The sequence below is a fragment of the Pyrus communis genome, chromosome 13 (genome assembly GCF_963583255.1).
Source record: "Pyrus communis chromosome 13, drPyrComm1.1, whole genome shotgun sequence".
Classification (NCBI taxonomy): domain Eukaryota; kingdom Viridiplantae; phylum Streptophyta; class Magnoliopsida; order Rosales; family Rosaceae; genus Pyrus; species Pyrus communis.
In genome coordinates this window covers 3,235,407-3,339,273 of record NC_084815.1, presented here as the reverse complement: position 1 = coordinate 3,339,273, position 103,867 = coordinate 3,235,407, and the positions used below count along the sequence as shown (strand labels likewise).

Here is a 103,867-nt window from a genome sequence, read left to right as displayed (position 1 = left end):
ATTAAATAGAACTCGTCTGGATACTTTCTTTACCTACAAATTGAATTAGTCTCCTAGCATAATTTGATTTGGAAAGACCAAGGCCGAAGACCTACCTACCAGAGACAGTAATTTGATATTTATTTTTTCTCATTTTGTTTCATTTGCTTTCAAAGTAGCAATATCGTACTATACACTAAGAGTTGATTTTTATTGGAATTAACTAATAAATTTAAAAGTAATAAATTATTGAGGGGTTATATTTAGTCCATTTTGTTGGAGATGGTATATGAATATGGCCTAACAGTTTTACAATAATTATTTAAAAATAATTTATTGCAAGACTATAATTCTGAACGAGACTATATTTAGTTTCCTCGGTTAGAGGTTACCTAAGAATAAGTTAAATAGCCCTTAATTCTATATAGTCTAGGCCTCTAGGGCCTCCTCCTTTGGTTTAGAGGATTAGATTGTAATTAACACTATATTCAAGGTATCTTGAAAGAATACACAAAAAATTGTCAACTTGAAAACGGAAGATGAAGTACTAAATAAGAAAACTTATTCTTTCAATATACCTTGAATACGGAGGGTTAAAACTCTGTGAATTTAACTCGAAACTCAAATCGAGTCGGAAGGACCATGAAAATCCTCTTGTTCTTGATTGTGATAAAATAAAAAGAGTGGGTTTGACAATCTTGATCTCGTTGAACTAGTTCTGCAATCAACTAGTTTTTTGCAAACACAAGATGCACAGCCACAATTACAAGTTGAATTAACCACTCCATGCCTATACGTGTTCCTTGACTTGTTTAACTCCTCGCTAGGCCATCTCTAAATCTCTAATACCACAGGGACAGTAGAATTGTTAACATCTTGTTGGGAGGAGGCAATGTTAACATTTTTTCTCTTGGAATTTTTAGTGTTGGGTAAAATTGCCAAGGCCCAAAAACATGTGACTCGTCTGCCCTTTTCTGCAGCCCAATGTTAGTGGGTACTATGACAGAATGGTTGCACGTTTCTAAGAGATTTTTCAGCCGAAAACACTTTTATCAAAGGAGTTTTCAGTTATTTTAAAAATCTATTAAAATATAATTCGACTTTTGAAAAATTTAGATTTTTTTTTTCAATACCACATTTAATAATGACAAAATTGCATAAATTAGCTAGACGTAAAGGTAATTTATCTTATTAATTAGTAAAAACGTAATACTAGAATCTACAGGAATAGATTTTTTAACTTTATATATATGATTGTTTCATTTAAACGGCTTGCACCGCTGATTTGTCTAATTTTCCTGTTTTGTCCTTAGAATAAAGTCGCAAAGTCATATCGTTGCTCCTATTTATACCTTATCATGTGGGGGCATTAAGAGCAATAAAGTTGGCTTAGAAGTAGAGAGATCTGAGTAAGAAAACACATATCAATCATGACTAGGAAGAAGATGAGACTCGCTTGGATAGTGAATGACAGAGCAAAAAAACCACATTAGAATAGAGAAAGGCAAGCTTGTTGAAGAAAATGAGTGAGCTCACCATCTTGTGTGCTGGTAATGGCTTTACCATTGTTTACGGCACAGACAACGACGAGCTGACTGCATGGCCATCAAACCCAATTGTGGAAGAAAAGCTCGCAAGATTCTAGAAACTAGATTGATACAAGAAGATTACAAATCAAAGGCTTACCTTAAGGACAGGGCTCGCCTTTGACTGCCCTCTTCTGAAGGTAAGTTTCGTGGTTTGTCATCTTCTTTTTCTGCTCCACTTCTGGTATTTCAAAGGATCTTGCAATCAGTTCTTCCACACCGTTGGCTCGTTGTTGTCTTGGTCGTGGACGATGGCAAAGCCATTCAGTTCGCAGAAGGTGGTTAGCTCCCCCATTTTCCTTCCCAAGTTTGCCTTCCTCTTTCTAAAGTAAGCTTTCCTAGCCCTATCATTTTCTACCATGCACGTTTCACTTTCTTCTTAGTCATGGTTGACGTTAATGTTTTCTAGTTGGTATGACTATTTTTTCTCTAGGCTTAAAGTCTATCATGCTCTAAAACATACCCAGCCTAGGGGTATTTATATATTTAGGATTATAGAGATAAGACTTACTGTTCTTTTTCTTTTTTTTTAGAAGAAACGATAGCGGTTTTATTTAAAATATTAAGAATGCATACAATCATGCATCAAGGAGAGCATCCAGAAGTAAATTTGTAAGCTCCTCAAACTAGCAACTTGTAAAATTAGACAAAATGGCCAACTTGGACATTCTATATATGCGCTGCATCATAGACGGATTGGTGAACATGGCAAACTTTGGACTTGTCAAATCCCCGCATGCGAGTTTTAATATCATCAATCAGTAAATAAATGGCAGAATTACCACTAAGTAAACTGCCTATAGCTTGGACTACTAGTGGCGCATCATACTCCAATATAACAAGCTGCCAATTTTTCTGTGCAGCCAACTCAAGCCCTTCTCGAACAGCGAGAATCTCAACCGTGTTGGGGCTAGTCACGTGAGGTACTTTGTGAGCGAAACCTCGAGCATGGCCACCGGCTTCGTTGGGAACACCACACCGACGCCCCCATAATTTGTAGACGAACGAAAAGAGCCATCCACATTAATCGTGATCTAACGCACTGGGGGAAGGAGCTAACGAGAAGGAGGCTGCACAGTTTTTTTTTAAAGCAACGATCGTAGAATTCTATTGATAAAAAGCCAATTACAAGAAGGGTGGAGTCTGGCCAAACAAGCCACCTATTTACAATCAGAGGAAAGCAAGTCTAAAATAAGGTCAAGTGGCTCTTCAAACCACGAACAGGAACTACTATCCATGCGAAGGGCGGAACGGGCAAGGAGATGAGCAACACCTTTACCTTGGCAACGGGTATGGGAAACAGAAGCTCCAGTGATCCTGAGAAGGGCATCCTTAGAATCTTCGATGATATGACCCTCATTGGACATGTCCGAAGAATTCTGGAGGAGCGCTTCCACAATCTGGAGAGAATCACACTCAAGAATTATATCATTAAAACCCATTTCCATCACCAAGAACAAGCCCTCACGAGCAGCCACCGCTTCCACCTGAATGGGGGAGAAAGCGAGTTTATGTGGGTTTTGGTCCAATCTTGGACCACCAATGATTTTCAACGCCTGATTCTTTTTAAAAATGTTCTAAAAATCGACCTAGGGGTAGCCACCTCGACGATGGGTAGCTAACTGCAAGATGTATCAAACAACTCAAGAAGGGATACATAAAAGGAGACAACACTACACATATTGTGCCGAAGTTCTTTTTCTCTCATCAACAACAAGAACATCAGTACATTGAAGTCGAGCAAATTTGTTCTTAGGACAACCTGATCAACCCTTTTACAAAGTCACTGCCGAAGTCTACTTTTCAAAAACTTGTTCAAAGAAATGGTAGGTGTATACCTTCTAAGTTGTAACATTATTAGTTATCTTTAGAATTATGTCAAACTCAGGAGGAGTATCCTGAAGTATACTAACTTAGCCTTAATGTACTTTTTTTTCTACGATTACGAACATTTTTCCCTTTGGGTTTCTACTACTTGACTAGGTTTAACGAGGCATCCATCTTAGGTTGCTCATACCCTTTTCGTGGGCGTTTAAATTGGCTTTGCCTTACATCACATTTTTCCTTGGATTATGGGTTTTAGCCTCATGTTGGGTTTTACCATACCTGGGTTTTGTAAAACTCATTTTCATATGCAAGTTCCATATTCGAGACTAGCGTGTTCCCAGATCAATGCCGACGAGTTGACTTCATCAGCTTTGCCAAACCTGATGTTGCATCAACTTGAATATTTACACATTCAAGGGAGAGTGTTATAAATATTATCTAATTGTGATTATGTAAATCCTTGATAGATCATTCCAAAAACCCGCAACCTTTTAGTATCATTTTAAATTGGTCTCAACCTTTTTATACATTCTAAACAAGTACCAAACCTTGTGAAAATGTCACATCTGTTAAGCCCAACTAAAAATATTTTAAATTAATTAGGACTTACTTTGTCTCCAAAATCAATAGAAAGTCATGGAAGCATAGCCTCCACCAACTAACAGTCGCCACCACCCCCATCAGGCCATCACCTCTAAATTCAACGCAAAACCACCAACTCTACCCTACAACTCAAGCCGCAAACATCGAGAAGAAGGTCATGGAGGTTGTTGAAATGGTATGGACTGCCATGATACAGGCACCACCATCTTCATTGCCAATAAAGAAGAACTGGAAACTTTACGAGTTGAGAATCGATGAATGAGGAAATCACATATACAAAAACATGCTCCTTGAAACCTAATTTGAATTCTTAACCCTCTTCTTCTTAGGAGATTGCCCTTCTAATGTATTTCTATTTGGGTCCATTTTTCAATTCAATTCAATACTCGTCTGATCACTAGGTTCTATATTATATAAGCTATAATTGAAATTTAGATTTTGAGCCAACTACTATTAATGTTGACCATGATATACCCATTTGATGGGTTTTGATATAATCTATGTTTAAAAAATTAATTGCAGATTAACGGATCTAACATTTTCAATAAGTTAGATATTTGTTTGAAATGTTTAAAAAAGTTGAGACTAATAAAAGGTTGAAGAGTTTTAAGTACTTAATCCTAAATTATATAATCTAAGATATTTCCGGGATTGTGTTTGAAAGAGTGGATTAATGATTAACTAATTGAAGGATTAGTAAAGCTCTAAACGGAGCTTCTCCTTGGTGTGACGTTGATTTTGATCAATTTTGTGGAAGCAATCGGATACAAATAATTAAGCCAAACAAAACGTTGGATGATTAAAGTATATAATGTGAATGTGACAGAGATCATGGACTCCTTCCCTCACGTGGCATCAACCTTAACTTTAATAACAAACAAGTCTTGTGCAAAGCCTCAATTGTGTTCTTGGTATTCAAAACTTTTTGGCCTACGTTTTGGATATAGGGATTTTCATTACTATATTCACAGAGATAACAACTTGCTTTGCCAAATTTTTTGGGCGTCAACGCTGTAAAAAGCAAAAATGTTCGAAAAAAAAAAAAAAGAAAAGAAAAAAGGAATTCATTGAAAAGTGATTTTAAAATGATTGAAGATGTTTTCGGTAAAAATGTTTTTGAAATTAATTTTTAATAAAAAGTGCATCCTATAAAAATTATTTTAAGTGTTTATTGCAAGAAACACTTTTCAAAAAGTACTTAATGTTGTAACCTATATTATTTGACAAAGGGAATAAGGCCGGCGGCAAGGGTAGAGAAATTGAAAGAGATGTGTTTGTAGAATTGTAGGGGAATGTGTGTTATCCCTCCCACATAGTGCCTTTATTTGTAGTAGTAAAAATGAGAGAAGATATTCCTTCATCCCTAAGGAATACAAGTTGTAATAAGAAAGGATAACTAAAATCAAATTTAATCTAGGATTTACACAAGCACACTTAAACTAGGAAAGTTTACAACACTCCCCCTTGAGTGTGTAAATACTCAAGGTAGTATCATGCAGAAGTTGAGGAAGTCGACTCGTCAACACTGATTCTAAGGAACAGCACTTATTCTCAATAAGGTAGGAACTTGCATAAGTAAGTGAGTCTCACTAAAAAAAACCCTAAGGCTATGGCAAAAATCTGAGGAGGGACAAAATCCATAGTCTAAGGAAAAATGTGTGAGAAATGCAAAGTCAAAAGAAACGTATATGGGACGTCATCAGGGATATGACCAGCCCAAGGTGGGTGCCTCGTTAAAATCTGGTTAGGTAGCAAAAACCCAGTAGGAAAAATGCTCTTAATTGTAGGGAAAAAGAGTACATTAAGATCAAGCAAGTATTCTTTAGGATACTCCTCCTGAGTTTGACACAATTCCAAAGAGAAATAGCAATGTTACAACTCATAAAGTTTACGCATACCAATTCCATGAACAAGCTTCTGAAATGTCGTCTTTGGGAGTGATTTGGTGAAGAGGTCAGCCATATTGTCTTGTGAAAGGATTTGCGTGACTTCAATCTTCTGATGTTCTTGTTGTTGATGTGAAAAGAAGAACTTCGGCGCAATGTGCTTGGTGTTCTCTCCTTTGATGTAGCCCTTCTTGAGTTGTTCAATGCATGTTGCGTTGTCTTCAAAGATCGTTGTCGAGGCAGCAATGGCGGGGTAAAGATCGCAGAAGCTTCGAATATAGCCCACTACTACTTTCAACCAAAAGTATTCCCAAGTTGCTTCATGTAAGGCAAGAATTTTAGCATGGTTAGACGAAATGGAAACTAAAGTCTGTTTAGTTGACCTCCAAGAGATTGCGATGCCTCAATAGTAACGACATAACCCGTTTGAGAACGCGCCTTGTGCGGATCAGATAAGTATCCTGTGTCGGCATAACCTACAAGGCGAGAATCGACTCGAGAAACAGAAGGTGCGGCATCACTCGAGGATTCATAGAGATAGAACAAGCCCAAATCCATAGTAACCTTAATGTAACAAAAGATCTCTTTCACGCTAGTCCAGTGTCTGCGTGTAGGTGCATTATGAAGGAATATTTGTGAAAAACAAGTTCAATTGAGCAACATCAACAACATGCAATTAACAATTAAAAGGCGGAATCATGTTTATATGCACTCAAAAACAAAACTTAACCCATGAACTTCAAAGCCTAGTAGATAGGTGAACCAAGACTCAACTCAAAAACAAAGTGAGTTGAGAAATCAATACCTTTGTAGATTCCTCTTTGCATAAGCAAAGGCTAATCACCCAAAGAGAGGGCCTTCATTCCTTGCATCTTAGATCCATGGATTTGGATGAATGAAAAGGTTTCTCCAAGTTCCCAAAATTGAGAACCTCTAAGTCTCCACACCAAGGTAAGATTGGAGAAGAAATGAGTGACCTAGAGGAAGTAAGATTGCTAGATGTTCCCCTCTAGATTGGCCGGCCATTTTGGAGAGAAAAGAGAGTTTGTTCTCATCTTTACTCCTTAGAAAAACCCTAAGGATGAAATGGCTATAAAGATGTCTTTATACCACCTCACAATGGAGTGGCAAACTTGCAATTAAGCCAAGTTCACTACCCTCCTCTAAATGGCCGAATTTAAGGGGATTTATTGGGCTATTTGGGCCTTTGTGAATCATTATTCATTAAGTTGTCATACAACTTAAGTCAATGGACTTGACGTTCGAAGCCCATTGGGCCTTAAGGTCCAAAACTATCCCGAGGTCTTTAACGAACTTATTCATTTGATTAATTAACATATTAATTAATCCTTGCCATAAATAATTAAACCATTTAATTATTCTTACTCATCTCCGTTGAATCTTCAATCTTTACCTTACACGGTGTACGATCCATTAGGTTCCTTTTAGCGAGGCAGTGGGCGATTCAAACTCTTTCAAATCGATTGTGAATTGGAACTTACTTTCAATTCTCCCGTTAGTGATAATACACTTTTAGGGCTTCCACAAACCATGGTTGACGCCTTGCAGCATGTCATGGTTACCCAAGCTAATCAGAAGAGGTGGAGAACCTATTCAGTTTTAGGATTACAAATGCAATACGGTCTTTCTCCAATACAATACTCTTGACCACATTGTTTGGTTTGATAGTTTACTCATGTCTACTATCCAATGTGAGTCTTGTGCTTATATGATTACCTTGAATGTGATCTGGAACGCATTCCAACATCTCATTCATACTCTGGCCAGAGATTCTAAATCATATCATAGAGTATTCTCCCTCAAACAGTTTGAAGGTTAGAGATCCCTTGTTGCGCATTCACTTGCCTCCATGGCTAAGTGGCTTAACCCCAACGATGCCGTGGACACCCTCTTGATGGAGTGACTTTGACATAATCAAAGATTAAGGACCTAACCACAAGACAACTATGATGCCTCAGGTCAAAAGACTAATTTGCATTATCCCAACCATGAGTTCTCATGTGACATGAATATGAGAACTCTTCGTTGATCGTGTTCAGTGAACTCATTCTCTATTGAGCACCTACGTACTTGTCTTGATGTCACACACACCAATGACTCGAGACTAGTCACTCTCCTTGAGAGAAGACATAACACGTACTGATCTTAACGGACTGTCAATGCCCAATTGACAATCCTATGATCAGGAACGTTTAGGATGTGTCAACGAAAGAATGGTCTCATGAATCTAACTTCTTTAGATCGCATTCTTCCAATCACATATTCCTTGGACTTATCGTTTAAGCATATAACATTTATATGAGACGGCTCAAACAATAATCTTTGCCCTTTACATTTAAACTACATTAGTTTGAAATGTCCGTAAAGTATCATCATATGATTGGTTTTAGGGCACATTTCCAACAATCTCCCACTTGCACTAGAGCCAATCAGCTTAGTCATCAGTGATGATACCTCTTCTGTAATTCATTTCATAAATGGCTGAGTAGTAGGCCTAAACAATGGATATTTATATGTTATCCATAGAAGCAACCTTGAGAATAACGACATCACCATTATACATGATTCTCAATCATGTGGTTCAGTCTCTTATTTGAGCTCGGACCTTGATGAGACCTTGATTCCCTGGCTTGAGCTATCACCCCATTAGTGTCATACACTTTCTGGTTGGAACCGAATGGAGAGTTCATAAATGAACTTTCCCATCCAAACAACAATGTTGTAAGCTTCTATATGGCAATATATTTTGCATACATGATGGAACACATTAAAGTCATTACTCTTAACGTTTCCACCCAAATATCTCTTTAGTCATAATAAAGAGATATCTCATTATCACGTCATTCATAATGAAGAGATATTCTATGATGGATTAGATTCATAATCTAATACATTTACGCTTCCATTACGTTACTCTAATTCTTCCTCATTCTTGAGGAATCCATCCTTAGTATTTCTTAAATACCTAAGGATTCACTTGACAGTTGCCATGGTTCTGATCCTGGGCTTGCACTGATATCATCTTGTACCGTTCTAGGTACAACTTATATCAATGTTTTCATACAATATGAAATACATAAATCACCTTTCTGCGTATGCATAAAGGATTCTATTTATTTCTTTGGGAGTCAAAGGGTACATTCCCTTTGAGAAGAACAACTTCCTAGTCTTACTAGAATTGTCATTCTAATTGAAGTTTATCATCATATGAGAAACTTCCTAGCATCTCTTGTCTATTTTAGGGATTGATATAATCCAATTATATCTTGAAATCTATCATTATAGATTTCCATCCCATGTATGTAGACTATGTCTCCCATATACATTCTATCATTATAGAATGTTTAAAGTCATAACTTTAACGATGAAGAATTCCTTTCATTTTCAAAATTAATATATATCATGTATATATATATTCAAATTTAGGAATATGATTAACTCCCACTAATCTTTTGTAAACCTAGTAAACAAAAGATTCATTTACATCTTTATGAGAAATCAAACGATTTGATCCTTTTTCTCATAAGATGCTTATAGCTCCCACTAAGTGTAGTCATAAGGATTTTCATTCTTATTTCTTTCGAATTAAGAGGTGTAACTCTATGACATAGTCATAAAGTTCAAACCATTCAACTGAGACGATTTATAAATCCTTCTCGACTACCTTGGAGCTTGTGGTGTAGGAACTAGGTTGTTATATTTGTTGATCATATCAAACAAATATTGCTTATTAGCACACAACCCCAAATCTTAACATGTTTAAGATTTGTCTTTCTTTCCAACTACATCTTATGGAGTTATGAAAATTTTGGAAGATCTTCTAATTGACAATCATATTGTTTTAGAAGTATATATATCCTATATATGGTTAATAGATAACATCCAACGAACTAAATTTTATTCAAGTTCGTTCTTCTCCTAATGGAGAAATTCATTATCTTATGATGCTATTTTCCTTGATATCTTTCAAGGAAACTCATCTAAAGTGTTATCTTTCCTTGGATCAAATCCAAGGAGGTAAATACTTTAGACGTCTTACTCATCAACTTACATTTCTTGAATTCTTTGAAACCTTTTGCAAAGTATTCGGACTTGTGTTTATTCAAAATAAACTATAGTCCAACCTAGAGTGATCTTCGGTGAATGTCATACAACATGAGTAGTATTATGTTGTGGACAAGTGCCACTAACATCTAAGTGAATTATCCTTAACAACTTTGTGATTCTTTCTTCTTTCCAAAAGAATAAAGATTCGAACATTTCGCCTCTATACAATAGAACAAGAAGGTATTGGATCCGGGTCTAACGATCCAATGCATCCATCTATTACCAACTCGTAATTTATGTTTTAGAGGTATCACAACTCAGTTGGGATTAGTCACCACCTTGCAACCTTTTGGGTTTTAAGCATCATCGTATTCTAAACAGTTAAACTACCACATCATCTCTACTATAGAGACAACCAATTAAATTACAATAATCTAATTATTGATTAATAAAGAACAATGTTTTGTCAAACAAAACATTTATCCATCTCTACTATAGTGACGGATTTAAGTTCCTTAAAATTGGAATGTAAAGACAATCTTTAGTATTTTCCAATTTCTTTGGTAGTTCATATGAAGAAGTAAGTACAATCCGCTTTCGCAGAGATCTATATTTTATTCACTTTCCGAATGTGAAGTACTTTCTCTTCTCTCATTAATCTTCTACTTCTTATTAGCACACTTTTACAACAATTGTAAAACATAGTTACTAATACATAATCATGCATTCAAGTAGAAGAACCAACTGTTATGAACTTTTCAAGAACATTTTACAACACCTTCAAAAGGTGTGTTCTTGACACTTGCAAGACATTTCTTGCAAATACCCCTTCCAATGTCCATCCTTTCATAAAGAAAGTTTGTTCCCTTGGAGTTATTTTTGCTTTCTTCATTTGACTTCTCTTTTGATTACAATAGTCATGGTCCCTAAACTCCCACTATCTCTCTTGAAACTTATTTCAAATGTGTTATACACATCAAACGATTTGGAGAGCGTGCGGTTATTGTTCACTATATAATTTACAATAAACTTAGTGAACCATTAGGATAGGGACACAAAGGTGAAGTCCTTGCCTAGTTTCCGTCTCGTTAAGTGTTTTTAACACTTCAACACTCAATGATTCAAAATCATCATAAGTCCATATAAATGGACTATTTTTGTCAACCAACCATTATGTTCTAAACATAATAACAAACTTTCAAGAGTTGTTCAAGGCAACTCTCATTTCTTCATACAACAATTTGTAAGTGAAGAATCATGGCACATAAAGTGTCCATGCCCTTGTGCTTACTTCTCAAGTTCCTTGTTCGTGTAACAAAGAGACAAGCACTAGAGTTTGCATTGTCCTCTTCATGGTAGACTTATCTAACATGTTCTTCCATTGATACATTATCAATAGGAAGATTGTGAGGATGAGACTACTTAGGCACTTTTACAATCCATTCAAGACAATCTATGGGATTGTGGTACCAAGTTCGGAAACTAAAGCGTTCGGTTTTTCTTTGTCAAGTTTTGGATAGCGTTTTGCAAATATATTGGTAAACAAATACATAACGAATATAAATTGATTGATTTTAAGCTATTTGATCCGGGTCTTTAAATCAAAATAGCACCACCCACTATTTTTGGCAAATTCCATATCCCTCATCGGAATTCGAGAGTTTTGTTGAACTCTTAGCGGGGTATGGGAGACTCACCATTACCAAGCCCACCTCAGAATTATATCATGTTGGTTAGCAAAAATAATGATGAGAGAATAACACTTTAGTCATTTACAACTCTTGTAATTACCCATCTAGTTTGGCCTCTAGAGAATGAATGCCTCAGAATTATATCATGTTGGCACCATTGCACTTAGTTAAGTTATTCCCACCATGCTTAGTTTATGTAGAGGTTCAAGCACAACCTCAGAATTATATCATGTTGGTCATACTCGTTGTCTACACTCACCTCATCATATGTTTATGGACTCCTCCTGGATGTAAGCACATACTTTGTACTTCCCCATTATAGGGTGAAGCTGGTGCATGAGTCACAAACGATTGGAGCCCACCACGGTGGAAGGCCTACGAAGAGATATTCAAAGCATCTCTCGCTTATCAACTTAATAATCATTTGGTTGAGGGTTTTTAGGTCTCATCACATATAAACATACATTTTAATCCAATTAAAACATTTTGGTCCTATTACAACTATTGGTCCATATGATTGATTTAGTAGTATATAATACTCCCACTATGCTTTTAAAACGGTTTTTAAAGCAAGACTATATGGTACTACTAACATAAGATTTGCATTCATTGATGGACTATATAGTTGCCTTAGGGCCTTAGGATGACTATGAACCTTTGATTCGATTCAACACGAGCCTAGTGTTGAATCTCGGTCTAGGGATGGTGATTGATTTTAGTTACGCGTTTAATCACATTAAGGCGTGTTATCTTAATGGGCGTTGGACCCAACTACTCCAATTTCATGCATATCGAATAAAACAAGAAAGGAGTACTTCAAAGTAAATAAGAGCTTATGCTCTTTTACAACAATTGATCAAATCAAATTACTTTAAAGTAAAGAAGAGCTTATGCTCTTTTACAACAATTGATCATATCAAATTACAACCAAAATTTAATCTACACATTCCCATGGTTCAAACAAATTTGAAACGGCCTTTCACATAGCTCAATTATAGTAGGCTTAGGTTCATAATCACCCTTTCTTTAATTAATTAACGCTTTAACTAATTAAACATGAATGCAACATTTTCATTTGGTTTTTGTATCCATAGAATTGATTTAAATGGAGCTAAATGAAATGAAAATCCAATTCTCATTTAAGGAGACAAAACAATTTTGTTCTCTACCTAATTTGGGCCAAAAACAATGACCACAACAATTTGGGTCACTTTGTTAAAACAAAAACTTTTGGGGTCAAAATGCAAATACACAAAAGTAACAAAACTTTATTTACTTGCACAAAAGTCCCTCCATCACCTTTTACCAAAGGTGGCCGGCCATAGTGTTGAAAAATTGAAAAAATCTAAAGTTTTGTAAGTGGTTTTTGGTAGGTGAGACAAAGGTGACTTTGATGGTTTGTAAGAAAATGTTTTTTTTTATAAAACTTTAAAATTCTTTTAGTCACATCTCACCAATAACTATCACCCACCATTTGAAAAACAAAACTTTATGAAAAACATAAAACTTTTGAATCAAAACTTCAAAACTTTTTGTTCTTGGTAAGAACTTCAAGAAATATGAAGAACATACATGAAAACTCATAATAGCTCCATGGATGTTTTCTTTCACCAAAAACTCAAATTTTCACAACTCAAAAGAGGGTTAATATCCTAGGGTACTTAGGGGTTCCAAAAGTCACTTTAAAACACTTTTAACAAGTCAAACAAGAACCCAAAAATCCACCCTTTGGATTTGGCCGAATTTCCCCAAAAACATGGCACCAAATTTTAGCTCCAAAATTCATGCTCATATGAACTACATCTACAACATTTGAGATGGCAAATTTTCTAACAAAATTTACATTCAAAGAAGCAAGAATAAAGCTTGTAACAATTACAACATTCAAATCACAAACTATGAACTACAAAACCCAAAAGGATTCACCAACTACTAGACGTAGGCTCTTGATACCACTTGAAGGAATATTTGTGAAAAACAAGTTCAATTGAGCAACATCAACAACATGCAATTAACAATTAAAAGGCGGAATCATGTTTATATGCACTCAAAAACAAAACTTAACCCATGAACTTCAAAGCCTAGTAGATAGGTGAACCAAGACTCAACTCAAAAACAAAGTGAGTTGAGAAATCAATACCTTTGTAGATTCCTCTTTGCATAAGCAAAGGCTAATCACCCAAAGAGAGGGCCTTCATTCCTTGCATCTTAGATCCATGGATTTGGATGAATGAAAAGGTTTCTCCAAGTTCCCAAAATTGAGAACCTCTAAGTCTCCACACCAAGGTAAGATTGGAGAAGAAATGAGTGACCTAGAGGAAGTAAGATTGCTAGATGTTCCCCTCTAGATTGGCCGGCCATTTTGGAGAGAAAAGAGAGTTTGTTCTCATCTTTACTCCTTAGAAAAACCCTAAGGATGAAATGGCTATAAAGATGTCTTTATACCACCTCACAATGGAGTGGCAAACTTGCAATTAAGCCAAGTTCACTACCCTCCTCTAAATGGCCGAATTTAAGGGGATTTATTGGGCTATTTGGGCCTTTGTGAATCATTATTCATTAAGTTGTCATACAACTTAAGTCAATGGACTTGACGTTCGAAGCCCATTGGGCCTTAAGGTCCAAAACTATCCCGAGGTCTTTAACGAACTTATTCATTTGATTAATTAACATATTAATTAATCCTTGCCATAAATAATTAAACCATTTAATTATTCTTACTCATCTCCGTTGAATCTTCAATCTTTACCTTACACGGTGTACGATCCATTAGGTTCCTTTTAGCGAGGCAGTGGGCGATTCAAACTCTTTCAAATCGATTGTGAATTGGAACTTACTTTCAATTCTCCCGTTAGTGATAATACACTTTTAGGGCTTCCACAAACCATGGTTGACGCCTAGCAGCATGTCATGGTTACCCAAGCTAATCAGAAGAGGTGGAGAACCTATTCAGTTTTAGGATTACAAATGCAATACGGTCTTTCTCCAATACAATACTCTTGACCACATTGTTTGGTTTGATAGTTTACTCATGTCTACTATCCAATGTGAGTCTTGTGCTTATATGATTACCTTGAATGTGATCTGGAACGCATTCCAACATCTCATTCATACTCTGGCCAGAGATTCTAAATCATATCATAGAGTATTCTCCCTCAAACAGTTTGAAGGTTAGAGATCCCTTGTTGCGCATTCACTTGCCTCCATGGCTAAGTGGCTTAACCCCAACGATGTCGTGGACACCCTCTTGTTGGAGTGACTTTGACATAATCAAAGATTAAGGACCTAACCACAAGACAACTGTGATGCCTCAGGTCAAAAGACTAATTTGCATTATCCCAACCATGAGTTCTCATGTGACATGAATATGAGAACTCTTCGTTGATCGTGTTCAGTGAACTCATTCTCTATTGAGCACCTACGTACTTGTCTTGATGTCACACACACCAATGACTCGAGACTAGTCACTCTCCCTGAGAGAAGACATAGCACGTACTGATCTTAACGGACTGTCAATGCCCAATTGACAATCCTATGATCAGGAACGTTTAGGATGTGTCAACGAAAGAATGGTCTCATGAATCTAACTTCTTTAGATCGCATTCTTCCAATCACATATTCCTTGGACTTATCGTTTAAGCATATAACATTTATATGAGACGGCTCAAACAATAATCTTTGCCCTTTACATTTAAACTACATTAGTTTGAAATGTCCGTAAAGTATCATCATATGATTGGTTTTAGGGCACATTTCCAACACATTACTGTATCTTGCCAAAAGATTAACAGCAAAAGAGATGTCGGGTTTAGTGCATTGAGCTAAGTACAATAAAGTGCCTATCACACTTAGATAAGGAACTTCAGGCTCCAAAATCTCTTCATCATCCTCATTTGGACAAAAGAGATCTTTTTTTACATCTAGCGATCGAACGACCCTATGAGTACTTGAAGGCTTCACTTTATCCTTATTAAAGCAGTGCAACACTTTTTAGGTGTAGTTCGATTGATGTACTAGGATTCCATTCAAACAATGCTCTATCTCGAGACCGAGACAGTATAGAGTCTCACCTAGATCTTTCATCTCAAATTTCGACTTCCGGTACGCAACAGTTCTTGCAAACTCTTCAGGAGTTCCAATAAGGTTCATTTCATCGACATATACTGCAACAATTGCAAATCCAGAATATGACTTCTTAATAAACACACAAAGGCATAGTTCGTTGTTCACATATCCCTGATTAGTAAAATACTCACTCAAACGGTTATACCACATTCTTCCGGATTCTTTCAAACCGTAAAGTGAACGCCTTAACTGAATCGAGAGCGTGTTTCGGGTTTGGAAATATTTGAACAAGTCAATGTAAGTCCTTTCGGAACTTTCATATAAATTTCCATATCAAGATCCCTATAGAGATACACAGTTACTACATCCATTAGCTACATACTCAGTTTTTCGAAAACTACCAAACTGATAAGGTAACGAAAAGTAATCACATCCATAACAGGTGAATAAGTTTCGTCATAGTCAATCTCGGGGTGTTGTGAAAAGCCTTGTGCAACAAGATGAGCTTTGTAACGCACAATTTCGTTATTCTCATTACATTTTCAAATGAAAATCCACTTGTAGCCAACGGGCTTAACATGTGGAGAAGTATGAGCTATAGGCCAAACACCTTATGTTTCGCAAGCAAATCGAGTTTAACTTGGATTGCTTGTTCCAGTTTGACCATCATCTCATTTCTATACCACATATCATCTAAGCTAACATAATAAACCGAAATCTCACTATTCTCAGGATGAGGATTCATATATTCAAGGACACTTCCATAATCTAGAATTTCCTCATGAGTAAGCGACAGCCGGAGTCACGGTAGGCTCTTGGGACCTTGTATCGTGGATTTCCTCTTCCGGGGGTGTGAATCCTTTGAACCAAAGGGTCTGCCACGCTTTTATATAGGGGCAGATGATTAGCTAGCCGCTAATGTACATGGATCACCAAGATTGGCGTTCCGGGCTTCCAGGAGGGAAGTCCGTCATATATTTGGTACATCCATCTTTGCAGGTGTATTCGCAGCTAGAATATGTGATCTTGTCACGAGTGCTAGATCGATGAAAGCATCTGGCATGCTCTGAGCTATGCTCTAAAGATCTAATATGCGTTGTATTTCAGTTTCAGACAGCGATGCAGGGATCTAAATGAGACAAAGTGGGGGTCATCCACGATAATTTACATCGTTCTTCAGGAACGTTGACATTTTTATCTCCCCTAACGACGGGAAGACCGTCTCATAGAAGTGACAATCCGCTAAACGAGCGGTAAACAAATCATCTGTCCAAGGTTCTAAGTAACGAATAATCGAAGGAGAATCATATCCGACATAGATTCCCATCCTTAGTTGAGGTCCTATTTTTGTACGTAAGGGCGGCGAGATCGGCACATATGCGATATGTCGGGTTTGCATCTGGAAACCAACTGAATGGCACTAAATGGTTGTGTAGCAACAGGCCTTAGGCGAACCAACTTTACTGCGTGCAATATTGCATGGCCCCAAGCAACGATCGAAAGCTTGGTACGTATGACCAACGATCGAGTAATCATTTGTAAGCGCTTAATGAAAGCCTCCGCCAAGCCGTTCTGGGTGTGAACATGGGGTACGGGATGTTCAACTTCAACCTTAACTGACATGCAATAGTCATCAAAAGTTTTAGGTATGAATTCTCCATCATTATGCAATCGAATAGATTTGATCGGATAATCAGGGTGGTGAGCCCTAAGCTTGATAACCTAAGCCAACAGTTTGGAGAAAGCAGCATTCCTTGTGGACAACAAGCACACGTGTGACCAACTTGTGGAAACGTCAACCAAAACCATAAAGTATTTAAACGGTCCACATGAAGGTGAATATGGGAGGATTAGAACGAATCTTGTCATAAAAAGGCTTAGTAATAATCTTTCCCATGGAACATGTTTAACATGCAATTCCTTGGATCAAACCTAAACTTCGGTTTAGTGGATGCCCGGGTGATGATTTGAGGAATCGGTGCATCGCTATTCATCTAGGATGTCCCAAACGATCATGTCAAAGTGTAATTTTATGCACAGTCCCAATAGTAGGGCCGGCCACATAGTGGCGTTCTATGGGGCATATGGTCGTAGTATACAGACCATTCGGGATACGCTTCATCTTCTCTAGAATACACTTATGGCCATATTCGTAGGAAGTTATGCATAGAAATTCAACTCTGTTTTCTACGTGGGTTTCAGCATTGTAATTATTATCTCCAATGTCCATGAAACTTAACAACATTCTTCCGGAACTTGGAGAATATAGTGCCTCAGCAATGGTCAAGATTGTACCATTGGACAACATTATATGTGCCTTATCGTATCCTTCTATCAGGTTGGATGGGCCTAAGAGGGTGGTCAGATGTGCATTCTTAGGTATGAAGTTAGTGAAATAGATGCATTCACACAAAACAGTGTGTGTGGTTGCACTATCTGCCAAACAACTAACTTCCACTAGTTATACCTAGAACAAAAAATTAATTTGAATCGGTCACATGCATAAAAGTTCTAAAAACGAATACAATTCAAAATAATTCATTTATTCAAGGATGGTAATTAATGAAAACTTAATATCCAAAAACAATTCACCAACAAATAAAACAAACATAAAGGAAAATTGTTCAAAAATCAACAAAAAAAACCAAATGGGGGGTTCGGCCACTAGATGGAATTCAGCCCCATTATGCAATTTTAACTAACTAAAATTGTTTATGTCTAAGATCTTCCATAGGGGTGGTATCCTCTTGAAATTCAGAAACCTTCATCTTTGTAGTCTCCGGTTCGTCCACTTGCACGAAGTTTAATTCAAACTTCTTACGACAAGAATGATATTCATCTACAACCTTTTTGGGAGCTCGGCAAACACAGGACCAATGGTCCTTTGAACCACAACGATAGCACATGTCTGCATCCATGGTTTCAGGTGCTTTACCCTTATTCTTGAAGTTCGGGGCCTTAGGAGTGAGGTTTGAGCGCTTATGGTCTTTGTTTCCTCCCTTGGATGGGCCTTGACTTTGTTGACCTTGGTGGGATGGCTTTTGGCCGCCTCTACCACGCCTCTTTTGGCGTTTTGGGTGCTAAGTTGTGCTATAATGTGCTTCAGGCATAATAGTCATCCCAATAGATCGAGCTTGATGATTCTTCATCAACAATTGGTTTTGCTTTTCAGCAATAAGTAAAACAAAGATCAAATCCGAGAACTTAGTGAACTTCTAAGCTCTATATTGTTGCTGCAGGACAATTTTAGAAGCAGAAAAGGTCGAATAGGTCTTCTCCAGGAGATCTTCTTCGGTCAAAGTTTTGTTACAAAACTTGAGAAGTGATTGGATTCGACAAGCTTCAAAATTATATTCATTCACAAACTTAAATTCTTTGAAGCTCAAATGCTGCCAATTATGTCTTGTTTCAGGTAAGAATATGTCATTTTGATGATCAAAACGATCAACCAAAGCGACCCATAGTGCACGTGGATCCTCTTCAGCGAGGTATTCAGTTTGCAAGGCGTCATGGATATGTCTTCGGATGAAGATCATAGTAGTGGCTTTTTCAGCTTTGCCAACAAGATTGTCCGTCTCTTCTTCAATGACGGGACGCAAGTTCTTTGCAGTGAGGTGGAGTTTCACATCTTGGACCTACTTGAGGTAGTTCATTCTAGAGACTTCCAAAGCGGTGAAGTCGAGTTTGTTCAAATTCAACATGTTCCTATCACAAAATAGATGGACAAGATTTGGTGAGTGTAATGGAGAAAAATCAATCCATTCACATAGGGGTAGAACATACAAGTTCTAATTGACATGTATTGGTTTAATTTTGCATGAAAAAACTTCGGGTTTTCATGGGTGATGTTTTTAAAGAAAACTTCAGGTTTTCATACAAGGCATGTTTATAAGAAACTTTAGGTTTCAAAATAATTATAAACTTCAGGTTCATATGTTCCTGCAGGCAAACACAAATATATACACAAAAAGATGCAACAAAAATATGCAAACAGAACTTCGGGTCTATAGTTATAATTGAATTAAGTATTTGGACTTTGGACCAAAATTTAAAGTGTGGGTGAAAAAAATAAATAAAACCCAAATTGTCTAAAAGTATTAAACAACAAAGCTCAGGGCCCAAAAATATAAGCCAAAGCCCACCGGGGGGGCTGAGCAAATTTGGTCTGCGTGACTTAGGCCCAAAAATTGGGCTGGGGTTTCTCAGGTGCAGGCTTCAAGCCCACGAGGAGGAGATGGACAAAATGGGCCGTATCAGGCGAGCCCCAAAAAAAATCCACACGGCTTGCTGCAGGCGGGCCCAAGAATTTTTTGATTTTTGTTTTTTTTCACAAGCTGATCAGGCCCTAATATTAATATTAGGCTGCAGGCCCAATATAGTAGACCGGCTGCATACAAGGAGCCGGGCCCAAAATGGTGGCCCAAACGGGGGCCGGATCATGTGTGATGCGATACAGGGGAACACAGATGCTCCAGCAGAGCTAGGATCTGGTGTGGCACACAACGCCAGGACACCATGGCCCTTCGGGCCGGTGTTGGGTCGAGCCAAGGATTGGGCTACATAATTTTAGCCCTGTTCTTTAAAAAATTTCTTTTTTTTTTTTTTGTAGGCCGAGAAGGTCAGCCCAAAGATTTGGGGCTTAGGGTTTCAACAAAAAATAAAAACACCCCAGCCGAAGCTGGGTGCAGTCACCGAGGACGAAGGCTAGTGCCGTCGTTGCAAGCGGTCGTGTTTTGGGAAAAATTTCTCGGTGCAAGGTTATAGGTTCGATGGCGAGCAAGTTCTGGGGGATGGAGAGAGTACCTCGACATCGGGAAAAAAAACTAAGAAATTCAACTGGAATTTCAATGTTGTCGAATCAAAATTAAGATACCATGTCGGATTTGGTCAGAAAATTGCACGGCAAAGCCGTGGTCTCGCTTCAGGCGATGTGGATTTTCTGGGTTTGGATGCTATGGGCGTCAGGTTTCAAAGGAGCTTGATGCTTCATGCGTGCTCGGGGTCACGAGGTTCGAAGAACCCAAGCGGCATTTTTTATTTTTTATTTTTCAATTATGAAATTCAATTATATGCATATTCAAATCAATAATATTTTAATGCAAGTACAGATATTTGATGCAATTCATGACAAATATCAAATTCACATAATTTAACAATTATGAATATAATGCATACACAATTTATGTAGAATCTAAAATTCGAAAAATGTAAAGTTGGGTCATGCATTATGGTGAATGCTCATGTTATCATGGCTGCAAAAATATCGAGATAAAATCTGTTGTTTTGAAATAACCTGATTGCGTGATGATATGGATGAACTGGTTGATGCAAAAAATACTTCAACGTCAGATTCCTAAGCCTAGTGGTATGAGCATGCTGATAACATGTTGTAGCCTATTTCATCTGACAAAGGGAATAGGGCCGGCGGCAAGGGTAGAGAAATTGAGAGAGATGTATTTGTAGAATTGTAGGGGAATGTGTGTTATCCCTCCCACATAGTGCCTTTATTTATAGTAGTAAAAAGGAGAGAAGATATTCCTTCATTCTCAAGGAATACAAGTTGTAATTGAAAATGATAACTAGAATCAAATCTAATCTAAAATTTACACAATCACACTTAAACTTGGAAAGTTTACAACACTTGAAGTATTTTTAAAACTCAATATCAATTTTATAAAAAACTTTCAATTATTTTAAAAACATTTTCAAACGAGTTTGAAATAACTAACATAACTATGGTTGGATGGTGACACATTACAGATACCCTAATCGTGATAAGGGTATCTATTCCCATTCCCACTCATAGAAACGGCTGAAATTCCACGGCATCAGATTATGTACGCGGAGCAGAGTTTGCCTTGTTTATTTCATTAATCCATAAATGTGATTAACAATTATAATTGTGTGTTTCTTTTGTGTTGGATTGGTTTTAGAGATCAATCAAATCATACCAACAACGCATACACATTATAGAGATATTTGGCGTACGGAATTAAATAAAATTACGTACACATTCAAATAAGAAGTTAATTGAACGATAACTTTGGTGATGATAAATTAACATAACATATCATATTATTTGACAATAGAACACTTATATCATGTGTGTTCTTAAGCACAACTACAAAGTTTAGCGGCTAAATATTTGACATGGTTAAGGTGTCTCCAATCCCATTCTCTTTTATTATTCCCGTTATTTTTATAGACGACAAATGAATGCCTTTTAGTCAAGTTAAACATTAAATTTGTATGCAAGTAGCCCTCAACTACCATGGTGGAGAGAGGTGTGGTTCTTGCACCATAGCGTGGGTATTTTTTCGGCTCGTTAAAATAACATTTAACTAACAAATCTATCTTTTGACCCAAAAAAAAAAAGAAGGTAAATTTGTCTAATTAAAAAGGATCAGTTTACATATGCTTCAATGCTTGCCAATCATCACTTCAAATTCGTTTTTGGCGAGAATCGAACTTAAGATATCTCACTAGTAAAGAGAAATATGCTAATAGTATAAGTGGCTATCATCACTTTAAAATAAACTCATTTAAAATGTTACCCTTAAGAGTTCAATAGTTACCTATGCTTAGCGCAAAACAAAATTAAAGTAATTTCTAATACTACTCTTAACAAATTGTTTATTTCAAATAGACAAATCCAACTCCATAAACTTTCACACTTAGGCCATCTCCAACCGAAGGGTTCAAAGGGCTGAAAATAGCCCGAAAACCGTCTCCAACCGAGGGCTAGGCCAAAGGGTTTGTGGAATCTGAGAGGGTCCCACGGAATCTGAAATGGCTGGCCAGAAAAATCATTATTCATGTGGGTTATAACCGACAAGAATCCTTAAGCTAAAATTCAAAATACAACGGCTAGCTGACGTCAGGTAGCCGTTGCATTTGATTTTTTTTTTTTTTATTTACAAAATTTTTCCTATAACTTCTATTTCACAAAATTTGTTTCATTTTATTTTAAATTTTATTTTTTTCCTATAACTTCTATTTCACAAAATTTGTTTCATATTTTTTTTAAATTATATTTTTTTCCTATAACTTCCTAAGCCATTATACAACATTAAATTAAATTAAGTAACATGAAACAACATTAAACAATATGAAATAACATTAAATAACATTAACCAACATACAAATTATACAACATAAAAAAAAAACATTTAACAACATGAAACTTAAATAATATTTTTAAAAAAATTTAACAACATAAAACTTAAACGCCTACTCTATACTTCTTTTGGCCCAAAGATGTGCAACAAAATCCTGTTGTAGGTACTTGTTTGTGGCAGGAGAACGTATCATTCTATAGCACCTCGTATACTCATTTATAGAGATACTACCAGCTCTTGGATTGAAAGGCAAATTAGGCCCATCATATATTTTTGCACGAGCCCTTCTTGACCTATTTGGATCTTCTTGGTCGTCATCGGACTCTCCATCAATATACCTATCTCGCTTAACCTCCACTATCATATTATGTAATATGATGCAAGACATCATGATGGAGTCTAAATTTTCTCGACTCCACCCGCTTGCCGTCACTTAGTCGTTGGATTTGAATTTAAGTTGTAGTTTTTAAATAATAAATTATGTTTGGCCCTATGGCCATTTGGCCCTCGGTTGGAGACGGTTTTTTGTGACAGGGCTAAAACGAGCCATTTGGCCCTCTGTTGGAGACAGAGGCAAATATGGCCATGTACTATTCATTAAAATATTAATTTCTTGGAAGGCCGGAGGGCTAAAACCAGCCATGTGGCCAGACCTCGGTTGGAGATGGCCTTAATACTACAGTTGTAAGTGAGAGGTCTTAGATTCAATTATCGTCAAATGCAAGTTTGAATCATATTATTGTTAGTCCATTATGGCGCCTAATCCACTCTCATACTAGTCATTATAGATAATATCATCTAGTCAAGAAAAAAAAAAAATACTTCCATAAACTTTCTCTTCTCTCTCAAGCTGCCTCAACCTTCTTGTATGTCTTTATATTCTTTTCGGTTACTCTTCTATTTTTATTTTGGCTCCACCTTTCGATTTCTTTTCTTAATCTTTGAGCTTAAATAAATACCCCGCCATTGAGGCCATCTCCAACCGAAGGGTCAAGAGGGCCAGAGGGTCGAAAATGAAAACCATCTCCAACCGAGGGCTAGGCCAAAGGGCTCGTGGGCCTTAGGGAATCTGAAAAGGTCAAAGAGTTGGTTGTATGCAGCCAGCCAGCTAGCCTGGGGCTGGCCAGAAATTCCAGCAATCATGTCGGTTATATCTGACAAAAATGCTTAAACAAAAATTTGAATCCAACGGCTAGCTGACGCCAATTATTGTTGGATTCAAATTTTTGGGCCTTTTTTTTTTTTGTTGGTTTTGTGGGTCAAATTTTTTTTTTTTAATTCTTAAAAATTCTAATTTTTTTTCCCTATAAATACCGAAACCATTCATTCACCATTCCTCACAAAACTTTTACCATTCATTCACAATTTAATTTGTAGTTTTAAATTTAATTTGTAGTTTTTAAATTAAATTTGTTGTTTTTAAATTTAAGTTGTAGTTTTTAAATATAAGTTGTAGTTTTTAAATTTAAGTTGTTGTTTTTAAATTTAAGTTGTCGTAGTTTTTAAATTTAAATAATAAATTATGTTTGGCCCTTTGGCCCTCTGTTGGAGACGGTTTTTTGTGACAGATCTAAAACGAGCTTTATTGCCCTTTGGCCCTCGATTGGAGATAGAGGAAAATATGGTCATGTACTGTTCATTAAAATATTAATATTTTGAAATGCCAGAAGGCTAAAATGAGCCATCTGGCCAGCCCTCGGTTGGAGATGGTCTGATCCAGTTCACAATTCACACCCTCCTCCTCGTCCTCCAACACCCATCTCTCTCTCTCTCTCTCTCTCTCTCTCTCTCTCTCTCTCATATTCATTCTTCCAACCCATTTTTTACCATTTTTATAAAGGAAAACTAATGAAAATGGCTTGAAAACTTTGAGTTTTAATAATAATGACAAAATAAAATGTAAAGTGAATAGTACCAGAATTGACTTTTTAGTGTAAAAATATGATTTTTAATTAAAATGAACAGTACCGTAGACTTTTCGTTAAAACTCCCGTTTTATAACCCCTTCCCAACTCCCCCGACAATCATATAGAGCAAGAAACCCCTCCAAGAAAAGCCCGTCACCCTTCAAAAATACCCAAACCCTCCGCAACAACTTCCTCCCCACCGCAATACTCGTTTCCTAAACTCCCCCACTTCCATCCATTTTCTTGGCCTCCTAATAGTAGTATCACCTATACAACTCCCTCGTACAAAATCTTTGCCAACTCACTCCTCCCTGCACGGCCACCCCCATTTCCCACAACCTTCCCCTCCCACCTCCCATGGAGTCACCCCTCTTATTATTCTTATTACTCATTCTTTGACCCTTTCGCATACAACAGGGGTCGCCGGCGACCCTCGAGCAAGGAATTTGATTTCTCCTAATCGGATTCATCTTCTTCCTTGTTCCGAGGATCCAAGGCCCTTGCTTCTTCTTTTTTTATTAATAATTTTTTGGCAAAACCAAATAACCAAAAGAATCTTCCCATTTTTCATGACATTCTGATTCGGCAAAATTCTTGAAATTCCCACATCAAAAATCGAAATTAAATTTTGGGTTTTTTCAGAAATTGTTCAATCTGTAAAACCCAGATTGGAATTCTCTCCATTTTCCGTTTTCGATTTCCCCTTTTTTTTTAATTTGAGCTATGTCAGCATCGATAACCTCATCGCGGCAACTGTTTCTCCGGCAGACTTCTTCGCCGCGCCGGCAGCCGCTGCTACGGACCCAAGTCTCAACCAGCACCACCCGATTTGCTGAAGTCGTCGGCGGCACCACCGCCGATTGCGCTGCCGTGTGCTGCTGCTGCCCGTGGGGCCTCGTCAACCTCTTAGTTCTCGCAATCTACAAGGTCCCGGCGGGGCTCTGCCGCCGCGTTCTGAAGAAGAAACACCGCCAGCGGCTGATCAAAAAGGGGCTGTTGCAGCCCCGGAATCGGAAGTGCAGTTGCGGGTTCGCCGGCTCGGAGCTCCAGTTCCACCCGGTGGGTTTGCAGTGCGTGGCGGAGATCAACAACAGGTCGCAGAAGGTCTCCGACGATGAGTCGTGTGACGAGGATGTGATGCAGCTCGAGAAGGAGATGTGGGACCGGTTTTACACTACCGGGTTTTGGAGGAGCCCATCCCAGAGGGAACCGTCGTCCAAGGTTCTAACTGGTACATAATTTCAAAATATTTAACTATTGGCGAAATGACCACAATACCCCCCGAGTTATAATTACTGAGGTTATTTGGTGTGTTGACCACATTATATTTAATTTAACGTGGCTAAATCTAAATATATACGGGGATGTGAAAAATGGAATACTTCGCTGTGTAACCGGTAATTTATTCGTCCAATGATTTATCCGTAACATGATGGAGGGATAGAGAGGATCTAAATCATCGAAATTAGGTTTTTTTCAGGGTGGTGGGAATTTGTATATTGTAAGAGTTTGTATCCTTGTCATGTTGTTTGACTTCGGGGGTTAAATGTGGATTTTGTGGGCATTTAAAATAAAAAAAAAGAAAAGAAAAAGAATGTTGAAGGTTTCAAAGATTAGTGGAAGTAATACATTGCCGGCCTATTTCTGCTTTATTTTTTATTTATTTTATTTAATTTTTAACGTAGTTTCTAGATCATGTACAAATTGTCTCACCAAAATTAACAAAAAAAAGACAATGTTTGAATCTCCAAAAATGAACTTTGAGGTTAAGTCTGCATTTTTTGCTGACATTTTTTTTTTGGGAAGTTTTAACGAAAAACTTCTGCGACTATTCACGTTTAACGAAAATCACATTTTTACTTTTTTCAATTACTATTCACTACACCTTTATTTGTTATTTTTCATTAAAACTAAAGTTTTTTTAAACTTTTCGTTAGTTTTTTTTTTTTTTTTTTTTTTTTGGTGGTTATGTGGGAAGGTGATATGTTTTGAGGGAGAGGTGTCTGTGATCTTAAAATTGGTGGTGATTTAAATACTTTATGTTTGAATGTGATTATATATTTTGGTATGGACAGAATCTAAACCTGAGTTTGGTTTTACAACCTTTGTTCTTCCTAGAAGGGAAATTCGGCCATAGTTGGCTGAATGATGTAACGGCTCAAGCAGTGTTCGTATTCATATATTTTCTTAACGCAAAAGATGTTTTCTTTCAAATAATATAGGACAGGCAATTTGAACTTGAATGCGTAAGAAGAGTACATATGTTGAAGCCAATCTAATACGCACGTGTTTTCTGCACTCGTTTTGTGTGTGATTTCTCTGTGATCTTTATCATTAATTCGAAATCGAGTTGGATATTATAAATGAAAGCATGAGGAACTTGGTAGGGTCATATGTTTGTGGCTTTACACTTGGTCTTGGATATGCAGATAGATTTCCTTCTTTGCTGTCCATCTTGTTTAAAACAACACTTTTTCTCTTTCTTTGTACAAATTCTATGTTGCTTCACCTTTTGACACAATTTTTCTTTGCACACTTTGGTCAAATTCACACTCCCACAAAAATAAAGGAAATCTCTCCGGCTCTGTTTCGGTGAGAGATTTCCATGTTCCAAGGAATTTGGAAAGTAAAAAATGGATCACCTAAAATGATAATTTTGAAATACTTTCATATATATGTTTAGCTTTCTGTTAAAACAGTCGTTAACCATGTAATGGTCAATGACCGTCTTTAGGCCACTTTAATAGAAAGGCCAAGACACATGCCTTGTCAAAGTAATTGTATTTTTTTTTAACAAATACGATATTATCTACACTAAAGTTCAGGAGGTGTGCTAAACCTCACAATGGGCTAACAAAAATGTGATTCAAATTCGCCATTGGCGAGAATCGAATCTAAAACCTTTCACTTACAAGTAAAAAAGAATACTGCTAGACTGCAGTACTAAGTAGCAATACTTTTAAGGCATATTTGTCTATTTGCCCCTGAACTTGTATGGAGTTGTCAATTTCCCCCCTGAACTTCAATTTTAGCCGGTTACCCCCTTGAACTTTTATAATTAGCCAATTTCCCCCTTGAACTTTAACATGAGCCGATTATCTCCTGAACTTTTATAATAGCCAATTTCCACCTTGGCATTTGATTTGAAAAAATTTCATCTAACTTTCCATCCATCTTGATCACAGAAACAACACATGACAACTGTATGAGGGCAAAAATGATAGAAAATTGAATGGATGAAAATTTGAGATGAAAATTTTTTAAATCTAATGTCAGGGGGACTTGGTTATTTATAAAAGTTCAAGAGGTAATCGGTTAAAATTAAGGTTCAAGGGATAAATTAACTAATTATAAAAGTTTACGGAAGTAATTGGCTAAAATTAAAATTCATGGAGAAAATTGACAGCTTCATACAAATTCAAAAGACAAATCAATAAATACCTCTACTTTTAATCACTTGAAAGAATCCAGATCCTCTTCGGATCCCAATATCCCAAGCTTAGGAATTATTTAATCCGTTGAAATTTGATATTACAAATAAAGTAAATTGTTGTCAAATATGTATTAAATTAGTATAATTTAGTTGGTGAAATTTCCAACACGATCATCTCACTCACTTTGTTTACCACAAATTAATAAATAATAGAGTCACCATCACCTTTTGAGTGGACGGTGAGCATTATTAGTTGCAGTGGTGAATTTTATGGTGAGAGACATCAACTTTCGGTCAAAATTGCAGTATACACTCTCATAGAATGACTCGTGAATTGAACCCAATTTAGGAGTTGCAGTTTCCAAATAGATCCCACTTTTCATCAAAAAAAAAAAAAAAAATATATATATATATATATATATATATATCCCACTTTTTTTCTTTTTATCAACCAAAAAAAAAAAAGAATAAAAAGAGAAGAAAAAAATGCTCTTAATTTATCTTATGTCACTGTCCAGACTCTACACATGTCGTTGAGTCAGGTGGGTTCAGATCTGAACTTGAATCTTTAGGCCTGGGCCGTGGGAGTGTAAACCCTTTTGTCTCTGTCCTACAAAAGAAGGGTGCCCTACAAAGAAGGCTATTTTAAGATCATCTAAAAAATTTTAGGCTAAAATTTTTATTTTAAGATCATCTCAAAATTTTGCGTAAAAATTTTAGCCCAAAAATTTTGATTTGAAATCAGAAATAATTTTTCTCTTCTAATCCTTATGAGTTAAATATTTAACTCAAGATGATTAAAGAATGAATTTAGAATAATTTCTTTCTTAAAGTAACTTTAAAAAAAAAATTATGTAGATTATCTTAATTTAATTTTTTGAACATTTTAATATAAAAATATTTAGATTTTGATAAATATTAAAAACTCACTAAACCGACATCATGAAACTCGTGAAACACTACAAAAGAATATGAAACACATAAAATATTTTTTTTAATTACTTTAGACATTTGATTTAAATTTGACCGTTATATATTTTTTTTACCGTTGGATTTAATCAAATTATATCTTAATCGTTAGATTCAATTAATTTATAAATATAAAACTTAAAAAATATATATACATATATGGAAGGCAGCCCCACTAACCCAGGGGGAATCCTGGGCTAAATTTGCTCGAGAAATGAGTTTTGAGTTTTAACTCATATTTGGCCCAAGGGTTGAACCAAGTTACGGTAAGTTTAGAACATAAAATTTGAGTTTTACTATAAGGGTTGGAGTAGGTCTAAGTTACAAATGTGAAAAGGTAGAAACAAATTCAAGAAAGTGTTGTCACTTAGTATTACAGTTTAGTGATGTGACGACTTGTCCCTAATTTTCCATGTAATTTTCTCCTCGAGTGTTTAAAATGACATTTATGCCTTTTTTTTGCAAAAGTGGAACCTGACGTGGACGTAGTTATTCGGCTGTTAAATTATTTTTCTCGATATCGTAATTAATTAGTATTCGTTGTTACAAATGTGTGAGCGCGAGTTAGACCTGATGTCACATCCTGGACCAGGCCTCAACCATATCCCGGGCTCGACTCCATCGTAGCACAATATTGTCCGCTTTGGGCCCTGACCACGCCCTCACGGTTTTGTTTCTAGGAACTCACACGAGAACTTTCCAGTAGGTCACCTATCCTGGGAATGCTCTCGCCCGAACTCGCTTAACTTCGAAGTTCCGATGGAACCCGAATCCAGTGAACTCCCAAAAGGCCTCGTGCTAGGTAGAGATAGGAATATATATATATATATATATATATATATATATATATATATATATATCTATATATATAAGGCTTACAAGATCCACTCCCATGGGCGATGTGGGATGTTACAATCCACCCCTCTTAGGGGCCCGATGTCCTCGTCGGCACACCACGGCCAGGGTTAGGCTCTGATACCAAATTGTCACATCCCGAGCTCGACTCCACCGTAGCACGATATTGTCCGCTTTGGACCCCGACCACACCCTCACGGTTTTGTTTCTGGGAACTCACACGAGAACTTCCCAGTGGGTCACCCATCCTAGGAATGCTCTCGCCCGAACTCACTTAACTTTGGAGTTCGAATGGAACCCGAAGCCAGTGGGCTCCCAAAAGGCCTCGTGCTAGGTAGAGATGGGAATATACATATAAGGCTTACAGTATCCACTCCCCTGGGCGATGTGGGATGCTACACCCGAATCAGAGTTGTAACGAAAAAGTTACGTTTAGTTAAAGTGCATTAACAATGGGTAGATTTCTACATATGTGTGCTAATTATTCAGTGTAGGAAACTACTGTTTTTGATAAGACGCGTTAGATTTTGTCTGATTTCAAATTGTACAAAACCTTATCATTTTTCTCTTTAAAAATCTGTCCCATGCCCTTTCTCCCTCACCAACCAATCAGTCACTCTCCTCACTTCCCTCACCCAATTAGACAGATCCCTTTCTTTTATTTCTTTCCAATCATACTCATTCCATCTGTCTTTCTCTCTCTCCCTCACCTGTAACTCTCTCTTCTCTGCAACAACAAAGACCATCATCAACACTCATAAATTGAGTCTCAAACCACCACCATTGAACTCCTCTCATCCTCACGAGTCCATTCGTACAAACCGATCTTAAAATGGATGAGTTTTGAGCTTCTAACGTGGAGCAACTCAGAGCTCAGACTCAGGTGGAGATTCCTTGTTAATTTCTAATGCGTGTTACAAGGTTTTGGGAGATTTGGAGGCCACTACACAACTCCCCGTGACCACTAACCTAAGTTGGGAGAAGAGCCATCATGAAAACACATGGTTTTGAGACGACTAAAATAGGTTTGAGAGCTTCGAACTAATTTCAGCCCATTTCCGTCCACTTTTTGGACTTCCAAAAGGTATAAACTTGTTCTACTCTTCATAAGCTTCATTTCCATATAAAGTACGTTAAAAATGGTTGAGAAATGAAGATATGAAGTTTTTAAAAAAATTCCAGGAATCCGGTGAATTTTTCCAGAAACCGATGAACCAGACGGTGGAGGGCAACTAGAGAAGAAGGAGAATATTTCGTAAGTTAACGGAATATTATGACGTCGTTAATATTTAACAGAATATTCCTCTATCATCTGTCAGTCTATCAGGTGCATGGGCGCACGTGTAGCCGCTACCTGGCGACGCGTGAGAGCGTGTGCTTGACGTGTACGCGTCCGTGACGTCGAGTATAATGTTTTCATATATTTAAACCCTCCTTTTGAGCAAACTATGGGGGATTTTCCTAACCTTTTAGTGTATGTCCTAATTAAATATTAGTAAAGTTATTTCACATATAGGTGAGACTTACCCCGAGGAGGTACGAGGACAAACAAGACTAGGAGGCTACGATCCATCGACATATCAGTGAGTGGACATTTGTTTTAATATATTATATATAAAGTTTATAGTTTCCACATGTGCTTTTAGATTTATTTTATGCCTATCATGCCATGTTTTATTGAATTTTAAAAATGCCATATTATTGTTGAGATTTATAAATTGTCATGGCATGTCCATATCCTTTATACTTGCTCATCATGCATGTTTGCACCAGTGCAATACTCACCCTAACCAGGGCTAGGCTTCATGTGTATGTTCACATCGCACCGCACGCTCACCTTAGATCCATTATAGGTGCCAGTCTTGCCGTACATATTGCATTAAGCAACTCCGACTCGTATGTGATGCGCCTAGTGCCAGTCTTCACGTGATTGTAGTACTAGAGCGTATATTATGATTACACCCAATCCTTTTCATGTCATATTCCCTTTGCATGAACTCGTGTGTTAGTAGAGATTGATGAGCACCTGATTTTATTATCCTACCATTGAGATATTGTGATTTGGCATATTTCTGGATTTACTGTTGATTTGCACTTTATTTCATACTTATACGTAATATGATTTTCTGGAAACTATACATGTTTTACGACGAGGGGTTAGTATGTTAAGAAAGTAAATGTGTTTTATAAACCTTTGTTTTTGCCCACTCACCCATCTGTTTTTCGCCCCTCTAGGTCCTAGTTAGCTGATTACTATGTGGTGTACAAGGAATATCTGACGGTTCTGACATATCTATAAATAAGTGTAGGGGCTTTTTCCCGGTTGTGTATTTAAGCACTTTAACTAGTTTCGATTGCATACTTTTATGTCATCTATGCCCTGAACACTTATGTTTTATGGATTTTTCCCACTACTGCGCACTCGTTACTTTAGATTAAATAAATGTTAGTTTTGGTTTAGATTTACCCATATTTTCATGCTTCACTTTCCTTTTTGGCTACGTCACCTTCGGGTGTTGGCCAACATGCCTTGACTCCGGTCGGGGTGTGTCAAGTGCTATTTTTAAGTGAGAGGTCTTAGGTTCGATTTTCGCCAAAGACGAATTTGAATCACATTATTGTTAGGTCATTGTGAGGCTTAACCTACTTTTCCACTCTTTTTTGTATAGATAATACCGTTTATTCAAAAAAAATAAATGAAAACCATGGAAGTGCGTTGACTAGTTTTGCAAAACTTTAGGTCCACACTATATTGTAAATTTGAGATGTTCTTGGGCGAAATTAAAGCACTTAATCATACATGTAGCCAACTTTATTAGTGAATAATAGACAGGATAAGGGCCACTTGTACACTAAAATATCTATGTCCTTGTTCTTTAGCCAATTAGAATATATTCCAAACCCAATTGTAGTTTTGAAGATTTTAGGTGACACGGGACCACTTAAGAACTTTGCGTTCGTAGTGAACGTGTTATAATATCGGTGAATGACATGGTGTTTTAATGTATATGAGTGTACAAGCAATCGTGAAAAAGAGGAAATTAAACTCAAAACTTCAAATACAAGGGTGAATATTTTTAATCAATTGAGTTACAAACACCTTGCATTTTACGGTACCTCAATAATAGACAAATAATGTGTTATAATTTCAGCTGGCAGAGATCCAGTTTCCTGACCGGAAATTCACTCTCAACATATAGCCGGGTTTTTTTTAGGCTGCACTTCATATTGGTAATGAATGGGAAACGTGGGAATTTTTATGGTATGTTTTAAGACAACACTTTCCCACTTATAAAAGTTTATTAAAATCAATTTCAAAATGATATATGGGATATCAATAATATGATTTAAATCATTTTTGACGAGAATTGAATTTAAAACATCTTACTTAAAAGTGAAGAAAAATATCATTAAACCATAGTACTAAGTGACGATAATGAGTTGTGACCCTATTGAAACAAGAAGGCTTTATAAGAAGACCAAAATTATCATTTTTTTCTTCAGTGCAATTAGGTATTTGTGCCGAACATTTTGTGACTGTCAGATCCCATCCAAGGGCCCGAAATCATTATTGGGTGACAGGTTGTCCGATCTTAGTCGCAAAGTTGGGTAGTTTTGATGCAAAGTTAAAAATTGGGTAGAAAGTCGGAAATTCGAATAAGACAACACAAAAAGGGTCGATTTTTAAGCAGAATATGAAATCTAAAAAATCTTGAGCTGTTCGAATAAGAGTTTAAACGGTTAAGCGTGTAAGAACTTAAATATTTATATATAAATAATTACGGTTACCTGCTTATTATACACGTTATTTGTTCTTAATGGTTATACCATATCATCTAATAATTTCTTTCTCCGTAATGAGGCTGCAGTGGCTATTTTTTCTCAATGATTGCCACAAACAACTATTAAAAGTTTGATTTCAATTTTTTTTTTTTTTGGATTTGAATAGTAAATCTTGTTTTCGATCAGACGCATTTGAAATTACCCCTATCAGTTGCAATTAATGTAAAACTATGCAACGGTTCAGTAGCCAACATCCAAAAATTCTTGAAATATTCGATTGTCATATGTTGAATACTAGAAGTCTATCATGAGTCTTAATATTTGATAACAGTCAGCATAAAATTACATTTACACCCTGTTTGGATAAGGAAATTTAAGATTATTAAGGAATTTTAAAATAATGGAAATTAAAATGAGGAAATTTTATTTTCTAGGGTTTGTGAATTGTCTTGTTTGGCTAACTTAAAAAGATCAATGAATTTGAAACAAAATTTGTTATTTTTAAACTCTCACTCATACAAATTTGAAAACAACACATATTTACATGGAATTTAAACTTGGTAATTGAAGGTCCCAAATTCTTTTTTTTTTTTTTCCACGCAGAAATTCTAAATTTCTATGTTTATGAATCCAAACAAAAGAATTGGTGCATATCAATTTATAAATTCTGACTTTTATCAAAATTCCAAGTTTATTTCCCTTATCCAAATATAGTTTTAAGAAAAACGAATTTATTCGTGATTTAACTCAACGGTCTCATTTTTTTGGTTATGAGGGTGACTTCAAATACATTAATAGCTTGGTATATATGATTACATATCATATACCAATTTTGTATTGAATAAACTACATTATCTTGTATGTCAATTGTCCACCAAATAAAAACGAAAATAATAGGACGAATAAGATAAAAATCTTCTAGGTATTCATATAAAATGGAAACAAATCCAACTACTAAATTATTAATCACAAAAACATAGAATATACAAAATAAAAGCAAATCACTTGGGTATGTGTCTAAAATTAAACATAAAAAATGAGCTCTAGACTTTAGTAAATGACCCCCATAAAGATGAACACCCAATGATTCAATGAGTAGAGAGATTTTCAATGTAATAGAATACAGATACATACACTTACAAGCTGCATGACATATAAAAAAAAAAATATTCACTTTTCTATAACTTATGATGTAACGTCCCGTGTACTAAACTGAAAAATTTCTTTAATGGATGGTGTTGAATCTTGAGGCCTCTCCCTGTGACCCCATCTATTGTGACATGTCGTTATTGTTGGGGTGGGGCTTGTTTTCCAACGCACAAAAAAGACAAAACAAATAAAGCAAAGAAAATTCTGAAAAAGTGGGAAGTGGGGAAGGAACATAAATTATTTTCAGAAAAAAATAATGTTCCTAATCTTAATATTTTAACATGTAATTAGGTGAAATTAATATCTTCGTCGAAACGTAGATTATATTCATTCGAAACGTTAAAACACTTTGCATTCCGTAATTTTCTGAAGCTGATTTTGTTTACGTGAATAATACAGCAATATAAAACCTAAATTTTCCAAACAAAAACAAACCAACCAGGAACCAGCACTGCACACCCAAATTTGAAGGTAAAATTAACTTTAATTTTTTTTATCCTTCTGTTTTTTCAACATTGATCAATCAACTGTGCACCGCTGAATTGTAGGGTGGTTTTGTTTTGTTTGCTGCCGGCTTGCTGGCGATGAATCTTTAGTGGGGTTTTCTGGTTGGGGAATTCAGAGCTCGATCTGCTGCAATTTCATGGCCGTTCTTCTCTGAATTTCTTGACAGCCATCTCTAATCCCCTTAATGGTGGTAAACCCATCAAAACCCATCAATTTTTTATTTGGAATTTGATTAAAGTTTTAATCTTTTTTATTCTTAGGATTGAATTTTGATTTTCTTTTCAATTATGTTGTTGCTTTGATTTGATTGTTGAGAGTATTATGTCATCTGGGTTTCATAGAATTGAATATGTAGGTATAATTGAATGAACCAATGGATGGATAATTGAGGATATGTGTGTATGTTAAAGAAAATGTTATCCTGTTTAAGGGAGTTATTTATTTTTATTTTTAAGTGATGCTATATTTTTGTATTCAAGCGATATTCTAATCTAATAAAAACTACAGGGAGGAGAATTTGAACTTGGGTGCAGGGGATTTGATTATTAAGTTTATTGTTTCCTCTGGATTTCATATATTTGCGACTGTATTTGTATATTCGGATAAGCAAATGGATGGAATGGAATGGATGGATGAATGATGATATGTGTGTATGTTAACAAAGCTTTTGTTAATCGCTGATACAACTATGAAGGATATAGTTTTCGCTTTGGAGTTCTGCATACTACATGAAACATTTCAAAATCCTTTAAAACATAAACAAACTTTCATCAGTCAACATATTTGAGAACGAAGTGATTTTCCTTATCCAAACAGAAGAGTAGTTTTTATTTTGTGTTGATGAAACAGTGTGTGAATTTCTCCATCTCAGTTTTCATTGATATAATTCAGCATTTTAAGAAATGCTACTTTTTCAGTTCAATTTAACGAATGTTAGTTTTCACAAATAGAAAAAGGGAACTAGAGGAAGGCAGGAATGGTTACAATGGTAAACTAGGAAACGATTTTCCAAAAAATAACGGTGGATGTAGTCCCAGATAATTTAAGTAGGATAAGAGTCATAAGACCTAAGATATTAGTGTCGCCAGCCTCGGTTGATAGGTTGAGGTTCCTTGAATTGGGTTTATAATTTTGGTTACTCATGAGAATTTATTAACTTAGCCTGTAGCTTTAATTGTTTTACTTCTAAAATATTTAGAACTGAGATTGGCTAACTCTTTGAGAATAGATGCTCATTCCGTTTGGGATTTAATTATGCTACTTTTCACGAACGATGCGCTCTACTGATCAATGTTGAAATTGGGTTTTGTGTGTCAAAAGATTCCAAATAAAATGGAGGCAAAGGAGGCTGAAAGTCATATGATATCAGCTGTTGCATTTGTGGAAGGGGGAATACAAGAGGATTATGGCGAGGCCTGCAGCATATGCCTTGATGAGTTTTGCGACAGTGATCCATCAGTGGTAATATATCAAATGTATCCACCTTTTTGTTTTCTCCTTGCACATGAGAATCTTATGCTTCGTACTCATGCGCTGATCTTATATAGATTTGCCTTTAATCAGATTCTGTGTCTTGCTTTGCAGGTTACTTCTTGCAAGCATGAGTTTCACCTCCACTGCATCCTTGAGTGGTATAAAGGATATTAGTTTCAATCATGGATCTTACTAACATCATTTATTTTACTTTTTATTTATTAATTTGTATTTGATTTTTCATTTAAACTTATTTTAACTTTTAAGCGAGTCTATTTTCTACCTCTATTTGAGGCCAGTTTTTGCACCAGGCGGTACAAGCTTATTTAGGGCACTGCACTACCATGGGCAGCATCCATGGACAGCACCGTCTTTACTTAGCAAAGATTAAGATTAGGGATATGGAAGGAGCAGGAGATGTGGCACTACGGGAATAATGGGGGTGGAAAGGATTGATTAAAATTCTTAAAAATTGTGGTTGGGGCAGGGATATTTGAATGGTGTGTGAGGATATATCACCATTATCTATTATATAGAGTCCAGTGACCTTAGCTGATATATTTTGCCTTCTATGCATATTCCATGGAAACCACCATCTTTACTTAGCAAAGTTAAAGATTAGGGATATGGAAAGATCAGGAGATGTGGCAGTACGGAATGATGGGGGTGGGAGAGTTGATTAATATCCTTTAAACTTGGGGTGAGGATATATGAATTGTGGCGATAGAACCATTCTTTATTATGTAGTGGCCAGTGACTTAGCAAATATGTTTTCCTTCTATGCATAGTTCCATTTTCCTGCAAATGTAAATTTAAACTATGACTTCATGAAGGTGTTAATATTTTGAATCCCGTCTGCTTATGAGAGATTCAGTTGTAAGGTTTTTTTGGTCACTTGACATGACCTTTCTTGGCTTTAAGACAATGTGTGGGTTTCAATGTTTATCTTGCACGAACTCCATGCACATGCATATGCGTTTACAAGGAATCTTTAGTTCATCAATAACCATTCAAATTGGGACAGGTAGACATTCTCAGAATCCTAACAATATTATACATTCATGTAGGTGCCAGCGAAGCTCTCAATGTCCCATGTGTTGGCAACCCATTAGCTTGAAGGATCCTTGCAGGTTTGTTTTTGTCATTTTTTATTTTGACGTGTTATAATTATGTACCTGGAGTTAACTGAAATGAGTACGTATTTTGGCAGTCAAGAATTACTGGAGGGAGTAGAACAGGAGAGAAGATTTAGGGAGACAGCTAGAAATGCAACTATATTTCATCATCCCACCCTTGGCGATTTTCAATTTCAGCATGTTCGTCATCTTCTTTCGTTGTTTTTGTTGTTGGAATAGTTCTTTGGTTCTTTAAAGCATTACAAGGCTGTGTCCAATGTTTGGCTGTCCAAAAATACAAAAATAAAACATTTAGGGCATGTTTGATACATAGGATTGAGTTGGCTTGGACTAATTATAGCCTACCTATAATTAGTCCAAGCCATGATAGGGATTGGATTGGATTGGATTGGTTTGAGTTGGGTTGGGTTGGTTCTATTTAGTCCCCTCATGTTAGATGGTCTAATTCCACATAAAGAAGGTATAATCCCAAACTATCCAGTCCAAGTTAGAATTGGTCTTAAAGAGCCCAATCCAGTCCTAGTCCGGTCAATCAAATGCTGACTAAAAGTATGAAGTTTAATATTGTTTCTTCATGGTATATAATGTGTTTATGAAATGGAATTCAGTTACCTGTGGGTACTGCCAATGCTGAACTTGAAGAGCACATCATTCAGCACTTGGCCGCTGCTGCTTCTATGGGAAGGGCCCACCACCATGGTAGAAGAGAAAGCCATAGGAGCCGATCATCTGCTCGTGGTCATCCACACTTGTCGGTACCTTCTACACATCCTAGTGCATCTCCTCTTGGTCCTGTTCATGCCCCAGGAGGGGACAGTGAACCAGCTGAAATAACTGTAGCAAGTCCATCTACCCCACTTACTTCAGATGTGGATGAATCATCACGAAGTAGTGCACAATATCCTTCTGTTCAGACTGACGGAATTTCTTCCTTACCATCTGGGTCTTCACGCGTGCATAGAAATCGTCAAGGAAATTCCTCTAGTCATTGGTAATAATAATTTACTTGTGTTGCATTTTATATGACCATTTAGTCACTGGTAGTATTCTTTATGGACTTCCATGCTAGGCATTTCACATTTGTATGACTATTTAGTATCTTTTGTAGGAGCTCTACTAGCCATGCCTCATCTTTGGATCAGGACAGAGCAGGACCATCAGAACTTCACTCTCTTTCAGAGTCTCTGAAATCTAAGCTTAATTCCATGTCAATGAGGTATGATATGAAGTGACCACTGTTCTATTTTGGACACCACCTTACTAGTTTAATGTGCATGTGTGTATACATTTGGTTTTCTCTTTACCATTTCATTTGTTGTATTTGTACCTAAGGTACAAGGAATCGTTTTCGAGGAGTACACGAGGATTGAAGGAGAGGCTGTTCTCCCGTAGCCCTTCTATGTCGGAACTCAGTTCTGAAGTTCGTAGAGAGGTGAATGCTGGAATTGCCACCGTATCTCGAATGATGGAGCGCCTTGAGACAAGAGATAATAGTACAGACAACCAGTCTTCTGGAGTGAATCAGAATGCAGATGGTTCTGCTGCAGAGCAGAGCAACCAGAACCGTGCAGAGATCCGTGGAGAAAACCCTTTGAGTGACAACAATAGGCCTGGTACTACTTGTGCCGCAGGTTCCACTTCACATTGATCTGCTATTAATTGTTTCAGCAATGCATCTATCCTCAGCATTTCATAATTAAGGTGAGTAATAATGTTGGTTTGAATTTTGTTATTTTTGTATCGAAGTAAACCACTTCATCACCAATGCCACCTTATTTACGGCTTGTTTCCACCACCATTGTTACTTATTAGGGCCCCACGATGCAGTAAGAATTTACAATTTTGATTTGAATTATGTGCTAGCGTGCTATTTTGTGTGTGCACAGCGCCTCAGGCCTATCACTTGACCCTTTGAACATTCCTCTTTCAACAGTCTTGCTCTTAATCACATGATCACGTCTGATTTTTCTGTATGCCGTCTAGCTGGCGGCTTTATCAATTAGGATGACAGTTATCTCTGCCGCCGTTTGTTCTCTCATGTTTTTTTTTTGTGTGCATGTTAGAAACAACGAAAGACCTTAATTCAACTAATTCACAAGAGATTTTTCTAAGTTTCATATCTTAATTTATTTGCACACCTTTCATATTGATCCAAGTTGTCTGAGTTTTGGTGTGGGTTTTAATTCTAAGGTTACCCTTTGCTCCAGACATGGGATGCTGAGGTTGAGATGCTTTGCACTTCAGGCCGGAGTTAAAGGATTCGGGTATGTTAAAACTAACTCGATTGTGGTCTGAATTCAAATAAAGAAGAGGAGGTCTTGACAGAAGAACAATTATCTGGACACATACATTTTACAAATGGGTATATCTATGTATATATTTTCATATATAACCCGTCGTATAGTGCTTTAATTATGTATGGATGGTCTATGTTGACACTGAATTGTTTTGGATGCTAAGAAGAAATGTTATGGAAGCGTTTCCGAGTCTATCGCCTGTGGATGATAAATTATACGCAGACCAGTATGCCATTACACAATTTTTGTTTCAATCGGGCACTGAAATTTTCGTTTAAAACAATTTAGGATGGAACTGAGTGAGTAAAATCTACCTACCCTTTAGTTAAGGTACCAAATGCTTTCTAGGTTGCCCTCTTGAATTGTGATTTCTGTCTTCCCTCCTGTTATGTTGTGTAATACAGGAACAACTTGAGGAGTGCGATGTCATTTTGAGGGATGTGAGACAGCCAGTCCCAGACATTCGGCTTTGTAATGCTGATAGATTGGCTGTCTCACATCTCGGAAAAAAGGATCCAGAACAGGATCCACTTCTCAAGCCGGCTGATATAATAAAACATGTATATGTAGCATATTTAAATTCCAACGTTTGCATTTTCTTACTAATGTCTCACGTTAGACCCTATCACCAATGAAGGTGGTCTGAGCTACAACATAGCCCATATTTAAATAGTGCATCAACTGCGATTTGACCCCTTGAATTATTATTCTAGTTGAAATTGACTCCTAAATTCATTTTTAAAAAAGCTAACGAACAGTCCAAAAAAAAAAAAACTAAGTTTTAATGAAAAATGACACATAAAGGTGTAGTGAATAGTACTAGGAAAATGTAAAAATGTGGTTTTTTGTTAAAAATGAACAGTACCGGAAGTATTTCGTTAAATCTCCTTTCATTTTTTGGTAAATTAACTTTTTGAACTATTTGAAATTTGCCAATTAACCTTTTATTGCCAGATTCGATAAAATTTCATTAACTTTGCCGTCAAATACTCGCATGTGCAGGTGACTAGCATGTGATTCACTTTTGAACGTAAAATCATGCTATTATTTGACGGCAAAGTGAACGAAATTTCATCGAATTTAACAGTGAAGTTAATTGGTTGATTTCAAATAGCTTAAGGGTTAATTTATCGGAAAAATAGTTTAGAAGTCAATTTCAGCTGGGATAATAATTTAGGTTGTCAAACGGCAATTTTGACAACCTAAATTATTATCCCAGCTGAAATTGACTTCGACAATTTTGGGATAATAATTTAGGTTGACAACCTAAATTATTTTGGGAGGAGACTTTGGAATGTGAGTTATTAACACTCCAAAAATCTCATTCTATACTTCTCACAAGTGTATTTTTATTTCTAATTATAAAAAATTTACAATGCTAAATGAAATTTTTGTAGTGCAACTAACAATTTTCAAAGTATTAATATATAATAATAACAATAACCATGTATTTTAATTAGGCACACGACACGACAAAGTTTCAATGGGGACCAAAGGACCCCCAACCAATTCATCAATAACCTTCACTGTATATGTATAATATTAAAATGAAGTACCTGCTTGTGCCATATTGAGACCATAGCATCCATGGAGCTATAAATTGAAATTACTAGAATCATATTTTGTATATCATATGATGTCACGGCTGATGATTTGAGTATTTTTTAAGCATTGAAAAATAATCTGATCATGAACCACCACATCATGTAACTTATATATGTGGTCAGAAAACAGGGTTTAAACCAATATTGTGGACCAATAAGTGCTTTCTTTTTTTTTTTTCAAAAAAAAGGAATAGTTAATTCACTACGACAGTTCACCCTTCTAAGGGTAAAAAAGACTTGTAAAGACATTTCAGCGTTCCTTTAATCATCATCATGTGATTCACTAGTGTTAGAAATCGAGCTCAGAACGTACTGTGTGGAATACATTTTCATTTTGCATTAAAAGCTCAAACAATATCATGATTCATCCACGAAAACGTAATAACAACACTTTGTTTTATACATTTTTGAAATAATTCTTGGTCTACATGTTCATCATAAATATTGTTAGATTTAAAGACATAGTGGTCACTGCCATTTTAAAGCTCAGATGAAAACTAACTTCTTTTTTTTTTTTTTTTTTTTTTTAACAAACGATATTATCTAATTTAAAAAAAAAAAAAAAAAAAAAAAAAAAAAAAGAGGGTGAGCTTAGTCTCACAATAGGTTAACAATAATGTGGTTCAAATTTGCCTTTGGTGAGAATCGAATCTAAAACCTCTCACTTACAAGTTACAAATGAAAAGAAATATCACTAGAATGTAGTACTAAATGACGATGAAAACTACTTTTTGAATACAAGCAATATGTTTATTCAATATACAGTAGGAAGAAGAAATATATCTTATTCACCAGATAAATCCAACGCTTACAAATTTAGATGAAAACTTATTCCCAAAGTAAAGAGGGGTGCATTACTTCTAATGGCAACTCCACTCTATCTTCTTTTCCCAAATCATTAGGCCCATAAATTAAAAAACAAAAAGAGAAAGAAAATAAAAAATTTTATCTCCAAATTAGGAAGACACTCAACCTCAGAGTGATAGTATATGAATTAAACTATCGGAAACACATCAAAAGTTGCTAAATCATTTTCCAACTATGCGTTACACAACGATTGGAAGATGAAAAAGAGACATTACAAAAGTTGGAAAAGGTCGGGTAAAAATTAAGCAAAATAGTTGGTGTCATTGTGTGCTTAGAAAATTAAAAAAGGTTTTTCTTTGGTAACTTTCCTGCTTCAAAAGGTTAAATTGTTTTTTTTTTTTTTTTTTAACACGATTGTCTCTTCACAATTTGCAAAATCATCTGTTCCTTTTTCGTATATTTGGACTCGTTTGTAAGTGCTTTTAAATGTTTGAAAACGTTTTTGATAAAAAAAACTTTTGAAATGAATTCTTAATAAAATAATAAATAAATTCTGAAAAAATATTTAAAGTGCATGAAGCACATAACTCCCGATTAGTACCTTGTACCAACTAATTTCTTAATAATCTCTTTTATAAAGATTTTACATAGTGGATGCGTACAATGTTCTTCTCACTCTCTCTCTTTAAATTAGGAGCCTACATGACAAACTATTCTTTTTTCCTTTGAATATGGTATTTTTTAATATATATAAAAAAATTCAGCTGGTAACTTCGTCACGACAATTCACCATTTTGGAGGGCGACGATGACTTATAGAGGCATTTCAACCTTTCCTTGGCTACCACCGTGTGATTCATCAGTGCCAGAAATCAAATCCAAAACATATTGTGTGAATTAAAAGTTTGAAATTCGTTTCTAACTACTGAACTATACCATAGTGGTTCTTTGAATAAAGTACTTAATTTCATAAAGAATGTAGTCACTAAATTGTGAATTATTGTCCACTAGTTGACAATTATTGTGTTATACTTAACATAACGAAATAAAATCTCTACAAACAAGCACAATTAAATCATCAAATCTTCTTCTTTTTAAAGAGTATCAACAATCATGTCCATGTCCAAATGCCATTTTTAACCCAAACACCTCCACATTAGACTCCAAATTATTACACCATCATAAATCTTTTACCAAGTAATTAACTTTTTTATCTCGCTAATGTGCCGTCCAAAATTATATTTTACTTTGCCAATCCACGACAAATTAGTAAAATGTGAAACCCTAGAATGGTTGCATTTGTAGAGAGATTTTCAGTATCTTAAGAATACGGTTCGATACAATAAATGTATATTACAATTGGTTAGAAAATTAAAAAGAAAAAAAAATTCAACTATTTGTATATGACACTTAGTATACTAAGATGTCTTCTCGACGTACTGAAAAACTTATTGTATTAGCAACATTTTGTTTATGTGGACATATGGAATTTTTTGACATGTGAGGTTGACAAGCAATCTGCCAGTGGACAAAACGTTGCCGTCTGAGGCTTCAATAATAAACGAGAGTGGAGAAAGAAAAGTGTGTTCACGCGTCACACGCGCGCTTTAAGAGAGTGACGTGGGGGGGGGGGGTGTTTTTGTAGCTTAGCGTAGAACTGAGGGCATTCTTCGTGATTTTGTTCTTTGTAAAATCGGAGGACACCGACAACTTGCCGCGAAGCCTTTTGAGCTACCCACACGCTTCGGCTTCGGCTTAGCTTTATTCACCAAATTACATGCCACCTCATCTTATACCAACTCTTTATAGATTATAAAAAAAAAAAAAAAAAAGAGGACTTTTTAATTTATGTTTTTGCGAAAATAAATTTCTTTTTTGTCAGAAGAAAATAACCTAGTTAAGGATTTAAATTACGAAACCTCTTTTAACTCCTCAAGCGACCCCCGCCAAAAAGAAACGAAAAAGAAAAAGAGATGATGCAACCCACCGATGTGAACTTTGTATCGTAGAGAAAATTTTATGTGTAATGGAAACACGACCTGATACATCAAGCTTTATAATATAACTAGTTAGAAATTTATTTTTTAAGTTTCTTATCAATAATATTACTACACTTAGTGTAGCAGGCCTCTGGCACACTAAAAAATCCTCTTTATATTGTGCACTTGTATTTAAGTAGCACATTAAAGTAATTAGCTGCATAATAAATTAGTTTATGTATGAAGTGACGCAACATGAAATAATTAAAGGGTTACCAACGTAATCCCTCCAAAAACAAATATGGAATTCACCAAAAAACTAACATTATGTTTGGATGAAGAAATTTAAGATTACTAAGGGATTTTAAAATGACGGAAATTGAATTGACGGGATTTTATTTTCTAAAATTTGTGAATTTTTTTGTTTGGTTAGCCTAAGAGAACAATGAAATTGAATATGTAATTTGTTGTTTTTAAGCTTTAAATCATAGAAATTAGGAAATGACACCTATGTACATGGAATTTAAACTTGGGAATTGGAGGTCCCAAATTCTAAGGTTTTTTTCACGCAGAAATTCTAAATTTCTATGTTTTTGAATCCAAACAAGAGAATTCGTGCAGGAATCCAAACAAGTTGATTGTGTTAATTGATAATTGAAAGAAAGATTATTACACTAGGAGCCAGGCAATGGCTTAAACACCTTGGGGTAACTCAAAGGCCTTAGAAAATTAAATGAAATCAAAATGATAGTAATCGGACGACAAACGAAAAGTCTGATTTTTGTTACAAAATTTAAAATGCAGTTTTGAAAATTTAAACTACCTCGGATGTCTTTAAACACAATGGACTCATGGCTATAAACCACGAGTCTTGTTCTTCTCACAATTCTCTTCAAAATAGACATATTATACGTGCTTTTTGAACACGTGACAATTACGACAGTGACGTCACTAAAACTTCATCTTGTTTACATGAGAGAATCTCTTCTACTACATCTCTTAAAACATACCATGCTACTTTACCATCATGATACACCACATCAACATACCATGGGTGGTATTGAGTTCGCTTTATACTTAGAGACGATGGACAAACTACGTATAAAAAATAAAATGAAAGTCCTAAGAAGGTCACATTTTATTAAAGGACCCACCTGTGGAAAACAAAAACATAAAGTAACAGAATATTTAAGCCAATAAGAATTGACTAATCCTGCAGCCGACACAGTCAAAACTAAACCGCAACCGAAAAATCCTCTATTAATTCATTCGACAACCCAACACACACACACAACATACTCTTTTTTCCAACATTTTTCTGTCAACACAACAACAACGCCAACTGGCGTGGCTTCGACTTCAACTCCACAAGCTTCGCTTCGCTTCCACACAACTCAACTATCTCACGCCCAAGGCTTTTAGTCTAGTCTTAGAGAGGGAAAGAGAGAGCACAGCAGCAGCAGGTGGGGAGTACTTGTAGAGAGAGAGGAAGTCTCCGTGTGGTCCCCACCTCCAGCCTGTCATCAAACTCAACTCTCATGCCTCTCACCACTTTCTGAAGCCTCTTTATCTCACAAACCCCGAACTCCTCTCTCCCGTTCTCTCTTCTTCTTCTTCTTCCTCCTCCTCATCTGCTTCCACTTCCCACCACCACCAAAACTACAACTCCAGCATTACCACGGCCGGCCGGCCAGCAGCAACTCTGATTTTTTCGCCGTATCTTTCGGGCGCCATGGACTCCCAGATCTATGGTCGCTGCTTCTTCTTCGTCTTCGCCCTCATCCTCTCCGCCGCCTCCGCCGCATTGCCATCTAACAAATCCTCCACCACGGCGGTCAACTCCAACTCCGTCCTCGTCGCCCTCCTCGACTCGCATTACACCGAGCTGGCCGAGCTCGTCGAGAAGGCCCTCCTCCTCCAGACCCTCGAGGAGGCCGTCGGCAACCACAACGTGACCATCTTCGCCCCCAAAAACGAGGCTTTGGAGCGTCAGCTCGACCCGGAATTCAAGCGGTTCTTGCTCGAACCCGGCAATCTGAAGTCCCTCCAGACGCTGCTCATGTTCCACATTATCCCCAGCCGCATCGGGTCGACCCAGTGGCCTGATTCCGGGTCGGGTCGCCACCACAAGACCCTTTCCGGTAACCACGAGCACCTTCATTTGACAACCCACAAGCCCACCGGCCGCAAATCGGTTAACTCCGCACAAATCATCCGACCCGATGATGTGACCCGACCCGATGGCGTCATCCATGGAATCGAGCGCCTCCTGATCCCGCGCTCCGTCGAGGACGACTTCAACCGGAGGCGGAATCTTCGGACCATATCCGCTATTCATCCCGAGGGAGCTCCCGAGGTCGACCCAAGAACCCACCGCTTGAAGAAACCGGCTCCTCCGGTTCCAGTCGGCGCCCCGCCTGTTCTGCCGATTTACGATGCCTTGGCTCCCGGTCCGTCTCTAGCTCCCGCTCCCGCCCCCGGACCCGGCGGGCCCAAACACCATTTCGACGGTGAGAGCCAGGTGAAAGACTTCATCCACACTCTCCTCCACTACGGCGGGTACAACGAGATGGCGGACATTCTGGTGAATCTGACGTCTTTGGCGACGGAGATGGGGCGGTTGGTTTCGGAAGGGTACGTGCTGACGGTACTGGCGCCGAACGACGAGGCGATGGCGAAGCTGACCACGGACCAGCTGAGCGAGCCGGGCGCGCCAGAGCAGATTGTGTACTACCACATCATACCGGAGTACCAGACGGAGGAGAGTATGTATAATTCGGTGAAGAGGTTCGGGAAGGTGCGGTACGACACACTGAGGCTGCCGCATAAAGTGGTGGCGCAGGAGGCTGATGGGTCGGTGAAATTCGGGCAGGGGGACGTTTCGGCGTATTTGTTTGATCCCGATATTTATACGGACGGGAGGATTTCGGTGCAGGGCATTGACGGGGTGCTTTACCCGACGGAGGAGGAGGAGGCCAAAACGGAGAAGAAATCTGCACCGGTTGTTAAGGTTGCTGCTAAGCCCAGGAGAGGTATATTCAGTAGCTTTTTCCTTTCTCTGCATTACTAATTTGCTTCTTGTTTTTCGATTCCTTGCTTAAATCTGTGTTTGTCAGTCATTAGATTTGTAATGTGTCATAATTGATGTTTTCTTTGAGGTTAAATTAGGTCAAATTCTACTAAGGATTGATGTTCATAGTGGAGTAGGTCGAAACAGTTTAGAGGATGATGTGATCATTGATTTATTAAGGGATGGTTTATCACTAGTTCTCTCTTTCTTGGATTATCGGCTCGATTTGTCCAAGTTTTCGTCAATTGAACTATCGGTGTGCAATGTCAATGAAGTTTCCAAGAGGCTTATGGCAAAACCCCTCTTCCGGCCTTTCTCCCTCCCGATATAGCACCTAATAACCCTTGTTTAGATCACACTCCCATCCTCCTCTGATGATATTCTTGTTTCCAAAGCTTTTCATGGACCTCTCACGACTGTTGCTACAGTTGCTGTTAGCTTAAGCCAAGGAGTGCCGTGCCTTGTCTTTCTGCGATTTGTTCGTTTGGTTTTTCAATTCGATTTCGATTGATTGATTCAGTTGATGTTTGTTATGTGTTGTGAGGGGATGATAAAAATGCATTTGTTTGCGAGGTTAGGCTCGGAACTAGTAAAAATTTCACTAGTCATTTTGTTTTGTTTTCGGTTGAATTCTGGAGAATCAGTTTACAAATGGGTTGGTACTAATTCATTCATAAAAAATAAAAAAAGGGCAGTTTATTATATGCTAGATGCCACAAATGATTAGGAGTGCATGGTTGATTAATGGAGGTTTTCTAAGATTCGTCAGTAGTGTGATTGGCATAGACATATCCAAGAAAGTGACACCCAACTACCCTAACAAGTTGTAGTCTTTCATGTGAACCATCTCAAAACCATCTATAATCTTGAGATTTATATCAATCAACGGTTATCAGTTCCCTAATCGTGCACAAGCAACACAAAACACGACGTTTTTACTCGTGTTTTATGTGCCGATATTAGGGTTTAGGGTTTAGGGTTCTAAACCCCGCCGTTTTACGACATACACCTAGACTCTAGGGCTAGAAATGTGACCATGGAGTTTCTTGGGGGTAGAAGGAGGAAGCTTGGAAGTTAGGGTTAGGCAGCAAATACTGTCGGTGCAAAAGCATAAAATGTTTGATGTCACGGACTTTGGAGTGTGTGAGAGGACATGGACACTTCCACTACCACCGGTCTCTGATTCCATGTGACGCCAGCCGAGCAATACCCAGCTGTGACCTAATGCTATATGACCCACCACACCACATCCTGTCCCTTAATTAATTCCCATTTGCTTCTGCTAATTGAGAAGTCAGCTGGCATGGTTTTTTATTTTATTTTCCCTATTTTTATTTATTTATTTTTATTTTATTTATTTGCATTTGATATTACAGATTTATTCAGTTGACTTATTATTTTTTCCTTTTTCCACTTATATTTTCAGGGAAATTGATGGAAGTAGCTTGTAGAATGCTTGGAGCTCACTTCTCTACTTGTCAATGAAGATACCGGTCTCTCTCTCACTCTCACCCTCTCTCAAAATTAAATTTCTCCCCCGACGAAAGAAAAAAAAGGCGGAAAAAAAAGAAGATGAATGTCTTCACTGTAAACAGTAATTGATAATGGTAAATACAGTTCTTTCTTCTGCGTCGTTGTAATTTGTTTTTCGAAACACGTTTGGTTTTTTGGGGGTAAAACAGAGTTTTGGTAAGCATGTCAGTGTAGGATGATCGATCATGAGTCTGCATATTATATAAAGATGAACTGAATGAATGTATAAACAGAGGGAGCGTTTGGGTTGCGGGATTTCTTTGGATATCCACCCAAGCAAAAGAATCTCCACCCCCTCTTGATTTCTCTCCCTTGATTTGTTATCAAAACTGTAATTACATACTCATTTTTTTAATTATTATTCTTATTCTGTTTGGGTGACTACGTTTTCACCAACTTCCTTTTTACTCCATTGGCTTTGCTTGTGAATCAAAATTTCATCCTGTTTGCTTCCGGTTCAAACAAGCAAAGTTCTTGTGTCCTTTTGGAATTAGATCATCTCCGGGACTCCTCACTGGTGATACCAACTGTTCATAAAAAATTGTGTGGCCAAAAGTTTTTGCTTTTTTATATTTCAACAGTAAGGCAGCTTCGTTTTGCATGAAAAATATGAAAAAGAAAAGAATAAATTACACAAAATTACCTTGACTATTGGGTTATTAACAATTTCATATCTTATCTTTAAAAAATTTCAATGTCATACCTTATCTACGAATTTGTTACAATTTCATACCTTCTGTCCGTTGTCTGTCAATTTCTTCGTTAAAATGTTGACGTGGCAAGTGATGGGACCCATTTTCTATTAAAATATTAAAAAATATTATTAAAAAAAAAAAACCCAAACCCAGATCCCATCCCACACCACCACCCCCGGGGCACCGCGAAACCTATCCTGCCTTCCAAACCCAGAACCCCCTTCATCTTCTCCAAGAGGGTGGGTGTGGGGAAGAAGGGATTCAGGTTTTTTTTTTTTTTTTTTGGGTTGCAGGTTAGGCTCGGGTGGGGGGAAGACGAACTGGGGGTTTTGAATGGGGGGAATGGGTGTGGATTTAAGGAGTGAGGTGTGTAGAGGAGGGAAGAGGGTGGGTGTGGAGGAGGAGGAGGAGGAGGAGGAGGAGAAGGAGGAGGAGCGTCATGGGAGGGAGGAGGAGATGGAGGAAGAGGGCGCCGGGGAGGGGGGTGTTCTGGGTTTGGAAGGGGGGACGGATGGGGAAGGGGGGATGTGATCTGCGTTTGGGTTTCTTTCTTTCTATCTTTTTTTTTTTTAATATTTAATTAATAATTTAATAGAAAATGGGTCCCGTCACTTGCCACATCAACATTTTAATGGAGAAATTGACAGACAACTGACGGAAGGTATGAAATTGTAACAAATTCGTAGATGAGTTATGACATTGAAACTTTTTAAAGATGAGATATGAAACTGTTAATGATCCAATAGTTAAGATAGTTATATGTAATCTACCTAAAAGAAAAAAAACTGTGGTCATACGATTTTTGATGAACGGTTGGTATTAATTGATCTTCAGGATAACCAGTGAGGAGATCCGGAGAGGATCTAAGTCCTATCCTTTTAGCCTTGTCTGCTGACGTGTCACCACACGACCTAATTTAGCTGAGGTGTTGCCACAACACAACCTAATTTAGCCGACGTGTATGCCAGGCAAAAAAAAAAATGTGACTTGTAATCTAAACTTGTGTTACAAGCAAAAGAACAGCCTACCTATTTTAAGTGTCTGTTTGGTATGTGTTTTTATAATACAAATGATATTCCTACTCTAAATTAAACTACAGTAATGATTTAGAACCAATTCACAATGGATTGAAGAGAAAAACCCTAACCACCGAACCAATTTACACTTGGAAATCAATAAATGAAGATCTATATGATCATTGAGGCATTGACCGAAGAAGAGATAATAGAGTTGATAAAATGTATTAATCAATGAGATATGATTATGACATAGGAAGAGTGTGAACACTAAAAACTTATAAGTAAACACTCTTTAAGCAACTGATCAGCATTAGTCGTCCCTTTGGATTCCTAATTTGGTGTTCTTTCAAAATCATGTCATGTTGTTCTCCAATCTAACTTTGAGATTGGAATTTAGACACAAGTTGTATTGCAGTTTGAATGGAAAATGATTACGTGTAACTGATACATTACGTGACATGTTGACATGACTTTTTTTATTTTATTTTTATTACAAGATATATTCTTATTTTAAGCTACACTAAGAGGAGGTGAGAGAGTTTAAACTTGAGACGTTGTGTGTTGAAGAGAAATAGTTGGGAATGAATTTCAGACCGGTATTCCACATGGCACATCCTATGTGTCGATTCTTGGTATTGGTGAATCGCACGATGGTGTTCAGGAGGAGGCTGAAATATCTCTGTGAGTCTTTCCAGCCACCGAAAAGGGAACTACTACAAGGAAAGCCACTAGTTGGTTCCCTTTTCTAAAAGAAAAACAAAAAAACAAAGCAATCTACTGTATGTGCTACAAAGAATCAAAGCAAGAACGAAAATCCATTATAAATCATGATTCTCCTATGGTGTGGTGTTGTTTATAAACAAGAATCAAACCCACACGAAGCATAAAACTTACAATGTGACTTTAGTGACGGATCAAGAGTGCATGAAGAGTCAAACTAAGCTGATTGGTCGCTCTAATTACTGGTTGATCACCAGAAAATTTTCATGTGCTACCACTAATTTCAAGCTACTATTTTGCAACATGCTAAGGTCCAACTTTTTGATTAAGGAGAGAGATTCAAACTCAATATATCCTTAATATTGATAATAGAAATGGACCTAAGAATTAACTAGTTAGTTGGTATAAGGTCAACCTTTACTTAGACTACATAGTTTCTTTGCTATCAAGAGTTATTATGTGCTTGAAAATTAGCTACAAACACATTATCACACAAAGAACGCATGAAGCTATAATTGAAGTACAAATAGCATTTTGTAATTATTTGTGTTAGTCTGTTTTTTTTTGCGAATATTTCTTCAAATAATGGAAATAAATAGGAGCTATTTGATAACTATTTCGTTTTTAGTTTTTTCATTTTTTTTAATTGAATATTGAAATCTTGTTTGGTTAACTTTCAGTTTTAGAAAAATGAAAACTGAAAACTGAAAACTCAAGGCTAAAATTTGAAAACTCAAGAAAGTAGTTTTCAGTTTTCAATTATTTTAACTGAAAGCTGAAAGTAAATACAATAAAATTACAGTTTAAAAAAAATGAAAACAAAAACTGCAAACGAAATAATTATCAAACCATCCGTCAATAATTTTTTTTATATGTAGACCTCAAATTTGGTTTTGCATTGATTTAGAATATAAAAAATATGTTGATATTGAGGCGGTGGTTGGGTACAGGAATTAATAAAGGAATCACAAGTTGGTGGTCTTTCATGATATGATCAGTTGGTATTATTTGTCACTGTGTGATCAAATGGGAAAAATAGAAAGAAAGAAGAGATTTTGGTCAATTAGTTGTACTTGTTTAATTAAGGAAAACCCCTTCTTTGCATGCTCATTTTATATCATAAGATTTCTTTTTGTTCTTTCTAATCATACTTAGCATATAAAAATTGATTTTTAAAAGCAATATATCACCAATCTGAGTTTCATTAGTAGCAAGATACTTTACAAGTGGAATCATCACTGACTAGTCCCCACGTGGAACATGAAATTTTGCATATTATTGTCAAAAAATATAGAGTGACCGTATCGTAATATCATCATGCTCGTGGTTCTAATATTACCAATTCGTTCATATTATAATACGTGTTTAAACATAAATTTGACTTTTACTATGTTGCAATGCATAAGTTAAATAACACCACCTGATACGCATGGAGATTCACATAGAGACCTCAATGCTTTTGAGACCCTCCGAAGTCGGAAATAAATAATGATAAAGGTCTTTCAGGGCTCACTCGAATGCCCAGTGCAAACTCGTTTGTGCCCACCTAGTGTTCGAGGGAATGCATGTTCAACATATTTTGATAACCCGAGGAAGGAGGTGTTGACATCCCTCGACATGATGCGTCGACATCACTCGGCAATGAGTCTCTACAAAACTTAACATGGCCTTTCAGTAGAATTCATTAGATGTCAATATCTATCAACATGCACACATCATGGTTCGACAAAAGACGACAGACCTGTGAAATGCTCGACGAAATGGCCAACTGAAAAAATTTATTTGTTTTTTAATTTGTGAATGACTCAATATTAACAAAAAAAAAAAAAACACAAATCTATCGTTCAAACTATTGTAACACGTAAATTTATAACACAATCTGACATGTCTAAAGTGGTTTAGTCTTGACTCTTGGGCAAGTAGAAAGCAAAGTTTGATGCCCTTCAACTCGTGCCTATGAAGAAAGAAGAAAGAAGAAAGAACAAGAAAAAGGTTAAAAGCCAACGTCTACGTAAATATAAGAAACCCAAGTTCTCAGATGCGCAACAAAATGGGGTTTTGCACCAATAAATGCAACCTTCTTAGCAGCATTGATTGATCAGTAACCAGTGTCAGTGTCAGCTGCTACCAACTCATCACCCTTATAAATTATGTAGAAGGACCCTTTAGCTTTGGCCGACAGCCAAAGCTAGGAACAATTTTTTGCTTTATTTTCTTTGGGGAATTAATAAAACTTCGTGCTTTCTATACATTTATTTTTATTTTTTTAATATTTTTTAAATTTTTTATTATCAGATCGAATAAATTGAAGAAGATTAATGATTAAAAATTAACAAAAATGTGTGGGAAGTAAAAATATGTGAATGAATAGTGCTATCCTTAATTTAGAGACTACTATTAAATAAAATAAAAAAACCATATTTCATTGGAATTTAATTTATTATATCTATTTCTATAAAGACAGAAAGAAAAAGAAAAAAAGTGAATCATTCATAATTCCATATCCCTTCCTATTTTAAAATAAAACAATTTAATTTAAAAAAAAACCGAATTGACAAAATAAAATTAAGAAAAACTAATGAAAAATGTTTGAAAACTTTAAATTTTAACAATAAGAACAAAATAAAATGTAAAGTGTATAGTAACAGGTTTGACTTTTTAGTGTAAAATATGATTTTTCATTAAAGTGAACAGTACTGCGAACTTTTCGTTAAAACTCCCATAAAATTAACCGTGCTGTGGACAGTTTTTTTTTTTTTTTTTTTTTAACTATTAAAAATAAAAATATTTCAAACAAAAATAAAAGAAATAAATTACAAGTAAAAAAAATATAATATGGAAAAAAGCAAATTGCCAAGAAGCTAGCGTGTGTGTGTGTACGTATTTGATTACCAAAAAGAAAAAGTCAAAGCTAGAGATGGACTTGGTTAATAAAATGCTTAGTCAGACCATTTAGCTGACTAGATTATTTGACATTTGGCATTTCTTATGACATCACTTAGCTAGTTGTTAAGGGGTTGATGTTACACACATTTGGACATAATCAAAGCTTAAACTTTATTAAATTTGATAAAACAAATTAAAAAACTAAATCAAAAATAGAAAAACAAAAGAGTAACTCCAAAGCCAATGCTATTATATATATATATATATATATTTTTTTTTTTTTTTTCTTTATCTTAAACATTAAGGTGTGTTAAACGATTGTTTTATACATAAATGGTAGGCTCTTACAATTTTTTAAGTGAAATTGGTGAGCCCACCTACCATTTGGTTTTGCAGTGATATTAACATAAACAGTTGTTATTGGTACTACAAAAAGTTACTAAGAACTTCTTCTTTGTTAAAATATAAAGAATAGATTGCAATTTGATATGACAAACAATTTTTTTGCGTCCCAATTAGGACTTCCTTTGATCATAAGAAAACACTTTGGTTCCATAGGTAGTCATTCTTACTTGCTAATTATAATTTAACATATATGCACACATTTTTGTTTGTTTTCATGTTTTTTGATGAAATATATATGTCAGAAATGTAATTTTAACATGAACATATTAGTTTTTCCATGGTCAAAGAAGCATAAAACATGTGCAATATCTAGAGCTGAGATTCTTTTCGAATTTCTGGTTCAGCGTTAACGGGCTTGAAAATCCCAACCACTCAATTAAAATCATGTGGTGTCTACTAGCTCATCTCACTGACCTACTTCACACATAGCCAAGCCTTGAATTACTTGAATCTCTCTTTCTTTTTAAGAGTCTAGATTTTTGAGTCCGTCGACTCCGGACATACAGATCCATAGAGTATCTCAACTTCAATATCTGCGGTAAGTTTCAATCAATATCCTCTTTGTCACGGGGCAGGTTTTTACTTTCTATGACAAACTTGAAAATTATCTCAAATATCTTCTTCATTTTGTCAGAAAATAAATTCGAAGATCTTAATTTCTCAAAATTCGATTAGCTGTGCCCAGCAAGTGCAGTGGAAGTGGAATCAAGAATATTGTTTGATTAGGGTCAAAGCAAAGCCTTATTCCTGAACCACTCGATTTAATATTTGAACACCGAATATTGTAAAGCGAATATTAAGATCCGAATAGGCAACCGCATGGAACGTCTCATTTATTAAAATAACAAAATGCATGGAACGTGCGTGGGAAAACCCTTCAAACATGTGTTGATTTGAAGACAAATTCATGAGACGTAAACTTAATTTGTTTGAAACTCTTTTTAGGGACTTGGCATGGATTTTTAGGTTCAGTTTAGGATTGCTGTGCTTCTTTTAATAAATGGTTATTGCTATGTTTTAGAAATAATCAGCTGCAAAATAAAGCAGTTGAGCGTTTGATAAACTGTATTCTAAAGGCTCAAGTCCACTTTTTATTAAAGCAGCTTTTAAGAGCAACCTACAAGCTGCTTTTGAAAACTGCTATCTGGAGGCCATTGCTTTTAAAAATAAGCGGTATATTTTATTTTTACCCAATACTATTTTTTTTAATACATCGAAATTTTTACACTAAGGGGGAGTTCAGCTAAGCCACACAATTGACAACCTAATTTGGTATCGAATTTGCTATCCACGAGATTCAAACCTAAGACCTCTCACTTCCAAATGAAGAGGAATACCACTAGACCGTAGTATTAAGTGGCTTACCAAATATTTTTTTTACTGCTTAACTTTAAAGCGAAACAGTTTTTGGTGAAAAAAAATAATACCAAACTGAGTACAATCACTCAGTAGTGTTGTAGAGACATTCAACAACCATATCTAATTGTCAATGAATGATTATATTAAGTACTTCAATGTACCCTAACCATTCCCCTTCTCTTAGAAAAGATTTGATGGTAAACTCTACTTCGGTTATATGTGAGTTTCCATCATCTCTTGTTACATTGTCGGTTTCTTCAAAGTAAGGCCGTTTCTGAGATTTTAGAAGGTTAAGACAAACATCTAAAGTAATAACGCCATCATATTTATAATAACTCATTTAGAATTTTTGAACACAAAAAGAATGACTCAAGATCCTAGTGCATTGGGCTATAACCAAAATGGACCAAGGCGGAGGAGTCCTCGCAACCCAGTACATCATAAAAAACAACGGTGGGAACCTCAATTCCGAATAATTGATCCCTGGATAACAATTAACTATGGCTAAGAGTTTGGATGGGCTTGGTCACCTCTCGGACTTTGTTTTTTTTTTTTTTAATTTTATTTTTGTATTTTTTTTTAACAAACAATATAATTTACATTAAGAAAGAGTGTGTAGACTTAACTTCATAACAAGCAGCAAAATGTGGTTCAAATTCGTTTTTGACGAGAATCGAATCTAAGACTTCTCACTTACAAGTGAAGAGGAATAATATTAGATTGTAGTACTAAGTGAAGATGAATACCATTAGAATATAGTACTAAGTGGCGTGTCACCTCTCGAACTTGTATGGCATGTATTCACCGTTAGATGACGTCATATGTCAATAATATAAGGACATGTGCTATTTTCTTTTACATCTCTTTTGTTATTAGCAATGGCAGTGCACCTATGCCATAAGTTGTTCTCCACCACCACACACCCTATTGCAAACAAAGTAAAGAAAACTTTGTCATTCCAACAAATCAAATTGAAGCAGAAGATGAAGAAGAGGAGGGTTGTGGTGTATTTAGGCCTGGGCATGGGTCGGGCCGGGCCCATTTTTGGAGGGACCGGATCGGACCCTGATGTAAAGGAAACGGGTACTGGGGATATCATATTCTAATATAGGAACCGAATCTAACCCGGGCCAGTTTGGGCTGGATCCACGGGTCATTGGTTTTTATTTATTTATTTATTTTTGTTATATATATATATTAAAACAAAAAAACAAAAACAAAAAATGGTAACATTTGCACAGATTCAAATTCTGTCCTAGCCCCAGCAGATTCACTCATTCACATTTGCACATTCCCAGCCCTTGCAAATTCACAATCACTCATCCACATTTGCACAAGTTCAAATTCATTCCCAGGCCCCAACAGATTCACATTTGCACAGATTGAAATCCAAATACAAAGTCCAACATCGTTCGATACATTAAATCCAAAAGAAAAAAAAAAAAAAAAAGACGAAGTGGCAATGCTAAAGCTAATACTCCAATTTTACCCTGGATATACCACAAAGAATTGCATCACTCCTGCTCCATATAATTTTAATATTTTACTTTAAAATTAATCTCATAAGAAATGGCAATGCTAATACCACTTGGGAGTTTATCTTACATGCCTGGTAATGGTATCACTCTGAAGGAAGTCCACCAAGAACTCTTCCACTGAGAGAATAAACAGCCGTTGCCAAGGTACCTTGAAAGTTGAAACAGCCGCTGCTACACCTGTAGCTACGAGCCTACGAGTATACAGCCAACAATGAATAATCTGATCTGATTGAGTGTGTTTGTTTTCCCCAAGAGAAGGGCAGAAAAACTCAGCTGCCACACCAAAAATGTCTGCACAAAGTGGATACAGAGTAAAAGCTGAGAAGAGGAATTTCCATGAAATCAAAACGCAAGGGGACTACTTGAATCAAAACGATGGCCATAAGTTTGAAAAACTCCCAAATTTCAATCAAAAACCAAACACTCCAAATCCCAACACAAATCCAAAATCTCAAATCCCAAATCCCATTCCCATCCAAACAGATCCACAATTTCTTCACCCATATGTTCATGCATTCATCAAATTACTCCCACCTAAAGATTTTGTCTCTAATCAATCATATTATTCATGCTACTGATCCTCTGTATCAACAAAAATAAAATTCGGAGAAGTAGATAGTAGCCGGCTAAGTAACGGATGTCGTCGAGGTCGGAGGATGGCTGGATGGGTGGTGGTGGTGCCGTTATGTTGGTTGCAGTGGCGGTGATGGCCATTCTCTGGGATGTCGTCGGAGTCGAGGGAGTGACAGTGGAGAGGTGGGCGTGGGAGTGAGTGAGAGAGTGAGACTGAAACTGAAACTAATTTGGAAACCTAGGTTATAAATTAACGGTTCAAATTAGATGATAGGTTATCATTTAATCTTGACCATTGATTATAATTAGACGGGTCGGTCCGGGATCCCCTTTTTTTAAGGTTTAGTAACCGGCCCGCCCTATAAATAACCGTGGCCCTGCCCGGCCGGCCCCGTTTGTTCCCAAAAAAATAGGACCCGGCCTGTACTGGCCCAGAACCTACATTACCCACCCTGACCCCCGGTTCCTCTACCCATTTGCCCACCCCTAGGTGGAATCGCTGGTATAGCTAATCAAGTATTCGTTTTTGCCATTACCGTCATCAGGTTGTAAACTATGCGTAGAAAATAGAAACAAAGAGCGTGTCTTTGTTTAAGCTTGAACCCGACTAAATTATTTAATCGCTGGTATAGCTAATCAAGTATTCGTTTTTGCCATTACCGTCATCAGGTTGTAAACTATGCGTAGAAAATAGAAACAAAGAGCGTGTCTTTGTTTAAGCCTTGAACCCAACTAAATTATTTAAAAGTTTTGGGGCGTATAAGTTAGCGGGTATGAGGCGTATAAAATAAATAGAGTCGAATTAATTTAACCGACGCCTATTTAATACACAAGAGTATCAACACTGATTCGTATTGAATACTTCTATTCGGTATTGAATACGGAGTGCAAAATGTAGCTTACGTGTTATAAACTTATAATATGAATGGACACTTGTGTATTGCCTTGAGGCTTGTGTTCTGGTACACCGAAAAGTCTCACTTGTGTGAATTTTTTTTTTGGGAAATAAACTAAAAAGAAGTGAAATATATACAATAGCCAAGGGTAAAATAGTAACCCCAGCACTTAAACCCTAGTACATTAAACACTTGTACCCTGCGCCGTTTTATTGTCTTCTCCAAGCTCTCTCACCCTCGTCTGAAACTCCAGCCTCCAGGTCAGTGTCATGGAATCTGCTACTTCCTATGAACTTCTTAATTTGTATTATTATTATTAATGCTTCGTTATGTTATTGTTTTATTGAGAATTAAGCCCCGTAATTAATTTATTTGTTCAAAATTTGGAAGATTTGAGGCAGGCATTGTCAAATAGTCATCAAATTTCTGTAATCTCATCTGCTGGATGAAGGTGTTTTAATCAACTAGGGTTTGGAGCATTGAGATTTTCTAACTTTTGTAGCTTGAATTGCGGTTATACAGAAACCATGGCCGCTGCGGATGTTGCTGCTCCTGTATTGGAACCAACGCTGGCGCACTATGACGTGAAGCTCTTCAATCGCTGGAGCTTCGATGATGTCCAGGTTTCTGGACTTTTCGCTTAAATTTCGTACCTTTGTTTTCCATAATCTATGATGAATTTGATGAATATGGTTGAATTTCGTAACAATAAGTTTAGCTGGACTGTTATTGATCGCGTATATTTAGAGGTATGTTGTCGAATGTCGATATACTCTGTGATATTAGATAATTCTTCAGAGTGAACAGATGGTTGGTAAACCGTGGAGGATCTGTGTTTGTTGTGCATTTCCTTGTTGGTTGTTCTCTTGCTTTTTAGAAATTTTAGACATCTGTGTGGCCTCCTTGCTATCGATTAATTGGTAATCATGTGTCAAATTGTTTTTTTTTAAATGTCAACTAGGTCTTTTGTTATGTATATGATGAATTTCATTTTTTTCGAACATCTGACGTCTGCTAATTATAATGTGAATTGCGACTTGTAGGTCAGTGACATTTCACTGGCGGATTATGTTGGAGTTGCACCTTCCAAGCATGCAACTTATGTACCTCACACTGCTGGGAGATACTCGGTCAAGCGATTCAGGAAAGCTCAGTGCCCTATTGTGGAGAGGCTTACTAACTCACTCATGATGCACGGCAGAAACAATGGAAAGAAACTCATGGCTGTCAGGATTGTTAGGCACGCGATGGAAATTATTCATTTGCTAACTGATCTGAACCCAATCCAAGTTATTGTTGATGCTGTTGTTAACAGGTACACACACAATCTTCCTCATAGTAATAATTGACCTCTGCTTTGCCCCTTGTTTGATGCTTAAGGAGAAGCTCATGTGCCCCTTAGTATAGTTTTCCTGATTACATGTTGATTTTTATCTGTTGGGATTACGATGGATATGACCTTTCTTCTTCTTTTCAATTCTGTATATTTGTTTTTGTTTTCTCTCATGTTGTATGTCTTCTTCGTGCCAATCAGTGGTCCACGTGAAGATGCAACTCGTATTGGATCTGCTGGAGTTGTTAGGCGTCAGGCTGTGGATATCTCGCCTTTGAGGCGTGTGAATCAGGCTATCTATCTCCTCACAACCGGGGCTCGTGAATCTGCTTTCAGGAACGTCAAAACTATTGCCGAGTGTTTGGCTGATGAGCTTATTAATGCTGCCAAAGGTTCCTCGAACAGGTACTGCACTTATTTGCCTATTACATGTTATTTTCTCCGAAGTTTTTTTTTATTGTCTCTTTATTTTCCATTTGAGTTTCGCAGTCTGATTTTATTACTTTCCCTTGATTCTTTGTTTCTTTGCTGACGATTGGTGGTGTTTTATGTGCAGTTATGCAATCAAGAAGAAGGATGAGATTGAAAGAGTTGCCAAGGCCAACCGTTAAGAGGCTGCAAGAAAAATTTATGCAGGGAAGAAAATTTTATATGCGTTTTTGTTATTTACGCATTATTTAGAATTTGTTGGGTATACCCTTGAATGCGAGACATGTCTGTCCTTTCATGTTGCGAAAACCAGGCAATATAAAAGAGGAGCACTTCAAATGTTAATGAAGATAGGCATTGAGGATTTGTTTACTTATGGTTGGAGGTTGATGCAAATGATTCAACACTTTATATTTCCGCTTGGATTTGGATGTTTCAAAGAACATTTGCTTATTATCAACATATATTTGCATCATTCATCTCTAACTAGCCTCTCCTTACGCACGCGTGCTAATGTGAGTGTATAGGCTTTTTATGTTGTGCGTATTTTGATTGCGGTGAATGTTTCTTATCCAACAGCATCATCTCTGACTAGTACTACGGAGTAGTAATACTTGTCCGTGAAAAGTCCAAGGTTCGATTAACATGGATAACGAGAATGTATACTATTTTTGTTTGAGTTTGATACCTAGTGTCGGCCCATTGTGTGACTTAGCACGATATGGTGGGAACTCAAATCCCCCACCAATTTTGTTGTGTTTCATAGAGGATTTTGAGCTTGTTCATTTCCTGATGAGCTTTTATCACTGGTTCAAGAAACTTGCAGTGTCTTAAGAATGGCTTCCAAGGTCAAAGGCCTATATGTAATCCTAGTTCTTTTTTTTTTTTCTTTGAACAAACGATAATCTAGATTAGAGGGAGTGGGGCGGGTGAGTTAATCTACAATAATGTGGTTCAAATTCATTTTTGGCAGGAATTGAAACAATAACATGAAAAAGTAAAGAAAAATACCATAGGTTCGTGATACTACGTGGCTGTAATCCTAATTCTCAGACATGGTGTTTAATGCAAATTGGGAAAGCGGGGAGAAACAATAACCCGAAAAATTGTTTCAGGTTATTTTTCTTGAGTGCTTACTACTTGCAAGCACTAAGAATCGACACATATTTGACCATTTTGGATTTGATCCAAGAGTCATTGATCACTAATTTAAACCATTGGATCTAATTGTTATATACGTATTGTCACCGAGTGTCTACAAGTACTCAAGAAAAATCGCTCCAAGTTCCTAGCCCTTTGATATGTAGGGAAAAAAAGAAATCATCAATTATAAATGAAGGACTCATAATCCATAGATCACTGAAGACAGCATTACTGTCTTCAAACTTCCACAGTAATTTGATGACTGAAAGAACAAACAAACTACATTTGACCTTTAAAGATATCAATAAACGACTTTCATGAGTAATCCCACGAGGGTTCCATATTCACAGCAATATGCAACTTAAACCTTTCAAGACCATATGAACACAATGCATCGGCATCACAAGTACGTCGTTAAACTCCAACCGAAACTTCATGGGGCATGATCTCGGGGATAGGTGCACCGAGGACTGGTTCTTTGATCTGGCGATCACTCGCTTCAGGCTCTATCTCATCTTTGAATTTGGAAAGATGCCCTGATTGGTCCTGAGCTTCTTCAGTTTTTCCAGTGCACGCTTTCTGGTCGTGTGTTTCTTCTTCGATACCCTTTGCTTCGGTTTTGGTAGCAGCAGTTTCCTGAGAATGAAGCCTAGTTTGAGACTTTTTAACTGGCTTCTTTGGATCTATGACGTCCTTTTCGCTTTTAGTCTTTAATCCTTTCTTTGAATTATTCAGTTCTCGATTCAGACGTGGGCTAAGAGACACCCCAGCAACTTCTGAAGAATTGTTCGGTGAAGAAATGGAGCTCTTGTTCCTTCCAAGCTTCGGAGATTTTGGCCGTGTGGTTGGAATCTGAATTGATTGGTGGAGAAGAGTCACATACAATGTTGCTACACAAAAGTAAACATGAAGCAGAGATGGGAGAAGAGTCTAAGACTTACCTTCTTGAGTTCAACTTTCGGGGGAGGCTCTTTATAGAAACTTGGCATGGGCGCTGCCTTAAACGTCAGGCTCTTCCTTAGTCGCTTGATCTCTGCTTCCTGACTTTCCTGCAGAATAAATATACGGAAAATATAATGAATACACTGAAACTGAATATATGAAACAGAAATTAGAAATAAACAAGTCAATACATGAACAACAAAAGTATAATCATCAGAGTGCTGTAAACTAGTCTGCACACCTTTGATTTTGCTTGTGAGTTATTTTTTTCTTCTTCCTTAGCCTGTGTCTTCTCTTCTAGCTTTGTAAAAAACTGATGAACGATGAATAAGGTTCGTTAGTGATATGAACTGAAAACTTTATCACGGTAATTGAGCAGGAGATCCTGCATCCAAAATGCAATTGGATCCTCCCAATAAGTTGAATTCCATATATTGGGAGGATGCAATTGCAGCACTCTAATGGTGGATTGAGACCCACGAGGGAGTGTTTTCGAACAATTTCTGGCTCGCATCCTGATATTTCAAGCTTTTGAAAATAGTGGTAACTTGATCAGAAACTAGAGGTATGTTTTACCAACCTCCTTCCGTTTTTCAGCACGTTCTTCCAACCTGAAGGAAAACCCAGAAGCGCTGATCCTCCGGCCACTAGGTGTAGTACTTTTGATATAATACAGAATTCATGTAAGTATCAGTACAACAAATAAATAATTCAGATACTGGCAGTAAAGACTAAGAGATGAGAAGCAATAGTGCTCTAGGATATGAGGCATACGAAGCAACGGAGTGAGCATCATCATCCTCTTTGATTGGCAGAGTTGTTTTTACAGCATTTAAACTTTGATCAACTGATCTGTTATCACACAAAACATCATAAAATGACTAATCAATATCATTAAGCAGAATTAACTTTCAGTGGAGTAATTTTTTCCTATGCACAGATTACACATAAGTAAACAGTACAACGATCTGTAATGTTTGAACCAAAAATATAAAGGTTAAGTAAACTCGTGTACTGAATTGCGGTTGTAACCTACCGGATCACATCAGATGGGCTATTGACGGATGTATCCACAGAACCAGACTTGCCAGGCTGATGCAATTAAGAGCAGGCATTAGCTACTTTTAAGAAAGATAATAAGAGGAGTAAAATACAGAAGCAAAAACTTGAAAATGTCTTACTGGAGAGGATCTAATGCTGGGTATTGATGCTAAAGAAGTCCTCTTAATGGAAGCTCCACCAGTGGAGTTCCCATCCTTTGAATGAACTCCTGTGGATGCACGCCTAGTTGGATTATTCAGACGAGAAACTGAAATGGGAGCCTCAGCCTTGGTTGCATTTCCTCGGGCGTGTTTAACTTCTGTTTTCACTGGGTACACATCAATGCTCTTCTTCATAGGATCTGTACGAGATCCTCTTGCTGGAAAAGAAAGACTCTGAGAAAATGTTGCCCTCTCCTTATGCAGGAATGGAGTTGCGCCTTTCACAATAGGTTTATCCTTGGCCGGTTTGCTCTTTGACAGACCATTGTTCGGAGCATGAGGATTCTGAAAAGACAATATAAAGTAGAAATGAGCATTGGTACATGTGTGTCATGAAATTGATAAGAGAACTAGTTCAAAACGACAAGGAATTCTGGCATGCAGTACCTTTGTAGTTTTTGAATTTTTACCAGATGGAATGGCTGCAACCGCAACTTCAGAAGAGTTAATGCCTTCATCTTTTGTCACAGGTTCAGATATTCCCTTCACAGCAGGAACTTCTATATTACCATCAGCATTCTTGCCCTTTTTGCCCAAATCCGGTACTGATACATCTACATGTTTTTCCTCAATAACACAACTCTCATCCTCGAATGTAACCCCATTTTCAGACTCCATTTATGAAATACTTCATGAAATGAAATGCAAAGTAAGCAGAGTCAAACAGTAGTTCTACTATGAAAGAGATTAACATTTGGCTTAAAATCACACAACTAATAATAATATCGAACAATGACACAGAAAAATAGAGGGAAAAAAAACACCAAAATATCTTATCTTTAATACCATTTTGATTAACATGAATGATATAACTTTATACCAGTAAAACATAACAAGGGTATGAAATAACAATACTAAGACATCCAGAATTCTACATAGACAGGCAGGCAGGCAACGTACATGAATGGTTGAGTATCCTACCCTCCCCAGAAGAACTCAATGTCATAACAATTCCTATCATTTTCCGGAGTGCCAAAATCACTTCCATAGTGTGTGGCAAAACTTTAAAAGTGCTTTCAATGAAAATAAAAGCACTTGCAAGCGAGAATCACTCAGAGCCTTTGATGAAACTTTTAAAATACAAAAATCTTCTACAAAAACACTCCCAAACGAACATCTTTTCAGGTTCTCAAAAGGTGAGAGTTTATTCTGCTACCTCCCAATGTGCCAAAGAACAAGATGAGGAGATACCCTCGAGACATTCATTTTTCTAATTGGCTGGCTTTACCCCTCCATCCAAAAGAGAAATGTAAAGCATAATTTGTAGCACGACAAACTACAAACCAAAAACACCATGAAATTTTATATGATGAAATGATTCTAACATAGCCAACTGGGAAAGAATTCCCATCATTTCAGTCATGAAACGCTTGATAATTCTGAGACCACAATGTATATCATTCTAACCCACAACACATAATCCTCAACATTCCAACAGTTCCACGAAATTCGTTTAAAAAACAAACATCTGCACAGCAATAGAAGCTAACCATTTTACACTCAACACTCCATCACGTTTACAAAATCCCCATTCCCACCAAGCCTTTCATAGCAAACACGCGGCTCAGAAAACCAGTCTAACCAAATAAACAAATTGTATAATTAATCAACTAAGATTGTCACTAGAGTGTTTTTCACGAATTAAGAATTAAAAACAACACTCTGAGGCTCATGGATTTAGTTCTTGTGCACTAACATTTTTATCAAATCATCAATATATGCAAAGTTATCAAAAATACCAAGAACAGGGTAAGCAACAAAAATAAAGAAAACGCAGAAACCCAACAAAATAAGCAATTCAAAGGTTAAGAATTTAAGGTTCAATCACTAAAGATCACAGAAAATAAGAACTTACAGAGATTACCAGGCAGTTCCCGAACTTGGGTTTTTGAATTTGGGATTAAACGACTTAAATAAGCACTTGAAAGAGTGATTGATAGCGAGACGAAAGAGCAATGGAAGCTAAATTCTACGACAGAATTATGATACAGGAAGATAGGAACAGAACAAAGCAAAAGTATAGGAATATATTGATTGTGCTTTTGGATTAGAAGCACTTTGTGATGGTTAAGTGCTTCTGATGGTTGGAACTTGAAAGCTATGGAGGGAGTTGGTGACGCACGCTCTGGTTTGGTTCGAGAAATCCGAGAGAGAGGGCAGAGAGAGAGAGAGAGAGAGAGAGAGAGGACTGTCAATGAAGTGGATAGAGATAGGAAAGTAGCAAAATGACTAAACTGCCACTATGGAAGTTACTAGCAAGTTTTTGAATTCTGAGGGAAAGGGGTCTTTCACCTGTTTGGTATGTGAAGAAGTTGGAAGGCATCAAGAGTTATTCTGTTAAGGTAAGAAAATCCACATTAGGATGTTTCTCTCCAATCTAATGAGATATTTTTTAGTGTGTTGAGAATACGACCCGGTTGTTCAAGTGTCCAACTAATTTGGGCCGTTTTTCTGGTACACTGACTCTCTAATGAGGTTATGGCAAATAAATTGTGGATTTTTTTTTTTTGCAAAATTTTAAGGAATTTTTTTTACCATTTATGGAAAAGTAGTTTTGAGTTTTGGAGGGAAAATTTGATTTCTAAAGAGGAAAAAGTTTCCGACCATTGAATCGGTTATAAACAACGAGAATTTACGTATATGCAAGTGAGATGCTATTCATGATACTTGGCTAGACGAAAATATATTTTTGAGGTGAAAGGATGTCGGTTTGACTTATGAGTGTAAGTGACCTTATTCATCCTTAGTTATTGAATTTTTTTTTTTTGAACAAACAATATTTTTATACTATAGGGGTGGGGGAGTGAACTAAGTCTCACAATTGATAGGAGCATATTTAGGCGACTTACTTAGCTTGTTTTCGTGCATTTATATTGTTAATTCATAGTTGTTTTAGTAGTTTAAGCCATTTTCGTGTGTTTTTAGGTTCATATGGCTAAGGAAGCAAAAAGATGCATTTTGGAGCAAAATTGGACTTGGAATGGATAGCTTATGTTTGGAGCAAAAGGAATGGACAAAATTGAAGGATTCCTAATCCATTGCAGCCACATGCAGCCACATGCATTCACTCTTCATAAATCAGCCACATGCACATTCAATCATTCACACCAAAACCTTGCACATGCAATCCCTTTAATTAATTCAACCTAGTTGTCATTGCACATGCATTCACTCTTTAACCCACATGCATTTCCACCCACATGCACTCCCATTCTTTAATCCATTCAGCCACAAGACATTATCATTGCACCACATTCAGCCATTCCACATGCTATTTCAGCCACATGCACTCATAATCATTCAACCAACTTTGCACATGCATTCATCATCATAACCTAGCTGTCATGTTCCCTCTTTTTCACCTATAAATAAGCATCCATTGCAGCCACAATTCATTGATTCTTCCATTTCAGAAATTCACCCATTCACACATCAAAACTGCCCTTTGGCCGTGAGTTCCCTATTAATCCAAACACCACCAGAAATTCAGCCATTCCACCACTCCCCAAACCATTCACACCATCAAACTATCCTTAGACCTTGTGCTACAACGAAGAGGAAGATAAGAGGGCCTAAACGTTCATACAATTCAAGTTTGAGTTGTTGGAATGTTTAGGTGTTTCTTTGATTTCAATGTTTAATTTCAATACTCTTTGTTTTGTACGAATGAGGAATGGAAGAGAAGAGGGCCTAAACGTTCATACAATTCAAGTTCGAGTTGTTGAAATGTTTAGGTGTTTCTTTGATTCTCTTTGTTTTGTACGTATGAGGAACTAAACCCCCCTTGGCTAGGGGGGGATTCGAAATATATGTTTATGCTTGCATTTTGATTTGATTACTTCTAATTGCGTTTTATAAGTTGTGGATTCAATTTGTTTAACTGTTTGATTGATAACTTATTTATGTATGTTTATTGAGAGTGCACGCTTAATTTTCATGCATGAATATGACGCTAGAATATAAGTGAGTTTCACCTAATAGTTACGAACTTATATTCACAAGTAGTGGAGGTTGCTTATAAACAATCGCGTTAAATGAATTTTTGGCATAAGTTTCATGCGTATTCCATAGTAACGAATGCCTCATCGATGTTTATGATTTCCGTTGAACTTAATGATCTTTGTTGAATGTCTCTATCATGCGTATTCCATAGTTAGGGACTTTGATTAGGAATAATTTGGTTGTAATGCGTATTCCATTCAATCCAATGAATCTAGGGAAATCTGAAAGTTAATTTAAGCGGACCTAATTAACTTGGAGCGTTGAGAAGTCATGGTTTATTGAAATGCAATTGGAAATCATTTTATTATGCAAGTGTAACATGTATGGAGATGAACCCCTTAGCTATTCTATCATCCATTCATTCCATTTCATCAATTTCATATTTACATTCTGTTTTAATTGCAATTTGTTCATTTAATTTAATTTTTTATAAACCTAAATCCCCCTTTACTTTAATGTCAAATTAGTTAGAAATCAATTTAGTTTGTGTTTTTAAGAGTCTTGAGTCAAGCTACAACTTAATTTCGTCCAAATTCACCAAAGTGCTCAAAACTGCCCAGAAAGTGTTTTTAAGGCAGTTTTGAGTGTTTTGGGTGATGTTTGAGTCTTTTGGTTTGTTTTAGTGTTTTAAAGTTTAGTTTTACATTCTTTGAGTCTAGTTTAGTGTTTTATATTGTGTTTTTACGTTTTTGAGTCAAATCCAAGTGATTAACAATCCCTCCTAATCCCCGGTCCAGAACGATCCCTACTTATACTTATACTACAATTGTCAAAAAGAGGGTTTAATTTGTGTGCGTATAAATTCTCGCATCAACAATGACCTAATAATAATGTAATTCAAATTCCCCTTTGGTACGAATCAAACATAAGAGCACTTACAAATGAAAAGATATTACCAAACTGTAATACTAAATGGTCTGGAATTTTCATTTTTAATAAAAAGAAATGCATATGATTGAAAAAGATATGTTCCAACTGAATAATGGACCCACCATTAAAATAATAAGAAATAAATTTGACTCGTAATCATAAAGATTTCAAATCCAATTAGCACATAAAATTTTTGTTGGAAATATTTTTTATGTCAAATATGCACAGTGACACCTCCTTTGGAAGAATATTGTCAATTTCGATTAGGATAGTACTATTGCCTACACCACCCAATATTGTAAAATTTCCCAATCTTGTGATTTTCCTCACCAAGAAAGACGATGGCGCTCTAGATTGTGACGTGTTATGATGTTGTTAGCTACTAAAACTATATTCGGTAGATAAGAGTCGAATATTTTGAGGATTTCCGGTTGCTGTTATTGAATACTTGGAAACATGATAGACTTCTATTCAACTAGGTTGGTAGTTACTAAACTAGAAATTCTTGGTGAACGACTAGTATTCTTCAAAAACCAACCGAATTTTGCAAGAATTTTGGTTTGTTCACTATTTGAATCCAGAGAAGAAGCTAGAAATTTCTCCTAGTGGGGGCAATCCGGAAAACAACTAAGAAGACCTTATTATAGAATAACTTATACCCAATATGATAATAGGGGTAATTTCAAATGATGATGTATCACAATCTCAATGTTACAAAAATTTCAGACTAGTAGTGGAAAATAGCAAAGTGATGAGAAAAATATTACTACAGATAGGTGGGGGAGAGGGGTTTGTCGGTTTGAAAGATAGAACAAGAGCACTTTTGCTCATATAATATTTGATATGGAGTGAAGTAGTATGAAGATATGTTGGATATTAGATATTAGATATTATATTTACTTCAAAGATAACGCGTGTATATTTTATAACTGTAGTCTGCAATTTTAAAAAACAAATTACTTGAGTGTGGGCATCTACCCCCAGTGAACCTTTATTGGTTCCGTCCATGATTGAATCGTTACATAGTCTTTGGTTTCCAATCATTTCGGTTTCATTACGTACCACACAAGCTGGGCGCGCAATCGTTGAACATATTTCCAAAATCTAGACTCGTTGATTCAGTTGAACTGACATAAATTATGGAAAATGTGTCAAAACTTAAAAGTATGAGTCTTGAGAATTCAAACCCTAAACTTCCTACATTGAGTGTTTGGCACCAAACCACTACAACACCAACATTGTTTTGTTATTAATTCTTTTTCTGAGATTGGTTCCAATTGATAGTCGCCAGTTCAGTTTTGGTTTGGACATATCAGTTCTGGAACTAGTACAGCGAAATTAAAGAATCAATAGTATAACAATTTGTCACTTCCAGGGTAGTAAAGTGTCAATTTCTAAAAAACATGAACCAAATTACAAGGGCGCCTTTATAGTTTGTCCTAAACTACAAGGGTACAAAATATAATTTATCAATAATTAAAAGCCTAATTAAAATGTTACGTGATTGTGTAGACTATCCTCACCATGACCCAAATCTTCCACACTTTACAAGGACGATCAAGACCGTTACTCAATTAATTTGACTAATTAATCAGGGAAAATTTTTATTTCATTGTCAATCTCCTTCAATCAGTGGGTGTGATAGATAATCTGATGAATATATATTAATTTTAACAAAAAATTTAATTAATTACTATCCACTAAGTGTAGATTAATCAAACATAGCATGGGATGACCTAGTAGTGGGGATGAATTCCAGACCCGTATTGCACACAACACGTCCTATATTCGATTTCTGACGCTGGTGAATCTCACGATGACCCTTAAAGGAAGGATGATATGCCTCTCTGAGTCTTACCAATCTCCGAAAATGTGAACTGCCGTAATGAGCCATTAACTGAATTTTTTTTTTAATAAAAAAAAAAAAATTTAGCAACCAAAAACAAGCAAAAGGGTAAAATGGTCAGGCAGCATAATCCAATGGAATAAACTATAAGGGGCAAAATGGTCAAACAATAAGTTAACAAATGATTGAAAACAGCCGGGGGGAGGTTACTGTTGGAGAACGTTTGGGACTCTGTTTTTATTGGGTGTGGCGTTCACAGGTGGTGCTGCTGTCTTTCCCGCTGACGTGGCAAGACCGAGCAACATGATTGGTCTCACGTTAGGCCAACCTGGACACCCCACCACGTCCACCAACCGCGCGTGAGCTGTAACGACGTGCGTGATAGATGGCCATCCTACGGTTGCTTTTAACTCACCAGACAATCTCAGCCGTCCATTTGGGATTTTGCAGGTGGTGCGTTGCATTCAACGGCTAGGCTGGATTCTCAAGTGCACTCTTCATTTGTGATTTGGCACTTTGCCCTCTTGGCCCTCAATGCCATTCTTTCATGCAATTCCATTATTGACAATTTATTAGTTTTAATTTTTAATTAAAAGGGGAACTTATTTTATAATTCACTTGTAAATAAAGGGTTTTAGGTTCGATTCTTATCAAAAATGAATTTAAACCACTTTATTGCTACCCCATTGTGAGAATTAGTTAACTCCTCCATCTCCTTAGTGTAGATAATATTGTTTGTTAAGACAAAAAAAAAAAAAAAAACTAATTCACCGTAGCAAACTGAAGATAGCAACGCTTTAATCATTATTTGGTTTAGTGACATTTGTCTTAACTTAGCTGAAAGCTAATACTATTACAATTGATACTAATAATGTTTAAATATCGATATAAGTGGACATAACAATACGCAAATTTATGAAAATATCGATGCATATATCGATTGTCTTTGATGGAAATTTGCAATGATGTGGGTATATCAATTGATTCAAATTTAGTCAAAATTAGAGAAAAAATTTCTCAACAAAAATATCGTCCCAATATTTATTGATTTTCCTATATCTCGTCGACAGTGGGTGAACTTTGCATTTCACCCCCCATTTCCATATCGATCATTGATTTTTTGGATGTTACAACAAAAATATCGACAATTTCATAAATATTGTAAACACTGAGTACGACTATCAAACACCCTTCCAACATTTGGCATCTCTCAAATCTCCCCTAACAATAAAATCAGTTCCTTTTGATCGTGTTCATAATTTAATTAATCAAATAAGCATCAATTTTTTAGAAAGGAAAATATTTGACTTCTATCAAAGAATTTGTCATTCCACATTATAAATAGATCACATTCTGACACGCGATCATAATTTTTTATTTCTTATTTTTAATGAGTTATTTTCCATCTCTGTTTCATAATTCATAAGTTATAAGGAACCAACCATTGTTAAGTTTTACTAAAATGGTTTGATGAGGGTGCATCCAATTTTTTTTCAGTAACATAAAATTTAGGGGGAGATCGGTCACGTTCACCACCAGCGCTAGGGTATACTCACAATCTCAAGTGCATCCAATTTAAAAACGCCAAGGTTGGTAAGAAAAGAAAGGAAAAAGTGAAGGAACAAGATTACTCCCTTTAAACTTTTTTGGTGAGATAAAATCATGGTCACAAAAAATCTTTAAAAAATCCAAAATAATTTTAAGCTTACAAAAGAAAAGGTATGCCAACATGTGCAATCTCAAGGAAAAACAAACAAGAAGAAGAAACCAAAGCAAAACAAAAAGAGGACCAAAAAATTTCACAAGGATGGCCCTGGGGGCCAAAAATTGACTCATCATTGGCCTTTCCCTCATAATTTAAAGTTCATTAGTTGTTTGTAGTCTAAACTGCAAGTTTTCTACGACTTTATGTATTGGCTCCCGGCCCCCGGGGCCACTACAATATCGACATCCCCTTTGCATCCCAAAGCATCATTTTCTCCTATAGCCAAGCCATGTATTATGTGAGGCATTATCGTTCATATTTGTAAGGATACTTACATTTTAAGCCCTCGATTATTTCTTCCTCATCTTTGTATTTTTGGTCTTAAATTGAGAACACTTATCAACTAGATTTTGATCTACTGATATTTATCTTTCTAATGTTGAAAGAGGTTCCAAGTTGAAATTAATAAAAAAAAAATCTTAACAGTATTTCTATTCTATATATTGAACTTGTAACCTATCTTAAATCTAATCTCATCGTCACCACCCTGGTTAGATTGAAAGAATTCATGTCGACTACTTTTCGGAAATGGAAGTGTACATATATGGTGATCTATACAAAGACTTTTTGTGCAAAATTAATCAATAAGTTGAATGCCCCACTTTGGTATATGTCTTATATCTTGAATGCCCCGCCTAAACAATCCCATAATTTCCGCAAACGCTATATCATTTGCTCTAAAAATATTGAAATCAAGAGATGTGAGGCTCGAAATTTGTGGCACCAACAAGACTTGCATGTCTACTTTTGAGCTGGTGATCGAGCTTTTATCATGTCACGTACATTAAAGTTGTGGTTGGAAATAGATCGCAGGTTCTCAGGTGGAGCGGAGACTGAACGTTGGTGGATCAAATAGCTTTGTAATTTGTGTTTTCTTGATCATTTAATTTGTGCAACCGTTTTAGGAGCGGATATCTGCACTGAAAATAGTAAGAGATCAGGAGTGTCGTCGGGGCAGACTGACGTTCGGCCTCCCGTTATCGGTGCAGACATCTGCCTACCTTGTACTAGAATACTTTTTGGCTACACAGATTTAGAACACAGTTTAGATTGTTCACTATGTTAATCTTGGGATGAATGGTAGGTATATGCCATATTGCTACTAATTCTTCCTTTTATCTATGATTAGGGATGGCAACGGGGCGGGATGGGGTCGGGGGTGCCACCTCCATCCCCGCCTTTGTTGGTAACTTTTTTCCCAATAACCGCATTCATAACCATTCTTTTTAAACGGGGATACCCCACCCCTACCTCTGCAGGGGAAGGTATCTCTAAATCAGCACCCAACAACCCGCCTATCATGAAAAGTTTATCTTTAAATTTTGATTATGCAAAACATGTTAATCAATAATCAGCTAGCATTAAACCTAAAAGCTAATAACAAAGTAAATAATTTTTTAAAGAGATCCACCCTTGTAATAGTAAGGAAATACGAGACACTACAAGATCAATAAAGATGACTCACAAACATAATTTAAAAGAATTGTATTGATGATTTAATATAAGTATATAATCGGGTCAGGTTCTGGTCAGGGGATGGTAATACCATATTGCTCCATATCTGAATCGGGCTTTTAAAGCATTCTCCAAACTCGCACTATAATTGTTTATTGTCCTCCATAACCACCCCATTAGGGTTGGATATCATCGGATACCCAAATTCTTGAGGCTTTTTCCATCCCTACCTATGATCTAAATCGACAATAATAAGTGATAGATTGTCCTAGAAAATAAAGAGTTTTTCATTCAACTACTGCGTCATAGGTCCAAACTTTCACTCTCTCATCCTCTTAATTTAGTTTATGATAATAATATTGTTTTAATAAAAAAAATTCGACAACAAAATAGTTAAAGCAATTGGTTTTAATTTGTTTTAATTTTTCTTAAAAAATTAAGAAAAATTATTCGATGGCGTTTCACCACAAACTCTGATTTTTGTACGATGTGCCCGAGTTTGGAGATGACTAGGAATAGGATGTGTCGGGCTTTCTGCACCGGTTCTATGGCCAATTAAGAATCTCAACAAGTTCTCTGAATTCAATTTTCTGTAGACTGTATAAGATCATTTGAAGTCTTTCAATTACGACAATTAGATGAAAGCTTACACTTTCAACATATGAACAGCTTTTTACCCCGTGATTTTTCTTTTTCTGAAACTGCTTTAACAAGGCAACATTAAACGCATTCAACATCATATCCATGACTCTTAAAACGTTGTACTCTTTCTCTTTCGCCTAGATTTTATCACACTGGGCCAATATCTAGTATCTTATTAATTAGTTAAGTTCCTTGATGATGAAAAATAGTTGGGCGTAGCGTCCAAGTAACCCAAATCTTATATAAGAAAAATCTATGAAGAAGGAAAAGACACTTAGAATTCTCTCAAACAGTTCTCTAAGTCTGAATAAAATGCATGATTCAAATAGTCACATAAACATATACGCAAAAACTATATGTAGAGGGAAAATATATTCTACAAAGAAAACAAAAATGAAATCGTATCAAGTGATTAAGAACATTCACCTCACTACTGACGTCGCGCGTTCTGTGTTTGAATGCTTCCAAACACCCTAATTGAAAAGGCTATATACAACCCTGAGTTGAACTGAGTTGGGAGCCTTACCTTCCTATTTGATTAAGTAAAAACCGTTGAGAAAATAAAAATAACACATATACCCAGAAAATTGAAGGTTATTGTGTTTATGTACAGTCAGTTTTCTCTATCAGAAGATAATCTGTTTTGATACAAATTAGTGAATTGAAAACTAATTAATTAAATTCATATTTACCAAAGACCTTAATTCTGATCTGTAAATCTCGAAAAGCTGCAGAAATTCACAGGTTGTGGAAGGAAAAATGGAGCCAATTAAGAAAAATGCCTCGCTCTACCACTGTTAACAAACAGATAGTGCCTCCCTAAATCCCACGCCAAGGGCACTGGTGTGAAGCCCCTTCTTATCAAAATCTGCATTGCCCTTCTTCATCATGGCGACGAACTCGTTGTAGTCTATTCGCCCGTCCTGAAAAAAAAAAAACAAACACGTATGGTAAGTACTTTAACAACTTGCCATTTTCTTTTTAGCACCAGCCCTATGATTTGAGAACTCTTCATGTACTTACATTGTCCTGATCGACTTCTCGGATCAGTTCTTCCAAGTGAACATCGACAATGCCAAACTCCTCGCAGGCTTGTTCAAGTTCATCTTGTGTGATGTAGCCACTACCGTCCTTGTCAAAATATGAGAAAGCGGCAAATAAATGATCTTCTTTCTCTATTTTGTTTAGATGCAATGTTGCAGCTATAAACTCTCCGTAGTCAATTGTGCCACTATTGTCAACATCCGCCTGCAATTCAGAACAAGTAATGTTCGTATGAGAACAACTAAATGAGAGAATAGTAAGGGATAAGTCCTCAAAGGTTTCGGAGACCTAAAGGCGGTGGCATCATTCAGTTTGGAAGGATAATCGGTGACATAATACTTACAGCTTTCATAAGATCATATATTTCAGACTCATTTAGATTAGCTCCAAATCTTTTGAGTCCATCTCTGAGTTCATCAAAAGTAATTTGACCGCTGTTGTCGGTATCTATCATCTTGAACATTTCTTTTAAACCGGCAATTTCTTCTTCCGAGAGGTTCTCTGCAATGACCTGCACACAATAAAGTCGATTTAGAGGAGAGTATTCACACAAAGGTTCATGAAGTTTTAAGTATAAAAAGTAATTGCAAGACGTACTCTTAGAGCCATTTTCTTAATTTTGTTCATTGCAGAAAACTGCTTCAAGCGACTTAAAACAGCGGAATCAAGAGGCTTGTCTGGAGCCACTCCATCAACTTGAACCCATGGGTGGCCTGCAAGAAATCAGAACATACATTATTGGTTTGGAATGCTGGTGGCATCTTCCAACAGAACGAAATCAATTTTTTTCGCTTATAAAAGTTTCACCCCCCTGAAGTTTAATTTTAATCGATGATGGATTCAGTGGTACAATTCATTCTACATTCTAAGTTTAACGTATCACAGGGAGGATCTGATTATAAGAGAAATACAACTGAATACGCAAAATGAAGAGCGAATGCGTGCGTCAAGCATACTATTGACAAGGGGACTACAGTGTCACTTTCTTAATGATATCTACAATTATATAAACTTACACAGAACTTGATGAGCAGTTAGCCGCTTTTTTGGGTTTCTAACGAGCATTCTCTGAACAAGATCTTTGGCACTTTCAGAAATACTAGGCCAGGGATCCGATGAGAAATCAAGATCACCGTGAAGCACCTCTTCAAATATCTCTTGCTCAGTTTCTGTTTGAAATGAAAAAAAAAAGAATAAGAAGAGGGGGAAAAGCAAGAGTGCTTTGCGAAATTATACACATTCGAGACAGGAAGAAGAAAAATCCAGTACTAGACAGATTAGAACTCTTACCACCCCAAAATGGAGGCACCCCACTTAAGAGAATGTAAATGATAACACCAGCACTCCAAACATCTGCTTCTGGACCATAACGCTTGCGCAGGACTTCCGGTGCAACATAATAGGGGCTTCCAACCACATCACCGAATATAGCCCCTGTAAATTAATTGCATCAGTAATAGAAAAGACAGAGAACATTTGTACGTAGCACCAGAAAATTACCTAAAAGTCAACTAAATAATTGAGAGAACTGGAAATGGTTTTTGACAGAGGAGATATTATATACATAACAAGACGTGCTTGACATCATTCAGATACTAATACCAATCTGATAGGTGTTTCGCGTGATAAGTTACCGAAATGTCAAAGGGTATCGATTTTAAAATGATCTAAGTTAACAGTAAACAAAATCATAAGTGGAACTGAGATGGATTGAAAGAAAAACAATGAAAATAAGATGGATCAGTAGGTGAGAAAAAAGACAAATCGTAAGACATACCTGGCTTGAAGAATATTGATAGTCCAAAATCGATAGCCTTAAGTGATGAATCCTCCTCCTCGTTGACAAAAAGAAAGTTCTCCGGCTTAAGATCACGATGCATGACACCCAAAGAATGGCAGGCTTCTATAACTCCAACTATAGTCCTTGTCAGCTGAGCTGCCTTTCTTTCGGTGTAATGCCCTCGCTTGATAATCCTATCGAAAAGCTCACCCCCAGCACATAATTCCATGACAACATGAACCGCAACAGCATCCTCATACGCTGATTTAATCGCAATTACATTTTGATTCCCTGCCAAGTGATGCATAATCTGAATTTCTCTCCTCACATCCTCCACATCTTCTGTAGTCTGGAGTTTCCTTTTTGCAATGGATTTACAAGCATACTCCTTTCCGGTTGCTTTCTCCACACAAAGAAACGTTGTCCCAAACTGCCCATGTCCGAGCTTTTGGCCCAAATTGTAGTACTCCTTCAAATGCCCTGTTTTCGTTTGCAAGACAGACTCGACCTGAAGCCCTGCGCTTGCTACCCTCTTGACATTATGGGGTTTATTGGGTTTCGCATTTGCCGCTGCTGCTGGCTTAGTCTCTTCCTTTTTCGCTACTGCTTGTACCGGTCTAGCCTCTCCCATGTGAATTGTTGGTGGTGCTAGTTTACCCTCTGCCTTCTGAAGTGTTACTTGCCTCGCAAGTAACGTCTCCTCCTTTTGTGTCTGAGGCTTTGCTGGTTCATTAGGCTTGTCTGGATGAACCTTCACCTTCTGATTTGTAGCCTGCACTGATTTATAGTCTCCCTTAGCTATCTTAACTGCTTCTGGGGCCTTGTTTTGAACGTATAGAGGACCTTCTGACGGATTCTTACTCAAATGCGGCGTTGCATCAGTACTGTTGATTCCTCTACTGGCAACACCGTCCGTTGATCGCGACCACCAGAGTGATCTCGAGACTGAATGGATGAGTGTATCCTTCCTTGATCCGACACAGTTGTTTCCAACACAGTTGTTTCCCATCGGAATATATATCAATCTCTCAAATTCTCATCAAAATTTTAAATGCAGACACATATCATACAAGGGCCAAAATCCCATCTCTTTCTCTCAAAAAGGTAATGTATATTAAAATGGAAGGACCAAAAAGGGAGCACCATCCACCAATTTAACCAACTCAATCCCAATCACTTTAAGAACAATAAATATTTGAATCAAACAAATGGAAAAATATCACAATCTTCTCAAACAAAGGTTGTTTCCTTCGTACCGTCGAGGTTCTCTGGAGAAAAAGCTGCAATCTTTAACCCCAGGAAGAGCCTCAAAGTACACCAAAATAAACTCCAAAATAAACTAACCAAAAGGAGGACCCAATGGCCCAAAATTCTTTCTACAAGTTAGAAAAGAACATGAATTTTCCTCAAAACCATTCAACCTTCCAATGCATACCCAATAGAGAAGACGACTGCCGGAAACCGAAACCGAAACCGGAAAATGGACAAAACCCAATATTAGGGGCTGAAAATGTCGACAAGTTCCACGTCAAGAAGGAAGAAGATTTCAGATTATGGAGAGAGAGAAACAGCAGAAGAATTAGAGAGAGAACGGTAAAACACAGTCGTATTGTGCGGTTTTTGAGATTGTGAGAGAAAGTATTATGGTTTTCTCTCTATCTTTTTTCCATGTTATATAATCACATCCGCACACGAACGAAGGAAGAAGGAAGGAAATTATGGGGAGAGAGAGAGAGAGAGAGAGAGAGAGAGAGAGATAGAGAGAGAGGTTTAGGTTTTTCTGTTGGAATGTTTCAAGACGCGTTCCTTCTTTCTTTTTTTTCTTTTTTTTATTTTTTATTTTTTACAATTTTGACTCAAACAGAGAGAAACTTTTCACCTTCCCATTTGAAAACCGGAATGGACGGCTGGGATCTTTGTGATTTGGAGGGTTTAAGATTGGTAGGATGTGACCGGCATGCCACAATGGGAGTTTGTACAACTGTACAGCTGGGTTATGGCCGATTTGGTCATCCGTCATTGTGCGGGCTGGCCACTCCACCGCCGGCAGCCGCCACTGGCCGGTGAGATTTCTTTTTCTATTTTCGTGTATAGAAAAATTTAATCGAAATTACCACTTTTCCCTGCTTCACCAGCCACAAACTCATAAAATAAAAATCTACCAATAATGGTAACTTACTAAATTTCCTCATCATATGGATAAAGATTTAGTGACGGTATTTTTTTCACGTGATTGATTGAGTGAAATATATTATCCAAAAATGACACGTAAATCTGAATTATAAATAAAAACTTATAGTACGTAATATTGTTTTAATTGGATGATATCTATCAACCAACTTACAACGTGGCATGAAGAATCGGACCATATTGTTTACCCAACTCAGGGCGTCAAGCCGCATGCAACAATGCCAATAGAATTACTCTAAATTAATCAAGATTACATATAAATTACAATTATACTATAAGCGTACTTTCCTTGTTTTTTTGGTCGTCCAGTTTATTCCAATTTTCTCAAATTCTCAATGCAAATTGTTGAGGAAGCGTGAACAAGTGAAAGTGACCAATTTGTATGCCAAACAAATATAAAAAAAAATAGAAAAGACCATATTTTATGTTAATTTGTGTTTGACTTTGACTAGACACTAACCCATTGTACTTGCTGCGACAAACCTCGTAGTTGTAGGAACCTGTTTGACTCCACGGCAACGTGGTCGGCTTTCGTTGGTCAATCATGGCTTACGTGTACTTGTGTTTTGGACTTTCGTACTGGTTGGTACTTGGTAGGCTGTTGGAAACTTCGTCAAAAAACAGAGGATCCTATTTAATATCGTACATGCAACACTTTGAGGCTTGGCACTAACTAGGCACCAACCGGAGGATCCTACTCTCACAATTATTGTGAAAAGATTCAACGAAACAAGAAAAGCATAATGTCTACTCGGATGTCTCCAATCGAGAAAATCGGCCCTACGCACGGAATAAAAGAGATAGACACATAATTGTATACAATTGGTGACAACCAAGAATCTCTCTATCCAGACGTAAGACGACTTCTTTTGTTGAGAGCAATAAGGTTCAAGAAAATTCTGTGATACATCGACGTATCACGTAGAATTGACATATTGCGTAGATTGCGTTTACATGAACCAATACGAAATGATCAGATAATGCATTCAGCAAATAAGATTCGTATAACATTACTAGGCGCATTCACATCGTAAGGCAGGATGATGGATTCATGCTAAAATTCCTTCGTAGGAAATGCTCTACTGTACGCGAGAAATTTCACGTTGTACTCTATATTAAGTAGAAAGGGAAGATACGATACTAACAGGTAAACCGATGTGGTCATTCTTTTAACTTATCACGGGCAATGGACAATTCTGCTTCACACATCTCTTGCCAAGCCAGAGAGATCAACGTGTCCTGAGTCGTCGCTAACACTTGCTTTAGGAAAAGCTTCCTGCTGATGATGGCCTTCAATGGGTACCTCGCGCCTCCTAGGAGGTAGTGGGGAGGAAGGTCCCTCATCAAAGATGTTCCCAAACGCACTGAAGAAGCCACTCTTCAACTCCTCGGCAGCCTCAAAGAATCGGCTGAGGCCACCCATAAAGTTGCGTTCAATGTCTTCAATGTCACTGCGTAGCCCTGGGAAGTCAAATGCTCCGTGCTGTGATGACCCAAAGGTGGCAGACCCCTTGAGCACCTCTTCAGTGACATCATCTTCAGTGTACTCCTTGTTGGATTGCACCACTTCTACGGGCCTAACAAAAAGCAAGAGTGCTCAGCAATTGGCTCTACATTGGTCAATGTTATCGCAACATATAAACCGCCCATACTCAAACAAGGGAAGAAAACGAAAAAGGTTCTTTTTTAAGCACTGCAGCACTAGATAGCTCGAATTACGTCCCAAAGACTGCTACAGACATTCGGAAATATGGTGCTTATAAATGTTTTACTACATTCAGCCCCATACCAAACAATTATAGTGTTCAGCTCTAATGTCAATGTAACCTTTTTCGCACAAGCATAAAACGTTTTACCAGCTGCTAAACCAATTCTACACGCATACTTGTTGATGTTTTCGAGGCATCGTTCAAATTAATCTCAAACAATTTATCAAGGAACAAATAGCATAAAGAAGTGCTGAAACTGATACTGATGCTCTAACAAGAACCTATTATGCATAACCACAAAACGACCTTTAACTATATTCACAATTCATCTGACGTAATACAAATCAAAGCCACAACTCTTTCTGTATGCAGAATCAATACAATCTAATCAGACGTCTTACGTGTCGCTCTTATTAACACACTCTTATTAACCACACGCTATATATACTTCACTCAACTGTAAACCACGTCCACTCGAACAATTTATAAACGAATGCAAGAGGCGGCGTTTTCTAATCTCTCTTGTCTCATATTTCCTATATATTTTTCTTAATTATAAACACTATACAAATTGGATTCAATATCGAATCGTGTTGTAATGAAAATTACAGAAAAACCAACATTTCCTACAACAATCGAGCAAATATCATAACATTATTATGATTCTCAACAATTTCTATCCTAAGCCATAAGCCCAATAATAACACCCTAAAAAATAAAATAAAATAAAATAAAAATCCCAAAAAATTAACATAGATATGACAAAATCAAAGTGACACCATCAGGCAATTTCCAACAATTCACAGAAACCCTAGATAAAATATTCCCAATTTGTCATTGGGTTTTAGGGAAATGGAGAAATCGATAGAGAGAATGAGGGAGATTGGGATTTACCGGCCGGCGCAGTCCCTGAGAAGCTGCTCGGTCTTCTCGCACTTCCTGACGAACTTTCCAGGCTCCACCTCCTCAGTCTTGCACTGCGTCTTCACCACCTTCCTCGTCAAGCATCGATCGCCGTCCGATCTAGGATTTATGTCAATCGCCGTTGAATTGTTGTCATCATCCTCGTCGTCCCTCCACACCCACCCCATCTTTCTCTTTCCTTCTGTCACTCCCTGTTCGCGCGAACTCGAGAAATATTTGCGAGCTTTACAGTCGGTGGAAGGTTTGGGAAGATGGATTTACTTGGGCTCCAAGGCGGCTTGTTGGGCTTGAACTGGGCCATTGTGGACCTGATTGGAAAGGATGTTTGGGCCCACCAAGATTGCAAAACAAGTGGAATGACTTATGTTCTAGGAAAGCGAAAACAAGACTTTCTCTGGTGCACATTTAGGAAATGTTTTTTAATCACACATAATAAGTGATACGTCAATTGTAAAACAACATATGGTTACCGTTAACGGTATATACGTGTATCGCATTGATGACGAGGTGAAATCGTTTTTCTTATACTTTCTTTTAAGTTAAGTAAGTACAATGATTTCAAAAGTGCGATACGACAATAATGAAATGACATGTAGTTATCGTTAACGGTATATATATTACATTGATGATATTGTTAAACAATTAATCTTATACTTTTTTTAAGATAAGTATGTACAGTGATTTCAGAAGCGCAATAATCAATAATAAAATGACACTTAAATACCGATAAAAGTATGTACGTATATAGCATTGGTTATGCTTTCTTTTAAAGTAAGTATAAGACTAACTTTTCCTACTTTTCCTATCATCCTTACTCTTCCACCCTTTTTCCGTTTTCGATCTACCCTCACCTTCGTTCTCCTTCCAATTCCATGGCTATCATCTATCCCTCTCGCTCTGTTTTTCCAATTTCTTCTAGTCCCACTCAGGGTTGGCTCCAACCCTTCTTGTTGCTTCCTCTTTTTCTGATTTGCAATCTCTTTTCTTCACAACACTCGGCTGTGGTTTCTTTGGAAGGTGCATAGAGTTTTACTCGAGTGTACACACCACCACCTTCCATTTGCTTGCCTTTATTGGCATTGTCGTCAGTGGGTTCTCCACCAGCTTCTTTCGTATTCTGGTTGCGATCGGCATGGTGGTTATTACAGGTTATAGGAGCCACCATCTTCTTCGTTTCTGGGAGGTGGAGACTAATGTGCTTTGTTTGTGCTGTGTTAGTTTTTAGGCTCCAACTAGTGTGTTGGGCCCTCTGTTGTGTAACTTTGGGTCCTTTTGTTTTTTGTTGTGTTTCATTTGTTTTGGACCTCTTGTATTTAGTTGTTTGTTGACAATAAATTTCGCACCTTTGACCAAAAAAAATGGGAGGTGGAGACTAATGTGCTTTGTTTGTGCTGTGTTAGTTTTTGGGCTCCAACTAGTGTGTTGGGCCCTCTGTTGTGTAAGTTTGGGTCCTTTTGTTTTTTGTTGTGTTTCATTTGTTTTGGACCTCTTGTATTTAGTTGTTTGTTGACAATAAATTTCGGACCTTTGACCAAAAAAAAAAAAAAAGACAGAAGCACGCTCGGTGGGACTCGAACCCACAATCCTTTGATTAGAAGTCAAATGCCTTATCCATTAGGCCACGAGCGCTTTTGTGTTTACATTTGAAATCTCAATATATTAAAGTTACTTATCATCATATCCGCTGGTTTCTTCCGCACCTGTGTTAGAGCTCAACCTGCAAGATTAACCATTTCCGCTTCTCAAACTTGTACAAGATTGATCGTTTTGCAACAGTCGCTCAACCAACAAAGCCTAATAAACTGCGTCCCCTGGATCGATGTGGTTTTCGGGGTTCCGATGAACTGGTGTTTCGCTGCTTGCTTGAGCAACAAGAAATTTTCTTCCTCGAAGGGCTATCTGCCGCCACAGGAACGACGTTGTCTTCTAGTTCTTCATGAGTTTTCCTAGAATTTGTATTCGAATGTTTTGATTTATATGCACGAACTGGACGTCAAAACTAATCCCGAAACAGTTAACGCTATTTTCCATCTGGGTTTCGATTCCTCTTTCACTTGTGCAGAATTTAGGGACGCGAATCAGGCAAACAACACTTTGGACTAGGAACATACTATATGCAACGAACTCAGCATGCTTACAAATAGATCGCATTCATGTCGTGTTTTCCGTGTTCGTGTCGTTTTCGTGTCATACACGATATCTTAATAGGTCGTATCGTGTAACATCCGTTAAAATAAACAGGTAAAATGGCCTGACCCGAAATCCATCTAATAATATTAACAGATAATATGACTCGACATGTTATCCCGTTAAGGAAAATATATTTTAAACCAAAAAATAATCAAATGAAAAACATAATACTAAATAAGTATATACATAACATATTGTCACATCCAAAACATAAAAACGCATTTTTCTTTTAAGTATATTTTCGCTTACCTAAATTGATCAAATGGTAAAATTGGAAAATATTGGAATAGAGAAGGGGTTTTTTCGTCCAAAAAAGTTCTAATAATATAAGTGAAATAGAATCTAACGGTACAGATTTAGTCTCATTTATCTTACAATTGTTATTTAAATAAAGTCTTTAATAGTTTTTTAATTAATGTAGAAGTGTGAAAAATATATAAACGCTCGTAATGACAAACTTTACAACTTTCATGAAGAGCTTAACTTCGAAATTCACCACTATAATCATATAAAACATAGATCAAAATTTAACTGTTGATTGTTGTTTACGTTTACGCTTCATTGTTCTCAACAAATTTTGTTTTTTGAAAGACTATTAAAGACATCTACTCATATTTTAGTTAACCGTAAATATCGAAACATGATATCAAAGATCTGAACCATTCATCCTCTTGCATCCGCCAGATGGTCATGTTTTCAAAAAAGAAAATTAAAAAAATGAAATTCAGTAAGAAGAATAAAGCGTAAATGACAATCGACGGTTAAATATAAATTTAAGGTTTATGAATTATAGTGTTGGATTTCGAAGCTAACCCCTTCATGAAAGTTGTAAAGCTTGTCACTATGAGTGATTGTATATATATATATTTTTTTTATACATTTTTTACACTTCTACAATTTTTATTAATTTTATTAATTTTGCCCTCAAATAAAAAATATTATTCATGAGGGTTTGAAGGATTTTAAAAATCTAAATGATAATGTAAGTGTAACCATTATCTACTCGTAGAGGATTAATGATGAATCACGAGTGTTTATATATTCTTTTACATTTTTCATACTTGTATGTATATCTTCTTAGTTCTTGCCTATACAAATACTATACAAGTTTATTTTAATTTTGGACAACAACATGTTAAGCAAAATTTATCCTAGTAATAATAATAAGGAACTCTCATAATAAAATAATGACTATTTTTTTTTTGTAACTTATATAGAATAATAATACAAAACTATATATTTAATATAGAACATATTGTATATATTAATATGGTTATTATATTTTATAATAAATCTTTTAGTAATTAAAATTTAAAATTATCAAAATAATTTTTTTCTTAATGGGTTACCCACGTGTTACCTGCGTGTATACCCGTTAAAAACCTGTTATTAACTTGTTTTTAATGGGTGACCCGATAATGATCCGAAACCCGTTATTTTCATGTCGTGTCAAAAACTACTGAGCCTACTTACTAAGTAATTACGGCCACTGAACTCAAGTAAATTCGACAGACGCAGTTTAGAAATTTACAACAGTAAAAAGCATGAGTGATTATTACTGCCATAAATTTAATAAAAATGACAATTTATTCAACATCATATTATTACGAGCTACCTCTGAACCATCTTCATAAGATTACAGAATCGAACGATGGAAAAATATTCGCAGCTCCAACAAATCTCAGCCCAATCTTCGTATTTCCAACATTTAATTTATATCGAAAGTAAGCCGGAAAAATCTCTTCAAGTAAAACCTGGCTGTAAAGAGGAACAATCTGGGCTCAAGTTACAGATTTCATTAAAATGTAATATGCCAAAAAAATCAAGCATTTCTTAAATTTAACGTACTCAAACTTTGTCACGAAATCTTCTTGTCAAATCGTGCAGTTAAACTCTGTTTGCTCAAGAACCACTGTTTGAGATCCTAAGAGCCTGAAAGCTGCCAGATGATAGCGTCATTAGCTTTATCCATCTGTTCATATGTTAACAACAAAAAGATATAGATCCAATCTTTTCAAATAAATATTCAATTTACTACTAGACATTACAGAATGACGGCATAGCCATATAAAGCAAACGGTACCCTCCATTCTCAAATAATCCCGTCAAAAGTGAGGTTTCCAGGTCAATACCCTTGAGGTCTCTGTCCGCGTGTGTGTTCTCGTGCATAACCATGCCAAAGAGAAAACTAAACAAATGTGCATTGAATAGAACAGAGCCCTTTTCCCAGAGGCACGTTCTTGAACACAGATATGATTATACACCTTCTGCCCTATATGTTGATTCCTACACTCATTTTGTCTATTGAACATTGATGATTTAGCTGAGTAGTTGCGTAGTGTACCTTTATTACTGCTTCTTTACAACACTTTCATTTACACGCTCATAGTAAGTCATTCTCCGGATAGCTTTTAGAGCTTCTCCAAAGTTGCGGCTATGAAATGCGTTTGCAAAAGCATCGGACCAATGCTTTAGTTTCTCTTTCATCTAGATGAGCAAGAACAGAGGTGAGTTCATAAAACATAAATGAATAAAAAGGCAATAAAGTCGGCATCATGCATTATTTTAATTAAAAAAGACGTGAATTAAAAAGATAAATATGCAAGCTCTTCTTCATGGGAACCTGAGTAAACAGAGAACTGTTACAATAAGACCCCCTCTCAAAAGATCATAAAACACTAATTAACCTTGGTCAAATCTAAAGAATCACATTGAAGACCCCTCAGTAGCTTAGTCCACTTAACTTTTGATCTTTTGGCAATTTCAATGTGTGACAGTTTTGAGAACTACATCTAGGAAATTGCTCTACAAATTAGACTGCAAGCGATATGTGAGAAGAATTGTCATGCTCCTTGCTAATTATTCCCACATATATTAAAAAGGTCTAGGTTCATACCTGAGATTGAATCTCATCCAAAGCCTGAGAGTCAGCAGCCTCTTCAACAGCTTCCCTGATTTCCAAAATCTGAACTTTACGAGCCAGAAGGTATTAGAAAACCAAATTAATGTTCACTGAATGACCCTCAACTTCAGCATATCCATCAAAACAAAAGAAAAACAACTCGGTGACTCCAAAACTTCTATAGGGACTATGCTTCCTCCAATATTAGTAATACAAATTCATTTCTTGAAGGAAAAGAATTCTAGAATAGAAATTTATAAAACCATTCGACCATAAACCATCGCAATTGTAAAACTTTATGACACAAGCTTCAACTAGATTACAAAATTTTCTTATGGATGATATTCGTCCCAGACATGTGCACTCCAAATATGTCAAATTACCCATCTAGCTTAAAGCAATAAACTCTTATCATTTTTTTCAATCAATATATCACTACACTTTAGATTAGGGGTAAAATTGAAAGGAGATAATAGATTGCATAAATACTCAATTTCAACTTTTTCAAATTACCTCAGTTAGCAAGTCTGATTCTGAAAGTGTCTCTTCTTCATCAACATCCACACCTTCAAGCTTCAGCTGAAAACAAAATAGCCCAATTTAATTCAAAACTTGTAGAATATGAATAGCAAACATTAATAAACTAGATCATCAAGAAACTTTGCCTAAGTGATCTTCTCGCCCTTATCTTTTGAATCATGGGACCATGAAACCAAAATGCAGTTAAGGAAACCTACCCACAGATGGAAGTGATAATATACACACAGATTCAAAATGTGACCTATTGAATAATAGGCTTATATCATGACACTGTTGTAAATGAAGAATGTGAAGTCATCTATGCTTTAACTACACACGTCATGAACCTCTGTATCATGGTCACAACGCCCAAGTGCACCCTTTCCCTCAGGACTTGTAAATATTCAATTCACTTAATGCGCACACACATATAAGCGTTTATAAATAAATAAATATCAGGGTTGAGATTGATTTGTATCTGTACCAAGTAATCAACATTTGACTTAAATCCTTTTCTACTAAACCAGTATAGTTCTCAGAACATTGGTTTGAACACAAGAAAAATGCATCAAATGAAACCTCATAGGCTTGCACAGTTACCATGTAGATTGCCCGGGCCAAGGGCTGGCTAAGCGTGCGGTATGCATCAATCACCCGAGCAGACTGTTCAGCAGCATACTCTCTTTCCTTCTAAAACCATAAACATTAAAAAAAAATTACATTTACTATATCCGGAAAGTATTAGCTTTTACATTTGCCACGTGATGAAAGTGAAGATATGTATAAGAAATACCTCCGATTTCGTATGAACAAGATCAGGGTGCAGTTTTTTCTGCCAGGCTTTATACTTCCCCTCCAGATCGTCCACTTTGCTATCATACTTCCTCTCCCTGTTAATTTTAATTTTGAACAAAAAAATTGATAACAAATCACTGTAAGCACTAGCTAAGATCTTCAAAATTTATCCTTCCAATTTGTGAGAAATGCTCAATTAAGCATAACATAAACTAGCAATTTGTAACCGATAAACGTTCACCGCAGCTTGTAGCTCAGTTGGTTAAGAGCATTCGTGCATGCACCCGAGGTCCCGAATTTGATTATTTCCCCACCCCAATATCTCTTGTACCAAAAAGCAACAAAAAAAGGTTCAAAATTTTCATCTTCTTTCTACCTTTCTCTCATTTTCTCAGCTACCAAACAAACAGAAACCACAAAGTCAGAGAAATCGTAATTGTTAAACCCTTAATTACTTACAGTCCAAATATCTGAAAGTAATCCAACGACTGATCCACGGGCTGAATGCACCGACAAGACGAACACAAGAGAAACGGCACCGTATCGGCCGCTGAGGCACTGCAGTTCCAGCACTTAGCGTCGGCTTTCTCCGCCGATTGGGAGCTGACGAAACATTTCCCAGGAATTCTGTGATCCCCGGGAAAATCAAATCTGCCGAAGGGGAAAAGGCGGCGGTCCGTTTCTACATTGGGTGAGAAAAAAGCCGGGGATTGGAAATTTCTTGAGGAATTGAAGGTGAAAAGAGTGGTCGTCGGAGTTAGGGTTCGCCGGAGAATGGCGGAGAGAGGAGCGAGCAGCTTCTTATTCGACATTCTTGGAGCATACAAGACCTGTTCGAATGCAACTTCCAAGGGCTTAAGCGAGAGTTTAAGTTAGAAACGGCAGTTGGGGACATAGTGGGGGGACATAGTGGGAATTTGGCTGAATGAGAAGGGTAAAAAGGGTAATCTCGATTTTTGGAGATGATTTTAGTAGGCTCAAGGTTTTTAGGGTTGTTCCCTTTATTATACACGAGAGTCAAATTTAGGGCATCTCAAACAAAAATTGAAAACGAAATGGTTATCAACGATTCCTTAAGTGTGTGAACATTAGATCTCATCTTGCTTGGGGGCCAAGACAACTCCAACAAAGAAAGAGAAGTCACATGGCATGGGTTTCCTCAAGGCAGAAGTAATGTGGAAAGAAACTTACATGTCACAGATGATTATCATCATTCGTTGGGTGAAACTAATATGTCACAGGCGTATGCCACTTTTGACAGAAGAAAACTTACATGTCACAAACGTGTATCCTTTCGTTGGAGTTATTTTTCGGAATGTAAGACATGGCAAATGGAGTTGCATTAATAAAACATTATTGTAGATGATTATTCTTAAATATTGTACATCAACCTCCTAAAAACAGTATATATATCTTTAAGCGTCATATCAGTTATTCTCATGACTCATAAGTATCATGTTACAATCACAAACCCACTCTTCAACTCATCTACTAGGCTTAAAACTATAGTGACTTCAACAAAATTCCACTCTTTCAAATTTCAGCCTCTTGCCACCTCTTAAAAATCTGTGTGTTTAACTGATGCCGAAGCAACAGAACCGTTGCGCTCCATGCTGCCTCGACTTCTTTGTTCTACTAGGGCTACATTCATGATCGCCGTTTGTATTGGAGTTCATCTGGTCTGTTCGATGCATAATATGATCCACAACGGGTGCCTCTGTAGTTCCGTCTTTGGAGGAACGCAATGCAACCTGGTTACTGTCATAGGAAATCGAAAATTCCTGCTCTAGGGAAGTAGGTACTATTCTGTTAGGGTGAACATCCTTCGACAAGGAATTCGATCCTGCATTGCTGCAACACAAGTTGAATAAAAAAAGGTTAACCCTTTGGATCCTAGATAAAAACAAGAAAGTAAAAGATTGATCATGGTGTCTTGTCTTAACGCTAAATGAAGCGATAAAATATGTTAAGGAATAAGCTTCTGAGCTAAAATTATGCGGTGTATGATTTGAACCCCAAACAAGAAAGTATGATCAGTATTATTGACACAATTACCTTAAGTTGTGAACGACAGACGTATTCCCTGCGGACTTGGGCAAAGTCGTCTCAACTTCTTTAGATACTTCAAGAACATGTTCACCACTTCCGCACACTCCACCTTCTAAATATTTTGGGTTACCTACATCATTTTCCTTTGGGAGGATTCCATTGGTGAAGCCAGAAGAGGACTGAATTTGAGCATTCGATCCATTTTGCCGAACCTTATAAATTACCTTTTCTAATGTTCTGAGAGCTTGTTCCACTTCAGAACTGATCAAAACATTTCTCTTTCCATTTACATGATCCCTTTCAGCAACTCTGTTGGGTGTTTGAACCTCAAACTGCCTGCTTTCTTCACTCTCTACCTCCTCAATCTCACCAAATGAGCTTCCACCTATAACTTGTGCAACTTCTGAAGCAGCTTCACTTGCAAGGTTAACTTGTGCATCATCTGGAGCAGCTTCAATTGCAGGGTCATCATTATCGACTTTCTGATCCACACCTACCAAACTCTCATCCGTCTTATCTTTTGCCAGATGTTCTTCCGAGAGACTGAATGTGTCACTGTGTCGCTTGTTTTCTTCCAAAGCCCCATTTGATTCATTATGTGAATAAAGAGCTTCACGTATCCGAGAGTACAGCGGGCCACTCAAGACCTTACTGTAATCTTCGTTGCAGTTAATCTTAGAGGACACTACCTGTAAGTTTGTAACAGTGTTAAGCATTGGAAAATGTGAAGAAAAGTGATAAAAATAGAGTCCCATGGTGAAGGGATGCTTGCATGCAGTTTCGGCAGAACGCCCAACAGGCAACCTCAAGAAATTTCTCTACCCTCCCCTTCCTTTTCGAAATATCTCTGAGTATATACTTTGTTCCATATGTCTAATCTTTAGCTGCATCGTTTTATACTTAAATACGAAACATATAACCTTTTGATAGAGTTTGAAACCACTGCCAATGAGCTGCCTCGAGATAAAATTTATAAGGGATGGCGGGACAAAATCCATCTTTATATCCATACTTGCTATTGTCCTACAATAATAAACATTGTTCAAAGCTTTAATTACAAACCACAAAAAAAAGTCAACAGATATTACATTCAAGTAGCCATAGCTTACCGAAAGTAACTTCTTTCGTTGGTAACCTTCTGCAAAGCAAAGCCACCCACCAAATCTATCCTAACAGCATCCTTTTCTCCAGCAGTAGCCTCATTGGTGGGACAGTGAGCGCCATCAATACTTTCCAAGTCGGACATCTGAGACATTTGTGATAAATCAGTTTATTCAGGTTTCTATTTTGGAATTGCAGGAGTATTGGGAATATGGATATCAAAATAAAATTGATGCCAAAAGACTATTTCGGTTACCTACCGATTTCAAGAGCACAACAATCAGATCATCTTGGAAATACTCAAACATAAAATAGTGTACAGCAGCCTCCCTAGGTGAAAGTGGCCATGGAATTTTCATCCTTTCTTCCAAAAATATAACAAAAGTCAGCATTTCATATGGAAATATTCTCGAAAGTGAAAGAAATCAAATAAGAATTTTTTAACACATGATATAGTTTTATGTTTTGTCTTAGACAAACCTCACTAAAGATATCTGTTCACCGATCTGGACCTTCTGCAAACATTTGGTAGAGAGGACTTTGAAAGTTGGAACTGTAGACTGAGGCCACCTGGAGGAAGTTAAAATAAACCCATTTATTGTCTACGTTGAGTTAAATCCCTTCAGTACATAGTCATTTAGCTCCTTAACGACACCCTTGATGCGAACTTGCAGCCCACTTCTCTCAGGTAGAAGCACTGTAAATTATTGATGAAAGACGTGTAGGATAAAACAGAAAAGAACTTTTTCGATATAAACTCCATCTAGCAGAAGCAGACCATATCTCATTACAAATATATGCATAAATCAAGTGCGCATGCAGTGACTGAAATTACTTACCATTTCTTGTAAAGGTCTGACTCCCACGAGATGCATAAACCTACAACAAAAGGAACCTTGTTAGTCTCGACTTATTTAAAGTTCGATATTGTTAACGAGGCATATGAACTTTCAAGTATTTTGGTTTCACTTACAGACATCTACAGGCCCGTCTACATATCCTTCAGCAAGTAATGTATGAAATGGACTGCCTTCAATCCCCTCACGATACATCACACGGAACTCTTCATTATCCTGTTTTAACTGTAACACAAGTATATTTTTAACTTAAGTGTCATGATATAGGGGTCACAACACCTTGTCGATTAAAGAACAGAAAAACTTAATAATCATTATAACTTTTAACGACTACTGATCAACATCCCAATTGAATACCGCCCCCACCCCTCCCCCCCCTCTAAAAAATTAGAACTTTATAATGTTCATGATGATGTTAAGTTTTAGAAGTTGTACACAACGAGAGTCAAAACCTCTTTTCACTTGTGCACGACAACAAAAATCAGCAGCCTTAAATCTCTCAATTATTAAAACGCAGAGAATTGATTCTACAGAAGCGAATTTATAATCGAGGACATGAGGGACAAAGCAGGATATCGAGAACATAATGCAGATTCGATAACATACTTTCCATTCGGGTTGGGTTGTGGTCTCACAGGTATTCAATCCCTTGTCATCAACAAAGGAAGCACTTCTTAACATGTCCAGTAAATTGGATACTTCAGCCGTCTTTTCTCCAACCTCGTTCTCATTGCATCCTGCAGGAGCCATAAATCTAAACATTATTAAGTGATCACATATTCGCTTACACTATCTTAAGATATTGGTGGTGCATGATTGGTGCCCGACTACAAATGTCAAACTCGAAAAGGAACTTGTTAAGAACTAACAACCTTCATTTCCATGTTCCTTAGAACGAATCAGCTGATTCTTGACGAGAGTTTTCAATGCTTCCTCATCAGTTAGACTAGGAGACGCTAGTGTTCTGTCCAGCCTCTCCCTGTACTGAGTGATCTTTCGCGGTTTCTCCATCTTCGCATCTCCAAGAAACTGGGAAGATCCTTCTCTCAGAAACTTATGCTAACAATCAAGCCAGATATTCCCAATATTTTGCAGTTTCAACCCCTTAACTAATTATATTCAAAACAAAAATTAGAGTCTGTAATAATCAGGAATAAACCTCTAAATCCATATGTGCCAATAAAAAGACGCAAACAGCTATACCAAATACAGGTTTTTCTTATTGGCTTAGACAAGTTTGTTAAAGTAGTGCGCTCTTCGCACCCCAAAGTTTGAATTTTATTTCCCGTAGTTTAAATGAATTTAATGTAGAATATCGCTCGAGTCAAAACATTCAAATATTCACAACAACAAAAATTCAGTTTTGAACGGCTGGGTGCAGAATAAAACAGATACACTAATTCTTGAGCCTAAAAGAATCCAATTACCATAAAATTCATAAAAAAAAAATAATCCAGAAACAACATCATAGATAACAAAAACGAAAAAAGAAGAATAAAAAAAAATTGAATCAAAAGTTTAAAACTTGGACTCACAGGAAGCTCTCCAACCAGCTGCAGTTGCTGCCCAGTTCACAACTGTGGAGTCTGCAGAGAACCCAGAATTTGAATACCGAATTCTTGAGGATGTGCAGATCTCAATAAAAAAGTAATGATTCCGAGCACTGAGAAAATAGACAAGGCCACCTGAATGTTGATACCACCCAGACGGGTTTCGAACATGGAAAAAAACATAGGCCCTTTTTCCCCTTGGGCGTAACGATTGCAGAAGCCTAGCTGATAACCAAAACTATATGTTAAAATACATATCATAAATTAAAATACATAATTTGTTTTTCATTTTTATAAATAGTAGTGGGGACGGGTTTTTCAATCCGATCATTTATTTAAAGAAAATCAAATCTAAATTCTTTTAGACTATGACCACTTATTATATTTATCAAACTCATTATTAAAAGACAATTTAATCTCAAACTTTTGAAAATAAGATTATCACTGGACCGCATTTATAAACAAACAATAATTAAGTATCGAACTCTTTATTTAAAGTGAAACAAACCAGAAATTGTTCAAAAGAAGATTACTACTAAACCGTATTTTATTATTAGCATCGAACTTATCATTTAAAGACAATACAACGTAAAATTTATAGAAAAAAATTATCACTAAACCGTACTTATAACTTAACATAATTCATTGGTGCGGACATGTGTATTGTCTCTTTAAGACAAAAGTGGGAGGGGGGCGTTATGGAGCGGTATGGGGCGGTTGAGAAAGCAGTCGAAGGTGTCCTGCTAACCACACATACTTTAATGGGTAGGTTGGGGGGGGTGTGTGGTGGTGGTGGGAATTAATACATACTGACAAACGAAGAATCTATGGATTGAAAAAGCAAAATGGAAGTAAGATTTTGTTTAGATGAACAAGTGCAATGAACGTTTGGAAACAAATAAACTTATTTTTTGCTATTATGAACTTTAGAACTTTAATTCAATCTCACTTTGTTTTTTGAAATGAAATTTGCATCATTATATCTTCTAAAAATCGATTTTTGTCTCATTTTGTCACATTCAGTTGAATTTGTTAAAAAAATGTTAAGTATGTGATGTAGCACTAGCGAAGCCTACTTATGATGACATATTTGTCAGATTAGCTTAGGAATATATTTAATATTTTGAATATGTAAGAAACATTAAATCGCACCAGTGGTTAAAAAACATAACAATGTCTTTAGGATATCAGTTTTTTCATCACAGGGATTGAGTGAAAACCATGAAAAAAAATTAGCCAATTTATTTTAACTTAGCAAGAAAAGTAGATAACTTGTTGATTGTCAATCATATTTACTTGCCAGAGAAGGTATAGGTTCATGGAGACAAAATTAACTTGCTATTGTTGCCAAATATGGGGAAGCGATTTCGGTTTTCAATTTTGACTTTGTGCGCTGCTATGCTTAATTTTGTCTCTTAATTCTCGTTAGACTTATCCAATAAACAATATGTTATCATATTTGGTAGAAATCATTTAAATAAATAGATTTCAAATTTTGTTAGAGAATCTAAAACTTGTATGTAGTGAGCCACTAAGAATTGTTCAGGTGGGTGTTGTCAAATGTCAAAATGTCAAAATATTGATGATTGAAAACAGGTGATTTTCACACACTTATTTTTACTCTTAACAAATAGAAAGTGAAACAGGGGAGACAATTTATTTTGGGGCACGTTTACGTAAGGGTAATCAACATCAAGAAACGGAATTGAATTCCGATTACGGAATACTCAGGTGTTAACCAAATTTGAGAAAATCAAAATTTAGTGGGTCCCACACAAATTTTGGAATTCAATTCCAAAATTCAAAGGAATTGGATTCCTAACAATTGGATGGTATTTGAATTCCAAATGATTAAGGGGGTGAGGAATCCATTTTTCTTACCCATTGTACCCTTGCATAAAAGTTGAAATTCCAAACAAATCCAAGCTCTCGTCCCCAGTGTTATCCTGCTTCTTCTCTCTCACCATCGTCGCACGTCCCTTACTTTTCCCAGGACATGAACCCGACCACCATCATCTTCCACAACAATTAAACCACAAAAGTAAATCACAAACCAAGAAGAACCTTGCTAACCAACATGAAATCACAGCCTTGTAAATTAATCCTTCGACATCACCACCACTACCACTGCCCATCGGCCACAAATTAACCCACCTTCAATTTCAAACTGTTGAAAGATGAGACATGCGGAGAATGAGAGGAACAATTAGGTTGGGGTTTGGTAATTGGTTAGTTTGCTTTTTAATTTTATTTTATATCATTTGACTTTCTATTAATCAGCATATAACATTAGTTTCTATTGTAATTCATGTGAACTAGTAAACAATTTATATAGATTAATGTCATTCTTACTCTGATTCCATAAAGTTTTAGTAAACAGCTTTAATAAGAATATGATTCTAACTCCAACCCATTCCAATTCTTCTGAATTCAATTATTCCTCAATTCAATTCCCCTTATTTTGATTATGGATTAGTAAACGAGGTATTAGAGTTTGTCACATCACATCTAGATACGCTTGTGTTTGTTTTTTGATCAGTTCACCTAAATATACCAAACATTTGGCAAATATTTATTTCGATAAGGTTAGAAAAATCATCTTTTTAAATTCTGGTCCAAAAAAACATAACAATGTCTTTGTGATTGTTAACGGACTTCACCATAAGACGGAGGATATCAACTTTTTCATCACAGGGATTGAGTAGGAACCACGAAAAAAAAAAAAAAAAGGCCAATTTATTTTAACTTAACAAGAAAAGTAGATAACTTGTTGATTATCAATCATATTTACTTGACAAAGGAATAGGTTCATGGAGACAAAATTAACTTGCTGTTGTTGCCAAATATGGGGAAGCGATTTCGGTGTTCAATTTTGACTTTGTGCACTACTCTGCTTAATTTTGTCTTTTAATTCTCGTAAGACTTACCCAATAAATAATATGTTATCATATTTGGTAGAAATCATTTAAATGAAAATAGATTTCAAATTTTCTTAGCAAGAATTTAAAACTTGTACGTAGTGAGCCGCTAAGAATTGTTCAAGTGGGTGTTGTCAAATGTCAAAACAATGAGGACTGAAGACAAGTGATTTTCACACACTCATTTCTATTCTTAACACATAAAAAGTAAAACAAGGGAGACAAATTATTTTAGAGTTTGCCACATTATATCTAGGTACACTTGCGTTTGTTTTTTGGTCAGTTCACCTAAATATATCAAACATTTGGCAAATATTTATTTTGATAAGGTTAGAAAGATCATCTCTTTAAATTCTATGATTTTTTTTTTTCTTTACAAAATTTGTAAATCATGAAAGTTTATTTACTGCCACGATTTACAATATATATATATATTTAAATTCTCTCAATATTTTTCTTTGAATAATCAATGTGATGGTGATGGGTGCAAAATTGCAAATGGATAAAATACACGTGACATGATGGTGATTGCAGCAAGAGGGTGGTTGACACGTTGAAGAGAGTGGTTGACACGTTGATTTATTCGTCGATCAGTTAGGGACGTAAGGCATTCAATGACGTGGCCCTTTGCATTTTCTTTTTGGGTTCGGTTGGAAGGAATAGGAAGCCACTACTAGATTCGGGCCATCCAGGGATTGGATTCCGGTCAGATCTAAAGGAATTGAGTCCATTAATCAATTAATTCAGATAATTAAAATTTAATTCAACAGTTACAATTAGTATAATTTTTAAAGAAACCTTCTATTTGTAATCGTTGTATCAAATTTCAATAGTCCGAATTAATTAATTAGTAGACTCAATTCCTTTAGATCCAGAGAGAATCCGGTTCTGGGCCATTCAGGCAAGCTAGCTAGCTTTTGAATTGACTACTAGTTTTGTTTTTTTTTTAATAGATGATAATATCTACATTAAAAAGATGAAAAAGTGGGTTAAACTTTATAATGAATTTGCAATACTAATGTGATTCAACTTCACATTTAGCGAGAATTAAACCTAACACATCTCATTTACAATTGAAGAAGAATACTATTAAATTGTAGTACTAAGTGGCTGACTATTAGTTAAGCTAGTACTTGAGTTCATTCTTCTGAAATAGCGTACTTTTATATGATAATACTATAGTGTAATAGTATTTCTCTTTATTTGTAAGTGAGAGGTCTTATGTTTGATTCACACAAAAAACGAATTTGAACTCCATTATTGTTAATTCATTGTGAGACTTAAGTACTTAACACACTTCCTCACTTCCTAAGTGTGGATAATATCATTTGTTAAAAAAAAAATTTGTTTTTCTTCTTAATTATTATTATTTAGTCATTCAATATTTTAAATAAATGAATGGTTCATGGTGAATACGTTATTTGTTAAATATACAATTAAGGATTGCTACATATATAGTTAAATAACTTTTGGTTCAAATGATTTTTCGTTCAGATGTTCTTATAAAAAATTAAGTAATTGAACATTTTTAATTATGGTGGAACTTTAATCTTTTTCATGGTACTAGAACAAGTTGTTTTACGTGTGAAGTTTAATAGCCACACGTGCTACATATCATTTTGTTTGCGTTGTCTGTGCGTTTGATTTGAAATTTTGAACACGTGAAAGAACGTGTTAAGAATAAACCTCATATTGATAAAAATAATAATAATAATAATAATAATAAGACACCTAATTATAACGAAGAAGAAATACGTAATTGTAATCTGAGGTGGATCTATTAAGGGACCGGGTGGTCCCAGGAAAAGGCCTATTGAAACCACCGAGGACCACCCAAGTCTGGGCTGTGGTGGTGGAGAACAGCAGCCATTGCTGCTGATGCACTGCTTCTTCTATTGCAGAAGGGGAAAAAATGGGACTTTGTTTTAAAATGACTTGGCCAAACACACCATTTTGAGCCAAGCCAATAAAAAAGGTTTTAAAAGCACTGCCGACTGCTCTTCTCATTGTGATTGGACATCCTTTAGACTCCACGTGATGGGTTTTTGATCAATTCCCAAGTAAAAAACAATTTAGAGATTTTAATAAAAAGGAGAGAGTAAATTAAGCGGGTCCCAATCTCATTCGAGTAAACATTTCGTTTAACCTTTGGCATTTTGCCTTTTGCTATGCACCTTTGCCATTTGGTTGTTGGCAAGAAGAGAGGAATCTCGTCGGATTCTTTTTGTGAGGATTCTAAAGATTTTTTAATCACATCTATTTATTGTAAATCGTGCGGTTAGAAATTATTGTAATTATTTTTATTTAAAATTGAATATAAACAGTAACGAATACTGACCGCACGATGTACGATGAACATATGTAATTGAAAGATTCTCGGAATCCTAAACAAAAAAAGGATCCAGCCAGGATCCTCATTCACTAGCAAAGATACTTTGGGATTCCTCAACTCTTCTTGTAACAGCTCGTTCCGAAAATTTTAAAACGTACGCATGAAAAGACGATTTTGCCCCCAGTGTGATTTTTGTGTGGTTGTTTTTGGGTTTTTGTTGGCATGTTTTGGGCCACACACACACTAACCTACACCTCACACCCTTTCCCCTATCCCTGCACCCTGTCCCGAGCTCCCTTTCCTTCCCATTTTCCATCCAAACGTACGGACACACACACAAACCCATGAAATCTTCACAGATCGAAGAAACAAAGTACATATCCATGCTCGTGAGGTCCATTGGAGTCTAACCATACCGATTTCAGATAAGGATACATTCGTTTTCACGTCGAACTCGGGATACCCGATTTCTGGTACTGTTCATGCACACGTAAATTCTTATGTTTTTGGGAATTTCAAGCTTGTAGGAAGCTTGGTGAGGTCCTTAGGAGGCTCGGGGTGGTTCGTTTGAAGGTTTTGGACGTCGGGATCACGAGTTTCGAGGTTGGCTGGAGTTGGGGGTATTTTCCAGGCGAGATTTCGTGGATTTTAGCACTTGAAAGTGGTATGATTTTGTTCCTCTCGTTGTAAGCTTCATTTTGGTACCAATTTTGTGAAATTTGGTTGAAAAACGAAGAAGATAGGACGATTTGAAATTTCCCGATTTTCCGACGCCGGAGCCTCGCCGGAGAAGACGACGGAATATTCCGTCAGTTTGGACGGAATATTCCTAACGCCGTTGACGAAATCCGTTAAAGTTAACGGAATATTCCTGACGGCGTTAACTAACGCCGCCAGCGTGCCAGGCACGTGCCTGCGCGTGGCCGGCACGTGTGGCCGTGCCTTGGCCGGTACGTGGGGGCGCGTGCGACGGTGAAAAATTATTTTAAAAATATGGGGATGATCCTGATGTTGAGTAGATCACGTTGGTGTATTCATAAACCCCATTTGAGCATTGTATGAGAAGTTATTTCTTAAGTTTTGTTATGTGCTTTAAAATTAATGTTTTTATAGTTGTTTCGCATATAGGTGAATCATATCCCGAGGACGAGCGTGGTCACTCGAGGCAGGGGGTTACGACCCTTCCACTTACCAGTGAGTGGGCTTTTGGTTTTCCGTATATACCTATATACTTATACTTTTCCCAGAAATTTATTTAGAACGTTTATTCGTTATATGCTATGCCTATAGTTTTGCCATTATTTATGCATTGTTAATTGTTTATATATATGTATGTTTGGTGCTGCGGACGTACAGGTAAGTGACAGGTGAGTTGTGATTTATGTTTACATTCAGTAGTGATTTGAGATGCATAGAGAGTTCATAACCTGCACCCACGGTGTTAGTGCTCCCGCCTAGAGTTGGGCACAGTCCTTCACGTGATGTTCACCTCCCGCACCACACGCTCAGCTTGGATCCAAGTCAGGTGCACAGTCCTGTCGTACAGACCACTTTAGGTGGTTCCGACTCGTAGGTGACCCGCAATTATTCGCACAGCCTTCACGTGATCGTAGCACTTGAGCGTATATATATGTTACACTCAGTCCTGTCGTACAGACCACTTTAGGTGGTTCCGACTCGTGTGCAGGTCTAGTTAGTGAGATTGAGATTTGAGCTCTAGATTCAGCCGTACAGGTCACGTTAGGTGACTCCGGCTGACAGATTATATGATTTTGATGCGATATTACCTGAGCACTTGCATTTTACTTTGAGGTTTTGGCATAGCATATTCTCGAGCATGACTTATATATATATATATATATATATATATATGTACTCTATTTTTCTGGGAAGTATACAGGTTTTACGACGAGGGGTTAGAACTTATTTATTAAATGGTTTTCAAAAAGCTTTGTTTTTGCCCACTCACGCTTTTGTTTTGCGCCCCTCCAGGTTCTAGTTGGCTAGCACGTTTGGTGGTTTCCCTGAGGATTTTCCTGACATATCTGACAAACGATCACCAGCGTAGGACCACCTTCGGGTGTACTTTTGTTGCGTCGTTTTCTCCTGGACTGCTTTAGGCTTTATGCTCTGAACTTAGCGTCACACTTACGCTTGCACTTGTTGTTATTACTTCCTGTACGACTAGTTTTTATTTATTCGTACTATTTAAATTATTATTCTATTAGCTACCGCACTGTGCACATGGTTACGTCACTTCCACGTGATGGCCAGCATACCCTGATCTCGATCGGGGTGTGTCACTTCCAACCAGTAGAAAACCTTTGAACTTACCCTCCTCTCTATCCCTTGGAAATAGGGTTTAGCCTCTAGGTTTGCAAACGTCTTCCATTCTTCTTTTGATCCCAAAACCCTAATTAGGGTTTAGTTATGCAAGTTTTTCTTAGGGAGGCTGGTTTATTTATGAGTGCATGTTGTAAGGACTTGTCACTCAAATGTTCAACACAATGTTTATTTATGTATTAATCGTAAAAGTTTTGATAGTCTTGTATTCACGATAAGAGTTATACATTTGTAGTTGTACTTATTTTTATTTTGGTAGACATATAAATAGTAATGACTCTGTCGTTTATTTTTTTCAATGTTATTTTGGTCTTTTTATTTATTTATTATTATTTTTGCTATAAAATTAGGATCACCCGATACTAAAATTCTGGATCCGCCACTGATTGTAGTTGATGTTCTTACCTAATAAAGTATTGAACGTCAGATCTAAGGTCCTCGCAACTTGCATGGGAATTTTTCCTGGTCCACATAAAAACAAAAGAATGTTGTTTAAGTAGGTGAGTAAAATATTTTGATTTCTCTTTCTCACTCACAATTAAAAAAACACGAAACAAATAGTTTTGGATAAGAATATAAATTTTGGATGTTGAACATGTGAATGGAATCACAGGATAACAAACAAAATTATCTTCACACTAAGAGGTTAAAGAGTGAGTTATGTATCATAATGGGTTATCTATAATAATGTGTTTCAAACTCGTTTTTTGGCAGAAATTTATCTTAAAGCATCTTATTTTCAAGTGAAAATGAATATCACTAGACCGTGACACTAAGTAACGACTTTGTCTAGATCATTGGATGCTCCTATTGGTATTTTTGGATTTAAAATTCAAATTTCAGTGTTTAATGTAAAAGTTTAGGGAGGGTTAATGAGATTCCCTCAAATGTAACAAACAATAATGCATGAAGTGTAATATAAGGATCTCAAGTAAACTTTAAATTAATTGAAACAAACGATATGAAATGTTTATATTCAATTCTCATGCTTCCACATCTTCCATTTCGAATGAATCCTTAATTCACATATCCAAACAGACTCATATCCCATGTTTGGTGGGTTTGCTTGGATTGGCTTGGATCGGGCTTGATATTGGCTTGGGCTGGCTTCGAAACCTAAGGTTGGGTTCCAAAATCTAATTTATTTTAGACATGGATCGAGATATGTATTTAATCCACGATACACTTAAAACTCCATGAAATGATAGACGTAATTCGTGTTGAATTTAATTAGACTTATCCTAGCCAATGCGGCCCACCAAACAGTGTTTAATGTGGTCTCCTGCTCGGGAGCCTCCGTTTGATCATTTAGCTTCGGGATCATATGAGAGTGTTGAAATGTCCCACATTGACCATATTTATGAGAAAATAAGAGTTTAATATCATAATCTCACTCTAACTAATACCGATGTATTTTGTGGTAAAACCCCACACCTGACGAATTGTGCATATGATAATTACCAAGTTGAGAGGACAATATCAATGTTGTTAAAAGTGAGCCGTGTGGCCCGTCTCTTTAATAATTTCTAAATGATATCAGAGCCAGGGAGTGAGCCGTAC

General features: G+C 36.6%; 9 protein-coding genes and 1 non-coding gene across 19 annotated transcripts; 4 read left to right on the top strand and 6 right to left on the bottom strand.

Moving 5' to 3' along the window:
• Window positions 1-25,453: 25,453 nt before the first annotated feature.
• On the top strand, window positions 25,454-25,969 carry LOC137713408 (uncharacterized). Its single transcript, XM_068452702.1, has one exon. It carries the CDS (start codon window positions 25,454-25,456, stop codon window positions 25,967-25,969), a length of 516 nt encoding a protein of 171 aa, XP_068308803.1.
• Window positions 25,970-35,201: 9,232 nt separating this feature from the next.
• Window positions 35,202-40,524, top strand: LOC137713741 (E3 ubiquitin-protein ligase RHF2A-like). 5 transcript variants are annotated; one of them, XM_068453086.1, is made up of 10 exons: window positions 35,202-35,390; window positions 35,468-35,616; window positions 36,747-36,887; window positions 37,011-37,057; window positions 37,967-38,029; window positions 38,110-38,215; window positions 38,644-39,026; window positions 39,144-39,251; window positions 39,368-39,736; window positions 40,226-40,524. In XM_068453086.1, exons 2-9 carry the CDS (start codon window positions 35,611-35,613, stop codon window positions 39,681-39,683), a joined length of 1,170 nt encoding a protein of 389 aa, XP_068309187.1. In that variant the 5' UTR covers window positions 35,202-35,390; window positions 35,468-35,610; the 3' UTR covers window positions 39,684-39,736; window positions 40,226-40,524. The 5 variants fall into 5 exon arrangements, with proteins under 5 accessions (XP_068309187.1, XP_068309185.1, XP_068309188.1 ...); XM_068453084.1 differs by having other exon boundaries at window positions 35,205-35,390; window positions 35,516-35,616; window positions 40,243-40,524; XM_068453087.1 differs by having other exon boundaries at window positions 35,205-35,390; window positions 35,468-35,613; window positions 40,243-40,524.
• A 5,787-nt stretch (window positions 40,525-46,311) lies between these two features.
• Window positions 46,312-49,634, top strand: LOC137713740 (fasciclin-like arabinogalactan protein 16). The gene is made up of 2 exons (XM_068453082.1): window positions 46,312-47,753; window positions 49,218-49,634. Exons 1-2 carry the CDS (start codon window positions 46,454-46,456, stop codon window positions 49,274-49,276), a joined length of 1,359 nt encoding a protein of 452 aa, XP_068309183.1. The 5' UTR covers window positions 46,312-46,453; the 3' UTR covers window positions 49,277-49,634.
• Window positions 49,635-59,617: 9,983 nt separating this feature from the next.
• LOC137712890 (small ribosomal subunit protein uS7) lies at window positions 59,618-61,594 on the top strand. Its single transcript, XM_068452075.1, has 5 exons — window positions 59,618-59,675; window positions 59,938-60,038; window positions 60,459-60,730; window positions 60,950-61,153; window positions 61,305-61,594. Exons 2-5 carry the CDS (start codon window positions 59,943-59,945, stop codon window positions 61,357-61,359), a joined length of 627 nt encoding a protein of 208 aa, XP_068308176.1. The 5' UTR covers window positions 59,618-59,675; window positions 59,938-59,942; the 3' UTR covers window positions 61,360-61,594.
• An 823-nt stretch (window positions 61,595-62,417) lies between these two features.
• Window positions 62,418-66,690, bottom strand: LOC137713292 (protein WVD2-like 4). Its single transcript, XM_068452581.1, has 9 exons — window positions 66,380-66,690; window positions 64,912-65,152; window positions 64,444-64,809; window positions 64,299-64,354; window positions 64,037-64,114; window positions 63,843-63,921; window positions 63,504-63,575; window positions 63,262-63,369; window positions 62,418-63,172 (listed from the first exon to the last, which is right to left on the bottom strand). The coding sequence occupies exons 2-9, from the start codon at window positions 65,140-65,142 to the stop codon at window positions 62,735-62,737; spliced, it is 1,428 nt and encodes a 475-aa protein (XP_068308682.1). The 5' UTR covers window positions 65,143-65,152; window positions 66,380-66,690; the 3' UTR covers window positions 62,418-62,734.
• Window positions 66,691-75,705: 9,015 nt separating this feature from the next.
• On the bottom strand, window positions 75,706-79,012 carry LOC137713291 (calcium-dependent protein kinase 26-like). Its single transcript, XM_068452579.1, has 7 exons — window positions 77,926-79,012; window positions 77,439-77,582; window positions 77,165-77,317; window positions 76,746-76,861; window positions 76,492-76,659; window positions 76,128-76,352; window positions 75,706-76,027 (listed from the first exon to the last, which is right to left on the bottom strand). The coding sequence occupies exons 1-7, from the start codon at window positions 78,935-78,937 to the stop codon at window positions 75,902-75,904; spliced, it is 1,944 nt and encodes a 647-aa protein (XP_068308680.1). The 5' UTR covers window positions 78,938-79,012; the 3' UTR covers window positions 75,706-75,901.
• Window positions 79,013-81,073: 2,061 nt separating this feature from the next.
• On the bottom strand, window positions 81,074-82,966 carry LOC137713616 (fra a 1-associated protein-like). The gene is made up of 2 exons (XM_068452936.1): window positions 82,722-82,966; window positions 81,074-81,695 (listed from the first exon to the last, which is right to left on the bottom strand). Exons 1-2 carry the CDS (start codon window positions 82,916-82,918, stop codon window positions 81,320-81,322), a joined length of 573 nt encoding a protein of 190 aa, XP_068309037.1. The 5' UTR covers window positions 82,919-82,966; the 3' UTR covers window positions 81,074-81,319.
• Window positions 82,967-84,307: 1,341 nt separating this feature from the next.
• On the bottom strand, window positions 84,308-84,380 carry TRNAR-UCU (transfer RNA arginine (anticodon UCU)). The gene has a single exon. It is a non-coding gene; the product is annotated as a tRNA-Arg (tRNA).
• A 1,988-nt stretch (window positions 84,381-86,368) lies between these two features.
• Window positions 86,369-89,983, bottom strand: LOC137713502 (iron-sulfur cluster co-chaperone protein HscB homolog). Of its 4 annotated transcripts, none has more exons than XM_068452803.1 (8): window positions 89,617-89,983; window positions 89,156-89,252; window positions 88,963-89,049; window positions 88,357-88,422; window positions 87,838-87,906; window positions 87,286-87,428; window positions 86,790-86,880; window positions 86,369-86,699 (listed from the first exon to the last, which is right to left on the bottom strand). In XM_068452803.1, the coding sequence occupies exons 1-6, from the start codon at window positions 89,967-89,969 to the stop codon at window positions 87,291-87,293; spliced, it is 810 nt and encodes a 269-aa protein (XP_068308904.1). In that variant the 5' UTR covers window positions 89,970-89,983; the 3' UTR covers window positions 86,369-86,699; window positions 86,790-86,880; window positions 87,286-87,290. The 4 variants fall into 4 exon arrangements, with proteins under 4 accessions (XP_068308904.1, XP_068308903.1, XP_068308902.1 ...); XM_068452802.1 differs by having other exon boundaries at window positions 86,370-86,699; window positions 86,790-86,873; window positions 88,963-89,052; XM_068452801.1 differs by having other exon boundaries at window positions 86,373-86,699; window positions 88,963-89,052.
• A 499-nt stretch (window positions 89,984-90,482) lies between these two features.
• On the bottom strand, window positions 90,483-95,162 carry LOC137712642 (uncharacterized). 3 transcript variants are annotated; one of them, XM_068451755.1, is made up of 11 exons: window positions 94,700-95,162; window positions 94,037-94,193; window positions 93,771-93,901; window positions 93,281-93,389; window positions 93,147-93,186; window positions 92,788-92,877; window positions 92,568-92,667; window positions 92,316-92,452; window positions 92,127-92,229; window positions 91,213-91,895; window positions 90,483-91,008 (listed from the first exon to the last, which is right to left on the bottom strand). In XM_068451755.1, exons 2-11 carry the CDS (start codon window positions 94,173-94,175, stop codon window positions 90,732-90,734), a joined length of 1,809 nt encoding a protein of 602 aa, XP_068307856.1. In that variant the 5' UTR covers window positions 94,176-94,193; window positions 94,700-95,162; the 3' UTR covers window positions 90,483-90,731. The 3 variants fall into 3 exon arrangements, with proteins under 3 accessions (XP_068307856.1, XP_068307855.1, XP_068307854.1); XM_068451754.1 differs by having other exon boundaries at window positions 94,037-94,268; window positions 94,700-95,160; XM_068451753.1 differs by having other exon boundaries at window positions 94,037-94,273; window positions 94,700-95,159.
• Window positions 95,163-103,867: the final 8,705 nt, after the last annotated feature.

Excerpts from the sequence above, each read along its gene's own strand:
- LOC137713292 (XM_068452581.1), bottom strand. The coding sequence starts at position 65,142 with ATGGAGTCTGAAAATGGGGTTACATTCGAGGATGAGAGTTGTGTTATT. Across the intron at positions 63,576-63,842 it reads GTGCTGAAAAACGGAAGGAG|TTTTTTACAAAGCTAGAAGA; the intron begins GTTGGTAAAACA and ends ATCGTTCATCAG. Across the intron at positions 63,370-63,503 it reads ACTCACAAGCAAAATCAAAG|GAAAGTCAGGAAGCAGAGAT; the intron begins GTGTGCAGACTA and ends TTTATTCTGCAG.
- LOC137712890 (XM_068452075.1), top strand. The coding sequence starts at position 59,943 with ATGGCCGCTGCGGATGTTGCTGCTCCTGTATTGGAACCAACGCTGGCG. Across the intron at positions 60,731-60,949 it reads GTTGATGCTGTTGTTAACAG|TGGTCCACGTGAAGATGCAA; the intron begins GTACACACACAA and ends CGTGCCAATCAG. Across the intron at positions 61,154-61,304 it reads GCCAAAGGTTCCTCGAACAG|TTATGCAATCAAGAAGAAGG; the intron begins GTACTGCACTTA and ends TTTTATGTGCAG.
- LOC137713502 (XM_068452802.1), bottom strand. The coding sequence starts at position 89,969 with ATGTCGAATAAGAAGCTGCTCGCTCCTCTCTCCGCCATTCTCCGGCGA. Across the intron at positions 88,423-88,962 it reads TGGCCCGGGCAATCTACATG|CTGAAGCTTGAAGGTGTGGA; the intron begins GTAACTGTGCAA and ends TTTTGTTTTCAG. Across the intron at positions 87,429-87,837 it reads TGGATGAGATTCAATCTCAG|ATGAAAGAGAAACTAAAGCA; the intron begins GTATGAACCTAG and ends TTGCTCATCTAG.
- LOC137712642 (XM_068451755.1), bottom strand. The coding sequence starts at position 94,175 with ATGGAGAAACCGCGAAAGATCACTCAGTACAGGGAGAGGCTGGACAGA. Across the intron at positions 92,230-92,315 it reads AACGAAAGAAGTTACTTTCG|GACAATAGCAAGTATGGATA; the intron begins GTAAGCTATGGC and ends TTATTATTGTAG. Across the intron at positions 91,009-91,212 it reads TCTGTCGTTCACAACTTAAG|CAATGCAGGATCGAATTCCT; the intron begins GTAATTGTGTCA and ends CTTGTGTTGCAG.
- LOC137713740 (XM_068453082.1), top strand. The coding sequence starts at position 46,454 with ATGGACTCCCAGATCTATGGTCGCTGCTTCTTCTTCGTCTTCGCCCTC. Across the intron at positions 47,754-49,217 it reads TGCTGCTAAGCCCAGGAGAG|GGAAATTGATGGAAGTAGCT; the intron begins GTATATTCAGTA and ends TTATATTTTCAG.
- LOC137713741 (XM_068453086.1), top strand. Across the intron at positions 38,030-38,109 it reads AGCTTGAAGGATCCTTGCAG|TCAAGAATTACTGGAGGGAG; the intron begins GTTTGTTTTTGT and ends GTATTTTGGCAG. Across the intron at positions 39,027-39,143 it reads GGAAATTCCTCTAGTCATTG|GAGCTCTACTAGCCATGCCT; the intron begins GTAATAATAATT and ends TATCTTTTGTAG.
- LOC137713291 (XM_068452579.1), bottom strand. The coding sequence starts at position 78,937 with ATGGGAAACAACTGTGTTGGAAACAACTGTGTCGGATCAAGGAAGGAT. Across the intron at positions 77,583-77,925 it reads ATCAATATTCTTCAAGCCAG|GGGCTATATTCGGTGATGTG; the intron begins GTATGTCTTACG and ends ATTAATTTACAG. Across the intron at positions 76,862-77,164 it reads AACTGCTCATCAAGTTCTGT|GCCACCCATGGGTTCAAGTT; the intron begins GTAAGTTTATAT and ends GATTTCTTGCAG.
- LOC137713408 (XM_068452702.1), top strand. The coding sequence starts at position 25,454 with ATGTCAGCATCGATAACCTCATCGCGGCAACTGTTTCTCCGGCAGACT.
- LOC137713616 (XM_068452936.1), bottom strand. The coding sequence starts at position 82,918 with ATGGGGTGGGTGTGGAGGGACGACGAGGATGATGACAACAATTCAACG. Across the intron at positions 81,696-82,721 it reads CTCAGGGACTGCGCCGGCCG|GCCCGTAGAAGTGGTGCAAT; the intron begins GTAAATCCCAAT and ends GCTTTTTGTTAG.